Consider the following 116639-nt stretch of genomic DNA (forward strand, 5'->3'; position numbering starts at 1 on the left):
CAACAATGTATTTTTATCTGTTTTGATGTAAAAAAATTTAATTAATTCTTTTATGATGCATATGGTAATTATTATTTAGGACATTAATTTTGTAAAATTTAAAAAAAATAATAATTTACAATATAAAAAATAATATTCAAACAACTTATAAATTATTTAAACTTTGTTTTCAATGCTTAATTTTTCTTTTGAAATTTTATCAATATTTTAAAAGATATCTTAAATAACTATAATTATATACAACCATAAAAAAAAATATTTACACTCTAAAAATTTATAAATACACTCTATGTTTTTTATTTTATTTTACAGAAAATATATATCTTAATTATATTAGTTTTTTCTCTTAATTCATATTCTTAAAAAATATAACTATCAAACAAAAAATTATATCAAATTTTATTAAAAAAAAATAATATGTGATTTAAAAAAATTATAAAAATAAAATTGATATAAGTATTGAAATTAATATAAAATAATGTAAGAAAAAAATATTAAAATTAATTTTTAAGAATTATTATAAATATCAGAGTTTACTTATCTTGAGGCATAAATAAAAGGAATTATTACATAGAAAATATAAATTGACATTTTATTTACAAAAATACATCTATAAGGTGTGGACAATATTTATACCTTTTATGTACTTTTAATTATTAAAATACCTCTTACACTATCACTTACACAATTAGACGAAGGTTGCATCAGACGAATGTTGTGGTTGGCCGAAGGTTGCATCAGACGAAACTTTCAATTAGACGAAGGTTGCTGGGTGGTTGGTCGAAGTTTGTATCAGACGAAAGTTGCTGGGAGGTTGACCGAAGGTTGCATCAGATGAAGGTTTTGATCCCAGGAAGCATGGATCGTGGGTTGTTGAAACTTTAATGCAACAATTATATCTGTTGCGAGCCAACTAACGTGCAACCTAATTGCACTTAAAAAATGTAAAATGTGAATGTGCATATGTAAGAAACTATTTGTCAGTATTTTTTTTGTCACTGTCGATAGTTACTTGTACCTTAATAGTAGTATCTGGAGAAATAACTGTTAGCAAAATATTTATGCAACTGTTAAGAAACATTAAAAATCATAACAGTGTTTCCACGCATGTAACTCTATCTATATGTCTCTTCGTGATTTAATATGAACAAATTCACCATTATAAGTTTAGAAAATAACGAAAATACACCAGGATAAACATTTTAGTATAATATTGTAATTTTTTTTTGGATTATACTTGAGTTGGATTGTTTGGGGACTCCAGTTTATTTTTTTGAGATCTGCATTTCACGGATCTGAAAATTGAAGTCAGAATATTAATTTTATGCGAATTAAACTAGATTTCTGGTTGAATTTTAGTTTCATAGTAGTTTTTCTGCACTTTTTTTCATGAATTTAAAACCTTCATTGTTTTGATTGATTCTGGTTATTCTCAGGTGAAATCGCTAGAATTAATGGTGGTTCTCTTTCTGGTTAGATTTTCGTTTCGGTTGCGTTGTGTTCCTGCGTGGTTGTCCAAAAAGCATGAATCTTGATTTAAAAGTGTGTAAGAGGTATTTGTATAATTATTTTCATCTAGGTTGTATATTTATTTATTTGGCTAGTTAAAATTATTTTTGTAATACTATTACTTTTTTATTTAAAACAAAAAAAAAAATATAAAAAAACAAATAAATTATTTTAGATGCCAAACAAAGATGTGTAAAAGTAAAAGTGTAGCTTAAAATTTTGTAATAATATAATAAATAAATAAATATAAATTGTATAAAAAGTTAAAAGAAGCGGTAGGTGAGTTGGGGTGGGGTCATGTCATGGGCCTTCCTTGTAAAACCAGTAGAAAGATAGAGAGAGAGATACTCTTTATAAATGCTTATAGTGCCTCTTCTTCTTCTTTATATAAATATATATCCTCCTCAAAATTAAAGACATAATAATTTGAGTCTCCTCTTTACCAAACCCACACATATATTCTCTCAAGTACTACTTCTCATCACTCTACAAATTCTCCAAATGCCTATTGATCATGGTTTATCGGGTTTGGGTCAAACTGTTTGTGTGACTGGAGCAGGTGGATTCATAGCCTCTTGGATTGTGAACCTATTACTCCAAAGAGGCTATACTGTTAAAGGGACTCTCAGAAACCCAGGTGAGATAATCTCTATATCTGATCTATCTCTATATTATTATTATTCTTATTAATTAATTAATTGAATAATACAGATGACCCTAAGAATGGTCACTTGAGAGAACTTGAAGGAGCAAACGAGAGATTGATTCTATGCAAAGCTGATCTTCTTGATTACGAGAGCCTTAGAGAAGCCATTAAAGGCTGCCAAGGCGTTTTCCACACCGCTTCTCCCGTTACAGACGATCCGGTATCACCCAACTCAACCCTATAATTATTTACAATAATTATTTATTAAATTAAAATAAATAAATTTAATAAGTAATAATAGGATAATGGATGATTTAGCATGAATAAAGGAAAAACAAAAGATGGGAAAAGAAACTTTTGTGGGACCCAACACAAGCCAACTAACACACATGACATTTGTTGGGGGTAGTGGGAGTGGCACGTTATTTTCCGTTATAATTGTGGTGATTCTTTCTCAGTGTTTGCTTTTATTGCAAAAAACCATTCTTTACATTATTAAAATATATATAGGAAAATCTCAATCACATTTAATGATGGATAAGGTGAAATTTGGGATTTGTTTGGGATTCTCTAAATCTTACCTAATTTAGTAAATAAAAAAAGGAAAATGAAAAAAATGAGTGGTGTAATTTGAATGAATGATTACAGGAACAAATGGTGGAACCAGCTGTGAATGGAACGAAGAATGTAATAAACGCAGCTGTGGAAGCCAAAGTGAGGCGCGTGGTGTTCACATCATCGATTGGTGCTGTGTATATGGACCCAAATAGAGGACCCGATGTTGTGGTCGACGAGTCTTGCTGGAGTGACCTTGACTTTTGCAAGAATACCAGGGTAAAATTACACAAATATCCCTTATTTTTTTTTTATTTATTTTTCCATTTCTAATATTAATATATATCTTTCGTGAATGAGAAGTGAGTCACTAAATAAATGAAATGAAATGATTAGATGGATGATCATGCCTTATAAAATTAAATTATCTGGTTAAAATCTCACCACCCTAGCTTTAATAAAATTTTATTAATAAAAAATAATAAAATAATTTACCATATAAATATTTAAATTTAATTTTTGATTAAAATTTAATATTTGTGCGTGATTTTTTTTATAATATATTTAAATAAAATTTTAAATAAAAAATAAAAATTTATTAATCAAACTTTTTGTGGTCGTTGACTTGACTCTTAAGAAGTCAGATACTTACAAAATTTTTAAAAATATAATAAATATTATTACTGTTAAAAATTAGATTTTGGTGTCGCAAATTATCCTAAAAATATATTAAAAAATATATAATATCCCTAGTTGTTATTTAGTTTACTCTTGTAGAAATTGTACTTGTACTTTAATTTAACCTTATACATATGATTTTAGTGTCTTGTAATTAATTATATAAGAAATAACAATAACCAGGTTACACACCATGCTTATAATAAATATAGCCTAATTTGATAAATTACTTTCAGAATTGGTACTGTTACGGGAAGGCAGTGGCTGAGCAAGCGGCTTGGGAAATGGCTTCGGAGAAAGGAATTGACCTAGTTGTGATCAACCCTGTTTTAGTGCTTGGACCCTTGTTACAGCCAACTGTTAATGCTAGCATTGTTCACATCCTCAAGTACTTAACTGGTTCGGCTAAGACTTATGCCAACTCAATCCAGGCTTACGTCCATGTTAAGGACGTTGCGCTTGCCCACATCTTGGTTTTCGAGACCCCTTCTGCCTCCGGCCGCTACCTCTGCGCCGAGAGCGTTCTTCACCGTGGCGAGGTCGTTGAAATTCTTGCCAAGTTCTTCCCGGAATATCCTATTCCTTTGAAGTAAGTAATTCATAACTAAATATTAATTAACTCGAGTTTTACATTTTGGGTATATTTATAGATTAAGTCTGCATCTAGAGCTCACCTAACTTAGAAGTGTCAAAAATACGTTAAGACTAAGTGTGATGTTAGATAACACCCCTGATTAATCAATCAGGGTTGTTTCGAGTTGATGTGATATTTTTATTTGGTCGGTAGCTTGAAATTAGCCGACCAATTAAAAATAATTGTTAAGTAGAATTTAATATATAGAAAGAATCTTTTAAATTATAATAATAAGAAGAATAGAATCAGGCACACACAATCATTTAATAGAAGGTCAACTAATAAGTCTACTGCTTTGTGTCATTCATGGTTAAATGTTTTTTATTTATATGTTTTTTTGGGTTAGTTACTCTATTTATATGTTTTGGTTTGACCATAATTTCACTCTAGTACTTTTTATTTGAACTTCTCATATATATTGGATTACTTGAGTTTTAAATATTTTTAATGGTTAAATATTGTATGTTGTGGGACTCTCTCTCCATATATTTATATATAATTATTTGGTGTTGTGAAATGATTAGGACTGTTTAACACAATATGATGTGTAATGCTTGAATAAGATGATGAGAATGAATCTCTTCACTTTCCATAAAATAATATTATGTATATATATAAATTTACGAATAATGTTTAATTAGTGTTATCTTATTGACACTATCTTTTAAAAGGGTTTAAAAACACTAATGGTTTTTGTTTAATAAGAAAATTACAAGTATTATTCTTTTATTATGTTGTTGATTTGACACCTAATTATGATTTGAAAAAAAAAATCAATAAATAAATGGAGGGTCTCCCTTCTCATTTTTATAGTTTAATATATAAAAATTCATGATACTTTTTTACTCCTAATAATTATAAAATAATCAATCTAATAATCCCCTTCATTATATTATTATTTTATATATTTTCTCTTTTTTAAAATAAAGTATATAAATGATCATATTTGATGCCATATTAGCTCATATACATATATTTTATATTTGGTTATCATATTACGCATTTGCATTAAAAATAAATTAGAAGAAAACTTGAGTAAACTGCTGACTATAGTATGGTTTGGCCAATGGGACGAAACTTAAGAATAAATTACATGTTAAATTTTGATTGGACGAAAGATGAGGCTAATATTAGTTAATGAAAGCCAACCACATGTAAGTATATGGGTTGCACGTAATCATGATGTGTTCTATTTTTATGTAATTATTTAAATAATTAATATATAATGGTCTTGCCTCCAGGGGTTTACATTTGGTGAACCCACTTTTGACTCGTCTACCTAAAATGATGATGTTTATATATATAGTATACTACACATTTTTTCAATATATATAAAAGAAGAAAAAATAATGTATATATATAAGTTGTGGAGCTAAGATGATCTTCACCTACAACCATGTCACACTCAATACTCTCTACTACTCTTTCCTTGTTCAATTATATATCTAGGGATATAATTTTGTTCTGTTATTGTACTTTCACGTCCGTGATATACGACAGCCGTCAGATGACAGAGTTATTTGATCTGACGGCGGAGATTGATTTAAGGGTAATTAGAGTTAAAAAGTAGAAACGTACCCTAACACTCATTTAATGTACCCTGAGACCCATTAAATGTACCACGAAATACATTCCGTGAAAGTACATCACGGGACAAAATCATATCCCTATATATCTATCAACATGCATCTATGTAGTTATTTCTTTCATTATTATTATTATTATTATTATTATTATTATTATTATTTTACTTAATTTAGCTTTAAGATGTTTGGTTTTGAGTATGAACCCTCCAAAGACTATTTATGGTTTTAATAATAATAATAATTTATAAAATATAAGTTGATGTATGTAAGAGGATGCTAATTTATGGTTGTGGTTTATTATATATGTGTAGGTGTTCAGATGAAGTGAATCCAAGAGCAAAACCTTACAAGTTCACAAATCAGAAATTGAAAGAGTTGGGATTGGAGTTCACTTCAATCAAACAATGCCTATATGAAACAGTTAAGAGCTTACAAGAAAAAGGACACCTTCCTCTACCACCACCACCACCTTCACCTTCTTCTCCAAAACAATTAGATTCTATTATTAGAATCCAATAATTAATCTTCTTAATTATCATTATTATTACTAATAGGCCTTCTGCTCTGTTCTGGATTATTATTTTACTCTATCTAATCCACATATATATAAACAAAAACTATAAATATTGTTGTTTGAGATGTTTAAAGAAGCATGATAACAATTTCATAATAATAATATATGTTTGCTGTTTTTGAAACTTACTATTTCTATTGAGATGAGAATTTACCATATCACCCATCAAACTCAAAATGCAAATAATGTATTTTTTTTTTCCTTATTAGATTATAACATGTGAAGATAAATATATATATAAAATATTAATGTAGGTAGCATCACAATTTTTTCTTTGGAAACAACCTTCATAAGATTTTGAAGAAATTGGATTCTTCACAATTGGCTGGCCTTTTGGCTTGTAGTGATAAAGTCAGAAAAATATATTGAAAAAGAGATAAGATAGTAGATGAAGACAACAAAATAAAGTTGGCAATATGGCAACGGAATTATATTATTATGTTAATATTAAAAAGAATAATGAACTAAGGTTTATTATATAATATTGTGAATTGATTGGCAGGATAACACGCCCTCTTCAAATTGTTATAAAATTTCAAAATCTTCATTTCTTTCTTTACAATTATTTATGATAATAACATCACTAAGGAAGCCAAATTTAACCATCTTCAATGATTGGTATACAATTTATGTCACATTTAACTAAATAAAAAAGAATGAATTAATTTTACATTTCGGGTCATTTTTATAATTGTGCATCAATGTATATAGTACAAACTTATAAATTCAAGGGTACTATAAAATCAAAAAGTATATAAAAAAAGATTATTAAATAAATAAGAATTCTAAAGGATTCAAATCAATATGAACAACATTTTTTAAAAAAAAAATAAAAGCGTTCATTCAAAATTAGACCTTTCAGTTATTACAGATAATATTTTTAAACATAAAGGAGACATTTAATACACCATAATAGTTGGAATAAGTTAAAACTACCTATTTTTATTACACATTAACTAAATATAACTCCAAAATAATTTTAATTAATAAATATCTCTTTTATAATGAAAGTACCAAATATAACCTCACATAACTTATTAAAATTAGAGTTTCTAATGCACATATGACTTATAAAACTGAGTATAAATTAAAAAATAATAAAATGAAAGTAAAAAATTAAAATAAGAAATAAAAAGTGGGTATAGAGTATAATTTTCTCATAATAATAGTTGTGGTTAAACACCCAATTATTTACATTATGAGCGACAAAATTACATTGGGTTGCAATTTTTGAAAATAAATAACCAACAAAAAAGGATAAAATTCTTTTACATTGATTAGGGTAATTATCAATCTCTCATCTATTACAAACATCAGTCATAAACATTAATTAGTGGTAAATTACACTTAAGAACTTCAAAATCTTAACCCCCATGATAATAGTAATTGGATAAAACCAATATTTGGTGTAATTATTAAAAAAACAATAAAAAAAATTAATCAGTGGTAAAATGGTAATTACCTACAATTACTTATAGAATATAATACACAATTTTTATAACATTTTACTGAAGATGTTCTAGTGAAAGTTTATGCATCTTCTTGTATGCTGTTCTATATCTTAATAATTATATTCTAACTTGATTGAGAAATGTTAGGTAAAACATTTTATTATATCCTTCCTAACACTCAATAATCAATATCAACAACTTTGATATGGTAGGTTGTTTGGTGAGAGGAAAAAGATAATCCAATTTTCATTTTCCAAAGTTAACAAAAGAGTTTTTGGAAAAATAAAAAAAAAAATAAGCTAATGTAGAAGTAGTTATACTATTTGTTATAATATAATGAAAATAAATAAATAAATAAATAAACTATTTTAAGATTACTTGCACACTAGCATAATTATTTTTATACCAGCTGACTTCTGTGTAACTCCATTCCTATAAAGTACTTTTATTTAAAAAAGATAGCCTGTAATACACATTTCATAGAGGATAGATCACTCAACTAGAGTCCTCAATCAATGTGGCTAAAGTCCTTATCATTTCTCATACTTAAAACTGGCTATATAAATATATATCATTCGAGTTCTTCGGCTGACCTTCTTTGAGGCAACTGCATACACACTATGTCCTCTCTTGGAAGGCAATACATCGAGCCATTGCTCTGCTCGTTGGTCGCCCTTTGTTGACACGCGGGACCTGTTAGTGACAAAAGGTGTGTTACCTTCTTGTTCTTGCGAAAAACTAGATATGCAATTCCAGCTAAGTATACTCCTAAGCCTGAGAATCCAAATATTCCAAGAAAAATAACGGCTGCGAGTGGTAAGTGGTTGTGAAGAAGTAAGTTGATGAAACCGGTCATCAAATAGTATATGTTTATGGCCATAATCAAGGAGCCGATGATCCAAGTCACTACTGATATCTGCAATATGATTTGTATTGTATAAGGACATAAAAGTTATGACATTGTTACTTATTTTTAAAGGTTTTTAGTATGTGTAGTAATGAGGTTTACCCCAATAGAGTTTACATATATTCCCATCTTGGTTTTGCTGCTTGTGAATTTGAGAAGTGGGACAAGAGCAAAAGGGAGCTCAAATGATAAAATCATCTGCAAAAATAAATGAAAAATAAAGAACAATATGATATGGAATGAAATTAGTTAAACAATAATAGAATTTCTTACAGATGCAATAATGATTAGCCTTCCAGCCCCAGCAGAGCCTCCAATGAGTGCAACTATTAAACTAGGTACTATAGCTAAACAACGGGTCAAAAAGTTGCGAATCCACGGCCTTAGTCGTAAATCAAGAAAGCCCTGATGTTTTTTAAGACAAACATGTTACCAAAGAGGGAAATGAGCAAGCTTTTTGTGTATGAATAATACAGCCTTACCTGCATAACATATTGGCCTGCATATGTTCCTGTGATGGTGGAACTCTGACCTGAAGCCAGTAAAGCCACAGCAAAAATTTTTGAACTCCAACTGCCTAAGACATTCTGTACACATAAATGTAGATAATCAATATCAGGAAAGACTACATAGTAATGGGAAACATTTATGAAATCTCACACACCCTTAGTAAAAATGAAGCCTTGTTTAAGTCTAAATCTTCACAGCTCTTTTGATCTTCAGGATTCAGATTTGAAGAATTGCAAACAGTTCCACTAACGGAAATGACAGACACATTAATAAGGAAGGCCACTGCAAGAGCGAAGCCACTTTCCATCATATAAAAGCTGCATGCCTCCTGTAAATGTATACATGCCAATCATATACTTTATGCTTTGAAAATACAGTCTAATACTAATCTATTGAAGATAAAAGCTTACTCTGATGCCGCGGACAGATCTTGGTATTTTCCTAGAAAGCACCAATGCAGAATGGAGAAAGAGATTGTGGCTGTAGCAAGTATAGGGTGCAGTAGGAGTGAGGAGAGAAGAAATGATGAAATATGAAGGAAAGAAGCCATAAAGATGTTTGAGTTTTTGATACATACGGCATAACCATAGCACCAAGAAGTGAAATTGCAAGACCGGTAGCACCATTTCCTTTAAGTTGAGGCACAAAAAGACCTTTAAGGACTTCTTTTGGATCAGGCTTTGCATAGTGAAGCTCCACGAAGAAGCATGCAGCAATTGTAAGTACAAGGAAAGCAATCAAGAATTCGAGTTTCCTGACCTGTATTTAGAAATATTTTTTGGATGACCCCTTCAATGTCATATCTAAAGTAAACAAATATATTTCTGTCTTAAATGGGAAACTGTAAGATCAAAGAAATATAAGATACCCCATATTGCTGCAGTGCTAGAAGAACTAAAGTACTAAATCCAGTTAGTAAAACACCAATCCACAGAGGAATTTTGAATAGCATGTTCAGAGCAAAGGCAGTTCCAATCACTGCAAATAAACAACTCAGTCAAAAACAGAAGTAATGGGCCCATTTCTATTCTAACAAATACCATTTAAGAAAAATAAACCTATTGATTTGAAGGAGATTTTTGTTTTTACCTTCGGGAATATCGCATGCAACTATGGAAATCTCAGCAAGAACCCAAAGGATAAAGTTTGTCACTTTAGGATACTCATTTCTACAATGTTCTGCTAAATGTTTTCCTATAATACAAAACAAAATTCGATTAAAGATTCCCAAGAAAACCTGTTGTAAACAGTGATTAAATTCATGAAGCACATGCCTGTGACCACCCCAAGATTGGCTGCCATGGATTGGATAATGAGAGCAGCACAAGAAGCCACCAATATTATCCATAGTAGCTGGAAAAAGCAGTTTTATACACTAAGAAATTCAAACAAGTATGAAGAATCCATATACACAAGGATATGATGTTCCTAGAATACAAGGTGAACATCTCCTTAAAGCATTTATTTTTGAGAAAAATGTACAATCAACAAGGTATTGAGTGTACAAAAAAGTATAATGTATTTATTGTATAATAATACAAAAAACTTGCTAACAAAAAAGATAAAAAAAAATATGAATTACCATGTTTTCACTTTCAATAGAAAATGCTAAAGGCCAATTACAAAAGAAATAAAAATGTTTATGAAGCATTATTCATACCTCATACTTGTGTTCTGCTCCAGATTGTAAATCCGTCTCAACTGTTTATCAAGCATTATTCATAACATAAAAATGAATAAGTTAATTAATATCCATATTAATTTTTTGAAAACAAAATTAACTTGGAGATACCATGATCTTACAATTTCCTGGATCAATATAGGCAATAGAGACAAGAAATCCAGGACCCAAATAAGAAAAGAAGTTTTTCCAGCTCGTCCTCTACATTTAACCAAAATATAAATCAGAATTATTAAAGCATAAACTACCATTAATCAAACAAAACACCTCTCAAAACCAAAGTAGAAAACTTTGACAGTTTATTTCAAAAATAAAGCTCACTCCAAAGGTAGCATATTTGAAAATATAATCCACAAATTATTTTACTCTTGCCCTGGAGTGTTTTACTTTTAACTAGTTAAATAGTCACAGCAATTTGAGCTTAGCAATTTTGCTTAATCTTTTCTTTTAGCTTTTGAAGTTATCTTTTACTTTGGTAGATTAAATTAGGCAAAGCATCATATAATTTTACAAAAGTCAATTACTGAAATAGGCAAAGCATACACAACATGTTGATATGTACTATGCATAGCAAAATGCATGACAAAGAATAAAACAATTTCCAAGTACGTAAATTCCTGTTGAACAAAAAGGGCCCATGTGCTCATTGAGACAAAAAGATTTAAGAGTCAACAAAATTTCAAGTTTCATAATCTCACGACATACTCAGCTTTTTGTTTTTGGAGTTATCAACATCATGAGTTTCTCTACATTTTCTTAACCAATATTAAGCTTTTGTCAAAATAGAAGAGCTACCTAACTCAACTCAATATATATTATATTTTAATTTACCATCTTGCCCCTGATTTTGGAGTGTCACCATTCACAATATGAAGGTTTCAGCTTGTTCTTTAAATACTTTTCATCACTCATTCTCAAAGATGACTTTTTCAACTTGATCTAATTTCACTGAGCAGGTGAGTTTGGTAAAAGAAAAAAGAATAGCCACCTTTTACCAAGTAAATAAATTAGACAATATTTATACTCATCCATAGATTAACAAAACACTTTTCCCCATTGATCAAAAGAAGAAAAAAAAAACAATCTTTTTATCACAAAAGAATATAAAGAAGAAAGAAAGAAAGTGAGTTCATCTAAATTCTCTGTAAAGACTTATTACAAACAGATTCAGGGCTTAATTAATATTTTGTATTTATTTATAAAAAAACAAACCAATTAATGATTAAAATACATTTATACAAAGCAAAAAGAAAAAAGAAAAAGACTTACATCTGGAACAACAATCTGAGCATCAGAGTTCTCAATCAATGGGGCATTTGATGAAAAGCTTCCATTTCCAGAGCTGGCAATGAACTGTGGCTGTTCAGAATTCGAACCTGTCACCGCCATTTTCCCTTCTTCTCAAATTTTCTTACACTTTTACAAGGCTGGAACTATCAGAAGGAAGAGAAAAACAATCAAAAACTCCATTTTTTTTTAATGTGAGATAAATTACAACACAAGAAAGAAACCCTTCAAAAAAAAAATCATGATTTTCTGAGGTAATTAAACGATAAAGACATTTCAACGTATATGTAATTTTCCTCATTTTTTTGGCCAAACCCTTAAAACAAATTACATAATTTTTAAGTTGGGCAATTCTTTTCCATTCAAAGCAATGGATTAAAACCCAGATAAGAAAATTTCACAAATACCAATAAAAATACTTTCTTTCACCGTTTTCTGTTTTCTGGAAAGCCAATCAAATACACATATCTATATATATATAATATATAGATACACGACAAAAACATCGTAGACAAAATTGAAAATAAATAGCAAATCGTACCAATAAAAAACTAAGATTTAAATGAGGTTTTTTAATTCGGGGAAATGACAGGAATGAGTCTTGAAAGAACTAACTCCATGGCCATGCCACTGAAACTGAAACCAAAGCACTCTGTTTCTATTAGTTAATTTATTTTTGTTTATATATAGAAAAAGAAAATAATTAAAATAATTAAAACAAATTCTGATTTGCTTTGGAATTAAACCTCGTCCAATCTTATTTAATTCAAGTCAAATGAGAGAGAATATAGAACGAAGAGTTTTTGGCTCAGTTTTTAAGAGAAATTATCAAATGAAAAAAGGACACGAATCTTTACCGTCAATCAATAAAAGCCACGTGGGACCCATAGTTTGAAGGGTCAATCCTACGTGGCATATGGAAACACCGAACGTATGGCCCGCGTGAGTAGTACGCAGGCGAATTTTACTTCCACGTAAGCTTAATAAAAGAGGATCTTTGCACGTGTGGGCCACCATTGGGGTTTGTGCGTGTGTGTTCGTTTCGGTCTGAGGTTTTTTTAGCTTAAAAAGGGATAAACAGCACAAGCCACTGATTTGACGGTCTCGATTCTTTTCAAGAGTAGTCACAGATAGTTAGATCAACGGCTATAGATTCCTTTACAATTTCTTTTTTCCTAATATATTATTTCAATTGAATCGAAAATAAGAATAATTATATAAAATATTATTTTTTAATTTAATTTTATTTATATATTTTTACGGCATTTTATAAAAATAAATTAATAAAAAAAACATTAAAATAATAATAATAAAATAACATAAAAATAATATATAAATAATAAAAAAATCAACAACAAAATAATAATAAAATATAAAATAATATAAAAAACTGCATTTTATATAAATAAATTTTAAAAAATTATAAAATATTAAAAATTCTTACATACCGTATTTTATTATTATTGTTTTTATGTTTTTTTTTTTTAAATTAAAATATGCAATTTTTTTTTAAATAATATTTTACTTTTTTTGATAAATTTTTTATTTATTATTATTATTTTTTTTCTGAATAATAATTTATTTATTTTGGTAAAAGACTACTATATTTTTTTTGATGGGTAGAAGACTACTATTTTATACAAAAACAATATTAAAAAAAATTAACCAAAAAAAAAAGAACCAGGACACTAATCAAAATGTAACGATAGAAGAGGGCTCATGATAGAAAAAAGACAAATTTACAATTAATAATGGTATTAAATGGTGAAAAGACACTGATATATTCCAAAATTTATTTCATCTTTTTATTCACGTTATAATATCTTGTCAGTGTCACTATTAATATGTCAGTTTTCTTTCTTTTTATGGTAACAGAAATTCTTACACAACACATCTCAAAAATAAATAAATTCTTACACAAGAATATGATTTTGCACCTGAAATTTAGTAAGGCATAGTAATATTAATAACTAATAACTATGTTTGGTTGAAATAAAGAAAGAAGGGTGGATCGAAAAAGAAGAAATGAAACTCTACCAAGCACCTGAAATTTAGTAAGGCACAGAAATAAAACTTTTTAAAAATAAGTTGTGAATTGATTCTTTAAACTATAACCCTTTTTACATCTATACTAAATATTATTTGTTATATTATCTTATTATTTAGGGTTGGCCTTCCTAACAAGTATTATTTGATTAAAACAAAAACCTTCTAACAAAAAAGTAGAGCCAAAAAAATTCAACTTGTGATTTTTTTTTTTAAAAAAAAATTGTGATCTAGCTAGTTAAAATTAGTGAGCTGAAAATAGATACCATCTTTAAAAAATGTTAGAGTAAAATAAAATGCATACAGAGTTTGCCCTAGTAGTCTTTGCCCCTTAAGAAAAACATTAATTATTGGATATTTGTGTATATTATTAGAATATTTCTATATTATAAATAAAATAAATAATTAATTTTGTGATAAATAAATATTTTATATTCATTGAATTTGGACAAAATTATTTACGTAATATTCTATATATAGTTAGATTTCAATATTCATTACGATTTGATTTCCTGAATTAATTGTCAAAATAATCTGACAATTGATGTGGCGCAGATACTGATGGAGTATCTAAGGTCTCGATCCTCGATCTCCTCACTCATTCTGTTCAATACAGCAAAGTTCAATCTAAGGAGAGTTGAGAAAGCGAGAAAGCCCGATTACCTACGGTAGTCAATTTCCTTTACAGATCAAAACTTGTTGGGATTGAAGCTCAAAGAATCAATGGTTGAAAATATTTCGATCCTTAAGTTATATAATATATATTTGTTTATTTTGTATTTATATATACACATACATATATTTTATTTCATACATATAAAACTCACATATATGATATGTGATATTTTTGAAAATTATCAACAAATAAATTAATAAATTAAATGTATTTAAAAGAAAAATTTTCTTGAGAAAATTAAATTGTATACCCATTTTACTTTATTTCTTTTAATTTTATCTTTATTTTCACATTCTTTAAAATATATTTATGTCTTCATTATATCTTTTAAATTAATGTAAATTATATGCTAGACTTAACTCATAAAAGTATGTATATTTTAATAAAATATAATATAAAAGTGTTTTTAATTAAAAAAAAAAAAAGTATTTTTCAACTTATCCTATTTTCTTTTAGGGTGCTAGAGCCGAGTAAGCTCAATACACATCAATAGTCCGTCTTAGTCCAAATTCAATCCTAACATCACTCTATAAACCAGACCTTATTCTACTTTCTTCACTATACTTTTACACTCTAAAAGTAGAAACAAATCTTATTAATATTCCAATAAGTTGTACTAAAACAGTATGAAACAGTAGTTATAGTAGAAAAAATGGTGTATTGCCAGATTTGATTATGTCAAACTCTAAGAACTTCTTAGATAACTACTACACTACACTCATTGACAGACACTTGTCCGGTACCAAAAAAAAGATGGGCTTTTTCCCAATCAATTTGGGCCATGGTTCGATTATCTACGATTTAGGGCCTCTATTTATTAATAATGAATATGAGCCTATAAAGATTAATCAGATGGTGGAGAATGAAATCTATAAAGGGTGTGACGTCATGCCATGAGATAGATTAAAAATTATAATTTTGTGTATTTTTGGGTAAAGGATATTCTCTTTTGTGTTTCATGGTCTATAAACTCTTGAATTATATAAGTAAGTGGGGGAATTGCTTTAGAATCTTATAGTGACATATTTTGACATTAGTAATCCAAAAACACTGTTTTAATAAACTATTATGGATAACACCACATATATCCCTCAATCACACTCATTTCCAAAAGTCATTGTTTCTGTCTTTTTTTTTTAGTCTTGTCACTCTCTAATATTATTTTAGATCATTATGATGTTTGTGTATTTTTCACTAAGTAAAATTTAAAAAAAATTAACAATACTTATGCTTTTAGAACCAACTAGTTTGATGAACACTTGTATTTGATGCTTTTATAATAAAGAATTCTTTAAATTTTAAATAAAGCCATATTATTATATCAAATGTGATCTAAATTGTATTTTCTTTTCAACCATACATCCAAAGAAAGTTTAGAGCTCCTTCATAATTGTTTTCTTTTGTTATTTTTTTTTTCTCTCAATGACTACTTATTTAAGATATAATATTTACATAATGCAAAGAAAAAAAATTTAAAAAGTTAGAAAAAATGATATATGATATAATTAAAAATTTTGATATAAATTAAATAAAAATATATTAATATATTTTGAATGATAGAGTGGCTATATTTTAGAGTTGTTTTTTGCAAGAAAAATTTGTCTAACTATGTTTTGGCATGCATAAATAACAATATATTTTTTTGTGATAATATATGAAAATTATTACTTCTATTTTTGACATGTTTAAATAACAAAAATATTTTATATTATTTATATATATGTTAGTTCAGTTATATTTTTATTCCCATATATTTATTTTTAATTGATTGTTTATTTAGTTAAGGTATAAAAAGTGTCTAGGTTTTCTTAAGTTTGACATAAATAATAAGTTTTATCAATAAATCAATTTTTATTTGTCCAGCCGTGTTTCTTATAATATTATCGTGATCTTCATATAATATTAATCATTCTATATATTTGCATTATATTATTATCAGTGGCGGACCCAGAATTTAAAGTGAGGGGGGGCGTAAATAAATTTAAAAAGAAAATATAAAGTGTAGTTAGTGGGGTTTGAACCTTTACCCTCTAATCTATTTACCAACTACCTTAACCATTATACCAAGGTTCCTATTATGTCTATAAATATCATCTTTTAATACAAATATATATTGTAACTAATTAAAATCCATATACATTTTTTTCTCAATTTTTTTTTTCAGGGGGGCGACTGCCCCCCCCCTCGCTACAATGTGGGTCCGCCCCTGATTATTATGATATATCTTTATATATTTAATTCAAAATTTATTACTCACTATATGATATTATATATATACTGCTGTTACACCTTTACACTATATATACTCCTAACTTTGCATTATTCTTCTCTGCCAACCTCAACTGATTAATAATAATAATAATAATAATAATAATAATAATAATAATAATAATAATAATAATAATAATAATAATAATAATAAGGGACTCATACGTAATAAATATAAAATTATATAATTAATTTAAATGGAGAATTTTATGTAAGCGGCTATACTATCCAAATAATAAATATATTTATAATATTGTTTATAAGAGACTTTAAACAAGCATAAACTATATATTACACTATTTTTCTACAATAATATATTAGTAATATTCTCGATTCCAAATTCCAATTCGAGGCATTTTGTTTTGTCTTGACATTTTTATTATGATTCTTTAGAGTTGTAACCAATTTTTTTAAATCTAATGAGGCTAGTCTACTCTATTGCAGTCATGACTAAAAAAATATAATTAAATATACTTTATATAGTTATAAAAAATAAAACGAAAAAAGGTCCAAATTCAAATTTTCCGTTCCTTAATAAAAAGGAAAAAGAATAATGTTGAAAATTATTGTTGGCCTAAAATAGGTACAGCTATATCACTCTATGAATTTTCTTAAATTTCATTGAGTTTTCATAAATTAGTATTTACAAAAAGCTGAAACAATTGTAATATTTTTGGAATATGGAATAATTGTGATATTTTTGAAAGTAGGCACATATGGGCCTCACAATTCACACACAGTTATGGGCTGTCCTTACCCTTTTTTGGGTAAGTTGAAAAATACCACTTTTATTAATCAATTAATCAAATTTACCTCTAATTTTATATTTAATTGAAACATACCTCTTTCTATATGTATTGTACCCAAAATACCCTGACATAAGAGAGTCACATGGAGAGTATCTTGAAGTGACAGGGGTAAAATTGGTACAATGTTTAAAAAAAGATGTAAAAATGATAGACTTTAGAAAAGAGGTTAAAAATAAAAGAGGACAATATAAAAATGGTATAGAGTGTAATTTCCTCCTATTTTGGGGGATAATTTCAAAAAACATATAAAAAAATTACAAAAGTAACAGAATTTCAAATATTTTTACGATTGTTAAAATTTTATTTACATAAAATACGATTTTTGATGATGTCTTTTTATATTTTATTTTTATTATTTTTTATTATTTGTATATTATTTTTGTGTTATTTTATTATTTTAATGTTTTCTTATTATTTTCATTTGATTCGTAAAAATATAAACAAATAAAGAAAACTTTTCTGAAAATTAAACGTTTAGGTTCATTTATTTTCTTACAAAATGGGTTCCCCTCACAATTAATGTTTTAGTTTTTATTAAATATGTTAGAATACACTTACCTACTCAAAATTTTAATCATACAAAAAGCAATTGAAAAAAAATGATTAATTTTTGGTGAAATAAATAAATATGAATTCCCCAACAAGCATTCTTCTCTAATCTTCAAACGTTTTCATTACAAACCCCCAACAAATATTCTTGCCAAATTGTCACATATGCCAACGGATTTTATACACATTTTTAGTTATAATAATGTTATTATTTTTAAAAATACATATTTAATTTATTAATATCATTATATCAATTTATATCTTAATTTGTTAGTTTTTTTGAAACCGAGTTCATTTATTTATCTTAATTTGTTATTACACGATGGAAAATTATTACAAATATTATGTAAATATATCATTGGAAAATTCTATAATGCATCCCTTTAAAGGGATGTACTCATATATCTTTATCTTTTAGTATCTGAAATAATTTTTTAGTCAAATTTTTTATTACGGTCATGTAAATTATAGTTATTAAGATATCCTCTAAAATTTTAAGAAATTTAAAAAAGTTTAATACGCCAAAAATTATGTCCAAATGTTGCACGACTATTTTATTTTATAGGCGTGTAAAATAGATTGTTTGAACATTATTTTCTATCTTGTAAATTATTCTAAATTTCTCAAAATTTTGTAAAATATCTTAAATAAATATAATGTACATAAATACAAAACAAATTAAACTATTTTTTTTTTTTTAAAGCCGAAAAAGTAGAGGGTATATGAGTACATCCTTTTAAAGATGTCATTGTAAAATCACTCTATATCATTTACTTATATTTTTTAAGCTAAATTTAATACATTTTTTTGAATCGTCTAATACTAACTATTTGGTTCCTTACGAAAAATAAATAATAATAATAATAATAATACTAACTATTTCCTTTGTTTGTTAACTTCATAATATCTACTTAGTGGGCATTAGAATTTGAAAGTGAATTATAGCCAAGTTCCTAAATCACCATAATTTTGTTAATTTTGAAAGGGAAGTTAGTTTAATTTGTTGTTCACCTTGAATTAATTACTCTGTTTAAGCTTTTCAAATTAATAAATTTGTTTACAATTTGCTCCTCTTATTTTTCAATCCTCCCATTGCATGGCCATCACTTTATGATATTGGCAATATCTTGTTTTAAATGTTATTACAAACATCTTTGTTCTATTATTAAGAGATACAAAAAATGTGCATTATATATACATATATAATCATATAATAATGTGTATTAGAGCATATATATATACTTATAATAATGTGTGTATATACATAATGTTTTGGCGTAGGAGAGAAGTTGGTTTGTGTGGTTATCATAATAAGGGCAGGGCAAGAATCTGATACCACCAAACCATGCTTTTAAGATTAACTCATGCTCTGTGTGATCAAAAAATTGATCAGTGTTCTTCATCTCATCTCGGGGACGATAATGCTTTATCTGCAAATATTCCTGATTGTTATGCTAATTTGACTGGGCAAATTCCAAACTATATGGGAACTTATATAGATTGGAATCATACCTGTCTCCCTTCAGAATTCTACCATGTTAAAGTTCACCAAAATGGATGGGGATCACTCTTTCCAATCTAATGTTTCTTGGTTTGAGCTTTGCCATCTTCAGAATTTGGACATTGCTCATAACAATTTATTTAGAAAGCTTAAAGGCATGATCACTAAATCAATTCGAATGGCATTTGTGGTGAGAAAAGGAAGGGAAAATCAATACAGTACAATCTTAAGATTGGTCACTGGCTTAGACCTTTCAAACAACAATCTATCAGGAGAATTCCCAATACAACAACAACACTTTATTGTGTTGGTCATTACTCACTATATAAAACTAAATAAAATAAATTTGGTTTTATCAGAAAAAGAAAATCTGATATTTCATAACATTTTTGATTTGGAGCACACACAATATCACAGACAAAAACAACACAAGTCCACTGATCTATACCATGGTGTTTGAGTACTTAGTCTTTACTTCGTCAGTGTAAAAGTATTCTCTCTTACTATTAAAGACTTAATATCCTCATTTTAAATATAATTGATTATTATTCTATCACAATTTCATCTGGGGTTCTTGGTTTCATTATCTCTAATACACATTCACAGTTGTAATTGTCCTAATAAACCTTATGTCTACAAGTCCATTAAAGCTAAAATATTCCAGAGAAGTTTCAAAAACTAATTATAGTACTTAATCTTCATGAACAAAACGAAAAAAGAACAAACTTTGAGAACATAAATGGATATCCCATATAACATAGCATATATATTTTTTTGTTTTGTTTTCAATTTCATTTTCATTTTGAGGTAATTAAACTAATAAACAAAAGGAATAAACTTGTACCTAACTTTACTTGCATACTCAACATAGTTGTCCCCAAAAGTCTCAACCATCAAAGCCTCTTCAAGCTTTGCCCTCTGCTCATAGTACCACAAGCAAACAGCTACTACAGAAAGTGAAGCCAAAGGAGCTTGAAGAGCAATACAGTAACCAGCAAAGAGAAGCATTGTTGAAGCATATATGGGATGACGAACCCATCTATATGGCCCAAACTGTACCACGGCAGTTGGCACCACAACCTTTTCTGAGTACTTTGCAAGGTACAAGGTGGAGTTATACTGCATTAACAATGTCACCAATATCATAACCCAAATGCCCACATTCCTTATCACCCCACCACTAATGAGGTGAAGCTCAGGTCCTTCGAATGCTGCCAGCCAATGGGAGAGCATGACTCCAATGCAGAACAGAAGGCGACGCCACCTGGGTGGTTTCACATCCCACTTAGGGTCGTGTGACCGAAGGTAGTAATCACCATAAAGCCGTTTCCTTACACTCACATTGAAGAAGAAGAAGTAGTGATAAACGAAGAAGAAGACAAAAGGCCAACCTTCAAGGAAGCCATTGAAATGGGCAGGTGGGACAAGGGTGAGCCAAGTGAAAGTTGAAGTAACAATGGCAAGTTGCTCGAATATGTTTGCCTCACCACACACATACTTGCGGAAGCAATATAATCCGTAAACGGCCAAAGCTCCGGCCATAATCCATGGCCAAAACATCCAAGTCCAGCTGAAGTACATCCAGAAAAAGGGGTTGAGAAGACCATTCGTTGCCCATTTTGTGGCTGCGATCGTTACGGATAAGATAGTAGAGAGCTTGATAATATCGTAAGGGGTCAACTGCAAAAGGGTGTTTTTCAATGAATCGAAAGACAAGTTTTTCAGGGTACTCAATTGTGGGTTTTGGGAAAAAGAAGAATTGATTTTGACACAACTAAGAAAATGGGTATTTCCTCTTTTAGAGGATGTAGAGAGTTGGTTCGGGAAAAAAGGAAACTTTGTCTGCGTTGTGAGGGGTTTATGGGTCAGATGGGAATGGCGAATGGGGTAGATAGAGTGGCATTGTAGGTGTTTGTTAGTATGTCTAAGAGAAATTTTACCCCCAACTGTCAACCCAAAGGAAAAGGGTGACACTTTCGAGTGTATAAGCAGGTTCGACTGTAAATCCATGGCCGTCAATATAACATAGCACGGTGACTCAGTGAGTCAGGGTGTATGTGACTCGCTCGGGCAGTAAACTCTGTTAAGAGTAAGAGAGAGAAGAGCTCACTTTGATCTTTCCATTATTTTGTGGACTAGTGTGCCCTATTGCTGAAGTCATATATTCTTTTATTTTTAAAAATACCATTTTTATTGCGATTCTTACAAAAATATTAATATCTTAATTTTATATTTTCACTGTATTAAATAGCATACAATTTTGGGAGTGCAAAAATTAAAAGCAGAAGGCGGCTCTGAAGACTTTCAATATTATTTTTTTCACGAGTTCTTTTTTTTACTTTATTTTTCATATTCTTAATTAGTTGTTATAAATTGTTTACAATGAGTATGAGTAGCTTGATAGTTATTAGGGTATTAATAGATATTGTTTGATATTTATTTATGGTTTTAATATGATTTGATTCTTTCTCAATTTAAAATTTTTTATGTATTCTATTTTATTCATATTTATTTCTTTTAATTGTCTGGCTATCAATTAATTGTTTGTGATTTTGATTGATACGAAATTTGGGAAGTGAGTATCAATTATACTATAGTGAAATAGGAATAAATTTCGATATCATAAATTTGGTAATTGGAATTGAATTATATTAGACCATAATAGATAGATACAATTGAAATCATATCCCTAATTTCACTTAAACCTCTTATTTGTTTATTTTATATATTTTTGTTTAGTTTATCTAGTTTTAAAATTTATCTATTCTATTGCCAAATTGATAAAAAAATTCAATTGAATGGTACTTAGCTACGGTCATTGTGAGAACAATCTCACTTGCTTGAGTATTATTTGTAAAACGATACGTATATTGGATTTATTAAATTAAATTTTAATGGTAGTGTAAAATATGATTTGAATTTTTTAAATCTTCTTTTTCGACATTGTCTTAAAAAACTATAATGTACATGATCATGAAAAAAAATTAAAAAATTATTTAGAATACAAAAATAAATAAAAATGTATTAGTATAGAATTTTTTTTTTTTGTACTTTTTAATATTTTTAAAGTGTGATAAAAAAAAAATGCTAAAATATACCAGCGATGTCTAACACCATCTTATGTGTAGTTATTGATCTAAATCGAATTTTATATAATTTATTATTTAATGTAATAAATTTTAAAAAATTTCACTAACCAATCACAAAAAAACTACGTATTTAGAGTGCTACCAATAAAAATACTTAAAAAAACAAAGAAAAAGAAGCAAACATTTCTAAAGTGTGATTTCCTAAATTAAAAATTAAAAAAAAAAAATAGATCCTTAAAAAAAAAAAAACATAACAGTAGTTTGGGGCTTCTCACGGGCTTAGTTTGGTCTCCTCCTTATCTCACCATTCAAACGCCGGAACTGGGCAACGCCGCCGTCGATGCCATTAATTAACAACTTCTTATTTCTTCCACCAGGTAATCTCCGACCCCTTTACTTTTGCAATTTCTGCTATCATTTCGGGTCTTGTTTTCGCCAAACAACACAATTTCATTTGATTTTAGATTAGATGGGGTTGATCTTCTCCCTTCTCCAATTCTTCTTTTGAGAAAATGAAGCTAATACATTTTCATGATGATGCAGCTTTATTTCATAGAAAGAATTCTGTTTCAGATCTTAATTCAATTTCTCAAATTTTGATGTATATTTAGTTTTCCATTACTTCATATCTCAGATTTTGCCAAGTTTAGTACTGATCGTTTGCTTTTTTGGGGCTCTTTTTTCTGTTAAAATAAAAAATCACTTAAAAATAAGCCATTTTGCCAACTGCTTCAACAATGCATCCCTATTTGGTATCTAAAATAATTTTTTAGTAAATTTTTTCTCGAGTAACTATTTTATTTTGTACTTTTGTAAAATACTTTTTGAACACTATTTCGTAAATTATTTTAAAATTTTATAAAACCACATTGTTTTAGAGTGGGGCATTTTTTTTATTTGAGTGTAATTTTACACGTGTCAAGATGTAAAGTAGCTTATGTAAAAGTGTTAGCACTTCTTAATAATCTTGAAAAGGGTTTATCTTTCTTCTTTTTCTTCTCAATCAGTCTCTCTCTCTGTCTGTAATACTGCTGTAATTTTTGACGTAAGTTGTGATTCTTTAGTTTTGTGAACTTTTGTTTCCTGCAAATTTTGATTTGGAATGTAAAGGATGATGTTTAAGAGGAATTTAAAGAATCTCAAAGCTAAAGATTGTATTTTTATGCTAACTCAGTTGATGATTGCATGTTAAGAAAAAAAAACCACATTTTAATTTATGCACAAGTCTGAAACTTGTGAAAGTGATCTTATCCCTAAAACACAAAGCTTGTGGTGAAATGTATTGTGTCATTTACTGAAGACGATGTTAGAATGTTTAGATGATTGTTTGATTAAATGCTAAGTGGTTTTATTTTTTGTCTAGTCTTGCTGAAAGTGTATTCATTTTACTGATGAAAACAATTGCTAACTCAGATGGATTATAGGTCGTATGATGAGTCTGATATTAACATCAATGACTTTGTTGAGAAACCATATAAGCTATTGAGAGCAGGAAAGTACAAAATAAAGTTTGGGAATGGTACTTTTAAGTGCCCCTTTTGTGCTGGGAATAAGAAGAAGCCATTCAACAAGTTTAAAGATCTTCTACAGCATGCCTCTGGAGTTGCCAAAATTTCATCTAATAGAGGTACAATAGAAAGGGCAAACCATCTTTCCTTAGCATATTATTTGCAGGATGAACTAACAGATGAAGAAGATCTTATCGAACAAGTTGGTATTTCAATGTCAGTTCAAGAACACGAAAAAGAAGCTGAACTGTATGCGTGGCCTTGGACTGGCATTATTGTTAACATTGTTTCTCAGGGTAAGGGTGAATTAACCCTCCTTGATTCTGATTATTGGTTGGCAAAGTTTGCCATATATAGACCATTTAAAGCTCAAATTTTTTGGAATGGGAAGAACCCTACTGCAGAGGTTATTATAGAGTTCAACAATGACTGGATTGGTTTTAATTACGTGAATGAATTCGAGAGAAAGTTTGAGAAAGATGGTTTCAGTAAACGACATTGGATAAATGCTTTGGAGATGCATCGTGGCTCGAATATCTATGGCTGGTGTGCTCGTGCGGATGATTATAACTCTGAAGGGCCGATAGGGGAGTATCTTCGCAAGAATGGAGAGCTGAGAACTGTGTCTGACATTGTTAATGAAGCAACTGTAAAGAAAATGAATGGTCTAGGTGTGGCACAACAAAGTAAAGAAAATGATTTGTTAACTGAGGAACTGGTTGAACTACAATACAAGTACAATGAAGCAACCTTGTCTTTAAGTAGGGGAATTGATGAGATGAAGAAGGCTGAGCAAGATTTTTTAAAAGGTTTAATCTCATTCTGAATGTTTATAGCTATCTGATATTCACAGTTCTTGTTTCAATTTTAGTAACATATATTTGTTTAGATATGTCTTTTTTACATACTTGCATAACATCATATAGATATTTAACAAATCACCATACATATATATATGCAGTATGTGACATGCCAAAATAGGTGGTCATAATAATATATATTTTTTTCTAAGTTATGGTTTCATTGGGATTAGCTGGAGTTTAAAAGTGTAATCTTGAAATATAACTTTTTGTACTTGATCAGAAAAAAAGAGGTTGCAGGATTTTGCACGTCTTCAATGCCAAAGAGTTTTGGATGAAAAAGATAAAATGAGTAATGAGTTGGATAGAATGAAAAAGAAACTTGATTGTTGGAGCAAAGAAATAAACAAGCGCGAAGCATTAATTGAACATGAAAGGAAAAAACATGAAGAGGAGAAAAAGAAGGTGGTGTATCTTTTTTTTTACTTTTTAGTGCCCATCTAGTAGTTCATTCTCCTTCTTTGAGCTTTAGTAATGTTTGGGTAGTTTTAGTTATAATTTGTCTTTTTGGTGAGAGTACATGATTGAATGTAACATCAAAATGAATGGATGGCTTTCTTATATGTGATGATATATAGATGCTGATTTATTCATTTTCTTCTGTAGAATAACCTGAAAAACAAATCACTTGACTTGACTCCAATGAAGCCTAAAAAGATTGATGAGCATGTCTATAGGCTGGTTGAAGAGCTAAAGGTATGATTTTTATCTACTTCCTAAAATTTGATTATTGTGTTACTATCTCAGTACCCTGACTCATAACAGTTAAAATTTAACACTTTCAGAGAGATGAAGAGAATGCATTGAATAAAATACATCAGCTAGAAAAGGAGCTGGTTGCTAAGCAGAGGCTGGAGATAGAAATTAAAGAGTTGAGAGGAAAGTTAGAGGTGATGAAGCATCTAAAAGATGAAGACGATGAATCGATTCAGAAGAAGATGAAAGAAATGAACGATGAATTACATGAAAACGTGGATGATTTGGATGGTTTGAAAATTTTAAATCAAACTCTTTTGACTAGAGAGCGTCAGACCAGTAACGAGTTACAAGACGCTCGGGAAGCATTAATTGAGGTACATCATTTATCTTTTGTTGAGTGATCATAGAAAGTTTAGCTCACTAGATCAGTTAGTAGACTGTCTATGATCAGTTGTTTGGTTTTACTAGTGTTGAGTTTTAAGACTAAATTACTTTGTAGGGATTGCCTGATTTGTTGATTAGTCCAAGTAACATTGAGATAAAAAGAATGGGAGATCTTGACATTAAGCCCTTCCTTGACGTTTCCAAGCAACGATTTCCATTCGATGAAGCTCAAGTGCAGGCTGCCACCCTTTGCTCCTTGTGGCAAGAAAACTTGAACAATCCAAGTTGGCATCCATTCAAGGTGGTGACTAGTAATGGGAATACCGAGGTATTCTCTTTCACTAACTTATCTTCTATGTTTCAAGTACGCATTAAGTGTGTTGCATTGATATGTTAAGCTTATAGTGTGAGTCTTACATTGATAATGTTCGGAAAGTTAATACTGTGTGTAAGATGCGTGAGCTGTTCCACTCATTGTCAATTAATTTTTGATGCAATCACCATACATCTCACTCTATCCTATCTTCTCAACCACACTTCCGTACATTCTAAGTTTCTAACAAGTATCCGATCTAAATCCAATAATATGCATAGACCAATATTATCATACACCTTATTTTATCTTACTTCACTTCCATACATTTTAACATTCAGCAACTAGAATTAGTTACTTCCCTCCAGGGATAGGATTTAGGGGGGACCAAAAGAAAAAGTGGCTTCGTCTTTGACTCTTTCCATAACTTGTATTATTTTTAGCTCTTTTGTTTGACACTGTAAAACCTTCTTTTTCGGTTTCTGCTATGTAATTCGTTGCAGGAAATTATAGACGAGGAAGATGAGAGCCTAAGAAATCTAAGGAAGGAATGGGGAGAAACGATATATGGGACCGTAGTTACCGGGTTGAAAGAAATTAAGGAGTATAATCCAAATGGAAGATATATTGTTCCTGAACTTTGGAATTTCAAAGAAGGAAGAAAAGCCACTGTCAAAGAAGTTATTACCTTTTCTCTTTTGAATATGAAAAAACTAAAGCGCAAGAGAGCTGTCTGGTGAAATGTTTAAGGCTTGTAATTATAATTAATTATTATAGAGAAATTTAGCTTAGTATGCTTAAATGTAAAGCATGATTTTTAATATATCACCTAATTAGAAATAGGGTATCTATATTTTTAATATTTTTTTTTCCAAAATATTCTTACATTTCAAAAAAGTTTCTCTCTAACTCTCTCTCGCTCTAACTATGTACTGTTTTCTCCACCCTAAAGCTTCGAAATTCACGAGCTCAACTATCCCGAAACTCTTATAATTCTCACTCATCGTTGGAATTCTCAACGTATCCCTTATTATTTGTTTTTCTTTTCTAGTTTTCACAATGTTGTTAAATGTTGTTAAACCTCTAAGCACATCTTTAAATATCGCTAAATCACATTCAAGTGTTTAAGATGATTAGCGACGCGTTTTTTTTTTTGTCTCATTGTTAAATACGTAAAATATTGCTAATTATCGATAAATTTGGTCTATCATTGCAAATACATCGCTAAATATTGTAAAAAAGTGGAAAACTAAAAGAAAAAAAATGTAAAAAACGAGCGATGGGTTGAGAACTCTGACAATGGGTGGGGATTTTGGGGTGGTTGAGCTCGTGGATTTTAGGGCTTTAGAGTGCAGACGACGAGGCTTAGAGAGAGACTGTGAGAGAAGACGACGGGAGGGGCTTGTGACTGGGGTTTTAGGTCTGGGTTCGACGACGGGCAGGATCGACCTTAGGCATAAGCAGGCTAGGCTCGTGCCTAGGACCACACTTTTCGGGTGTTCAAAATAAAAAATGAAAGACTTCATTAGGTTTTTATTTAAGTAAAATTAAGTGTATTGTAAATAACAAATATTTACAACTTGATTGGTTGGAGTGTACGCACATTACGCGTTGGTGTGGAATGGAATCCCATAACATTTTTTGTTTTATAAGTAAAAACGAATTTTGTGTGAAGGCCTTAAAATTTAAATCGTTTTAGGCCCATATATTTTTAGGACCAGCCTTGACAAGAAGGTTTTAGGTCGGGGTTAGAGAGGTTTTTTTAAAATGTAAGGGTATTTTTGAGAATATAATATATTAAAAGTATAAATACTCTATTTCTAATTGGGTGGTATAAACAATGGACTTTAATTTGTGGGCTTTTTATTTGTGCTTGGTCTCTTTAGTTTGGGCCTTATCTGTAGGGTCCTTTTGTAAACTTCACTTTGGTTATTGCATAATTAGAAAAGGGTTTCTCTCAACTAATAATGAGAATAAAATGAATGAAAAATCAATAAATAATTTAATATGTGTATTGGAGGTTTATTGAATCACATTTAATGGATTTGGACTTAACCAATCTAATTTAATTATTTATTAGATATTAAATTTTGTCATCTAATCCAATCTAATCGAATTGAGTCATTCAGCCCGATTCGATCCAATAAATATATTGGATTGAATCGGTTTCAATCATTAGATGCATTAACTGGTTTCTATTCAATTCATTTTAGCTACTATTTAAGTTGATTTCATTAAAAAGAATATATATATATATATAAAATATAATTTAAAACTTAATAATCTAACATACACAATAAATATTAGTTTAGTCCAACTTAATTCTCATAATCTCATAGTATAATCGCCAAAAAATAAAACTTATTCAATACACATTGACAATTTTATATACGTTTAAGAAGATAAGAATTAATATTTTAGAGCTAAGTTTTTTTTCTTTAATTTCATGTGTTAAATATATATTAAATCAGTTAATATATAAATTTTAAATAAAGTATATTAAATATATAAAATTATAAATGTATTTTAAAAATATATATAATTGGATGATAATTGAATCGGTTCGATTTAGTTATCTATTGAATTAGATGTCCTATCCAATAATCGATCCGCTCCAATTAAATTTTTAAAATTTATATCTGATCCGATTTAATTATAATTAAATATTCGATTCTATTAAATCAATTAGTTATAATTAGATCCAATAACTTTCTACACACCTTTATCTATTGGAATACTTCTTTCCTAAAAGCAATAGTAGAGAAACTATTATCAAATCAAACACCAAAATACATTATAATAAATAATTATTTATATTGTTTAAATTTCAGGTAAAATAAAATTGGAACTAATATTATCTATATTAATTATTGTATGTATTTTAAAATTTTCAGGTGAAATAATATTGCAGCTGGCTGGCTCACACAATCAATCAACACTCAATTGTCAATTTAATTGGTCATGAGTTTGACTTTAAACCACTTTATATAATTGCTAATTTTATGTCCACACAACTCTCTTAACTTCCTCTCACTACCACACAAAATTGATAATCTTCCATCCATATACCATTATTCATCCCAATTTGACAATAACCCCTAACAAAATAAATAAATAATAAAAAAAAAATAAACTTACTTTCAATTTTAAATTTTATAATTATGATTATTAACACATTTAGATTTGTAATTCCAAACGCTATAATTTCAGCGTGTGTTTTAAATGAAAAAAATATTTTCTTTTGCAAAAATAGCCTCAGAAAGAGCAAAAATTTCTAAAGGGCTAAGAGCTAAAAAGATATCATTGATAGAACAAATTTAACCAAAGTGTCAGCAACAACATTTACAATTATGAGATTAAAAAAATTCACCACACCATATTAAAAAAATTACAATAAACTTTAATATCAGAAATAAATAAAAAAATTTAAAAAGCATTCACTAATAGTCATACTTTTTTTTTCGAGATAAATTATTAAATATTGTTAATTATTCACAAAATATCACTTTATGGTAGTAATTACTAATATTTATAAATATAAAATAGCAATATATTTTTTTTTTTTAAAAAAATGTAATAATTACTCATTCAAAAATACTCATAACTTCTTATATCATGAGCCCACATACACTTTTTTTTTCCAATCCAATAATGATTAAAAGAGAAAAAAGAGAGCATATGCAACTAACAAAAACCAAATTATAATAATTTTCAAACAAATTACATTATATTGCAAATAACTTTAAAAAAATGAACTAAATTAAGCCAAATTAGAGAACTTGCCTATTCATTCCATTCCAATTTGACAATAACTTATAACCAAAGATAAAAACATTAATAATTGCTAATAATTTCAAAATTTTCCAAAAATACTCATCATATACACACTCACATTTTTTCTTAATCCAAAAAAAAGAAAAAAAGGCAAATACTAATCAAATAATAACAATATTTTCTTTTACATTATATTGGAAATAAGTAATCTAAGAAAATTAAGAACTAAATTAAGACTAATTAGAAATCTGGTATTACAGTTGGTGACAGTTACTCTCATCACCTTGCCAACTCCAAACAATGTCCTTCAACGCAGGCCTAACATCTTCATCACAGAACTTATTGTACTCAAATGTGTCTCCACTCGATTTCGAGAATTCCACCACCGCGAGCTCCGGTGCCACCTCGTAAACCTCCGCCACCACCGCCAACTTCCCTTTTCTCCCTTCAATTTTTTTACTCATTTTCACTTTGTATTCCTTCTCCAAACAAAACCCAAAATTAAGCTTCTTAGCAACAGATTGAAGCTTCACTAAAATAGCCAAGGCAGAGCATTTCGAAGTAAACATCGATCTCGATTTCCTCTTGTTCTCGAACATACTCGACAAATCAAAACCCGAAGACATCGAAGATATGAACTCGAAAGCATTGTAAAACGGAGGAGAAGATAAGGAAGATGAAGAAGAAGGAGATTTAGTTATTACTAATTCTTCTTCGTCTTCTTTGTCTTCGTCATCAATAATAGAAGAATATTCTATTATTGGACGAGTAAACCCCTGGTAAAACCAGGAGTTTTTCATTATATCCGGAATAGAGATTCTCTTTTCCGGATCAACAACAAGGAGTTTGGATATCAAAGTCTTGGATTCCTCCGAAAACCATTGGGGGAATTCGTATTGAGCTTTGAAAACTTTTCTATACATTTTCATAACATTTTCATCTTGAAATGGAAGATAACCAGCTAACAATACGAACAAGATTATCCCACAAGACCAAATATCAGCCTTAGCACCATCATACCCTTTTCTCTTCAAGATCTCCGGTGCCACGTAAGCAGGTGTACCGCACTGTGTGTGGAGCAACCCATCATTTCTGAGCTGTTCCGGCAAAGCAGAGAGACCAAAATCAGAAACCTTTAAATCACCATTTTCATCCAACAAAAGATTTTCTGGTTTCAAATCTCGATGCGAAACACCACGACTGTGACAAAAATCAACTGCACTTACCAATTGTTGAAAGTATTTTCTAGCAATTTCTTCTTTTAATTTACCTTTCAACACTTTGGCGAATAATTCTCCACCTTTAACATATTCCATAACACAATAAACTTTACCTTTTGTGGCCATTACTTCTTTGAGTTCAACAATATTTGGGTGACGAACTAATCTCATCACTGAGATTTCTCTCTTGATTTGATCAATTGGGCCTTCTTTTTTCACCTGATCTTTATTAATAACCTTAATCGCTACACTTTCACCTGTAACAAGATTCTTACCGTAATACACTTTAGCAAATGTTCCTTGCCCAAGTTGCCTTCCCATCTCGTATTTCCCAAACAAAATGTTTCTGGGAAAATTGGCCTTCTTTCGCTCCTCCGATTCATCCATTTTTTTCTCTTTTCAATTACCCAGATGAGAAAAAGTGAAGATCTAACCTGGGTAGTGATTGAAATGATCGGAATTTGAATAACCAACCATGATCAAAAGTAGGACTTTGAGAAAAAAAAGAAACGTTTTTTCTGGGTTTGAAAGAGTAATTAGAACGAGTTAGATGGAGCTATAAAAATGGCGAATGAAATGGAAAATAGAGTGAGGTGTAATTGTAAATGGTTAGACAATTTGTTGTTATGAAACTATTGGGAGACATGGTTTTTTTTTTTTTTTTTTTTTTTTTTTTTTAAGGGTGTGAGGAATTGTTAGAGCACATTGGATTGATTGGTTTGGTGATATAAATAAATATCTAAAAAAACTTTAGTTATAATAAAAATTCAAGAAAATCAAGAACGTTTGGGCCAATTGGAGTGAGGAAAGTGATGAATGAATCATATTATGACATTTTGTCATTTTTCTCCAATTGGCGGTTTTGGATATAATGAAGCTTCCGGATATGGTACAGTGCAACTATATTTCCCCAAAAAACTACTAACCACTTTGTTTTAAGATAAGTACGTAATTTCTTGTTTTTGAGCATTGCTAACAGATTAGATACATATTTGTTAGCTGTTTTTATATTATTTGTTAAAAAAATTGTGTAAAATTTGATTTGAACAAATAGCTATACGACTAGAGATGCACAGAGGATAGAAAATTAGTAGGGAGTGCTTTCTTATTTATTTTTATTCCCGTTAAAAATTTTAATTCTTATCTGAACTTATATTTTATTGGTGATGGAGCAGGGAATCTCCAAACTCAGGAATGAGTATAGACAAATTAGACTTATAGCTAGAGTCCCTCAGCTCAAAAAATATTTTTCCTTTAAAAATATATATTTTTTGTACTAATTTTAAAAAATATTATAATTTTTTTTTAAATAAGAGCTTAATTTTTATTTTCTTGATTCACTAAATTTTAATGCCTATTACTATTCTTATGGTTTTTTGTAACTTAAGTAGAGATGGAAATTTATAGGATGGGTAACCGCGGGGACTCGATTCCCCATTTTGGTGGTTAATGGGACGGTGGTGGAGGACAATTTTAATACTCGAAGCGGGGATGGGGCGGGAGCGGTAATAATACTATCCGCACCATATACGACCCCGATATAAATATATATAATTTTTTTTTGTTTTTTTTTTCAAACTTTGAGACATATTAGTTTTTATTTTCTATTAGGTTATGCTTTTTTTTAAGTAATTTTATCTTTTATCTTCTATGAATTATGAATGCATAATAAATATTTGTAAGAATATTGGTTTAATTTATTTTTTTCAATTATTTTAAATTAATGTTTTTTTTTTAATTTTACTTTAATGGATACCCGATGGGTTCCCCATAACCGATGAGTATTCCCCTACCCCGAATCCGTTGGTTATTAGACGGGGATGGGGCGGGGATGAGAGTATAAATAGGTAGCGGGAATGGAGACGGGGATTGCATTCCCCGTACATTAACCGATCAATTTCCATCTCTAAACTTAAGGTAGCCTTAGAGTTTTTTTTTTTTTTTTTTTTTTTTATTTATATTAGAAGATGCTAATATAAACTATGGGCCTAGCATAAATACATTTGTTGAATTTTGTCGAAAAGAAAAATTGATTAAATTGATACAATGCGATTCATTTTGATCAAATAAGTTTTTTAACAAGATTAAATCTAAATTGAATTTTCAGCTTAAATTGAGTTAGGGAGACATCGGTTTGTTAAAAAACTATTTAATCAAAATTAAGCGGGAGTATCTGAATTATTATTTAATATAACATATATATATGGACCAGTAGTGTATTATTTAATCAAAATCAAGCTAAATTGAAATTTTAAATAATTAACACAAGTAGTTTTTTATATTATAAGAATGTGCTAGGTGGCCTAATTGAACTGATCATTAGTTTGTAACATATACATATGATTAGTTTGGTATTATATATATTTTGGGGAGTGGGAGAGTGTCACACTCACAGACTCAATTATAGGTGTGGATGATCAAAAATTAATCCTCTTCTAATCTTGAGACTAATTATTATGAAGGTTGTAAAAATAATAAACAATTATACAAAGTCATAAATAAGGTAAAAAAGAATGACAAGATTAATTAAAGAGGTGGAGCCCACACTTGTTGATTATATCATTATCAATTATATGTAGATAAAATTGGATGAAAATATTGTTTGGTGTCTAAGTTTCAATGAAGCAATTGGGTTGGGATTTTTGGAGAGTTGTCTATTTATCATCATCAGTCTGAGTCATGATGACATGGTGCCACGTTTGGTTGACTCATTCTTTGTAAGATGTAATTGGTTACAGTTGTAAGCCAATCCTTACTCATTCATAATCACTTAACCGATTATATCTCTAGCTATTTGGGTTGTTATTATTCACATTACTTGAAAATTTCCAATTAAAATTTCCAAACAATAAAACTTTGTCGTGCAAAGATATTTTTGAATGATGTCTAATCCTAAGATTTGGTATAATACTTATTTGATATACTATATTTGCAATGATATTCATTTGATATTATGTAATTAATTAATTGAAATTGTACAAATTTAGTATATTGAATTATTAAATTTGAATTTAAAACTCATGATATGATTTGATTGCATTAATTGAAATGACAAGTACTATGTTTAATTTTTGTTTTTCTTAACGTAAGTACTATGTATAATTTAAATTACAAAGTATTGAATTAGTATTATTGATAGGTGATAGATATTTTTACTACAAGCGTGAATAAAAATTAGAGAGTATTGATTTCTATTTTGAATCATGAATCTCAATTTATTAAGGTAGTATTTAGTAATATTTTTGTTTTTAAATTTTTTAAATACAAAAATAAAAGTAAAATTTTTATTTTTGAACAACAAAAATGTGTTTTATAACTCATTTTGTTTTTTAATTTTAAAATAAAAAATAAAAGTGTGTCTTGTAAATTTTTTTTTTATTTTAATTTGTTGATTTTATTTTAGTCCAGTTTGGAGTTCAGGTTTGAGCTCAGTTACGAGTCTAGATCTGGGTCCAGTTTTAGGGTTCAAGTTAGGGTTGGGGTTTGGGGTCCGGGGTCCAGGGTTTGTGGCCTGGGGTCCAGGGTCCATGCCACTCTGGGTCTGAGTTCGGACTCGAGGTCCGAGAACAGGTTCAGGGTCGGGGTTCGGGTCAAGGGTCTAGGTTGGGATCAGGGTTTGGATCCGGGGTTTGGGATTCGAGTCTAGGGTCCTGGTCGAGATCGATGTTCAGGTCCGGGTTCGGGTTTGGGTCCGTGGTCTATATATGTTCGAGTCGGGATTTGGGTCTGAGTCAAGGTCAGTCGTGTCTAAAGGTCTAGGTTGGGATCATGTTTAAGGTCTAGGTCCGGGTCAGGTGGGGTTCGAGGTTTGGGTTTGGGGTCTTGATTGAGTTTGGGGTTTGAGTCTGTGGTCTAGGTCAGGGTTTGGGTCCATGGTCCATGTCGGGGTCAGGGTATGGGTCTAAAGGTCTAGGTTGGGGTCGGGGTTAAGGTCCGAGTCTCTAGGTCTAGGTTGGGGTGAGGGTTAGGGTTTGGGTCTCATGATTTTAGGTCGGGGTCGGAGTCCAAAATATTGATTAAAAAAAATTATTTAAAAGAATTTTGAAAGTGTTTTTTTGTTTATAAAATTTGATTTTCAATTAAAAAATTAAATCTGAAAAACAGTTTTGTAGGACATGTTTTTAGAAAATATTTTTCATTTTTTAATTAAAAAAAGAAAAAAATGATTAAAATTATACATTGTTACCAAACGTACTCTAATTATCTCAATCTATTGCCCTAATTTGTAATTAAAGAACCTTAATTTAAGTCGACTCTCTTTTTCAAGTATAATCGAATTCGTTCATAATTCAATAATTAATACTTTTTTTTTTAAAAAAAAAAGATCTTATGAAAGAGATATTCAAACTCAAAGGTTGTGTATATTTTACATAGATTTCCATTATACAAATTTGATAAAAATTATACATACATAATTAACAAATATTTTTAAGGATGCAAAAAAATAATAATAAATCTCTCCATCCAAACAAAACAATACAAAGAATTACTCTTTTTCTTTCCACTCCTCAATATATAACATTATTGAAAAATACTTTTGGTTTTGCTTTGGCCTTTTTTTTTAGGGGATAAATACTTTATATAAATACATATAAACTTATAAAATAATATAAATATTCAATCTTGATTAATATTTTAAACTTCTTATTAGTCCTATTAATTATAAAAAAATTTATAGAAAACTAAAAAAATACATAGTTGTCATAGACGATAATATTGGAACCACTTTAGATAATTGTTTGTAACCACACACATGACATATACATAATATTATAATTATATATTTAATACTGATCTTCATGAAAACAATATACATATATATATATATAACAATTAAACTATCAGAAAAAATAAAAAATTGTAATAATGGCATTAATCTGTAATTATTTTGGGTACGTACCCACACAGGGCAGTGTACAAAAAATTTAATTTATAAACATTATATTATTTTAAAAATATATGTTATATATGTTGTTTTTTTTTTTTGGTATTTTTCACGTATTTTGACATATACGTATGTGCATGGTTCATAAATCATAATTAGTACGTACGTAGTTCCGTAGTTCCGTACGTACTTCAATTTTTCATGCACCTATAAATATATGTATATATAGACACGTATGTTGATGGATGTGTATACAATATAGCTGGGGCCTGTTCTGTTGGGTGATATTATATTGAGAAATTTATATAGTATACTAATTTTTGTTATTTTTTTATAAAAATACTATTCAGTATTTTTTATTTTTTTATTGTATTTTTTATAAGTTTCATACTGTAGTATACTGTATTAAGTTTTCACTGGTATTCTACTAGTGTTTTACTAGTATTCTACTGTTGTTTTGAGTTTGTTCTGCTTTGTGTTTTACTGGTGTTTTATAAAAATACAGTATTTTTGAAAAGATTTTCGTATGACAGTATTTTTGTAAAAGTTAACCCAAATTTTAGTATTTTTAAAAATTTCCCTATTATATTTTTAGAAATTTTGTTATTTGTGTTTCTCTTACATTTGGGCCTCACCTGCTTCTCGTTCAAAACAGATTCTTTTTGGGTCAATCTACACTCTAGGTGATCATATATATAGGATTTTTACAAAAATACTGAATTTTAGATAAAAATTTACAATTTTATTGTTACATAAATTTTTTTTTTTACAAAAATACTATCTTTTTATACGACAACTGTAAACACAACAAAATAGACCAATTAAAACAACAGTAGAATAATTAAAAAACAATCGTGGAACAACCGTAGAAACTTAACACAATACATACTATAACACTTACACAATATTTTTGAATTTTTTTTTGCCTCAGAGTGGAAAAGAAAAAAAGTTAATTAAGTCCTACTATAATCTTACTTTATACTCATGTGCTAACAAAAGAAAATGTAGTAGGAGATGAAAGAGAAGAGAGTGCATTGCATGTGTTTGTTTGTAACTTGTGTGTACGTATATAAGTACGTACTTGTCCATGCTTCCTACGTTGTCATCTTTTAATTTGTTCTAATGAACTTTCCTTAATTTCCATCATCAAACACCAAATTTATATATATACATAATATATCATATCATGCACTCAAATGTGAAAAACGTACGAACATAAAAATATATAAGACCCTCTTTCATATATACGCATAGTACGTACGTATATATTGTTGGCTTGCTAAATTAATATAAGAGAACGAAACATTGAATAAATTATTTGGCTACTTATATTTACACCCAAAAGAAATTATAAGTACATCTCATATATAAGTTTATCTCATTTTATTTTTTAAAATATCATTTTTTATAAAAACACCCCCATTTAATTATTTATTTAAATAAAGAAGTATACCCCACCAACTTTTTTTTTTCCTCTTTCTCTATCTTTTTCTTTTAATTGGCAAATCTTTCACTAGAATTATTATAAAAATTGACATGTATTTGAAATCTTGGGGTACATAAGAATTATAGGAGGTGCAACCTGCAAATATAACTCCCAATTGTTTTCAAAATCATTATTATATATAGCCGCGGCCACAACCTAAATTGTATTTTAAATTGATGTTAAATGTTGAAAATGGTTTTTAATGAAGTTTATTTGATTAAAATAAAAAAAAACGAAAAAAAATGTATAATTTAATTAGAGGCGTTTGGTTGGGAGGAATGAAAATATAGGAATGAGAATGGGAATGGGAATAGGAATAGGAATGGAATGGAATAAAATTTAAAATGCATAAAAAAAATTGATAAAAAAATCATTAAATTTTTTTTCTTGTTACATTGGAATGGTCATTCCTTTCTTTTTAAAATGGAATAGCCATTCCACCAAAATGGTGGAAAAAGCATTCCATTGGAATGCTATTCCAATACTTTAAAATGCAACTAAACAAAGAAATAGAATAAAAATTATTTCCTTTCCATTCCATTCCATTTCATTACCTCCAACCAAACGCCACCTAAGAACCTTACTACCTTAATAACTTGCAAAAAAGAATTAATAAAATTTTGGAAAAAGCAATACCGTATATATCAAAAGTTGTAATGACACTTACCCACAATGTAATTATAGCATGATTGTTAGAATTTTTTTTATCATTTATAACATATATATGTAATAATAATATTTAATTTTATGAATAAACATATTACATATAATTATTACAAAGTAAAAATTTAAAGAAGTTTAAATATTATTTTGGACCTTGTGTTTTATAAAAGTTACCAATTACATTATTTGTTTGGTTAAGTGATAAAATTAACCTTGTATCTTCTAAAATGGTAAAAATAGGATCCTAAGCTTAATTTTTAATTTTTTTAATTATAACCAACTTGCTGACACGAACAAATATAGAAAATGTAAACAGTTTTGTCATAACACATTTAGATCAGATTATTATTAAATTTTATTTTAACAAAAAAATCAATTCAGAGTCCTATTTGTACTATTTTAAAAAATATATAATTTATTTTATCATTTAACAATATATATAAAATTTAATTCATTTTAAATTGTATCATCTTTTTTAATTTAAATTCTATCATATATTTTTAAATTTAATTTTTTTTCTAAACGGTGTCAGTTAAAAACACCCCAAAAGAAAACTCTTAAACTAAATTTAAGTTTGAATGAAAAAGATATATATATGTAAAAAAGGGACACGTACAGGGAATCCTAATCCTATTATTATTATTAAAAGTAATAATTAAAAATTAAAGAATGATTACGTGTCTCATGATCTTTTTATTCATATATATATATTTATTGATATTGGAAACATAACAAACTTATATCAAAATTTGAGGAGAAAAAAATTTATAAGGATTCCGTCAAATCTCTTGTTTGTTGGGTGAATGTGGTTGTTCTAGGGCTTTTTCTATTATTCCGATCACTGAACTCTTGTTCGATGTAACATATATACACCAAACTACTTATTATTTGTGTAAAAATATATGTTTGTATAGTATGGAGGTAGGTGGGGATTGGGAATGCTCAAAGGAAAACAAGCCACGTGGAGGGGACAATGATGGGTTCTTTGGAAACCTTGGAACTACACAGGTAAGTAGTATTACTACTACTAATGTAAATGGTACATGTGTTTTGGCATTAGATCATAATTCTGACAACAGGGTCAGTGAAATTGGTGTTTCTACTAATCAAATTCAAAGGTGCAGAAAGAAGAGAGGTTGTAATTTGTCTAAATCACCTCGTTCATCTGTTTGGGGAACATTGGAAAATCTTACACAGATCTTTGGGAATACTAAGAAAGGGACAAAATCATCTGCTGCTTCAAATAATAACAACAATATTCGTTTCAAGGTAAGTTCTGTTATGACTGCCAATGGTTGTGAAGAGGAAAAATTACTTAATCCATTAACAATGAACAAATCTAAACTAAGTGAGAATCTTATTTCATCAGCTACTGCTACTGTTTTTGCTGAGACATTCCAAGTTAAAAGTGGTACAAAAGTTGAAATACCAAGTTCTGTTGTTGGTTCTAATAATGGGGACCAAGATTTTCCTTTGTGTAATGCTTGGGTGCGTTGTGATTATTGTCATAAATGGCGGTGCATACCATCTAAAGATGCAGATACTATAGAAGAAATTAAGTGCACATGGATATGTAAGAACAACATGGATAAAGCCTTTGCTGATTGCTCAATCCCTCAAGAGAAGTCTAATAAAGATATTAATGCAGAATTGGGATTATCAGAAGAGGAAGAAGAAGAAGAAGAAGATGTCAAGCCTCCAACTGCTGTGCCTGCGTGTGTTACTATTAGGACTAATCAATATCTTCACCGCAGTAGGAAAACACAGACAGTTGATGAGATGATGATCTGCCAATGCAAGCCACCTTTAGATGGTCGGTTAGGTTGCGGTGATGATTGCCTGAATCGAGTACTAAACATTGAATGTATGCAAGGAACATGTCCATGTCGAGACCTTTGTTCAAACCAGCAGTTTCAGAAACGAAAGTATGCAAAATTGGAGAAGTTTAGATGTGGGAAAAAAGGTTATGGGCTTAAGTTTCTTGAGGATGTATCTAAAGGAAATTTTGTTATTGAGTATGTTGGGGAAGTACTTGATATGCAATCTTATGTGTTGAGGCAGAAGGAGTATGCTCTGAAAGGACATAAACATTTCTACTTTATGACACTTGATTGCAATGAGGTCATAGATGCATGTGTAAAAGGAAATAAAGGAAGGTTTATCAACCATAGTTGTGAACCAAATTGTCAAACTGAAAAGTGGATGGTGAATGGTGAGATTTGTGTAGGACTCTTTGCATTGAGAGATATAAAGAAAGGTGAAGAGGTTACATTTGATTACAACTATGTCAGGGTGTTTGGAGCTGCTGCAAAAAAGTGTTATTGTGGTTCTAACCAATGCAGGGGTTATATTGGTGGTGATCCTCTTGATAAGGAGGATGGTAGTCTTGAAAGTGATTCAGATGAAGCCATGAACAGTTCATGTAGTGATGTCATAATAGCACCTATTTCTGAGTCCGATGTTTCCCAACAAAGAGAAGATGTTACTCAAAAACTCATTCCATCTGCTCTTAAAAGATTGTCAAGCTCTTCTCAGAAATTCAATCGAATTTCGCCTGTTGAGATGATCAGCAAGTCTGGCATAGCCAATGATAGGTTGCTTTCTTCTAAAGCTCATCCTAATATGAAAAAAGGAAAAGTTAAGACTAATCCCCCAAATGCTAGCAAAGTTCTGATGAAGCCCAGAAAAGCAATAGAAGGATCTTTTGGTAGCTGCTTCTATGAAGTTGAGGAGAAACTTAATGATTTGCTTGATGATAATGGGGGAATAAGTAAGCACAAAGATGCCCCCAAATTCTACTTAAAGCTTTTATATCATACTGCCAAATCGGGTGATAATACTGTCAATGGCGAAACTATTCAGAGAAATAGAGATCTTTCAATGATTCTTGATGCTCTTTTGAAAACAAAATCAAGGCTGGTGTTGAATGATATAATCAACAATAATGGTTTGAGAATGCTACACAATATAATGAAGCAGTACAAAGCTGACTTTAAAAAGATACCAATTCTTAGGAAGCTTCTTAAGGTGTTGGAGTATTTGGCAGTTAGGGAGATTATTAACTGTAGACATATCAGCAAAGATCCTCCTTGTCCTCAAATGGAGAGTTTTACTGAGTCAATTCTATCACTGACAAAGCATGGTGATAAACAGGTTCATCAGATAGCAAGGAATTTCCGTGACAAGTGGATTAGAAAACAAAGTAGAAAACTTACTCATATGGACAGAGACGAAAACAAGACCGAACTTTCTAGGAGTTCAAACTACAACAGATTTTCTGTCTCACAGAATGATTGGTCTGATCATGACAGGAGACCTTCAGAAGCATTTGATTGTGTCAAGCAACCGGTCATCGCTTCAACTTTGGTGAGTGCAGGCATCCAGGAGGGAAGTTCTGCATCACATACCAGTGTTTTGCCTATCAATGGGACAAGAAATCGCAAGCGTAAAAGCAGGTGGGATCAGGTAACATGGGATTATCCAGTAGTGACAAAACCAGTAGTGAATGATCAGCTTGATAAAGATGATGATTTTCCACCAGGGTTCTCATTATCACTTGGTGTTTGTCATGTTGGGCAACCACAGGAGAAATTTCTCTCTGGCTCACCTGTTTCATATGGAATTTCTATGTCCATTATAAAGCAATTTGGTCAAGTACCTGAAACTGGGGGGAGTTGGGTTGTTGCTCCCGGCATGCCTTTTCATCCTTTTCCACCATTGCCACCACTTCCTCCTGGTGAGAAAGACTCTTCACCGGGCCATAGGAGACATAACAAACGACCTTAACTTACATTATTCAGAAGCAAAATGCCATTTCTTTAAGCTGTGGAGTGGAGAAAGCTGGTAACAATTGTCATCAGCATCATCCAGAGAACCACAATCAACATTGATTTACTTGTTTCCTTTCTTTCATTTCATGTAGTCCCAATTCTTTTATTGCATCCAATATTTTGAATTGATATGAAAATTACTAACACACAAAAATAGGATAATGTTCTGAATGAATACAGCCTTTTTTTTATTATTATTATTTATTTAATTAATTTATGTATCAACTGAAGCAGCTAATGAGTAATGATCAGATGACCCATTATTTTATTTTATTTCTTTCTAAATGAAGTAGCAAATTGACCAAAGTTTTAAGTTGTTCCTCAGTTTTCTTGCTATTGCTCAGTGTCAATATATCTTTCATTTCAAGGATTTTGCTTTGTTTTGATAATATTGTTTGTAAAATTTAGTTTTATTGGTTTGAGCTTTTATTGTTATGTAATGTTTTGTGGAGTTGTTGAGATTTTTCCAATTTCAAAAAAAGATAAGAATGTGTATATCACAGAAGAGACCAAACAAATTAAAGCAAACATCATTCAGAGAAGACACAAGCTTACCCAATAGCATTAAGCAGTGAAGAGAGACCACCGAGTGAGAGAGTCATCAGTTCCGTCAGTGCCGCCGTCGTCGCCGGAACGAAAGAAGTAGAGACTGTCAGACTGATTGTCTCAGTTCTTCTAGCTAGGTAAGCTATCTTTCTCACTTTGACATTTGTTTAATTATTATCTAGCAATTCTGAAATTAAATTTTGGATCATCATCTTCCAATTGAACAAAATTGTCTTCTCATTTTGATTGATTTATATCTTGACGTACTTTAATATACATTATTGCTCTGCGTAAGAGAGTTTTGATTTCACTCTGTTATTTTAAATTATGTTGGAAACTATAATCGAAAATTGTATGTATCTTTGTTTGATGCATGTATAAACAAGATACAACAACAATATTATTAAAATTGTATGTATAAACAAATGTCTAAATTTTTCTATCTTTATTTTATTTTCTTTGATATTCTCTTGGATATTCTCCAATAGTAAACTATTATCTGAAAAATGAATTCTTTTCAAAAAAAAAAAAAAATGATTTATTATCAAATACTAAAAGTGCTAGCTCTATTCAACTCTGTTTTTGTACAGAGTTAATTGTTCTATTTTAAGGTAGTATTGTTGAGGTTAGTTTTATAAATATATATATTTTATATTAAATTTAAATATATTAATAATAAAATTATATATACTAAAAAAAATTAGATTTTAATAATAAAAATTGTAATTTACACAAAATTATATAATAACTGATGGCATAAGAATTTTATCGCATCAATTATTTCATAATAATCGATGACATAGGGCAGTGGCGAATCTAAAATTTAAAGAGGGGGCGTATTTTTTTTTTTTTTTAATAAAATAGCTCAGAAATAAAATTTAAAAAAACTAAAATGTTATTGGCAGGATTTGAACTTTGACCTTTAACATATATGTAATTTACTTTAATCATTACACCAAACATATTATAATCTATATAAATATCATCTTTTATTACAAATATATGCTGTAACTAACTTAAATACACATAATTTTTTTTCCTATTTTTTTTAGGGAACAATCGCCCCCTCTAGTTACAATAAAGGTCCGCCCTCGACAATTGACATAGGGTTCTTATGTCGTCGGTTATTCCCCCTACAGTATTGCTTGGAACAACATTCGTTACGAATTTCACCAAAATCAACACTATAAATCTTAAAAAACTACTTTAAAGACTAAAATTGTAGTAGTGTCAAAATTTTATAATATAATAAATAGTTATAACATACATAAATATAAAATAATATTAAACTCAAAAATTCTTCTAAATATTAAATATTTGCATCAGTATATAAGTTTTAATAGTAGCCTTAGTTTCAGGGCCGGTCCTGAAATGTAGTGAGCTATAGGGTAAAAATTATTTTTTGGGCCCTTATTTAGAAAAAAATAGTATTTTTCAAAATCAGCAAAAAAATTGTGTAATTTTAAAAGGGCAAAATTTTTTTTTTGGCCCCTGGACTAGGTAGGCCCTAGGCACAAGCCTAGCCCGCCTATGCCCAGGGCCGACCCTGCTTAGTATATATATATATTATTAATTAAACAAATGACTCAACTTCGTGTTCCCATTGAAGATACATGTATATGCATTATAATACTACATAATTATAATTTTTATATTGCTATTAAAACTTTAAGGAGTAGTAAACGCTAAATGTTAATTAATTAATTAAAATTAACATACAGCAGTACATGTAGTGATGTAATCAAATCAACACTCTCCAATATTATATTAATATACATTAATTAATTTATATTATAATAACGCGCATTCTTATTTATTAATATCCCTCCTCCGATTTACGATGTTATTGTAAACGATATCACTTTGGTTTTATAATAACATAGTATTTCTTCTCAAAAAAAAAAAAATAATCATGCCGCATATATAAATACTCATATGATATAATTAAATTTTAATATTTTTTTTGAAACCAATTAAATGTAAAAATTTATTAACTTAGAGACAACATATATATTTACTCCCTTAATTAATTCGAAGAAAAGCCCACATGAATAACATATGTGTTGACAAAGAATTTTATAGTCATTTCTTGGTCAAGTATGGTATATTCTATTTATTATTTATTTATTTTTCTTCAGAATATTTAATTATTTTTAAATCACGATCATATAAATATATCACTTTATTATTCTATCAAGTGTAGCAGATCATAATAATTATATATAATTAAATTCAAAACATGTGCTTATAGAGTAAGACCGAAATAATGAAGAAATTTATATAAGGAATTATTAACCAAGACTGCATGCATATGATAATTTTCCATATTGGAATAATTATTCTTGGCACAATTATTCCAAATAAATAATATTCAAGGTCGTAATTTAAATAATTACATTAATGATTTTTGTGAATAGTACTAAAAAGAAATGAAACCAGTTCATGAATGAGAACATGGTGGACTAAATTTTAATAGATTCAATGGATTGGTTGACCATATTATCAGTATTTTTACCTATAAATTGAAAAAGAGAATCAATAATTAAAATTGATAATTACTGAATTGGTCAGGCTCAAGTGGTCCAGTAATTTTGTTCTCAATTGGATTAGGTATATTTTTGAGACTTTAGGGCTTTTACTCGTATGAAAAAAATTAAAGTGCATGACCATGGTCTTTTTTATATCAGATTATTATTTAATTTTATTTTAACAAAAAAATCAGTTCAAGTTTCTATTTATACAATTTTAAAAAGTACAGGGTCTATTTTATTATTTAATAAAATAGATGGTCCAATTAATAATTTTTACAAAACACATGGTCCAAAATAATATTTACTCTTATTTATATTTTGACAATAATGAAGAAAAATTCTAAGACCACTAATAGTGTAAAATATTTTATTTTTTGGTGCAATAATTTTAATAATTTACATTAAATATCACACCAAATATTCTACTAAATAAATATATTTTACTTAAAATATTTTGTATTTTATATTATTTATATTAATAACCCGAAATAACTAATTTATGAAATAATTAGTAAAAATTATATCATGGTCACTAGTAAGAATTTAAAATCTTAAAATAATTTAGTAAAATACACTACAAGAAATGTCACATTTGTCAGCACATTTTTGTGCTGGTGCAAAAGTTAGTATTGCGCTGGTAAAATAGAATTTACTTGTGATGTGTTTGCAAAAGGGGTTGGCAAATCAACGTTAGCATTAGAACTTTTGCCAGTATAAAATGAAAAGCACTGGCAAAAATGATTTTTCCCAGCGCGTAAATGCGCTGGTAAAAATTAGATTTTAGCCACTGTAAATGTACGCTGGTAAAAATTAGATTTTGGCCACTGTAAATGTACGCCGATAAAATTTTGACCTCTTTGCTAGCGCAGTTTAAATGCGCTGGTAATTAAAAGTTACTTTTACCAGTGCAGTAACGAACTGTGTTGGTAAAAGTGACATCTCTTGTAGTGATATAATATTCATTAAATCAATTAAACACTACACATTCTTTTTTTTTAAAAAAAAAAAATAATTATTGAAGTACTATAGTTGATCCTAGCTATTATATGCGACCATTTTCAAAATGAGCAAATTAAAAATGATTATATGAAAAAAAAAAAAAACTCATCAATAATATCAACTATCAAGCATCTTAAGAATATGAATATTCTCAAAATACTTAAAATTATTCATATATAAAGTCAATATTTTGATATTCTTCGTGGCTAAAATTCACAAGTGATCAATTCGACTATTAAATTATTATCTTACTTTTAATGTTTTTTTTTTTGTTTTATAACGTAGTGTGTATGTTGTTTTTATTTTATTGTTATTTTGTATTTTTAAATATGTTCGTGTTTTAAATTAATTATTATTTTTGTGATAAATTATAATTTGAGAATTAAAATATATGTAAGATTATATTTTAAAATAAAATAAAATTATAAGGGTTAGAATGCTAAAAAATGGTATACCAAATTGGTATAGATTCAAAATCTAAGACTATTAATGGAGTAGAATTTTGTGCACATTAATTTACTATATTAATTGAAGTGAAATAATGTGAAAATTTCATACCTAAAAAAATTAACAAAACGACCTAGAAAAAACATATATTTCGTAAATTAAAAAACAAAAACATGTATTACGTTTAAACACATTTTCAAACTTATATTATTCAAACTTTTGCATTATATATTACGTTCACAACTTATTTTCATGAATGCAATAAAAACCACTTCATTAAAGAAAAAAGTCACAAGAAATAAAACATGGTAATTGAATTATATATATATATATTTCATTAATAATTAGCACTGTGATATAAAATTACTTTTATAACTATATTTTAGTTATAATATAAATTTTTTATAATTAAATGTAATTTTTAGTCACAACAAAATATTATTTGTAACTAAAATATAATATTTGAATACAAAATATTGTGACTAAAAGTACATTTAATCACAATAATTTATCATTTTTGTAACTAATACATTTAGCTACGAACCTTTTAGTGACAACTTAACAATAATAATTAATTAGTTAGAAGTATTTTTTACTTTTAATTATTAATTTTGTTATGACTAAAAATAAATTTTTTTAATTTGATAATGTAGCAAGGGGTTTATTTTAATTCTCTTCCATAATAATAAGATGAATTTCGCTCAGTTCAAAATTGGATTTATTTTGGGTTAATATTAAATCTTTGTTAATATTGCACTAAAATATCATATATAATTTTTATGATATAATAATAATATAACATATTTACAATCAATATTATTCACTGCAAAATAATAAGTATCATTATGTCATTCATTAAAAGGGTAAATAGCGGCATAAATACTCAAAATTTTAAATTTATAAGTGGTATTATTTCAATATTTATTTTTAGCAGCCTAAGTATCCAATGTTTGTAAAACTGTAATTTTTCTCTAATTTCGTCTGTACAAATTCTGTTATTTTCTTAAACATGCCACATATAAGGTCTAGATTCTTGATCATTGGATCTAAGCAGAAACATGTAGTATCAGTTACTTCCAAATATTCCTTTAATAAATTTAAAACGGAGTCTGTACTGACAAAACTGGAGAAAAATTACAGTTTTACAAACATTAGGTACTTATGTCGCTAAAAATAAACATTGCGTTTATGCCGCTTACAAACTTAAAACTTTGAGTACTTATGCCGCTATTTACCCTTATTAAAATATATTACTAGTTAAAAGTGTTAATTAGTCATTAAAAATATATTTTATTAGATGTGCAATTTTTTTTTATATATATATTACTCTAAATAATAAACTAGTTACGTACTAAAATTATAAAGTAATTAATTAATTGTTTTAGTGTGACTAAAAATAATAGGTAATTTTTTTTATTTATACAATTTGGATACAAGTTGTCACTAATTTAGTTTTAATTACAATAAATATTATGATTAAAAACACATTTCGTCACAACAAATTATAATTTTTGTGATTAGTATTTTTAACTACGAACATTTTAGTCACAATATAGAAATGATAATTTATAATTAATTACACTACAAAAAACTAGTGTTATTTTTAGTGACAATTTTTTAGTCACAATATAATTTTTTGTGACTAAATGTGACTTTTAGTCACAACAAAATTTTGCTTGTAACTAAAACATAGTATTTAGTTACAAGTTGTCACTAATTTAGTTTTAGTCACAACAAGTATTGTGACTAAAATACATTTAATCACAACAAATTTATGGTAATTTTTTGTGACTAATACCTTTAGTCACAGACCTTTTAGTCACAATATAGAAATAATAATTTATAATTAGTTACAATTTTTTCACTTTTAGTCATAAATTTATTATGACTAAAAATAAGATTTTTTATAGTGGTAGTTCACTTTTAATTTCAAATTTTATTATGAGTAAAAATAAAATTTTTTATAGTGTATACTAAAAAAAACCTATTTAAAATGCTTGAACTTTGAATATAGCATCTGTAAAAAAAAAAACCATGGGAAGTACACCTGATAAGCAATGATATATATTAATTAATATTCAACCATTGTGCTATTTAAATTATATTATATAATTAATTCTTTATCATCAAACTATAATGAAAATAATAGATTAATTAAAGTTGGGGGTAAAACCATGCAAATTGCAACTTAACAAACAAGTGGGGCTATTTCGTTATTTTAGGGCTAAGTTCAATATTTTTTTAGGCTTATTAAGATTCAATTTAATTATATACTGAATGTTAAATTTTATCATTCAATCCAATCCTATTAATTTCAGTCATCCCATCAATACAACATCTATTGAATATTAGATTGGTTCTATTTGATGTATATCTATTGGTCTAATTCGAGTTTATCCAATATTTTAGACTTAGTATATATTTTTGGATCGCATCAGATTCATTCAATATTTTAGATCCAGTATGTATTACATTGGATCCATCTAATTCAAAAAAAAAAAAAAAATTACAATTAATTTTCATATATACATATATATATTTTATGTATAACAATACAAAATTTAATTACTCATCGGAACTAAATATGTGGAAGTACTAATTAATTCTATTAAATATTGGATGTGTTAGATTTCTAAATATTTGTCAATAAATTTGATCAATTTATGCACACCCTAACTATAATTTTAATTTAAATCTCCCACAAACATGTACTTTTAAACATGTATTTTAATTCTAGTGAAGTTTTTTGTAGTGTGAGTGTTTGGATAAGATGATAATAAATAGTTGATTGAGTCAAACTCAAACCCAAACGTGCATCACTTTTATTTATACTACTCATTAATTTATAAAATATTTATTTCTCAAATTTTTAAACGTGTCCACACGTCAACTCACACTTCTGTCTTCTTTCTTTTCTTTTCTTTTCTTTTTTTTTACTAAAAATTATTTTATATATATATTATCGACACGTATAGAAGAATTTATTTAAAACATGTATATATTTATTAAAAAAATTAGGTATGTGATCTGAGCACTTCTATGTATTATTATGATGATGTGGATATATATAGTAAGTACAGTTTTAAATGTTAATGCACACTGTTCCTTTTTCGTCCAGAAGAGAAAAAAAAGAAAAGTATATTTATTATTTATTATTAATTGATGGACCCATTTCAATATAGAAAAGATTGTGAAACTAGACCTTAATTTCAAAATTCATTCGGATGCAGAAGACCTAATAATATATAAGGACAAAATAATTACTGTATATATATATATATTGACTGTTGAGCAAAGAAAAGATCAATATTATGTTAGTTGAACTTTGTTGTATATTTGAAGACCACGTTTAATTAGATATAATTAATAAAATAAAAGTTTATATAAGAAAAATTAATTAATATTATTATTGTGCATGGTGGGGTACGTATGTCGTGTGAATTAGATGATGATCTCATGCATGGCGTTATAGAATTTGGCTGTTGAATATATATATGTATTATTATTTGCCCTAGTTGTAATTTATTTAGAATAGACCTACCCCACTACCACCTCACTCATAAACCACTTGAACTAATTCTTACCAATTAACATGATCATTTGATATTCAAGTCTAGAAATAACTAAAATATAAAATATTTACTATACAAAGTAACTTATTAAATAACAGTTGATTAGTTCATCACTTAAAATAGAATTTTTATAATGATTTATTTATTTTTGGAAATCTTTTGAGTGTACTCTTTTTGTTGTTGTTACTCTGCATATATATATATCGTTTGTATTATATATAAATATATTAATTAGGGTTTAGGGATCAGGGAGCCCTAGCTAATAAATTAACTTCATTCTCTTCTCTAGAAACGTGTGAACTAGTTGTACATGCCCTAACAACCCAACTCTACAAGTGTGTACTTATTATATATATCATCAGTTAATTTAGTTATGAATAATATAGAGTATTTTATATACGTGTCATCATTTTGTTATTTTTTATATACAGATTTATATTTTTAATTGTAGATGATTTGTGAAATTTATATTATACTTATTAACCCTCCACGATAGAATTTTGATTAAGATAATACTGTATTTAATGTATGTAATTATATATACGAAGTTATACACCTTATTTTTTTTCCCATTATAAGATTAAGTTCTCTAAAAAATATGTTTGTAATATTATTCAAAATTTTTATATATATTTTCATCGTAATTAATAAATAAAAGAGTATGTTTATATTAAAATATTTTTCAAGATTTGAAATTTTATTTGGATATACTTTTTTGAGTCCTATATTTTTAAAATTCTTTATAGCTAAAAAAATTAGAAAATATAATTTCTAAAATAAATAATAAATATGGTAATACATGCATTTTATATTGACCGACAAAAGATAGTGACAATATAGGTTGAAGACATAATATAATAATAATCACTTATGTATGTATGTATAGTCAACCTAAAGTCAATCCCGTGTTTTCCTTTTCTTAAAATAATAATAAAAATAAATAATAATAGCTAGGACTTGGAGTACTGTGAATTATTAATAAAAATATATATATTAATTAAGAATTCGTGTGAAAAAAAAAATGGTCCCAATAATATTTTGTTTTTATTTATTTATATTATAATATATAGAAGAAACTTTGCAAGTTGAATTGGAGAAGTAAACATTCTCAAACATGTGCTTGGAAAGTAAGACCAAAGCACAAGTACTTAATTGTACAACAATTCAATTCTAAACCCAACAGCCCTCAAATTAAAACCGCTACAAATATATATTATTAAATTTAATATAATTCCCTTTTCTTTGACTAGTTTTTCTTTTTTCTTTTTTTCAAAAAAATGGAAAAAAGATGGATACTTTATGGTAGGGTATATATAGTGTGGAAGATTTTAAATTTTTCATTACAATTTCTATTGTAGTTAAAAATATTAAAAATTTATAAATAATTTACAATTAATGTCAAGAAAAGTTTAAAATATGTATTTATGATAAGTTGTTTGAACTATATTTGTGATATTATAAATTATTAAAAATGTATATATATAAATATATATATATATATATTTGTAACTTGTAACTTGTAACTTGTAACTTGTAAGAGGTTTCATATGTATGAGCTCCGCAAATACATTTTATAATAATTAAATTTAAAATTAATAAATTTATATAAAGTAATTATAATTTTTATTTAAGTAGGTATAAATATTTTTTATTACAATTAAACCCCACACAGCAAAATTTATAGATTCTGGATATAAAACTTAAAAGAGAAAACTATATATAGGATCAATAAATCTCCAATGTTGAACCAAATGATGAGACAAAAAAATAAATTTAGTTTTAATGCATTTTTTTAAAAAATTATATTGGTAGAGTTTACTTAATATTATTTAATGTGCTGTCTTCGTGATTAAATAATAATAATAATAACCCTCGATATTAATTGTAGAAAACATTCTCTTAATTTTAGCGAGATTAATTGTAGAAATTAATAAATCAAAAATCCTTCCACGAGTATATATAATAAAAATAAAGAAAGACTTATTATCTTATTAATTAATTGTTCTATATAATATATATTAATTTAGAAAAATGAATAATAAAGTGATTCAATATTTCATTCTCTAATCCTTGAATAACATATATATAATATCGTTTAAGACACGTATATACATATTGCTCACGTACGTCATTTTAATGAAATGATTTTTACATCTTAATTTATTTAAATATTATTCATTACATAAAATAATTAAGCAAGTTGGTGTGGTTCTTAATTTTTAAAGTTAATTAATTGGACATGGACATATTATTATTAAAATACGAAAATTATACAATGATATAATTAAAAATAATAACCTCGTTCATGTATTATACCATGCGTGCACAACTTTATATATACTAGTTTAAATTCAATGGACTGACCTTTTCTATTATTTTTTATTAATCTTTTTTAAAATTATTTTGGTCATGGTCTTTGCTTAATTAAGTCTTTGTCTTTGTACTTGGTGCTTGTTCTTCCTCTTATATATAATAATATTATTTTTTATATGAGTGTTTATACTAATTAATTTTATATTTGAATAAGATTAATTAAGTATCATCGTTTTTCATTTTAATCTCAACATATTTATGTATATAAATAAACACATGGAATTTCGTCATTTTGATGACGACATATATATATACATATTATGTATAGATAGATAATTGTACGGCTAATTAAATTGAAATCAAATCTTGCTAAAGTGAAAAAGCATCACCGACTACGACTTTATGTATCTTAACTAATCACTTTTTGGTTCTTTCTTATAATGATTAAACTACTATATATTTAATTAATTACGATTATATTACGTAATATATTTGTAAACTACAACTAATCACTTTATATTAATGCCTTATAATTTTCTTTTACTTGCCTTCTTTTTCACGGTAAATTAACCTATATAATCTATTAATTTAAAAATATAATTAATTACTATGTATATTTTTACTTGATAATTATAACAATTCTTTAGTGATTACTTATTCATTTTTATTCTAAAAATTATGATGCATGTACTAGAAGAATATTTGGTTACAAAAACGTACTTTTAATTCCAATTTTCCTTTATTTAATGTACAATATGCATACATATTTTTATGATAAATTATATTTATTTACTATTGGTTTTTCAACACGTACAATTTTTTAAATAATAATATAGTTATTTGATTACATTTTTTAATTACTTCCTAAATTTTTAGCCCTTTATATAGTGGTTTTGGCTTTTGTTGTTCATAATTGTGTGGTATTGATTTATCTATATATATTATTAATTGATGACTAGCTAGTAGATTATAACTTTATATTAATATGTACATACACAATGATTAATATCATCTTTATTAAATTAGAGTATTGTTATAAGGTACTAATAGTATTATTATTTAGAAGTCGCATCTTAATTATAATTAGTTAGTAATATTTTATAAAAATTAATACATCATATAATATAATAAGACTTGACACTTAATTATACTAATAATTAACTAATAATTAACGATATAACATGTTGAAGAGTACTACCACTAACTTTTAGCATTTCTATTATGTGTGTGGGACACACAACACAACATTTATGTTCAAGAAAACTCCCTTTTTACATTTTTTTTTTCAACGTTTTTGTATTTTTAATTAGAGTAAATTACTAGCCAAGATTTATATATGATAATAGGTATGTGTGAAAAGAACCAAATAATATAATATATGACCACACCACAACACAACTACCCACGCAAACCGAATAAATTCAACATAGTTTGATTTACATTATAAGTTACAATTTTTATTAATTATTTCCAATTCAGAATTCAAATCATATCAGATATCTTCACTACCAAAGTTGGTACTTATACATACACACTTTTCTATATACACACATATATATATATTTCAAAATACCTTTTCCTTTTACATTGTTTTTTTTGGGAGCAGCCAAAATTGACATTTAGTTAATTTTTACTACTTTTTTTTTAAAAAAAAATATGATATATCATATCCCTCTTAATTTTTTTGAAACAGATATATAAATATAGGAAAGACAAAGTCTAAATATATGGTGATAAAACACAGTATACACTATTACGCGATTCTACAATGCATTTCCTTAAAAAGGATGTATTGATGCACCCTTAACTTATTTCGGCATCTAGAAAAAAAATTTAGTCTAATTTTTTTTCATATTCATGTAGGTTATAGTTATTTAAGATATCTTACAAAATTTTAAAAAATTTGGAATAATTTACAATATAAAAAACAATATTCAAACAGTCGATTTTACACGCATATAAAATAAAATAATCACGCGTGCAACACACTGTTTGAACATAGTTTTCAGCGTGTTAAACTTTTTTAAATTTCTTAAAATTTTGCAGGATGTCTTAAATAATTATAACGTACATGACCATAAAAAAAAAATTGACTAAAAAATTATCTTAGATGCTAAAACAGATAGGGGTACATCAATATATCCAAAGGGGTGTATTGTAGAATTTTTCTACACTATTTTCTTTTAAGTAAAATAGCAACTTTAACGGTTCAGGCCCACAGACAACATTCTAAAAATAACTAAATTTGGTAAAATTCTATATATATATAATACTATATTATAAATTCACACACTATTTCTGTCATTCATATAAAAATATAGTATTTGGCTTAATGGGGAAAATTGTTTGTAGATCTTTCCTCTATTATATTTATGTAATATAAATTATTTAATTAAATCATGCCACACATTAACTACCCTTTTTTTGGGCAATGAATATACAAATAAAAACATCATGACGTAAGTGTTATTAAGAAAAAAAAAAACATTAATAAATTTAAGTAAAAGAAGAAATGAGCACGTTTGGATCAGATCCAACTTAATTAAATAAACCAATAAATTAAAAAGTATAGTTTTTTTTTCTTTTTCAAAAAATAAAATACAGTAAATTATATTGAACGTGGAAAATGTTTAGAAACGTGCCAAAAAAAAGGTTATTATTATAGTAGGGTTTTTCATTGACCCCACATAACATAATTATATATACATAATATTATATACTGATATGCATATAAATTAAAGCAAGACTATTATATGAAAACAACACACCCGGGTCAACATAGAACTTCCATGAACACTAAATTTTTTTTTTATTAAAAATCATGATTTACTACGTATGAAATATATGTAGCCACGTGTATATAATAGCCAATCCTTTTTAATTATTATTATAAAAAAGAAAACAGGTTAGTTCAATGGTGGCTTGACTTGAATTTTGTGCATGAATTTCAACCATTACCGACATAAAGACTAATAGAAGTCTTCTTCCTCTCTTAATGGTCCGCACACCAAACAATCAACTTGAAAAGAGAGAGAGAAAATTTATATATCAAATTTAACTAATTTATAGTACACAAGAAAAAGCCTCGTGCCAGCTTTCTTTAGTTTTATTTATTTTTTATTATTATTATTAATAATTTCTCTCTCTCTCTCTCTTTCTATTTCGACCAAGTTTCCTCAAAGTTCACAGCTTTGTATATATATAGTTTATATTTCATTCATTTGAGACAAATTCGTGGAAAACTTGATCTGGGTTTTGCTTAGATATTTGTTTTTGTGGATAAGAAAGAAGAAAGATTGGTTTTTTATTATATATGCTTGATTTGCTTTGTCAATTTGAGACACTTAGCAAAAGTAGCAACTTGGTTTGGGTTAACTCAATTTCTTCTAAGGCTATTATGGATTATTCTTCTTATGTTGATACTTCTTTGGATCTGAATTGTAAGCCTAATTATAGCAGAGACCTCTATGATGCTGCTCTTCCTCCTCCTCCTCCTCCTCCTCCTCCTCCGGTATGTTGTGGATAATTCCTTTTGAGTTTTTGATCTTGCCCAGAAGGTGTTTGATTGAATTTTTGACTCAATTTTTATTTTTATTTTCTTTCAGAAAAAAGAGTTGGAAAGCAAATTTATTGACTTTGGAATGAAACTTGGTGCCAAACAAGAGGTTTGTAGTTTGTACTCTTTCAAAATATGAAAGTCTTGATTTTTGATTTTATGTTAATTCTAAATGGGTTTCATGTGTTTTTATCCTCAGAATACTAGTGCTCTGGTTGAAGAATTGAATAGGGTTAGTGCTGAAAACAAGAAGCTTACAGAGATGTTAACTATGATGTGTGAGAATTACAACTCTTTAAGAAATCAATTGGCTGAGTATATGAACAAGAACCCAGTTGAAAAGGAGCTTAGCCCTTCAAAGAAGAGAAAATCTGAAAGTAGTAACAATAACAGTAACAACATCATCACAACTAATGGAAATTCTGAGAGTAGTTCAACTGATGAGGAGTCTTGCAAGAAACCAAGGGAAGAAGAACCCATTAAAGCTAAAGTTTGGAAGACTTGTGTAAGGACTGAAGCAACTGATACAAGCCTGGTAAGAACACAAACTCATTACTGCCCCATAAAATCATACACATAAAATGAGACTTTGGAATTGTATTGATGAATTATCGCAATCTGTGATATGCAGATTGTAAAAGATGGATATCAGTGGAGGAAATATGGCCAAAAGGTCACTAGAGATAACCCTTCTCCTAGAGCTTACTTCAAATGCTCCTTTGCTCCAAGCTGCCCTGTCAAAAAGAAGGTAATTAAATTTAAAACTCATATGGGATTCTTTTAATGACATTTCTTTTCTCCTAAAATGTATTTTTGTATATACTAAGTTTGGTTTAATGATTATCTTTTTCAGGTTCAAAGAAGTGTAGATGATCAATCTATTTTAGTGGCAACATATGAAGGTGAACATAACCACCCCCAACCATCTCAAATGGAGGCAACATCAGGACAGAACCGAGGCATGGTTCTCAGTTCGGTTCCTTGTTCGACGAACTCCATTAGTTCATCTGTTGGACCTAATATTACTCTTGATTTTACAAAACCAAAGTCTGGTAATGATAACACCAAGAGTGCAAAACCAGCAAGAACTGAATCGCCTGATGTTAGAAAATTCTTGGTGGATCAGATGGCTTCATCTTTGACAAAAGATCCCAATTTCACTGCAGCATTGGCTGCAGCCATCTCAGGAAGAATCTATCAACAGAAATCCAGCTGAATAAATATAATGAGAAGTCAACACTGAATGGATTCCTTCTTATGAAGACTGTCTTTGAACAGCTTAGGATGTTTTTCTACTTTTGTAAATACAAACACCGGGAAATAGGAAAAGGATTTAGACACCTACTTTTGTTTCATCTACTCAGAACCTCATGAGTGGCTAGATAGATTTATTTGTCTTCCAAAACTGGAATTGTAATTTGGATGACTCTTACACAGTCAATTCAAAAGTTAGATTCAGCTATAGAGTATGGTTTTTGCATTCTTACAAAATATATCAATGAATAGAAGGATAATTAATAATTATACTTCAATATGAGTTTCTTCACTATTCAAGTTATTTTGTTTATCTGCATATTCTGAGGTAACCATTGTTTTCTCTTCAAGTCTTTTTCTCATTGTCTTGTCATACTCTTCAAAGTCAAAAATTTAGTCAAGTGGCCTAGTAAAAATATCTAAACTTGCAAATAGATTGGCATCACATGTGATAGAACTATAAATTGAATGAATAGTCCATTACAAAATCAGAAGGAAAAGTCAATTAAGTAACCTTCCTAAATAAAGCTACTTGTTCGTTGTTCCACTATGCGACTAATTCTAATACAACTCTCACACTTGGGGGTTTATATAATTGAACTAAATATCTGCATAACCTTGCAAAGTTTAGATATTTAGTCTCAAGACACGTAAAATCCATCATTAATATGTAGAGAAGAAAAATTAGACAATTGGATACTAGAAAACAGGTACTCTGAGGTTGGTGACCAAATGGTAGAATATCAGTCTTAGTCAATAGCGGGTAAACTAAGGCTTGGGAAGTACCAATTGATTATGCAACCTGCAACTTGTCAATTTGTTCGAGCAAAAGGATAAGAAAAGTACAAGTTGTTATTGGACTAGGAAGAAAAGATACAAAGTAGTTGAGAATAACATATCCATGAACATTAATAACTACTTTCATTGTATTCAAAGATAAAAAGAGAAAAACAAAGAAAAAAGCAAAGTGATCCTAAAGTATTTTTATATGTTCAAAGCTTTTGTACAGCACAAACACGTCCTCAACACCCCAAAAGTACATCATACCGAAAGCCTCGGTCAAATTAATCATTTACAACTCTTCTTCTGTACGTCTCACCAACTCTTCCACAGCTCTTGTAAGTTCTTCAAAATCAGTTGGCTCGATATGGATATTTGAGCTGGTCTTACACTTGACCGCGCCATCTTTTTCCCCTGCCTCTATTGTTCCAGCACACTCTTGGAAACGGAAGCAACTAGTAAGATGATCATTTGTCAGTCCAGCAACTTGCATGAATGTGTACACAACAGTGGGACCTACACTTCGGAAACCCCTTCTTACAAGGTCCTTGCTTATGACCTCTGCTTTGGGTGTCTTGACTGGAACTTGGCGAGGGTAACGGAATTGGCTAATTATCGGTTTGTGAATTACAAAACTCCATATGTACTTGTCAAAGGACCCAAATTCTTCAATTACCTAACATCATAACAGATACATGAACCAATTAATAATGGAAAAATAGCAATTTCAGCAATCTCTCTGCCTGTTTTGTTCCATAGTATAAGTCAGTTATGAGATGTTAGGTAAAATGTCTGTAGCATAGGTAATCCAAAGCTTCATTTGCTTAAGAGTTTAAATACTATTTGATTAAGAAACTTTTAACATAAAAATCATATAATCTTTGTCTACCTTACAAATTTGACGTGCATTGTCAATCATGGCTCGCAGTTTTAGTTCTGATAGTAAAGTTCTGGCAGGGCTCCCAGGAGAAATAATCTTTTTCTCATTCAATTTCGAAATGGCAATCGGGTCAAAGTCCAAAAAGACTTCCCTGTGTAGAGATACGTTTCACATATTAGTCAAAGACTTTTCGAGACTCCTGTAAGCATCTGGTGTATAACTCACAGTCAGATTATAAAACTTTTAGCTAGAAATTTTATGTGGCAACTGCAGGCACAATGTGGATGAAATTTCATAGAATTCGAAAGCTTGAAGATACCTAAATAAATGTCTTTTGTTGAGAATGGCAGGCCATGTAAGTTCAGCCAAAGCACCAGACAAGCTGAGAAGTTCAAACAGTTTCCTAAATTTGGCAAAGAACAACCAGCCAGTGGTAAGTTACAAAAGAAAAATTAATATCTACAGAAGTAAAATAAAATTCGTATGAGCATGGTTATGAAATTACTTACTTGTCATCGTGGACCGGTACTCCCCATTCCTCATCATGAAAAGCAATATAGCATTGATCTATTTGAACAGACCAAAAGAAATTAAAAACTTGACATTTGAGAAAAGTTATAAATGCTAACATTTGAAAGCATTACAAGGGGGAAAAAAACCCCAAGTAACCTAAATTATAAAGGAAAGAACAAGAACTCAACAGAGCATCACCTAAGTATGAAAACAGAATCTTCTCCAGTTTTTGAAAAGATGCTTACTCCTATACTATACTTCAGTTTCAATTCCATTTCAATTATTAAAAGCCAGGTCAATGCCTCAAGAAACATATCAGACTCTTATGAGTTATTAAACAATTTTATGCAGTGTCATCCTTTACAAGGCCTCATGTCATCTAAGTTCAGCCAACATGGTACATTGTTTCCTTCATTATCATCTTAGAATTTTGAGAAGGCTGTATCAATACACACAGGTTTCAATACACTCCCATTGCCATTAATATCATAAACAGTCTTTCCATTTACTTTTTTTTTTTTGATGAAAGTCTTTCCATTTACTTATAAAAAAACCAAAGACAATTATTTATTTTCTATATGTAGAACTTCAAAAGTTAATTATTGAAATGCATAAACTAAATCATTCAATCCTTAACCCTTTTGGAGAAATCGTTGTAAGTTGTAACTTAACAACACTCAAAGGTCAGGTCCATTTGTAAAGTCAGAATAAAGCGAATTGAATTTGAAAAAGGAAAGCCCAACAAAAGAATATTCCTAATTTCGATCGAAGGCACCCCTAATTTCTCATCAACCAAACATTAAACTATAAAAAGTGAGATTAAAAGCACAATCTTTACCTGTGTTGGAAGTAATCCAAGCGCACCGTTTCTTACTATCCAAGCAATCATTAGAATCCGAAGATACCGCATTACCACCAACCTTACTGACCGGAGCCCTTTCAGTCTCAATTCTCTCAGCAGCAGCAGTCTTCATCCCCAATTGCTTCCGTCTCAGAGGCGCAACACCGCGTCTCGAAGTCCTCCCACTGTTAGATGAAGAATCAGAAGACGAAGCTTCCGACGAAAACGACGCATTCATAGACGAATTGAGCAGTGAATGGTGGCGATGGTGGAGGTCAGCCCCTTGTTGCCGCTTCAAAATAGTCGGAACCTTAACACATTGCGACGCGGAATTGGGCAAAGCTTTCTTCTTCTCCATCTCTTGCGATGGCTTTTCCGGCTTCTTCGGTGCGGGTTTTCGAGCATCGGCGGGTCTGGCGGCGGCAGTGTTGTTGTTGTTGTTCCCGGCCGGTACGAGGACCGGTCGAGACTCGGTGTCGGCGATGTTGGTCGATCGGAGTCTCGGTGGGCCCGACATTGTGAGGATTGTGGGTGGGTGGGAGCGTCTGCTGGTGATGATTGAAGATGGAGTCAGTCAAGGAGAAGGGGTGAGAAAATCCAGTGAGAAAGTGTGAGAAAATCGAAAGAAAATGTCTGATCCAGAAAAAGAAAATTAATAAAGAGAAAGGGAAATAAAGTAAAGATGTAAGGTGGCTTTTGACCACTAAGAAGATGCCACGTGGATATACAATAATAAACAACTGAGCTACTATCCTTTACTCCCAAGTCCAACTGTATAACATTAAAGACATGATTACACGTTTGCTGCTTCGAAACGACAGGTCGTTTTTCTCATTGACCTTGTCGTTTTTAGTAACACACCTAAATTGCATGCAATATTTACATTTAATTAATCTCAAACTTTAAGGGCGCGTTTGGAACGTCGTATTAGGTCGTATTGTATTATATTGTATTATATTAAATTGGATTATATATCATATTTTTATATAATACTATGTTAAATTTTAATTTATACTAAAACATTATATATTTAAGTGTCCATAAAAGTTAATACCACATATAGTTTTACATAAAAATATTGCATAAAATACAATTCAATATAATACAATACAATACAATACGACTTAATACGGCGTTCCAAACGAGCCCTAAAGGTGCTATTAAAGTGGGACGACCCATGAGTTATTTATGGTTGGGATTTCTATTTTAAGTATAATACCTATTCGCAGGACGGTTTAGAAAAAGTGGTGGATTTAATTTTATTTAACGGGCATTAGGACACTGATAAGTTTTAAAAAAACTTTTACCAGGAGATAACTAATAATATCATCAAAGGTGGTAAGTTGAATGGTTATGGGAAAGATAAATGAGTTTAGACTAAAGAGCCAAATGGATTGTTTTCGACTAAGTCTGCTTATCTGATTCAAGCTTTGGATCAAGCTCTTTTATGTAATGTTGCTCCGGTATCATGGAACAAACTACAGAACTCTACAGTTTTGGAACATCACAAGGTTCTTTGGTGAAGCATTCTCTCAAATGTCCTGCCCATTCGTGCCCTTTTTGCTAAGAGAATGCTTATTGAGGAGGTCTCTTGTTCCCTGTGTTGGGGAGAGAGAGGAGATAATGGAACACATTTTCCTTAATTGTAGTTTTAGAATATAGAAACACCTTTTCTTATATTGTAGTTTTACAATATAGAAATTAATATTTAAACCGTTTATTTTACACGCGTATAAAATAAAAAAGTCATGCATGGAACATACTTTTTGAATACTGTTTTTGACGTGTTAAATTTTTCCAAATTTACAAGATATCTTAAATAACTATAACCTATCTGATTATAAAAAAAAAAAATAGACTAAATTTTTTTTATAGATACCAAAATAGTTAGAGGTTGTATCAATACACCAATTTTAAGACCGTCTATCTTAAAATTTTGTAATATTTTTTAGTTACTGAAATAAATAATGGTACATCATTTACACATTTCAATCGAGTGTATTGTAGAATTTTATTAAAATATAAATTTCCTCAAAAAATAAAATTGAGAAAAAAGAAAGGTCCCACTTATCCAATCAGCATAGCCTCCACACACTCAAAATCATCTGATACTAACTAACGACTTTCCAAGTTTCATCAACTGAAAAATAACAGCATAGCTTCATTCACTCATTCATGGCCTCAATTACTCCTCTTCCTCTTCTTCCCAAATCTTTCTCCCCATTTCTCCACAACCCACCTTCAATTCCCCACACCCAATTCCTCAAACTCTCTTTCTTCAACCCTCCTCGCCCCAAAAGACCATCACTCCGAACCCATGCCGGAGACAACAAGGACCACTGGCTCGACTTTTTCGACGACGGAGCCGACCCCGACATGGAATACGGATCCTTATTCACGGACGGAAAGCAAGAGGAGGACCCGAGACCGCCCGATAACCCCGAGAACCCTTATGGATTTCTGAAATTTCCAATGGGGTTCAATGTGGAGATTGCTCCTTTGGGTCTGAAAGTGAGGGGTGATGTTAGGAGGTGTTGTTGTATGGTGTCTGGTGGTGTTTATGAGAATTTACTGTTTTTTCCGGTAATTCAGTTGATTAAGGATCGTTATCCTGGTGTTCTAATCGATGTGGTTTCGTCTGAGAGAGGAAAACAAAGTTATGAATTGAATAAGAATGTGAGATGGGCTAATGTGTATGACATTGATGATCATTTTCCTGAACCAGCTGAGTATACTGATATGGTTGGACTTCTCAAGGTTAGTCTTTTTTTCTTTTCTTTTATCAAATCAAATATATTTTAATGACTACCATTGTTATTAGGCACCTTAATCAAGTTAGTCTTCAAAATTAGTAGATGGGTATTTGCGGTACGGGTAGTGTGGGTTGAAATTTTTTCTTTTTCAAAAATCAAATTGCACTTGCGGTTTTTGTAATTTTTCAAACTGCAACCGCACTGCGAGATCTTAAAACCGTAAAAATTATATTGTAAAAATACAGTGTGATACGGTGCGGTATGTACAGTTTATACTATAATCAGAAAATTCAAAAATAAGCCTAATAAAGTTTTAAAAATAATTAAAAAAAAAAACTTATTAAAATTTTAATAACATATATAATCATCAAGTCATTTTATTAAATTATTTCTAAAATCGTATTGTAAAAATTAATTATTTTATAATATATTATGCAGTGCGATTTGAATTATAATTATTAAATTCAAAAGTGCAAACTACACTGAACTACACGATTTGATAAAAATACAAACCACACACAAGTCTAACCTGCTTATATCTAAAGTCGAACCTAACTTTAAGGGTACGTTTGGAAGTAACTGTGTAATTACTAGATATGATAATTACTAGGGTGGTAATTACACAGTGTAGTAATTACACTATATTTTAAAATGAAAGGTGTGTTTGGATATGAGGTGGTAATTACATATGAATTCCTAATATCTTGTTTGGCAAAATAGTTTGTAATTACATGTGAAAATAATATTTTTTAGTAAGTAATGTTTAATATGGAAAATTTTTAGTAATTACACAGTGTAATTACATTCAATTCTCATTGGGGGCCATGAAAATTGGAGAGTGTAATTGGAACCCCTCAATTACTTCCAATTACACAGTTACAGTGTAATTACATGGTCAGACAAACATGCCAAATTGTGTAATTACCTCCAATTACACACGAATTCAATTACATTATAGCTTTCCAAACACACCCTAATATATTAAAATGTGTAGAATCTAATATTAAAATACATCGATAACATTATACTAAGTTTTGTATTGTTTGGCAGCTTGAGATTGTCTTAGCATTTCTCTTTTTTCTAATTTTTACAATCAAACATTTGTGTTATGTTAGCAACTATGAAAGGTATACTTTGCTCAATATTATCAAAAGAAAACTATTTTAGAGAATTCCTAATAGCTTCTCACTACTCTATACATTTTCAAAATAAATCATCAAAATTCTTCTCTATATTAAGATAGGAGTGACAAACTAATAAAAAATATTCAAATAAATAGTTTGCTTTAGATATGGAGACGTAGTATTTGTATATGTAAAATGAAGCTTCATTTGGGGCATCAATTTTGTGGGTGATTCATCAAAATATGGAGATTTCTCTAAAATAAAGTAATTGTTGTAAGTGTTCACTGTTGGTCATTGTCATAAATTAGAGACATTTTGTCTTAAATATCTTAAGAGGATGAAGGTCATTTTGCAAAGAACATTCAAAACAAAACCAAAGTACAAAACAACCTTTAAAATGTCCATTTCCATAAGGGGGAAAACTAGTACAAAATATTCTAAGGCAAAGTATTGTTGTTGTCTATTGTAGAATAGGTACTACGATATGGTGTTATCAACAAAGCTAGCAGGGTTTGGCCATGGAGCCTTCATGTTTATGACAACAGCAAGAGACAGAGTTAGCTACACCTACCCGGATGTTAATGCCGCCGGAGCTTCATTGTTTCTCTCCAAAACATTCAAAGCAGACACTTTGAATCTCTCTGATGGAGGGTACCACATGTATGTAAAAATGAAAAGAGTAAGTGATTTGTGTAAACAAACTCAATCACTCATATTGGTGTGTTTGATTATAATGTGTAGGTATCATAAGATGGCTGATTGGTTGGGAACACCATTTAGAAATGTGCCAAGGGAACAAGTTCTCCCACTTAGAGTTTCACTTTCAAGGAAGCTGAAAGAGGTTGTGGAAGAGAAATATAAGAAAACAGGTGCACAGAGAGGGAAATATGTAGTGATTCATGGCATTAAATCAGATTCAAAGGCCTCAATGCAATCTAAGGGTGATACTGATAGTTTGCTACCTATCAATGTGTGGGCAGAAATAACAAGTGGTTTGAGGTTTGTTATGTTGAATCTCTTTATGATGATAGTTAGTTAGTTCTTCTCATCTTATGTCTAATCCTATGTTTGATTCATTAGTTTTCATCATTATTTCAACACAGGGAATTTAGACCAATTTTTGTTATTCCTCATGAGAAAGAAAGGGAAGATGTTGAGTATGTTGTTGGAGATGATGCTAGCATTATAGTAATCACAACCCCTGGACAGGTTTGTAATGATACGTGTACCTAAAATATGCACAAAAGCATAACACATAGTAATGTGCCAAGTTTTTTAACCAATTGCATTCATCTAAATTAGAATCCACTGTTTAAAAAAAACAGTGTCTGAGTGTAATATTTTGAGTGCACATATCATTACTCGTAACTGCGCGTATAAATTGTTAGTTATTTTAGTATTTTTAGTACATAGATAAACTATACATGAGCGTATAATGTTAGATTAGAATCACGAAACACCATGTTCGTTAAATACTTGTTTAAACATTTTAAATTATCTGAATCTTTTTTAAAAGTTTGTGAAGAATTGTTTACAAGACAAATATATTGAGCTTGATTGGCTATGTCCTTTTTAGTTGGCTGCTCTTATCAATGATTCAGCTGGAGTAATAGCCACAAACACAGCAGCAATCCAATTAGCAAATGCAAGAGATAAACCAAGGTACTAACAATAACAATAATACATCTGATCAATTGTCTAGTTTATTGAAATCCTAACTCAAAACCTTTTATTTTTTAATTTTTCAGTATAGCATTGTTTTGTTCAGAAGAGAAAGGGAAACTGTTTATTCCCAATGCTGAAGAGAAGAATTGTGTTGTAGTTTCATCTAAGACAGGAAAACTAGTAGATATCAATGTTGAAGATGTAAAGCAAGCACTTCCACTCTTCAATATGTCCTTAGCTCTAGTATAAGGACACAACAATTTCTTTCTCTTTTGAGTTGCAATGTTTGACCACCTTAGTTTGTACACAAGAATAGAAAGCCACCACCACCAGTACAATTCAACTATATAAATAACAGAGTAAATTGCTGTAATACTTTTCATTTTCAGATATCAATGCTTCATTACTTACATTTGTCAAGCCAATATTACCTAAAAGGGGTTTTGGTGGTTTACTCTCATAACATCTCTAAGTTCAAGTCCTCTTCTTCAATACTTACATGGTAATTGTTATAATTTTCTCCTCCAAATATTATAAATGAGCACATAACGATATTTGTTATAATTAAAACATCATTCTTATAAATTTTTTAAATTTTTTTAATAGTTTACAGTGTCAAAAATAAATTTAAAATATTTTAAAAAAACATGGTATACTAAAATATCATTGTGTTTTTTATACTATAAATTATTTAGAACTTTTTAAAAATTTGTCGAAATGAAAAAATATTAAAAAAAATATTCCGACAGACATATGATTTGCATCATAGAAATTGACTAAAATATCTCATAAATATAGCTTTTTGAGAAGAAAAGTAATTAATAAACTAAACTTTGAAAATACTAAAGTGTTAGCCTATCCATACAACATAAAAACAAAAAAAGTGATATCATATGGCTTTATTCTTATTGAACTACAGTTGTTTTGTTGCAGCTTAAGAGATTGGGTTGGCACGAGTGTTAGGATCTTCCTTTGATTCTATGATTATCATGAACACATATCCTAGTGTCCACAGAAGAATATATTGAAAGGGCACCCAAGATGAACAAGCCAATAAACTCATAATGCTTCCTACATACTGAGGATCTTGTATATACCCAAATGGGAATTCTGTCACCCATGGAATCTTCTTCCCAAATCTTACTCCATAGTAAGTCCCAGATTCACCAAGTAATTGATACACCCTGAAAAAAATATATAACACATGATTGTTGTTTAAATCCCAAAATTGACTCTTGGTGTTAAACCCCAATATATATCCCAAAAATCAAGTCTTTAATAAATAGAGAGGATCCCCACATGTTTAATTGATAGGGACAACAACCCATTAATTTTCTAGTGTTGAACAATTAATGGTGACTTTGAATTAACTTGTTAATGATTCAATGAAAGAATCAAACAAGATCAGACATGAATTGAACAAGTATCAGCATACTGATGTGTGTCACAACAAAGTTCAAGACATCATTAAAGCTAGTAGCTTTCACTAATTAACAATCTAATCTCACAACCCCAATTAAGACTTTTCTTAAAAGAACAAAGAAAAGCATTAAAGATAAACAACACCATTATTGAAAAAGAAAAACCCTTTTTAAAAATGGAAAAAGAAATACAGAGTTTGGTTATTTTTCACTGACCTGAAATTGAGAAACTGGCCAAATGCAATAAGGGGCCAAAAGTAGAGAGGTGGAGGCCATGAAAGGGTTGAGACTGAGAAGAGAGAGATGAACTGGATTAGCTTGATGAAATGAGAGACCAAAGCCATCACTTTTGATGGGTCTCGAGCTTTCCCACACAAGTCTACCCATGTTTGTGGATAACTCCATAACCAATAGTAGAATGGGAATGGTAGGATTACTCCAATACCTGCCGCTATCCCCATTTTCTCTACTGTTTTCCTTTTCACTTTCTCGGGAAAGTTCTGATTTTTTTTTTTTTCTTTTTCTCTTAACACATTTGACTGTTGGAGTCAGGAGTTAGCAATAGCAAGCATGGACATGGGCCTATCATATGGGCCACTAGTCAACAATCGCCCCGGGCCCAATTCGATTTAGGCTATTCCTTATGGATAAGTGAGAATTACACTAGGAAAATTTACATGGTATACTAACTTTTGCCATTTTTTTACAAAAATACTGCCAGGCGGTATTTTTTACTTTTTTACTGTGTTTTTTTATAAGTTTCATACTGCAGTATACTGTGTTAAGTTTCAGTGGTGTTCTACTAGTGTTTTACTAGTGTTCTACTGTTGTTTTGAGTTATACTGCTTTGTGTTTTACTGGTGTTTTATAAAAACACAGTATTTTTGTAAAGATTTCCGTGTAACAGTATTTTTGTAAAAGTTAACCCAAATTCCAGTATTTTTGTAAGTTTCCCTTACACTAATATATTAAAATAATTTTAATTGGTAAATACTTTTATTTATAATTAAAATATCAAATATAATTTATTAAAATTAGAGTTAGTATATAATATAATAATAAGAATTAAAATAGGAGTTTACAGTATAATTTTCTCTTTATTGAAAGTGAAAATAACTTTTATGAAAAAATTAAAAATATGGAAAAACAATACAAGTTAACTAGTTACCATAAATTATTTTTTTTCTTCATGTTTTTCAGACTTCTTTTTATTTTTTATATAAGAAAATAAATCATATTTTTATAAACTTTTGCCAAAAACCATAAAATTGAAAATGCCCATTTTCAAATGAAGAATCATAGTACCACTCAATTTATAAGTTAACATCTATACCACTTTTCATTTTTATTTTCTAGCAAAAAGAAAAAAACTTTTGAAACAAAGTGATATAAATCAATTCAAATACAGTGAAAGCCATAAGTGTACATTGAATTGAAAAATGACAACAAATCTAACTAATAAAAGCAAATTATGTTTGACTAGTGTAGAATGTGTTATACAATCTACAATAATTATTTCAATGAAAAAATATAATATAATTAAATTTAGTTTACATTACATGTTGACTAGTGTCTAGATCTAGTACTAAAAAAATTTGTACAAGTATTTCTAAAAAGAAAAAGTCTATACTAACAAATGATAAAAATCAATAGAAAACTAAGAAAATGTACAAATTGGGGTTTAAAATCTCCAATTTTCAGTTAAAAAGCTCAAGTTGTGGTGGGCAATAGAGCTCTCAAATCAAATCTAAACATCTCTAAATTATTAAATTAAACAAAAATAAAAATAAAGATATGTTAATTAATGAAAATTGTAGATCATTAAATATTATTATTTTATAGCTCTTAATTATCGAAATAGAAAAATCTCATCTCAACTTCTTTATAATAGAAAATTCTTCAAAATTTAACCTTGATTAAATTAGCACAATTAATAATATATTGAATACTAAATTGGTGGTTAACTAAATATGGTTGGAATCTTATTGTAAGAGTAGTAGTAGTACAAGTACTATATAGTCTATAGTGAGATATATAAGATAAGAACATATATATGTATTAAAAAAGAAACAAATATTCATATTTTTATGTATAATTTAGTATAGATTACATATATAGATAGGTACAGATAATTTATGTCAATTCTGATGATGAGTCTGACAATATTGAAAGACATGTATAAAATGTGTAGTTATCGAATGGCCACTTCATAGATGGAACTAGATTCATTTATTCATCCATTCATATTGATTTGATTATAAACAATAACACCTTACACATTTCAATTCACACAATTATTGTTATGTGTTTATGGGTCCCCCCAATAATATATAGATATATGAAGGGAATTAATAAATAAATTATAATTTATATAGGTGCCGTTTGGTAACACTTTTATTTTTTAATTTTTTAATCACAAAATGAAAGTAAAATTTTTATTTTTAAAAATTTATTTTTAAAAAATAAAAATGCGTTCTGCAACTACTTTTATTTTTTAATTTTAAAAACAGAAAACAAAAGTGTGTTTTGTAAAGTTCAGTTTTATTTAAATTTTTTGATTTTATTCCAGTCGGGTCTAGGTCAGGGGTCGGATTCGGGTTCAAGTCAGAAACCGGGTTCAACGCCAGGGTCGTGGGAAGGGGATTTGGGTCCGGGTCTGGTTGTAATCCAAAAGATTGATTAAGAAAAAAAACTGTTTAAAAAATATTGAAAGTGATTTTTTTTTTTGTTTTTAAAATTTTGATTTCTAATTATAAAATTGAAAAGTAAAAACAGTTTTATAGAACATGTTTTTGAAAAATATTTTCACTTTTCCACTTTTAAAAACAGAAAACTGATTAAAAAAGTGTTACCAAACGCCACCATAGTTTCTAATTAGCTTTTTTTTTTTTCCTAAATCCTTAGTTGTGGATCTTTTATAGATTTAGGTGTGACTTGATCAGTATCTTTGATTTTATTATTGCGATTAGGTTTTTATTACCACGATTAGTGATTTTGTCTCTCTTTAATATAGTTTTTGAGTGTTTTTTGTTTATGTTAGTATGATTAGTCTTGTCTCTATGACATAATTTTGTTTTGTTTATTTATTAGTTCGTTATTATTGTTCTTCAATGGCTCACCATCAAATCGTGTGTTGTTAGTAGTTGGGAGGGCCGATCTTAAAATTTTAGAGCTATAGGAAAAAAAATATCTTTAGGCTCTTTATTTAGACTAAATGTAGTATTTTTTTAAAATCAATAAAAAAATATGTAATTTTAAAATGGGAAATTTTTTTTTAGGCTCCTGGACTAGGTGGACCTTAGACACAAGTACTCTAGCTCGCCTATACTCAGGGCCAGACGTGATTAGAAATAACAAGTTCTCTGCGACTGAATAAGTTGTTAGTGATGTAATTACATACCTTGCACAAAAGTTGAGTGCTCAAATTAAGTGTCAAATTGTAATAATTTATATTGTTATGTCTTATAAGTGTGGGAGAAAAATATATGTGTTTTTAAAGTAAATTTTGATATTACAATATTTTTTTATATAATTTTATTTTAGTTCCTTCTATCAAAGGATTTGGGATCATGTAGTCGATTGATTGATTCGTTTTTTCAATTCTAATTCTAATCGTGTTTTTAGAATGAGAGATGTATTAATTGAATTGTAAACTATTTTAATTAATTGCTATCAATATAAAATTGCATGATTAATTTTTTAAAAAAATTAATATTATAAATTATTATTGTTATATTATTGTATTACTGTATTAGTCATGTTATGTTATAACTTTAATTATCATCTTCACTCATTATAATTATAATTTAATTATTTTTGTCAAGACCCATTATGATTTTAATTATTATTAGTTAAATGTATGGTCCCTAGCTAGCTAGGTCGATAAGAAAATTTCATACACATATATAATAATTTTAGTTGTAATTATATTAATATGTCAATTTATGCAGCGATCTATTTTTTTAATCTTTTATTTAGTAAAATGGTCTTAATTGTTACCCATTTAATTATTCCTTTTTAGAAATCTAAATAACAAATATTTATTTATTTATTTATTTATTTTTATTGTGTCCAAATAGCTGGTTTTATAACTTTATTCTATGTAAATAAAGTGAATTACTATTATTAATATATTAGACCAGATTTGTAATGAAAAACATATTGCCTTTTTTTCACTGACAATTAATTAATATTATAACATAAATAAATATTGATATTGTCCTTTTTTAGAGCACATTAGTATGTATAATATATAGTACATTGTTCATAATTAATTAAGTACTAATTAATATCTGGGTGCATAATAAAGTAGTATAATATAGTGTTTTATATGTATTACATTGCTATCATATTTAGTATTGTCTAGTATTTTTTATAAGTAACATCCTACTATTAGTTAGCGATATTTTTTAAAAATTACTTTTTTTAAGTTATATAAGACTTGATACTTAATTACACTAATAACGATATAACACCAGATGTATTAATAATACTTTTTCGCATTTCTCTTTTATATAGCATGCCATGCATAATTTAAAATTTTTATTTATAAATTACCGACAAGTCAATAACTAATAGAAGGTTTTTTTATTTTTACACTTCAATTTTTTTTTAATATATATTTTTACAGAAATCTACATAGCAAGCCACATAATAACCATCTGAATAACCTAAATTGCAATCAAAATTTATATAGCAACCTACTGGAGTAACTACCAGAGCAATCCAAACCGTAAATTTAAAACAATGTATATAAAGTAATTCTCCTAACTAGTATATAATTTATTTTTCCTAGTATATATATGTAGTTAATTATAAGTATTACAAAAAATAACTATCTTTAGTGACAATCTTTTAGTAACAACATAATTTTTTTCAAATTAATTGTGAGTTTTAGTCGCAACAAAAAAATTGCTTGTGACTAAAACATAGTATTTAGATACAAATTGTTACTAATTTAGTTATTGTGACTAAAAATATATTTAGCTACAACAAATTGTGATTTTTGTGGCTAATATTTTTAAGCACAGACCTTTTAGTTACAATGTTAAAATGATGATTTATAATTAATTATAATATTTTTTAATTTTATTAATAAATTTTATTGTGATTAAAAGTAAAAGAAAAAAATTTATAGTGACGTGCTATTTATAAATATAATAATAATTAATTTTTCTTTGTTGAAAGTAGGTATATATTATATTATGCAATTAATATATTAGAGGGACCACACATTTTTGAGGCAATGGACCACTTTACCCCATGTGATGCCAGATGCCAAGAATTAAAGACTATATAAATACCCTTTTAAGATGATTATCATTATATATATTTTTAATTATACGTATAAATATATATCAAAGACTTATCATAATAAATTATTATTATTATTATTATTATTATTATTGGTGCTATAAATTAAATAAAAGAAAGGCATATGTACGAGTACATGCATGTCTATCTCTATTATGGAATGTTGCTTATGTATAGTTTCCTATATTTATCAAATTAAGTTTAATTTAATATGATCTTATTATTATTATTATTATTATTATTATTATTATTATTATTATTATTATTATTATTATTATTATGTGTTTTGTGGATATTATATGGATATATATAAATTATTATATATAATTATTAGTAGTATAGTTTCCTATATATATGTACAAAGTTTAATTATTTCCTTTTTTGGCATAATTTTACAGTATCTTATATTAATTAAGGATATTAATATATAATGTCGTTCCCTAACATAAAAGTCCAAGCTTTATAAATATATATATATATAGATATATTTAAATTATATATTGAGAGAGATAGAATATATATCTAAGTCCTTTGAATTAATTCGATATATTTATAATCTAAGAATTAAAATTATATATATATTATTTCTTATGTAGTCTTACGAGTTAGAAATGAGATAATTAATAGCTTTTTGAAATAAAGATGGATTCGAACTAAAAATATGTTATTGAATATATAAAGCTATATAGGCTTACGATCGAAAGATCAGAATTTGAATCGATTCCTACTTCATAATTTATATATACATAATTAACATAAATATATATATTCTCTCTCCATATATATATATATATTATACGTACGTACACATTAATTAATTAATGTCACTATATATATGTTCATACATATAGTCCTCACCCTATATAAATTCATTAATAAGTTATGTATATAAATTATTCAAAGAAATAAATGGAGAATATATAGTCAAGATAAGACTTCGTTATAGTTAAAATATATAATAATGAATTAATATCTCTCCAAAAAGTGTGTTAACGTAATCTCAATATCGTAAGCTAAGTAATATTATGAATAAATTAATTTATAAAAATATTATAATAATCGTGATTTTTATGATTTGATTTGATGAAATCAATAATTATTTTTCCTTTCTTAACTACAAAATAATAATAATAATAATAATAATAATAATAAATTATTTCTTCTTTTCTAGATTATATGCTAATTAGATAGATATATTATATAGATCCATAGCTCGAGACAGCTCTTATTGGTTAAACAGAGTAAACGTTAATAATTTTGAAAAGTAAACTACTTTGATCATGAACCAAATAATTTGGAATTATTATTATTATTATTTAAGAAAAAAAAAAGGTGATAATAGAGAAACAAAAAAAAAATAATGATAAAAATCGACAAGAACTCTAATATGTTCAAAAATTTATGAGTGAAGTATATAAATATATTGGATATGATCGAATCATATTTTTCCAATATCAAAAAGTTGTTTTTCAATTTAAACCACAATAATTGTGCTATATGCTCAACAAAAGAATATACTTTGTTCAATTAATGTTCACATATAGTTCTCTCTATCTCTTTAATATAAAAGTTATACATATATATCTTTATATATTAAAAGTGCCTATCTAACGGCATTTCTTGGTTTAACAGAATATATTAAAAATAAAAGAATATTCTGTTAAATTTAACGATTAGGTTTGATCTCCCGTTAAAAAATAAACCCAATAATTAAACCCAAAAAATTAAATAATCTTTTAAATAAACAATCTTTTAAATATTAATAATCTCTTTTTAAATTAAAAAAATCATCTTAGCCACATATCTCTCTAACAAACCTAGAATATTAATAATTTTTTTATTTATTTTTTAAAAAAGAAAAATATAGATAAAATATCTAGAAAAGATAATATAAAAGAAGATTGATTGTGTTTGCTTAGAGATTTAAAGATGAAATGGGCTGTAATTAGTATTTAACTTATATGTTTGTGCTTATTTTTAGTTTTGTTTTTAATTTTACCACCAAGAGGAGAATGTTGAAAAATATTAGAATATGAAAATATTATTGGTGCTTATTAGTAATTTGCAAAGAATGTGAAAGTCTATAAATATATAGTTGTGTAGCTATTATTAAATATGAAATGAGATAATAGAACTTTTTTCAATTAGAAGATTAATGTACATTTTACTATTAATAACATACATTATTATAACACAATTATGTTTTACTTACTAAATATACTGACACATATTTTATTTTTTTCCATCTTTTAAATTATATATATAATTCCCTTTCAAAAAAAAAAAAAATTATATATATAATTATTATTGAGTTGGAAAAAAATTATTAAGAAAAAAGATTAAATGGAAATTTTTTATTTTTTTAATGTTTGGCTTGAAACAAATAATAATATTGAGAATTCTTCTTTCTAAAAAAAAGTATAGTAATATGAATGGAATAGTAATAGTGTGTCATTTTCAATGTTGATCAAACCTTACTATCTCAAAAATAAATAAATAATAATAAAAAAAAAAACCTATTAGTATAACTCTATGAGCAAAACTCATCACTATTATATATAGAGTTTTTTACTGTTAAATTCTTAACATTATTATTTTACTTACACTTAAATTTAAATTTGAGCAGTAAAAGCATTTAAATGTTAGCAAATTTAAAGTGTTATCTATTTTTTACAACTGTCAACATGAATTGTTTACGTCTATACTATTGTACTCATGGTACGTTTATACTGGTACACCAAATACTATTATTTAAAAATTATAAAAAATTATTTCAAAATTTATAATATTTTTATTTTTTAAAAATATTTTATTTGTTATTTTTATAATTGTATTTAATTTTAATATGAATTTTGAAATAATTTTTTAACTAATAATATTAAGTGTACCATTATAAATATGTCACGTGTATAAGAGTGTACACATAAATAGTTTAGGATTGCAGTTAGCCGACAACCATTATTGCTTGCTGCTTGTAGGAAATAATAACTTAAATTTGCTAATAATTTAATTGTTAGAAAAATTTTACCGTCAAAATTTTAACTTATTAATAACTGCAAATAAATAATAATTAGGAGGATTTAACCAAAAAAAAAACTCTTATACATAAATATTTACATATATTTAATAATAGTATTTATAGGTTTGTATGTGTGCATTGACCCTTGTTTTAATTTATTCAAAATTTAGAGTGCTTACAATTCTCATTTATAGGTTTGAAAACCTGCCTAGATCAATACTAGAATATAAATGTTAACATTAGTACAAACTCATGAAAATCAAAATCAGCAAGTTTTAGATGAACTTTCCAATTTCCCAAATTATAATTTGCCACTATATGTCACGTACACTTTTTCAATGAATGGTTTGGTAGACTTCTAGATATCTATTTTAGTATTTAAGAGAGTTTTTTAGTTTAATTATTTTTTATGACTGTGTATATTATGTTTAAAATTTTTTAAATTTAAAAAAAAAATTATGAATAATTTATAATACTAAAAATAAAATTTAAATTTATTGCATGTTTGCATAATCGTTTTCTTAATTTCTTATACATGTGGTAAATAATTGTTCGAATCTTATTTTCAATATTATAAACTATTTAAATATTCTAAAAATTTAATTGTTAATAGCAACAACTTACGCAATCATAAAAAAAATTAGACTAAAATAATTTTTTACATACCGAAAGAGATAGGACTACAAAAAATCTAGTTCCAACAAAATTTGTGATTACAAATGAAAAGTTATAACTAACTATAAATAATCATTCTTATATTATGACTAAAAGGATTAGTCACAAAAATTATAATTGGTTGAATTAGTCACAAAAATTATAATTGGTTGTGATCAAATATATTTTTAGTCACAATACTTGTTGTGATTAAAATTAAATTGGTAATAATTTATATTTAAATACTATGATTTCATTACAATAAACTTTTTATTGTAATTAATTTTACACTAAGAATAGCTTCTTTAGTTGGGTCTACCAACACCCTTTTCAATTGTGCTACGTAATTAAATTTCTTATATATTATATACTCATCATCATCATCGTCATTAGCATATATAATTATGATGATTAATTATCATCATCACTCTCTTGATGAGAGGCTGATCAATTATAGAGAAAAAGCAAAGTCAATATATTTTCTAAAAGAAGATAAATCATTATTTCACACACTCCGTTTATAAATTGTAATATCAAATATGCATAAGGTACAATTAATGATGTGTCAAATAATATGCATATAGTTTTATAATGAGACATGTTAAAACATATATACCAGTAGTATTTAATATTATTATAGATATTAATATCACTATTGATCTAATTAAATATAAAATATTATATAATTTAATATAATAATTTTTAAAAAATATTAATCGCAAAAACATATATCTAAAAATACTAAACACTATTAATATTAAATAACAATCTCATTCTCTATAAATCACAATATTATTATGATCAAATACATGATATAGCTACATATTTTTATTTGACACATCTTTTAATACATTTGATATATACATCGACTATATACATATAAAGATTTCATAGAGAGAGATAAACGACAAAGCTACATAGAGTATATAGGATGATATAATATATATATATATATATATAGATATATAGGCTTGTTGGATGATTACACAGATTTAGGCAATCAGTCTTTTGGAAATTGGAAAAGGAGAAATAATCTTATATATGCAAAGATATATATTGTATGAGATATTTGATTTGATCACACTTGCTTATATCTATCCACTACTACTCTATACCTTATTACCTTTGCTCTCATCAAAAAACGTGATTCATTCTCTTTCTCTCTCACCACTTTCACCAATAATTCAATTCAATCCAAACAATATAATAATATCTCTAATTAACAATATTAATTATAATTTAAATGTGTAGCTAGATTAATGTATTTAATGTCTTTATATACATATCAAAATCTAAATAATAAATACTTGTGGTTTCTAGCTATATATTTTATAGTTACATTATAAATGGGAGTAGTACGCATTGCCTTTTTCGAAGTACTCACATGATAATAATAATTTGATTTTTTTCATCTATATTTATTTCTTTCTCACATATAACATGTTTAATGATGACTTATACATCTTTTAGTTATTATTTTTAATTTTTTTTTTAAATTATTGTTTAGCTTGCTCTATTAATTTTTATGTCGATTGTTATGTTAATTTTAGTTACGATTTAAGTTCTCTATTAATTGCTATGTACATCTTATTACAAAAAATTATAATATTTAGTAATAACTTTTTAGTCACAATATAATTTTTTTATAATTAAATGTGACTTTTTGTCACAACAAAATATTACTTGTGACTAAAACATAGTCTTTAATTACAAGTTGTCACTAATTTAATTTTAGTCACAACAAATTGTAATTTTTGTGACTAATACCTTTAGCCACGGACCTTTTAGTCACACCATAATAATAATAATTTAAAATTAGTCACAATTTTTTCACTTTTAGTCACAAATTTTATTGTGACTAAAAGTAAAAAATTTTGTAATGTATCTAAATTTTCGTAAAAATACAAAAAAAAATATATATATATATTTTGAAGTGTAAAAATAATTAAATAAAAAACTTATTTTTTAAGGAGTTTATTAATGATGACATATATAATTAAATATATGTATTACATTTATACATAAATTTATTAACTTGTTAATTATGCATGCATGTATGTAGTACTAATTAATTAGTTGGTTATTATTAGTTTATAATAGCATTAAATAATATTAACAAGGTACAAGAGGACTATATCTCGATCGTTGATCTACATATATAGTCTATGTATAGAGATAAATAATAATAGAGAAGCATGCATTATTATGATTAATGATATAAATTAATTATTAATTATATAATAAATATCAACATCATATAGTTATCATATATCAAGTTGGACACTGCACATGATAAAGACTATGTACCTTTTCTTACTTTTTTCAGCTTAATTGTTTATTTTTCCTTTTAATATTTAACGTTTAGTTCTTTTTTTATTATTAATTTTAACGTACATATAAAATATATATAAATATGAATAGGCTTGTACTACCATCTGAAGCAATAATTGAAACAATATATCTGGTCAATCATCACCCAACAAATTAAATACTATTTCCTATATATCTTTAATTATATATATAATTAACATTTAAATAATTTATATATATAGCTTGTCAAAAAAAAAAAAAATAAATAAATAAAGAGAATATAGAGAAGATCTTGCGGCTATATACGCAGTACTACGTAATAACCATATGGTAGGGACATATGCCACGTAATAATATAGAATTAAGGAGATTATGATCATGACCTCTCTCTCTTCTTATATATATATATTTACATGTATATATATAGGGTGTGGAGTTTATTGGAGAGAAAACATTGCAAAATAACAAGGAAGCTTATAGTAATAGTAATAGTAAGTGTTAGAAACAAGTGTTGTTAATGGTAGTGAATTCAGCAAGTGAGGAATTAGTAATGGTAGTAGTTATAAGAGAGTATGATTCGGAGAAAGATAAGGTGGCGGTGGAGGAGCTTGAGCGCCGTTGTGAACTCGGTGGTGGTGGTGGCCGCCGTGGTAAGCCTTCACTTGTCACTGATCTAATGGGTGATCCTATTTGTCGTGTTCGTCATTTCCCAACTCACATCATGCTGGTACGTGTGTGTATATATATATTTAAGTACGTAGATTAGTTTTCATGATTTATTGTTCAAAATTAATAATGATGATAATGATAATGATCAGGTAGCAGAGTACGGAGAAGAAAATGAGATTGTGGGAGTAGTAAGGGGTTGTGTCAAAAACGCCACAACAGGGAATTCCCTTTATGTAAAGTTGGCTTATATTTTGGGCTTAAGAGTCTCTCCCACGCACAGGTACTACTACTGTTTCTTTTGTAATTTCTTAAACAAGCCCCCTCAAAATCATTATTAGGGAGAGATAAGCATGATCAACTACTGTTATTATTATTATTATTATTGTGTGTGTGGATAGATAAATAGTGTGTATAAATAGTAACTTCTATCCTGATTTGTCTTACAAATGTAGTAATTTCTATATTGTGGTTATCTTACAAAATTACTAGCTTTGTAGAGTTTTTGTTTAAAATTAGCATGTAATATATTCCTTGTTATCTCTACAAATATCTTTTATATATATATTTATATATATATATATATTCTAGTTTTCGATGCCAACAAATAATCCATTAATTATTATCATTATTGTTCAAACTCTCCACAACACTAACATAGGAGAAGATTAGATTCTAGTAAAAAGAGAAGAGGAAATGTTCCTCGTATCATGAAAAGAAGCTACCATACCTAATAATATAATTAAGACTTCAATCTCTCTCAATGAAACACATGCATCCACTACGAGATAGAGAGACTGCTTTTTACTAATTAAACATTAATTACTATTATTATTATTATTATTACAATTATAATAATTTAGATAAAATGTCGTCTTCTCATTAATTTCCCACCATTCCCTTTTTTCTCTACTTAATGAAAAATAAAATACAAAATAGAGTACCATATTTATACTATTGCACATCTCACACACAGTGTGATCCACCACTGCTTTTTTTAAAAAATAAAAAAAATAATAAATTGATTATTCTTTTTGTTATTATTTTGTTGTTCTCCTTCCTTTTGTCCCCTTTATGTTTTGTTTTTCTCATTGGTTTGTTAGACAACAGTCTCTCTCAGATGTGACCCCCAATATCACTTGCATCTTATGTTCTTCTTCACTTTCAAATATACATATATCATACATATCCTAAATGTTCCTTCTAACTTTTTCAATAAGACCCACTTTAGAAAGTACTCTCACCCCACTAGATTTTTCATTTTTCACTTTATTTTTGTCACCATGCAAACAACTAGCTACTATACCAAATTAAACAGGTCCACTACTAGTAAATATGTACTAGTAAATATGTACTAGCTAATAATAGTGTACTACTTGTTCATGTAATTAATATACCAAATACTAATTAATATGCACTCTAATAACTTTTTTATGGTAATAACACAGGAGACTTGGTATTGGCACAAAATTGGTGGAACGACTAGAAGAGTGGTGCAAAGAAAAGGGTGCAGAGTACGCATACATGGCCACCGATTGCACCAACGAGCCTTCTATCAATCTATTCACAAAAAAATGTGACTACACCAAGTTTCGTACCCCAACCATGTTGGTGCAGCCAGTTCATGCTCATTCCAAGCCCATACCTTCAGACATTGCCATTATTCGAGTTCAACCGAAGCTCGCCACCTCTATGTACGGCCAAATCTTTGCAAATTCAGAGTTCTTCCCCAAAGACATAGACGCCATTTTGACAAGCAAGCTCAACTTGGGAACTTTCATTGCCGTACCGAGGAATTCCCTCTCCAAATGGGACCCGAGGAAGACGTTGTTTCCCCCAAGTTTCGGGTTACTAAGCGTTTGGAACACCAAGGAAGTGTTTAAGTTACAATTAAAAGGTGTCTCGACTTTGAAATACGCATGCTGCGAAGGGAGTAGGGTTTTAGATGCATGGATGCCTTGGTTGAGGCTGCCTTCTTTCCCAGATGTGTTTAGGCAGTTTGGTGTGTATTTCATGTACGGACTTCACATGGAGGGGAAGCAAGGGGTTAGGCTCATGAGGTCTCTATGCACCTTTGCGTATAACATGGCTAGGGATGACGGTGGATGCGGGGCTGTGGTGGCTGAGGTGAGCCAGAGAGACCCTGTTAGAGTGGCCATTCCTCACTGGAGGAAGTTCTCTTTGGCTGAAGACCTTTGGTGCATCAAAAAACTTTCAAAGCTACATGAAACTCAAGAGAAAGAGACTGTTACTACTACTACTACTACTTTGAATGTGGGCGAGAGATTTGAGCCGTCCGATTGGACTAATGCTCGATCATCTTCGCCAGTGATCTTTGTTGACCCCCGTGACTTTTGACATAGTAATAATAATAATAACAATAATAATAATAATAATAATATTTAGAGTTCATCCTCATCATCATTATGTGTATTTCTTACGTATACACACAAAAGCCGCCAAGGATAACGAAATGTCATGACCTATCTGGTAGAGTTTTCAATCTTACACATTTCTCTATTTGTAAGATTTGGTCGATCTCAGCTTAATTTAGATCAAAGTTCAATGAAATCTAATCTCTCAAGGACCACTTATAATTAGAAATACAAATATCATAACACAACAAGAGAGAGTCTAATTTAACAAAAACATGTTCAGATATAGTAATATATTTCTAATCCATATCTTATAATGATTGGTTTCTGTAGAAAATAGTGATTCGAATTGTGTGTATATTTCATAGAATAGTACATATTTATATACAAAGCTAGGAGACTAGGAAATAGGAAACTACCAACAAAATAGGAAACTACTAAATACAAGTTACCCTAATTCTTTTACACCTAATATACAGCTAATATTCTAACACTCCCCCTCAAATTTGGAGCATAGATGTTAATCATGCCCAGCTTGTTACAAAGATAGTCTATCCGCACCCCATTCAAAGCTTTTGTAAAAATATCTCCTAGTTGTTCTCCGGTTTTCACATATCCTGTGGAGATCAGACCTTGTTGAATTTTCTCACGAACAAAATGACAATCGATCTCAATGTGCTTAGTTCGCTCGTGGAATACGGGATTCGAGGCAATATGAAGAGCGGCTTGATTATCACACCATAATTTCTTTGGAATAGAAGTCTTAAACCGAATTCGGTCAAAAGTGATAAATCCATATTACCTCACACACGAATTTGGGCCATAGCTCTATATTCGATTCGACGCGGATCTAGATACAACATTTTGTTTCTTACTCTTCCGAGAGACAGTTGCCCCCGACAAATACACGATATCTGAAGTGGATCGTCATATCTACCTTGGAGCACCCTTCGATACTGCATCGAGAAAAACACTTTCGAATGGGTATGTCCATGATCCTTGTAAACTATACCTCGTCACTGGTGCTCCTTTTAAGTAACATAAAATTTGTTCTAATGCGCTTGATGATGAATTGTTGGGGAAGACATGAGCGGCGAATGCGTATATGCTTGGAAATGCAATATACGGACGAGTCACGGTTAAATAATTCAACTTTCCAACTAACCTGCGATATTTCTCGGGATCTTCAAATGGTTTCCCATCACGTGTAAGATGCACGAATTTGGATTCATTGGAGCATTGCAAGGTTTTGATCCCAATTTCCCTGTCTCGGTTAGCGAAATCAAGTACATACTTTCTTTGAGACGAGAAAAATACCTTGTTTTACTCAGAGTAACTTCAATCCCAAAGAAATACTTGAGTTCCCCTAAATCTTTCGTGTTAAGCAGGTGTGAATGAAAGACTTAAGGGATGAGATGCCTTCGGTATCATTTCCGGTAATAACGATGTCATCAGCATACACCACTTAACAAAATGATACCAACGAGTTGATCTTTTATAAAACACGGAATGATCGACTTACTTTTCAACAAACCAAACTTCTCGACGACGACTAAATTTGCCAAACCAAGCACGAGGGCTTTGTTTCAATCCATATAAAGATTTGCGAAGATGACAAAACTCGCCACTAACTCCCCACGAGCAACAAACCCGGGAGGTTGCTCCATATATACTTCTTCCTCGAAGATCTCCATGAAGAAAAGCATTTGTAATATCAAGTGATGCGGTAAAGGCCAATGATGAGTAGGCTGCCATGGAAATGAACGGTCGAACGGATGTGAGTTTAGCAACGGGAGAAAAAGTATCACAATAGTCCACTCCATAGGTTTGAACGCATAACCCTTGGCAGCGACAGACGGGCCTTTAAGCGAGCAAGCTGTGCGTGCGGATTGAATTTAGTGAACACCCATTTACACCGATGGCTTTGTTTTCGGAAGGTAAATCAGCAAGACAAGTACCATTCGCAACGAAAGCATTCATCTCTTACATCATTGCGGCAAGCCAACCGGGATGAGACATCGGCTTCTCGAACGAGTTTTAGGAATAGTGATAGAATCGAAGAGAAGCAATAAAAGAACAAGAAGAAGAGGAGAGATGATTATAAGACACAAAAGAAGTAATAGGAAAAGTACATTGACGTTTACCTTTACGTAGTGCGATGGGAAGATCATGCGAGATGTCCGGAATACGATGACGAAGATGCGAGTGCGGGACATGAAACGGGAGGTGGAGGAGGGGGCGCCTGGTGTACCTTTATAGGAGGCGGGGAGTGGTGGAGGTGGTAGAGGTGGTGGAGGTGGTGGAGGTGTAGACATTGTGGGGGTGACGGCCAAGGCGAGGTGAAGGAACAAGAGACCGTAGGAACATGGAGCGGGGCGCATAGGATGTGACGGGAATAAACCAACAAATCATCATCCTCACGACTAGTAGAAGTAGTGGAAGATGAAAAATAAGGTGTATTTTCTACAAAAGTAACATCAATAGACACGAAGATATTTGTTGAGATCGGGACGAATAACACCTATACCCTTTACGAAGACGAGAATAACCAAGAAAGACACACTTTAGTGCCTTAGGGTCTAATTTGGTGACGGATGGACGGACATCGCGAGCAAAACAAACAACACCAAATACTCGCGGAGCAAGCGGAAATAATGACTTATTAGGAAAAAGAATTTTAAATGGAATTTCACCATTAAGAACGAGAAGAGGGCATGCGATTAATAAGAAAGCATGCGTGGAAATACATCGGCCCAAAAAAGGTTTAGGGACTTTCATTTGAAACAAGAGAGCACGTGCGGTTTTCAAGAAGATGTACTGTTTTTACGTTCTGCAACACCATTCGAGTGCGTATCAACACGAAGTTTCATGAAGCATGCCATTAGAGGTCATATAAGATTGAAATTGAGCGGACATGTACTCTTTGGCATTATCACTTCTCAAGTACGAATAGATACATTAAATTGAGTTTGAATCTCGGCCTGAAAAGCACGGAATATAGAAAACAACTCGAACGATTTTTCATTAAATATAACCAAGTTAAACGAGAATGATCATCCACCAAAGTAACAAAATACCACGAGATCCGAGGTTGAGACAAAATAGGAGAAGGACCCCGAACATCGGAAATGAACTAACTCGAAAGGAACAACTAGCACGTTTATTGACACGTGGACTCAAACTAACACGATGATGTTTGGCAAGCCGACATGACTCACATTCTAACGAAGATAAACTACTATATTGGGGACACGGTTTCTTGAGCAAAGGAAGGGATGGATGACTGTGACAATGAGCCTCGAAAGCGGAAGCAACACTCGAACAAGCAATAGCGGTTGGCGGAAGTGGGTCGAGAACATACAAGCCACCGAGATTCATGTCCTTTACCAATAATCTTCTTCGTCATAAGATCTGAAACAAACAATGATCGGGAAAGAATGAGATGCAACAATTTAGATTACGAGTGAGTTGACTAACGAGAAAGCAAATTAAAGGACAAATCGGGTAAATGTAAGTGATGATAAAGATAGCATAGGTGTAGGAGCAATAGTGCCGGATCCGAAACGACGAAGGCTGTTGACCCATCGGCTAAGGTGACAACGAAGTGGAATTTGTGGCGAAAAAGTGGAAAGAGGCAGGTACATTTTGTCATATGATACGTGGCACCGGGAATCGATGACCCATTTTGAGGATTTGGAAAGAAGGCGGGCATTAGAGTTACTGAATCGGCAATCGCGATGTGAGGAAGAAGATGAAGACTTAAGTGTTTCACGATACCTTGAGAACTTGGCAAATTCATCGGCGGAAATAAGGGCCAGGTTGTCGGATGCATCCTTAGTGCTTGCAACGATATTGGCGAGTGTTGTTGTCGATTCTTAAATTGTAACTTCCTACCTCAAACTTGGTGTGGCACGGTTTCTTACAATAATTGCACATGATGCTCCCGGAATTTGGTGTGCGGTTATCGAGTCCTTGTGAATTACCTCCTTTAAATCCAACTTGGAGTAGAGTTTCTTTCGGTGCGGGGTTATTACGACTCACCAAGGCGGCTATTCGGAGGAGTTGAAGAGGTAGTCTCTGTGCGAAGAACACGAGTAAACACATCTTGTAAAGAGGAGACATCGAGAACCGAGAGAGAACTTGTGACTTTGCGAGTCGGAATTCGGATGAGAGTCTGTGAAAACTCATAATAGCCATCTTGTTCTCGTTGGCGGCGTTGAACTTTTACATCGGGGCCCTAAACGGTAATAGCACGTTAAGTTCTTCATATGTTTTCTTGAAAGCCATAAAATAATTCATAAGAGACTTATCTTGTTTCTCGCGCGATAAAAAGCTTTGCAAACATCATACATGCGAGATATGTTGTCTTTGCCGGAATACAAAAACTCCAGTAACCCATTAGTTCTTTAACCAATTCACGATGATTAATCAAACTAATTACCTCGATATCGATAGAATTTCGAATTTGAAGGAACAAGCGAGCATCCTCACGGAGCCATATTTTCCTTGAATCGTTTGTTTCTTCGGGAGGATCGTCAGTCAAGTGATCATCTTTGTCAATACTCCTCAAATACACTCGAATCGTCTTACTCCATTCCAAATAATTCGAACCAATCAACTTATGATCCGTGATTTTAGACATTACGGGAACTACATCAGAAACAACAAGCGATTTTGAATCGATCTTATCTACGCCATAATCTCGAGCAAACACAAAGACGGAGAAAAGAACAAAAAACACGAAAGAATGAACACCGAGCACGAAGAAGACAAAGCAATCTGCAGGATTACAACCTAGAACGGATGCGAGTGGGCTTAGAAGAACCCGGTGAAGAATCGGCAACGAACGCCGTCGAAGGCGCGCGTCCTGCGCCTCCACGCGCGGCGCGTGAGCCCCGCGCGCGGAAGCTTCGGGCGGCGCGTGAGCCCCACGCGCGAGGAATCGGCGGCCCGGACTTCGGGGGTTGGTAGATCGGCGGGCTGAGGCAGTCCTCCTATGTGGGCGGTGAGAAACAATGTTCACTCCAAATAGGATTTTCGAAAAAACAACCACTAAACTCAAACCACAATTTTTTTTTTTTTTTTTTTTTTTTTTTTTTTTTTTCGGAGACCACTAATTTCGAATTTCGAATTTTGAATCACAATGCTCTGATACCATGTAGAAAATAGTGATTCGAATTGTGTGTATATTTCATAGAATAGTACATATTTATATACAAAGCTAGGAGACTAGGAAATAGGAAACTACCAACAAAATAGGAAACTACTAAATACAAGTTACCCTAATTCTTTTACACCTAATATACAGCTAATATTCTAACAGTTTCAATTGTACTTTGTTACATGGTTTATTTACTGAATCCCAAGACATTCATATTTGTAATTTGGTTAATTTTTTCCTTTTTAAAATAAAAGTTCTTAATATATAAGAGATGTTGTCTACTTTACTGACAATAATGAGATCATGAAACTTAAGTAAATATATATATATAACTTCATTATTGTTGTCTTCGTACAATTATATACATTAAAATATAAGTATGTATATGGATAAACATACTACTAGCTAGACTAAAAAAAGTAGCAAAGCTAAGTAGGTTAACTGAAAATGGCTTGTGGACAAAAAAGAAAAGGTAGGAAGAACATGCTGCCAACCATAGTGTTAATTTTCATTTGTTTTTCTTAGGTTATTTTATTTTATTACCTTTTTTTTTTTGGAGGGGAGGACATTATATTATGATGGATTATAAATCACAATTTGTAAAAGATGCAGCCGCACCTCAAAAATTGGCTCCACTGAATAAAGTGAAAAGAGAGAATCTGTAGACCTTATTACCAATAAGAAACTCAGATTATATTGTCCTCATACTTAACTTAATCGATCATTAACGTGTCATAATTATCATCAATAAGACATCTCTCTCTCTCTCTCTCTCTCTCTCTATCTCTCATTCTATATATATATATATAAATATATATTATTGGTCCCCCACACCTGCACCGACCGTACGTACAAAAGAAAATAAAAGTCTCTAAACCTTTCAAGAACTAAATGAACAAATCATAACAAAACAGAATCACAAAGTAAAATAATATAATATGAAAAAGAAAAGGCATTTACCTTAGAATCGAGCTACCTGTCAAACTTAAAGTTCCACTGCTAAATGGCCTACCTCACAAGTGTCAAGGTCCCCATCCCTTTGCTTTTGTTTCCCAAAGATACTGAGACCACAACAACAATAACATGGGTAGTAGTAGTAGTAGAAGAGAATAGTGACATGAACTTGTACAACGTATTAGTGCTTTTCCATTTTTATTTTCTATTTTCTGTGGTGATTATCTAGGCTTTAATTTGTACACCATGCACACACACACACAATTATTCTTTCGTTACTTTCACGTGTACAAATGAATAAACAAAGGGATCTCACTTAAAATTTAATATTATATATGTTTTTATTAAGCCAGTATTATTGATATGAAGCGTGGTATGTAGACAACTGATTAAGTTAAGTAATCTTTATGAAGAATCAAACACTAGTAGTACATAAACCAATTTAAATTACTGCAATATATTATTTAAAAGAAGTCCCAAAGAACTCTCTTTCTCTTTCTCACTCTTCCCAAAAATATTACACACTATTATATTTTATCTATGTCACAAAATCATGTGTAATATCACAGATGACACACTTCAAAACTTTATTGATGCAAAGACTTTCAATACTTTCTTCCAGTGTTATCTTTTCATGCAAAGTCCCTTATCTTTTAATGGAATTCTTTACCAGAGATTAAAATATAGTGGTGTGCAACATGCTTCCCAACTTGTAATATATGGAATAACCTATACTCCAATTAGAGCAGAGCACCATGCTTAATTAATTCAGCATTACCTATGGACTGAGGACACGAACAATACCTATGCCATAGTCCAAGAATGTTGCCTATAAAACTCTTGTTCTCAAAGTTTATGCTATAGTAGAAAAGTGGACTCCTTTAAAGTTTAAAATCATCATATACTCATTGAAAAGCATGTATTGTTCGAAAGAATTTACTCTGCTGTAAAACAATATGGTACATTTGTCTTTCAAGGAAACAGATTCTAAAGATGAGATTTTTTTTTTTCTGATGATGGCCATCATCATCATCATCATCATCCTATGTCGACATGCAATACTAAATTGTTTAATCTTAAAAGATCAAAGGGAATAATACCCAGCGTCCTATTTTTCCTAAGTAGGCATTCTAGTTCCTATATAAATATATATATATTATACATATATATAAAAAAACTGGTGGTTTATAGCTTACTTTCCACTGTCATATCTTTCAAATCCACTGGTGGCCAAATGCCAGTATATGCTGTTTCCTGAGACTACTGATCTCTCCCCAACCCCAAAGAAGATTTTGAAAAGAAAAAAAAAACAATAATAATACAAAAGCAGCTTCCGCATAATTTGCATAGTTGATATGCCACTATTTCATGGCTTTCAATTTTCAAAGATTGAATGCAGATTGTGTATAGTATTGATTATTTTAGTTTGTTCTATCTGGCCAAACACTGCTCACTCTAGAAAGAAAAGGAAAAAGGGTCCCTTAATACTACAAGTGATGTCAAAAATCAAACCGACATTGATAGAGGCACACAAGGATTAAAATACATTTCTAGGAAAATAGTGGAAAAATTCACAGGTCATTTTCAGGGAGGGGGGAAAAATAAAATATGAAACGTTCTCTTGTGTGGTAATGTGGGTGACAAAGTGATAAAAAGTAGAAGCCTTTTGTACTGTTGAGCATTACAGCTGATAATAAGAAAACAAATTTTGACATATGATTTATACTGCCACTCTAGACAACTTGAGAGCATGGGACAGTTAGCTACAGTTTACTGCACTAGCACTGGCCACATACGAAAGGCACATCACTATTCTTTACTAACCACTAGATCCAAAACGTATATAGACTGGGAAAAACTGGTTTTATAATTGATAATAATGGGCAAGACTGGTTTTTTATATCTTGAAAACGATATATGAGCACACAAGTACATAGGAAGTGATGTATGATTTTTCTTAATCAAACTTATGACTATCCTGACCACAAGTTTTATGTTGCATTTTAGTATAATATGAGCCAATACAAAAATAAATTAATAAGGATTACCTTGAATGAAAATGCTTTTAATAGAGAAGTAGGCAAAATATCCACGTGGAGAATCCCTAGGCACTGGAATAATATCATTTTACAACTACTACAACAACAACAACAACTGGAAAGGGGTTATTACATAATTACATGTAACTTTTGCTAGTACTATCACAATGTAGGACAGTTATCTGAACCCCTAAAAGAACGTAGAAAATATTCAAATGAACGATGATTATATTGCTAGTCAATTCTAGGGTTCATACTAGTGGCTTTAATCATAACATAAGTTAAGTTAACATGATTGGAAAACAAGCTCCAATCACATCAAAGACAAGTAAGATCTGTACCAAGTCAAACCTGCAAGGTGCAAGAAGCCAGCATATGGATGCAACTTGTATTCATTCATTCATTGCATCTCACATTGTAGAAGCTTTAGCAAAACTTGAAAATCTAGAGAAATCATTTTTTAGTAGATCTTGTGGGTTTCCTTGTTCAACCTATGAAAGATCAAAGCACAAAAAAAAAATTGAAAGTAAGCCTTTGGCTGGTGATTAAAATAATACTAGCAACAGAAAATTGCATACGAAAATCATAATTAGTTAGTAAAGATAAACATACCAAAATACCACGATCAAGAACCATTATACTGTCCATGTTCATGACAGTGGAAATGCGGTGAGCTATAGTAATTACAGTTGTGCCTCTAAATTCACTAGATATTGTGTTCTGTAATATTGAGGCTGTTTGAGTGTCAACATTGGCCGTGCACTCATCCAAACACAACACCTGGAAAGCGTGACTGTCAGTTTTTCTTCATGACATACAAGAAATTACTCAAACTCCCCCCAAGTACATATAATTATTCCCACTTCAGTGAACGCAAATTTATCTTCTTTTTTTGTTTTGATGAACAAAAATTCTAACTTTATGATATGTAAATCCAAGAGCATGATAATTCTTTTATTGAAATTTTCTCACGGTCAGAAAAAACTCTTACCTTTGAAGACTTAAGATGTGCACGCGCAAGGCAAAGAAGTTGCCGTTGCCCAACAGAAAATGACATTCCAGATCCCTTTACATGGATGTCTAACCCTCCTACTGCTTCTACTTCTTCTTTGACATGACATCTCTCTAGGGCCTTCCAAATCTCTGAGTCATTACTTACATGGAAAGGATCTAGATTATCCCTAATTTTGGAACAAACAGACACAGTGACTAATTTTTTTTGAGGAAGTCCATTTGAGCAAATACATTTGTATCAGTTAAAGAGTTCACTGATACAAATATAACTTGAAAATCTTTATGAAAATACCTTAATGATCCTTCAAAGAGAAATGGACTCTGAGGAACAACAGCAAAATGAGCACGAAGATCCCTAACTGGAACATCACCTATGTTAATTCCATCCACAATAATACATCCTGTACATATTGGGCTGAGGCGAAAAAGAGCATTCAAAATGCTAGACTTTCCAGCACCAGTTCTCCCAATGATTCCCACCTGATTAACACAATCAACAAGATACATGGTATATTTCTACTATATGTTCTTGGACCTCAATGTTTAAACATAGAACTTTCACTAGGATGGATAGGGTACCTACCTGCATACCACCACATATGGTAAAACTAACATCATGAAGCGCTGCCGGCAAAGATGGCATATATCTCAAGGTAACATTATGAAATTCTATCTGTCCTTGGTATGGCCAATTAGGACTTAAGGAATGGTTCCCATCTAACCTTTCTTCAGGGATGTTCATATACTGTCATAATTATGAACACGTAAGTCAACAGTTGGATACTTTAAATTATTTAAAGAAGTGTATCTTAATACCTCAAGAGCTCTTTCAACAGAAACCATTTCCTTTTCTGTTTCAGTGAAGCTTGTTAAAAAACTGCCCAGCAAAGATACAACTGGAGAGGCATAAGAGAGAGCCAGTCCTACCTGTGAAAATAGACAATGCACCAACTCAATATTTGGGCTTTGGGTAAGAAAATAATAGTATGATTGAGAGGGGTCAAAGAGAAATTAAATAGGAGTTTGGAGATAAGCAAAATTACCAGCCCTGGTGTGCCAAAACTAATTGGTAAATTTCCAGATGATCCAATAACAGCCATGATGGCAACAAATGAGATGACAAATGCTGCCAACAACTTTAAAATATATCACAAGTCAGTAAAATATTGAGCGGCTTCTGTATATCATAATGAACCATCCAATGCATGTATCTATGTATACAAATAAAAAATAAACAGTGTTTTCTCACTCAATCGTCGCGGCTTCACCTAGAAGTTTATTTGTCTATCCAGAAATCAGCCTACCATTAAACTCTGATAATATATATACATCCTAAAAATATATATCTAAACATTAAAAAAAATGCATTTGTTGTTATTCAGATCCCAAGTATAGGATGGGACAATAGTTGAATAGTAAATTACTATAGTTGTTTTGTGTCAAACAAATCCTGAGAGTCTGAGACACACCTGAAGCCGCAGAGAAAGCCACAAACTTGCTGTTAATTCTGTGTAGGAAGTTTTCTGATACAACATAACGTGTTTCATAAATTTTTCCAAAAAGTACTCCTGCCAAAAAATATTTGTACGTAAATTTGATCAGCTTCAAGTTCCAGGGAAAAAATATTCATCAACAAATACAATTAGAAAATTTAAAACAGGATCAAGCCTGGTCTTGAAGGACTATTATAAGAAAATAACTGTCTACTAAACGAGAAGAGTATAAATCTTGAATATGCATTTCATGTAAACAGAAACAGTTGGGTGTTTCTTTTCACTGGTATGTTTTTCTACATCTATGTTAAAATGATAGTGTCTCCAAGAGCCAACTATTTTTAATAACGCCCACTCCATCGTTTTCCTTTATTTTCACCAAGAATGGGATATAAATATAATCCTCAAATCTAATTTACAAACTATTTCCAGACTTTTATAGAGAAGGCTTAACTATCTCTAAATATATTGTTTGTCAAAAAGGACTCCACATTTTATGTGCAAAATCTGATCCTAAAGTATCATAAACCTAAAGCTCAATATCCACAAACTGGCCTGATCCCATATGACTTCCCAAAGAGCTGGGCTTGAATATGTATTAAAAAGAAAAGAAAAAAAAATCATCATGGAGTGGTGCTTATAGCCACTCAAATCCAACTATCTACCTCAGACTTGAATGCCCTTATTGTAGATGATCCATCAAGTGTCTCTGAGAAAGTTGCGTATATGGGAGATCGAGAAACACTGTCCAGCCTTCGCAGTTCCCTTGATGTTGACCTGTAGAAAAACTGAAGAATACTTTACTTAGTAGACATCTTTCACTTTATTATATATCTACCACCAAGATGGAGATAAAAATTTGAAAGGTTCTTTGTCACATTCTTTTACTCTTTTATACCAATGTACTTTCAATTCTAGCTCACACCTCACATATTTACTACATTTTCTTGAACAATTGGCATTGGAAATGAAGCCACAGAAAAGTTCAAAATGGAAAAAAAGAAAGAGATACCTGAAGTTTGCTGTAGATGAACCAAAATGGCAGTAGCAAAAGCAGAAAGAAAACCTAAAGGTAGAAACAAACCTTTTAGAACATTTTAAGTAGGACAGTTGAGTTCCAGAATAAAGGAATTAAAGAAAGCTCTATCCGCTAAATAATAAATACCTGTACATATGACAAAACCGCTGCAATTCCTAGCAGGCCAACAAAATTGGCTAGAAGAATGTTGAGAATGAATGGAAGGGAATCATCGATTGTATAAAGATCTGAAGACAGCCTACATAACAAATAAAAATATGTAAATAACAGAGAAAAAAAATAATAAAAATCTATGAAAAATACCGTAAATGCATCAACGAATAACCTGTTCAATATTCTTCCACTTGGTGTCTGATCAAAGAAATGAACAGGCGCATTGATAAGCTTTTTGAGCAACGTATTGTGCACCTTAACTGCTGATCTTAAGCCGCCAAAAGCAAATGAGAATGCTCTCACCAATGTAAGACAAGAATTTATGACACAAAAGATGCAGAGTATAGCCTGCATTAACCCCATGGCAATAGAAAACAGATCTCAAGTTTTTTCATGCTATCATAAGAAAACATGAATAATGTAAAGTCACCTATTTAATTGTTCTAATAAATTGTGTGCCAAAACTAAAGCAGTACTTTCAATGTATTGTGGCTCTATGGACTGTAAAGATATGAAGATGCTGCCAAGATTTAGTTACATGTGTCCACAAAAAAGCTCATTACCAGGTAGAAGGATGTGGAATATTCTTTATGATGTGCGCCACTTGTTGTATCGACCCAATAAGAAAGCCACAAATCATTTCCATTACGGGAAGCTTGCATCAGTATTGCTGATACACATATTATAATTGTTATTAACCAACCAGAGAATGCAGCATATTTCCTGCAATTTTGAGGTTACCAAAAAAATAATGAAAATGTGCAACCACAAATCCCAAATTCAAATAATATCCAATATATGAAATTTTGACACGCAAACATTTTACCCACTTGTAGACAATAATTTCAACTCTGCCCTCTTTTCGCACCTCATCTTCGATGATTTCTTGAGCTTCCTCTGAAGCAGACACAATATTTTGTTCTAAAATAAGCTTCTGTTTCCCTTCAGTACAAGTGCCCGTGCTACCTTCTTGTCCGCTTATGTGTGTTATCGTATCAAGTTCATTCAGGGGAGAGAAAGCTGCATAAGATGACGCTGCCAAATCAGCGGAACTTCCTACCCACTTCACATGTCCTTTATCCATCAAAATAATCATGTCAGCAGAAGATATTGCCTGCAAAGTGGAGATGTAGAAATAAAAATATCAATTTATGAGAAGAAATAGAAATGTGACTCATTTTCCAAACAAAATAAGGTTAAACTAGTGCCTCATAGAGTAAATTCCCCAATAGTTTTAATCAAAACCAAGTTTAGTCATATTTCACAATTGATTGGTGAGAAACATATATGCAGCAGACAAAATTCTTATGTTATTGCTATTGATATATATTTTCCTGTTATGTACATAGTATATACTAATGATAACCCTGTACTTCACTCTTAATTTTGCCAAGCAAATTTCAGATGACGTGAAGAATACTTGAAAATGGTCACCATTCTTTTCATAAATTCAATCTAAAGGCACTTGTTTTTGACACAAATAAACAGCTAGAAGAGTCAAGAGGATTCATAAAAATGACCTGAACATTATGAGTACAAAGCACACGGGTCTGATGTTTCATAAGAGGACCCAGAATACCATTATACAAAATCCACCTAGCAACCTGAGCGTCAACCGCACTAAGGACATCATCAAGCATAATGATATCTGAGTCATGATACATAGCCCTGTATTGAACAAAAAAATATAAGAATCAAAGAAAGAAAGCAATTAAAGCTGGTTGGAAGGTAGCTGCATTGGGTATATCGTAACATATTGTACCTTGCCAAAGCAAGCCGAGCTCTTTGTCCACCTGACAAATTCACTCCTTTTTCTCCAATATAAGCCATGTCACCTCCGTCCATCAGTGAAATATCAATGTCCAGCGCACATGCCCATAACGTGTCCGAGTATCTACTCAAAATTTAAAAAAAAATGAAAAGAATTAACTGGCAATTTAAAAAAAAAAAAAAAAAAAAAAAGCCATGCCCTTTCAAGATAAACATAGTGAATATTTCAAATATACAGTACATGAGTTTAAATAAGAATCACACTTTCAATATTGAGAAATGGTCAGCATAATGTAATCAAGAAGAAAGTAGAGAGTTTTGAGTTGTTGATAAAAAACCTTTTTCGATTATAATCCTTCCCAAACAATATGTTATCACGAATAGTACCAGATTGAATCCAAGGAACCTACAATTCAAGCAAAAAAAAATATTAGCAAGAAAGAGATTTGTCCCCAAAAGAAAGCAAATAAACCAAGTATCTTTAGAGCTATGACTAGCTTATAAACCTGCGGTACATATGCAATAGATCCTCTCGACTGTATTGAACCACAGACCAGCTGTGTTTCTCCCAAAATTGAATTCAGAAAGGATGATTTACTTGAACCAACCTGACCATATTCAAGTAAGTTGACAGAAGGGTGAATTCAATAGAATTTGAATTAAGAGAGAAACTGTTACCTAAGCTAAAAGCTTACATTATGAATTTACCAAAACTCTTTGTAAATAAGGCATCAAACATGATAGAGGATTGATAAATAAAAATGTGTTGTAAAGTAAATTCTGACCTCTCCAATAACTGCAATATACGAACCCCTAGGAAGACCTAGACTCACATTATACAAGACCAAATTCCATTCCTCCTTATCATTGATTGAGTAAGCACAAGATGCACTGTGGAAGAAAACAGCCATATTTTCAAGGGCATATTTAGACTGGTTATTCAGCTGTAACTGTGGGATAGAATCATCTGTTGTTTCCTCTTTGGACTTGCTTTCAAAGGAAGATAAAAACTGGCTCAACCGTCTGGTAGATATGATGACCTGAGAAAAGGTAACAAGATCATGATTTTAAATCAATCGTTTTAAAATGCAAACTCCCAGAAATAATAAATTCAGAGTACTTACATCTATCAAGCCATTGATAACCCATGGGAAGGAGTTAAGAGGTGAAATTAAAGTATTAAAGAGAGCAAGACAGGTGAAGACCTGCATAAGAGATCAATATAAATGACATACTCTACTTTTTTATTAAAGATAAACCAAAGAACAGAAATTGAAAAAGAAGATATGATGCAAATGAAATTAAGCGAACCAGAGAAGTAGTAATCTAGTATACTTGCTTGAAGGAAAATTTAGAATACCATTGCAGCATCAAGTTGATGACCCATTAATGCAACGAGCCCAAATGTGAAAAGAGAGAACAGGATTGGTGTTGTAGCCCAAAAAAATACACACCATGCATCCAAGTACTTCCGTGTCTAGTGATACAGATAAAATATTATTGTTAAAAACTTACTCAAGGTATTCATAAAAAATCCCGTAGATTGTATAACCCTTAAGACACTCCAAAAGTAAACATCATACGCTTAGGTGCATCACTTCCAAAGTTCTTGTTTCCATCAACCAGTTAGAGAAAAGAAGCTCCCAGCCATACATCTTTAGAGTGCGAATATATGTCAAAAGTTCACCTGTTCTCCTAATCCTGGCCAAAACAAAAAAAAAATGCTACTTATTGTTTAAAATAGTAAATATTACTAATTAAAAATGTTGTTGTTATAGTTATTATATTTCTCTAAATTTTGCTAAAAATAAATCAGCTAGCCAGGACAAGGTCTTTGTCAGCAATTCAGCCACACTTCTGATTTGCATAAGCATTTTATTCCAGACATAAGGGGACAACCAAAAAAACCTAAAGGATGGATCAAAAGTAGGTGAAGAACAAAGAAAAGAAAGATTGTACTTCAAGAATTATTTTTTTTCTTTTGCTCTATTTACTTCAAGAAACAAAAACTTTCACAATAGAATATCGGCTCTCCCCAACCTGCTGCTCATGTCATGAATGAAAAAATAATATTTAACAAAGCATGATGAGAACACACTTCAACTTACTATACCAGAAAGGAAAATGAGCATACCTTTCATCCTTTTGCTTCATCATTTTCTCACTAGCCCTTGCAATCAATTTAGATATCCACTTATTAACTGCAAACAAGAAATTTCAAGCTTTTAATACGAGTCCTCTTAAAATAAAAGGCATAACAACATCATATGTATCATGCATGAGAGTTGAACATTTGAATAACATAGTTTCAGCTACCTTCCCGTCCACATAATCTGACAGTTTATAATTTACAATGCTCTAAAATTCATTATTTCTAGTTTGATTAAACTAGCTCAATCAAAAATTGGAAGTACGCAGGCAATGCAAATATATATTTATATGTCTAAAAAAGATAACCAAAAATTTGCACCAAAGTTAACCTGGTCCTTAGCATGAATGGTTTAATGTATCACCATTATCTTCTATTTAGTAGTACTTCCATATAGGGGCTTTCATCCGTAAATGAGTACAGAAAATTTATTCAAATATACAAAGGAAAGAAAGAAAATCTGCTCATTACTGTACCTGTGTGCCACCAAAAATTAGGTAAGATGAAAATAAATACCTGGTATCAATGCGATGGTAATAGCAATCCCAGAAACAAATGCAAATTTGACTTGTGTATACAAAAGGAATAAGGCCACTCCAATTTGAAAAGGCAAGCTGAAACATTCACAAAAACTAGTAACCAAACTACGGAGAAAAATGCACAATAAAATGCTTATCAAATGTAACAAATCTATTTTTACTTGCTCCCAGGCTGTGATCAAATGAGAATGGATAAGAGGATTCTCGGAATGACGTGAGGGGGTAGGGATGGCTATATTTCTGAGAGCAAATTCCAGGCAAATATGAATTTCATGCAATTCTAAAAATAATCTCTGTAGAATCAACTTGGTACCTACTTATTTCTAAAGGAAAAAAAAAAACATCTTCAAATAAATACTAATAATTAAAAGTAAGTTTTGCAAAAAAAGAATAAGTAATTAACTATATGCAGATAAGCAAGGAGTGCTACCTCCACAAATCATGGAAACTACTACACAAGTTGATAGTTCGATCAACATCTATAGACATGAATGTCTGAATTTCACCCTCAGAGAATTTTGACCGGGCTGCTTGGTTGATGCATAGACACTGAAAGAATAATATTAATGTAATCAGATTCCCGAAAATCATGATATGCAAAAACGATAAAATTGAGAAGTAAAATAAAACTAATTTCGTTGAAGTTCCAAACAGCTATAACACAAGTTTTGATTAGTTTACAACATGCGACTACTCTCTCTTTTCATTTTTCTTATCTTTTTCCAAAATAATGAAAAATTTCATTAATATATATATATAAAAAAAAAAAAAAAACAAGCAACAAATTCACATATTATAGAGTGCATATAAAACTTCATATGAATTCAAAAGACTTCCAAAGTTTTGAGCCTATAAATACAAATTCAAAAATATCCAATCAATACATTAACCACACACACAAAGAAAACAAATAAATAAACAAAAAAGGGGAGGAGGTAGATTCAAATATAATTTCTAACTACAAATAATTGAATTGTCAAACAAACAATATACCTGCTGATAAATGATACTCATAATACCAGAACGTAGCTTCAGCCTAAGCTTGGTAAGGTGAAAGGTATATTGTGTATCCAATAAGGATCTGCAAAAAATTAAGTCCAACATATTTTAAATTACTCTCATCAAGACAATTTCAAATATTCACTGCCAATATATTATGGATGTCATCTTACAAATAGAAATAAAACAAAAGGCAAGTTGTAAAGTGAACAATTGAGAATGATAGTTAGAAATAAAGCTAAGAGACAAAAATAGATTTCAGAAAGGAAAACAAATTGTATAACATGCAAGGCATTGCTACAACTTGAAATGATTAGCAGTGCTTTTAATGAGAAGCTTTACTTCTATTTCTGGACTAATTGAATTAGTTCTCCACATTTTCAAGGTTAAAAACAAAGAATTTCCTTTAGAGCCATAGAAAAACTGTTACTTAAAGATTGATGTGAGACCCAACGACAGTGCAAGAACATAGCCGTCCAACTGTCCTGAACCTGAGATTGAAAATAAAATTAGAGGCAAAAAAGTTGTTGGTATTTTTAACATATAAGTTGATAATGATCTGTAGGTATACAATAATATCATATAAATATAACAAGGGCACAAGTATGAAAGCTTTGTTAATGCCATAAAATTGCTGATTGTAATGTCAAGATGTGTGAGAGTTGCAGCAAAAATGCCTAACAACTAGACCAGTCAATTACCAACAAAAATGCATATGTGAGCACAGCGCATCAGAAAAGAAGTTGCTGAAACCAATAGAGCTTTAAACACTTTTCTAGAAGATTTAATAATAACAACTTGATAGTATTAATAAGGGTTACAAACCTTGTTGAAGAAATTTAATTAGCTTATTAAGAAGCATTGGTCCAGCAAACCCAACACAATCGTTAAGCACCTGCAAAACCAGCATTATTAAGCATCCGGAGAAAGTTGATGGGTTGTGTAATATTCTATTCCCCTTTCTTCTTTTTCATGACAAAGTTTGCTTTATTTTGTGTTAGTTTTGTAAAACTAATTATACTAGACGACCATCAACCTACACAGAGGAAGCATGCAACTCAACCTAAGTATTTTGAGATTTCATACATGTGAATGGTTCTATAACTTTTTTGGCATAAGACGTTAGGAAGCTAAATTTGGTAGAGTGAGAAAATAGAGAATTGCAGGGAATCTATAAAACATTTACAACAAGAAGTGAGAGATAGGCGAACCAATATAAATCTAATCATTCTGTACATGCTAAAGTAAAATAAGTAGTAACTAAAAGCAGCAGTCAAGAACCAACTATTCCAGAGAACTATTAAGTTTTCATTTGTTGATAACGTGTCTAAATTATAGAAGGCAGAGGTGCCCAAATACATTGAGATACCTTTAACAAGCCCAAACGAAGATATGGCCATCCATATGCAGAACAGATTGCCCTCAACAGGGATGGACTAGAGCGCCCATTACTAAACTGTGATTGCCAAGAGGTTAACAATGTAGCATGACAGGAAATGGGATCCATATCAGCAGGAAGTGGAAGCAAATCAACAAAGTCAAGCTGCTTTACTGCACCATGACTCATTACAGATGCAATCAATTTGAATGTCAATAGATCCCAATAACTCTCAGTATTTCCCTTCAAAAACCAAAGTTCCATAAGAACAGAAAGATTAGAGGGTCTTCGTTTGTGTTTACTTCCTACACAATTTATAGTACAATCTACATAACTAACGTTAGTAATAAATCAATCCCACCTCAACTCCCACCCAATAAAAAGTGGAGAGGGGACAGGGGAAGAAGGAAAAAGAGATGGCTCCTGCAACTTACAGAGTCCATATGGCAATCTTCCTCAAGGTTCATATCAGCTGAAAGTAGTGGATCTTCCATTGAACTGCAAATAAGACATGGAAATATCATAAAGCGTGAATCATACAATTACTTCTATACATTACAAAGAATGATTCACCAAGTAAAACCTGCTCATGGTAGACCCCTTTTTTACTCTGATAATGTTAATGGACAATCCAAACACAATATCCAACAGAACAACACAGCTTTCCTTGAGACATATCAATAACTATGAAGAAAAACTTACAGTGAGTTAGTATTTTAAACTTTCCAAAGAAAAATATCTGAAAAAATGTTTTGATTAAAACAAAGATGAAGAATGTAAAAGGAAGAGTGACACCAAACGCCAGAAACAGCCTTTAATCGAAGATTACTGTTCAATGACAGTATCCTATATTGTGCTGAAACTGTATACTCAAACCTCATTAACCATCTAATGGCCAGGAAAAACTAAAGTAGAAGAAAGAAAAAAGAAAGAATACCTCGATTATATTATATGTTGTTAGTAAATAGGGAATCCCAAGCACCAGTTTAACAATCCACCAGAAACACAAGATTTGGTTACTAAAGATGCAGCAGTAGTTGGCACACTTTGATAACAGTATGATAGTTGCCTACATATGCAAAATCAAGAGTCAAGACTTACTCGTATGTATCACCACGCAACACATATTATAACGTCAAAGAAATAAGCTGTAGTGTTAAAAGCTTACCCACACTGCAAAATGAGAACATCTGAAAAACCATTCATGATATGCTATAAACTCTCCCTGAATTGCTTTCTTTGAAAGTAAAACTATGTCCAGAAAGGTCAAAGATGCTTCAATGGCAGGAAGTAAGTACAATAAAAGCTTCTCTGAAAGGTTCATCTGAGAAATTTAAAAGTCCATTATTATACTGAGCAATGCCTATACAAGTACATGTAAATATATATTATGTCTTCAAATATCATACTACAAACACACCCTCCAACGTCTTCTGCCATTCCTTTGCGTTATTCCAAGCACAGCGAGCAAAACGACGGTAACAAAGTTTGCCCCAAATCCTAAAACAGTATGGATTGCATAGGAAAACCAAATCATACTGAAAATGAATGTAGTTTTCTATGAACTTACACAATTTACTACGTATCTATACAATGTCAAACCCAAAAGGATATATATGTTCGAAACATTTGGAGAAGAATCCGGCCTTATTCCACACCTGAAATCCAAAATTACAAAACAAAGCATCAATCTAACATCAGGAAAAAAATAAACAGAAACAGAAACTCCTTAATCTCTGCAATCATAGAAAATTATCTTGTGTGATCTCGTAACTCTCGTTCATACATAAATGTCTTACTTCTACATGTGTAGTGTAAGGAATAGAGCAGTTGAACAGAGACAAGTACAAGAAACAGTATAAAAAGCGTTCGTTTTGACATTGTCAAATGTTTCTTTAGAGTTTTCTCTGCTTTCAAAGGAGAAAATATAGCGTTCATCTCCATGGACAGAGAAATAAAGAGAAAATTTTGCAGAGAAATAAAGCGGGAAAAGTGAAAATGAAAAACAGGAAAATAGAAGAGAAGATACGTACGGAAGGAGAATTAGGGCAAAACAGGTTGCTGAAAGCGTTGATCTCCATGGCAGAGGTTGCTTCGTTTGGTTGGTGTTTGTGAGTGAGAGTGAAAGAGAGAGAGACAGAAGAGTAACGGTCTGGGCAGAGAGAGTGTGAGTGGGAAATATTTATATATAACCGTGTAAAAGCTTGTCGCAAAAAGTGTTAAGAGAATTCCAGCATGGATATATTTCTTATATTTTATTGGAATAATCAGCTGTAACATGTTGTTTCCTCTAAACCAATTATATTTTGACAGTTGTCCTTATAGCAAATGTATTGGGCTATTTAGGAAATAAAAAATTAATATATATCATGCAAACTTAATTGCACAAAATATATTATTATTTAAGATAAAAATTAAAAAAAATATAGGATAAATCATCATAAATAAAAAATTTTAAAACTCATATATAAATAAAACCAGTTTTATTATAAAAAAACTAGTTTCTTGATAAAAAAAAATCACTTTCTTGATGAGAAATTAGTTTTTTTATGAAGAATTTTTAGAAACTTTAGTATTTCCTCTCTTGAGCAAAATTCTATTAATCAAGTGAAATTCTCAATGTTGGTAGCAATCCAATTTTTCTGTTACCAACTCACCAAATCGCCCAACTCACCACGGTTGCTTCCTCCATTTCACCACCTCTGCCCCTATTCTGCAAAACCAATAGCTAATTACATAATTCTTCATCCATGCTGCTATCGATATCCACCATAGACCTACTCTAAATGAACAGCCAACCAAAGCGTGGTAAATTGTCTTGTCATGTGAAAGACACAAAGGGTAGTGTGTACCAATGGGAACATGACATTTTTTTAATTGAACGCATGTTGGAAAAGAACCTGATGCAGCTCTCCACAAGAAGTTTCGAACCTTATGTGGTATTTTAAGGTTCCAAAGATCTCTCCAAAAATCAGTAGAGTTATCTAAGGACCAAGTTCCTTTAACCAGCTGCAAATGCTTACAAGCACTTCAAACTGTATACTATTTTTGTTTTATTCTTTGTTAAAATAATATGATATTGTAAAATTATGCGATAATTTTTATAATTTTTCTTATTCATGTTGTATTTTTATATATATATTTAATAACAATGCTTATGAAAAATAAAAATATAGTTTAGTTTTTCAGTTTGCGGGATAGAAAACGAAGCTTCATTTCATGTACTTTGAGGTTGTACAAGTTTTGTTTCCATAGTTAAGCTAATGGATTTTGCTCTTACATCTAAAGAGTTGCCTCAAGTTGACCTTCTCTCTTTCCTCTGAGAACATGAATTTATTCTTCGTATAGATGAGATAGAGCGACTCTTAGTTCTTCTTTGGTACATTTGGTATCGTCTGGGTTCGTGACCAAAAGCTTCTTGATATCGAAGGTGCATTGAATTGGGCCTTTTTGTTTGCTCCAACCTATCAAGAAGCTTAAGTGAGAATTGGATGTGTGACTTCTGGTCATGTTTCGGCTGTTAGTTCGACTGGTCGGCCCCCGGAGGCACCGTGATCTCCTCCAACTGAAGGGTGGTTCAAACTTAATATTGATGTTGGGTAGCGACCTTCTGACTGTTGTATAGGTTTTGGAGCAATTATTCGGAACTTTATAAGACGTTGTATGGTGTCTGCAACGACCCTAGTGGTGGGTCTTTTAGCTATATCTGTCGTCGAAGCTATGGCTATGCTGGTTGGATTGCAATTGTACTCTCGTTTTAGATATCATAATATTGAGGTGGAGACGGATTGTCAAATTGTTACAAAACTCGTAAATAAAATAGAGGCTTGTCTAGCGGATTATGGTTGGTTTTACAAGATATTTATTTAGTTTGTGATAAGCTTAATATTTCTATGTTTTTGTTTTGTAATTGTTATGCGAACTCTATAGCTCATAACCTTAGCAAACTTTCTCTTGATGATGCAAGAGTTTGGTGGTCGGGTTTATTTGAGTTTATGTAAGTCTTTAGATTATTTTAGCGTTGGCTTAATGATTATTTTCTTTTATTTAAAGAAAAAAAACAAATATATAGTCTTTCAAAAAAAGAAAAAACAAATATATAGAAATGTAAAGGGTTTTTATTTTTCTTTAATTAAGATTATGTTTGGTAAGAATGAAGGAGACTAGGATAGATAGAGAGTTTTGAAAGGATAGAAAAGATAGTTACTCTCGTTCGTGTTGTTTGATATAAAAAGTAACGTTGGAAGAATGGATAGTAAAACAAATATTAAAATTATTATTTTATTATTTTTAATACAATTATATATTTTATTTTGAAGGGTAAAAAAGTTATTTTATACATTTTTTTTTTCTTCAATTCCTTCATTTTTGAAAGGGGTAGAAATTATGTATTTGAAGGAAAAGAACCTATCAATTACTCCCTTTCCTTCTCTCTCTTCCAAAATTTCATCAATTCCTCTATCCCTCTCCCTCTCACTTACCCTCCCCTCTACCAAACATAGTTTAAATTACAAAACTTAAAGGTAATTAAGATAAAGATATAAGCACAAAAATTGTCAACATTGTTTTATAAATTCATTCAATGTTCATATTACTTTAAAATAGTTTTATTATGGCTTTCTTTCCATTCAAAGAAAAAAAAAAAACTTTTCTAAATATCAGCTTTTTCACTTTTATAGAAAAGAAAAAGATGGAATGGGAAGAAATATAAGATAATTCCAAAGTCCCAATCTCCAAGAATATTGATAAGAAACTTTTGCTTTTAGCAGTGTTGTTTGTAGTTGTTGCATGCGCTACACATCAAAAATCCACTCACCTTTGGGCACAAGAAAGAAAAGCAAAAATAGCATGGCCATATATAAGCATGTATTCTTTTCATTACAATCTTTGTTTTCTGAATGTTAACAAATGCAGATATTAAGATTGTTAGATTTAAAGATTTTTGTCCAATTTCATTCAATAGTTCAGGAAGAATTTTTAACGGTCTTCAAAGTTCAAAAGACATGATTTAACACATATCAAAATTCAAAAAAAAAAAAAAGTGACATGTTTTTTTTTTGTCTTGAATATAAACACGTGAATGCTCATTCATTCTTCACCTCTCTTCAATTTTAAATAAATTTGGATTATTTTGGTAGCTGATTTGATTTAATAAAAATTAATTTTATTGGTTAAAAAAAAAAAATTTAGGATCACGTGCCAACTCTAAAGACTCCATACCTCATTCTCTTGATTGGAAATACAATTATATAAAGATAAATATTTTATTGAGGCAAAAGTAAAAATAATCAATTTTTTTATATAAAATATAATTTGTAATAAATTTAGTGGATCATGTGTGCCCCCACATAACCAAGAACCCCCTAGGTACCATCAGAACAGGCCCTTAAAAATAATGGGCCTAACAATATATTTGAAGATGGAGATATAAGAGAAAGAGAGCTAACACTATGATTGGTTAGAGAGAAGGAAATTAGGAAAGGAGGGAGAGTTTAAAAAAGATGGAGAGTATATCCTTCGTGTTGTTTAGTATTAAAAGTAAAATTAGAAGGATGAAAAGATAATTATTTATTTGTTATGAGGGTGATTTAGAAATTTTTTTTGTTGAAAATAAGCGTGTTCGTACCATTAATTAAACAAACTAGACCTCTCGATCATTACATAAAAAGTCTACTGGAACCGAAGCAACCGGAATAGTACCATACAACTTGTGAATAAAACTCAATTAACCATATTATGGGCAGTAAAATTACAAGTTCTACTAGCATACTTATTTTGTTATTTTCTACTTTCCTTCCACTTTTGGAACGATTAAATTTTATGCATTTGGAGGAAAAATGTATTTTTCTATCTTTCATCTCTCTTCTTCTTTTTCCCAACCAAACACGTGATTTATTCTCTATTTCCAACTCTTTCCTTCCATCCCTCTCCTTCACTCAAAAATCTTTCCTACAAAACATAGTGTAATGGAGAGATGGAGTTGCTTTTCAAATATTTTCTTTCTCAATTACTTTCTCAACACCTTACACTACACGTATGGGCTTGGACAAGCCTAATTCACAAAATTCTACAAATAATACTTTTTTTAGAGCCTATATATGTTTTGGGCCCAGAGTTTGGGTGTGCCTTAGACACAAGTCTTAGTCAGATCAAGTTTGTAGGAAAGCAAATTAACCTTTTAAATGGTCAAGTATAATTTTGTTTAAAAGAGATCTTGATGAGATTCAAACTCTTAATCTTAAGACAAAAAAGAAATACCAACAAAACATCATTACAACTACACCAAACAAGATATGGTTAAAGAAAGTGGATGTGTGGTGATGATTTTAGTTGTTATTATGTTGCTCGTAGCTCTTATTTTTTGTCAGTTCCTCAGTTTAATAAAAGTGATGCTTCTGTTGAAATTTTATCGATCAAGCTCATTGATTAATAAAGTTTCCACTCTATTCAAAAAAAAAAAATGTTCTCCACAACCAAACTTTCAAAACAAAAATGGCCGCTTTCAATTCTTCACACTCTCTACCCACTTTGTAAAACCTCTTCCCTAGCCACCATGGTGATTGGTTGTATGAACACAAAGTACTACTTGCAATGACATTAGAACAAATCAAAGATCAACTATTAGAAAATTTAAGGATGATCATCTTTATTTCATATTGACATATAACATAGGGAAAAACACAAACATAACCATTGTACTAGGCAACTAACATGCATACTAGTACAATTAACATATAGGTCCATCCCCTAAGATTACTAGATGTATTTGGATTTTGGAATCCAAACAAGATTCTGTTCAGGGAAGTAATGGCAAACTGGTAAAGTACCAGGTTCAATTCCTAGGACACTAAATGACACATGGTTACGACTCCACTGAGAAGTATCCATATGACAAACAGCAATAGCTTCAACCTTGTCTCCATTTTCACCACCCAATAAGATCTTATACACCCTGTTTTCACTAACTTGGTAATGACAATAGTACACTAAATAAGGATAAGGCATGGTGTGACAAGCCACCATCATCTTATGAGGACCCAATATCTGTTTAGGCTCATCCAAAATGGTGTAGTTTTGAAGGGACACTCTCAAATTGGTCAAGTGAGTAGTTGTGACAACACTAATCTCATCCTCTAATCCGAACGCGCCACGTGCAAAATCGAGCATGGATTCTAGAGAAGTAGCACACGTTTTGGTTTCTCCTATGATGGATCTAGACTCACACTGCTTTAGGGTGTCTTCCATGGCACTACCTTGGGGAGATTGTGGGGTGAAAGAGAAACGGTTGAGAAGGTAAGGAAGGTGATTTAGTGAAAAGGGTATGGATGATGCTTCTTGTAAAGGCAACAAGCGTGGTGGTGTAGTTGAAGGATCTTTCTTGGGAAAGTAAATGGGCATTGTTTTGCCTACTTTAAGGTCATTTGTGGTGAAGAAAATCATTAAATTTGGATCCATTTTTTCCATGTGAGACATCATGTGGTCATGAGCTTGAACATGTTGTGTTTTTGCTTTTTCTTCAATCTTATTGCCAATATTGCTTTCGCTTGGAAGTTGTATGTATTTTCTACTCATCATGGACATTGATTCATGATGATCATGATGACTCCCATAACCAAGCTGCAAAAACATTACATCAATATATACATATATAATTAATGAAATGAAAAAATGGATTTTAATTTGTAGAACATTACCTCGAAAAATAGTAAGTGAATTATTAAGAAATTCCTAGAAGCAATAACTACTCCAAAAGTACCCATGTTTTTCTTCTCTCTAGTTGAAACTTCTCCTAAAACTTTAGTCTATCTTAATTTCTCAAATAAACAAACAAATATAGCAAGTAGAAGTGAAATGATGAGTACAAAAATCTTTTATTTTTCAAATAAATATTATATATCAACATTGTAGGACCATGTCATGTCACTATAATTAATTTTATAGTAAGGGGTGTGCATAAATCGATCCAATTCAATGAAAACTGACCGATCCAATTACAACCGACCGACATACATTGGATATCTGATTGTGATCGGATCGGATTGGATGTTATTTTCAAATATCCAATTGGATCGGATCGGATGGTGGATGGGGTGTCCAAAAATCCAATACATCCAACATCCAATCAAATTAATTAGTATTTTTATTTATTTTAGATGAGTAATTAGGTTTTATATTGTTATATATAAATTCTATATGTATTTATGAAAATTAATATTAAAATTTTACTTTTTTTTTCTTGGATTGGATGAATCCAGTCTAATCTAATACATACTGGACCTAAAATATTTGATGGATCCGATCCGTTCTAAAAAAAGTTAGGTCTAAAATATTAGATAAACTAAAATTAAACCAATAAATATATAAGAAATACATCCAATGGATAGAACCGATCCAATCCAACATCCAATAGATGTTGGATCGATTGGATAACTAAAATTAATTGGATCGGATCGGATGATAAAATCTATCATCCAATATATAGTTGGATCAGATCTGGATAGGCCTATTGAATGTGGTCCAATAAACACTATAGTTTCTTATATATTGCAAGTGTCCACATAATTTTATATATTAAACTTGGGATATTTTCACAAACATATTTTTCGATTTTTTATTATGAAATGTTGTGGCTACGTTGTACATATACACATTTTTTGAAATAATTGAATGAAAACAATATAGTATATAGTGATTTTCACGTGTCAATTATTGTTTTAATTAATTTGAAGTGAGACCAAAATGGGATACGAATCTTATCAACTCTTCCACCATGAAATAATATAATAGTAAATTTCATCATCTTTCTGTCTTTTAGTAATTATATAAGATCATTTGTTAAAGATGCCAAATAATTTTTATTTTATTATAAATAGGATATATTTAGATGGATCTTTGGTTTCAAAAGGAAAAATTGTTTTTGAATCTTTTAAACATAAAAGTTGAATATATTATTATTTTATTTTTTTATTTTTTTTTTAAATGCGGTTATTAATTTTCTATTTATTTTTTTAAGAAAATAAATACATCAATTGCAAAGATAAAAAAACATTTTAAATTTTAATTGCATGCACAACAAATTTATAAGTAAACTAACAATAATTTTTAATAAAGATCCTAATTCATTAGGAAAAGATAAATGCTTTGACTTTGACAGGTATAAAAGAGCAATCCAACACTTCCATAAAAAATTAAAAATAAAAATTGTTTCTTTTCTGCTTGAGAAGTACATATTTGTCTCATTTGTATAATACTCTTAGATTGATTTTTTTAAATTATTGATTATTGTGATTTTAATCTTTTAGGATATTGAAAGATTAATTATGCATTTGGAGTCATTCAGAGAGGTTTTAACACATTTTAGTGAAAAATAGTAAAAATTAGAGAGCTCGATTTGACAAAACTGAATGTAATTACATATTTTGACAACTTTAAAAGCAGAAATGGACTTGAAGCTCATTATGAAAGTTGTAGATCTCATTCTCAGCTTTTCGAAACATTTTTTATCGTCTAATTCCGAGTTATATTAAAGGAGTTATAACCAAAATACCAATCTGAGCACCTCGCACAAATTGCTCGGGATTTTCAACAGTAGGCTCTCGCCGCAGCGAGCCTAAAGCTTCGTCGCGACAAGGGAGTTTTGGCTACAATAGGAGTTTTCTTTGCTGCAGCAAGCGTAAACTTTCGCCGCAGTGAGAGCGTGATTTTTGATTTCTGATATTTTAAATTTTATTTTTAATTTAGATCAAAGGAACTTTTATGGGGATATAAATAAGACTTTTTAAGTTCATTTTTAGCACTTTTAGACCGTATTTTTTTAGAGAGAAACCTAGAAAGAGAGTAGAAAAGAGGATGATTGCTTCATTAATTGTTCATCATTCTAGTTCTTCTCTTCTCCTTAATCACTCTTAATTAATTATGATTTTGATTTGAGTAATTTGCGGCATAAATATTTGAAGTTTCAGCTTTATTTTCTTGTATTTTTTTTATTTTACAGATCACTGTTTTTCGAAATTTGATCAATTTATACATTTCAAGAGTCGAAATCTGAAACTAAAAAAACAAGTGTAATTCTATTCTAAAAAAATGACTATGAAGAAAAAAATTATCTCTAAAAATGACACGAATAATAGACTAAAAATAGCCTAATAGTCATAGCGCCATCCGTACACGTGTTGAATTCTTATCTTTTTCTTTCTTCTCGCGAGAACCCCCCTTCCCTAACCCTTATTCTTCTTCTTCTTTAGTATATTACTAACTTATTTTATTCACATGGTATGATTTTAATTCTGTTGTACTCTTACAAAACCATACTCTTATATAAATACAAAATTTTCTAATATTTATTAATTATTTCTAATAATTAACATGTTATTTATTATATATATGTATTTTATATATTTAAAAATATATTATTTTTAAATCATTTACTTTTAGATATAAACCTTAACAATGACATGCATATTTTATTTTATTTTATTATTATAATATTCATTACAGAGCTAAACGAAATAGGCAAATATCATGACACTATTCCCATTAAGATTCTTATTACATTGCATTTGCATCAAAGCAACAACCACCTAAAGCTTGTTTTAGATCCGAAAACAAACATTTATTATTACAAGGATAATCATAAGTAGACACGTACACATGTATATAGAGAATATAATCAACGTACTAAATACAATCATAGACTTAAGATTGGGGAATGCCTTTCTCGTTGTAATTTGTAACGTGCACGGTAGGTTCGAAATCTTCTGCAAATGATTTATGAGTATTTGCATGGTAAGATGTGATATGTTGCCGCCTATTTGGTTTGAATATCGATAGGATAGGCAGTGGCATGAGGCTCAGGTTCAAAATCTTTAGTAAATATTGAATATTTTCCTGATGATGATTTAACTTCATTGTCAGGATAAACTGAGGCATGAGGCTCAGGTTCAAAATCTTTATTAAACAGTGAATATTTTCCTGATGATGATTTAACTTCATTGTTAGGATAAGCAGTAGCATGAGGCTCAGGTTTAAAATCTTTTGTAAACAATGTTTTTACTGATGATTTAACATCATTGTCAGGATAAGCAGTAGCATGAGGCTCAGGCTCAAAATCTTTGGTAAACAATATTTTTACTGATGATTTAACATCATTGTCAGGATAAGCAGTAGCATGAGGTTCAGGTTCAAAATCTTTAGTAAACAATGTTTTTACTGATGATTTAACATTATCGTCGTCGGGATATGAGGTAACATGAGGTTCTGGTTCAAAGTCTTGAGTGAAAGTATTAGGACTTTTATCATGGTTAGAACACTTGGGTTTTGGGTGGTTGGGAATTTTTGGTGTGGAGTGATCATAATTATGACCAGGAATAATAAGGCTTTGAATTGCCTTTGGCATTGGCTGTTCTTTCATCACAATGCTCCAGTATTCTCCTGCTGGATCTTTTCTTGATTCAGTACTCTCACAGGAAAACAGCTGCACAACCACCAATATATAAGTAATATTATTTATTAATTAACATGCATACTCTAATTGTAAAATAAAATAGACTTATATATATATTTAATGAAATTGAAGATTAGATAATATTAAATAAAATAGATTTGAGATGAGAATGCATATACTAGAATTAGTGAGAGGCTAGCAAGAACGGCACAAGTAGATTTCATGATGATCTTCACTTCACCACACTTAGGATACTTTCACAAATATATGGTTCGACCTTTTATTTTGAAAATGGCCAAAGGTTTGCTTCTATTTATAGCAAAATGTTGTGGCTATGCTGCACACATTACACATTTCTTCAAATAATTGAATTAATAATAGGTATAATAATTTTTACTTAATTTCAAGTGGGACCAAAATGGGATAAGAATTCATAACACTCTTTGTCTTTTAGTAATTATTTAAGATTATTTGTACGAGTGAGGCGAGTAAGGCATGCGTTCCGAAAATTTAAGTTTTGAAATTGTGAGAAAAAAATATTATTAGTGTTGACATAAAATATTAAATGATATAAGAATATATCAAAATAGTGTTTAGTATAGTAATAGAGAGTATTGTTTCATATTTTTTTTTTTTTTATTTTTTATTTTTATCTTTGTTTAGAATTTGTAACGTCCTCGCTTCAAGCCTCCATTGGGCCCTTACACCCACAGACTAATGGCTCTTATACACGAGTACGCCACTCTGGCTGCTTCCTGGATTGATGGTTGACCCTACAGACCAACACGAGTGTTTTCAGCGTGTTTTGTCCTCACTCACACGCATCCTGGGAAAACTTCCCAGGAGGTCACCCATCCTTAAATTGCCCCAGGTCAAGCACGCTTAACTGTGGAGTTCTTTCGAGATAGGCTACCGAAAAACAAGATGCACCTTGTTGATATAGGTAGTACCAATCAATCCATTTAAGCCCTCTTCAACTGTGTAGTCACATACCTACACAGTCTCAGAATCATCCCACTTGACCTTCCCCAGGCGGTGTGGGATTGCACAGCTTACCCAGTGTTTCCCCTTACGGATCACGGGACTACTGACTGTCACAATCACCCCCCCTTACGGGGTCCGACGTCCTCGTCGACCACACTTCCGGCTGGGTCAAGGCTCTGATACCATTTGTAACGCCCTTACTTACGTAAAATAAGATGCCATAAATAAACTGGCGTTAAGATACTAATGTTGCCTTTATTTTTTTTTAAAAAAAAAAAAAACACTTTTCAAAACATGGGTACCCAGTTGAAAATAAAGTATTACCACTTAGGGAAAAGTAATAGAAAATTTAAACGACAACATCCTCGATAAGTTTAATAAATTAAAAAAAAGAACTTTCAGCGGAAGATGACCAAGACCACACGCAGTTACATGATCACACGAGATACACCCCATGCTGCCCATACTCAACTTGTCACCGAAAGCTTACAGGCTTACTTATCTGCACATAGGGGGTAAATAAGGGGTGAGCTGCAAAGCCCAGTAAGGAAAAACACAATACTATGTACCAGCATTCACACATCATAGCACAAACATATACATCAAACATACAACAACCTAATCATAAGTATAAATAGAGGCAGCCACACAAATACTGAAATACCACACACTCACACTCACAATCACACTCCAGCTTCCATACAAATCTGGAGTGTCTTACGTTCTTAACCAGAACGCAGTACCAATAACCAGTGCACTCTTACGTACACTGCCTCACTTACCACATCACCATACATGTGTGGTTTCCAACCACTTCCAAGTACCTGGAACATGATTAAACATCCATATACAATTCATCGATAAAACACTATTTCACCGAAACTATCACATTCCACAGTTTCAATACAATTTATTCAAGCAGTCATACTAGATACTCAAACCATATAAAAAGCAAGTATAAAGTATAATTATTTTTCCTTACCTCAACTCCGCTGTAATTAACTCTTACGATACTTTCTAGGCCCTATAACAATTAGTGAAACCCTTAGTCCACTGATAAACTCAATATATTTATTACTCTTACTGTACAGCAAGTTTAACCTAGAATTTGACATATAAAACGTTTGAATTAGAAGTCCTACTGTTCACAAAGTTTTTAGTTAATTGAAAGACCTTTCTAACGGTATAAAGATCATCAAAATCGGAGCTATAATCTAGGAGTTATGCATGTTTTCTCAAAACAGTTTCTTTGAAATTCTGGATCACGCTGATTTCTGAATACAGCCTAAAAATAAATGTTTTAAAAATAGTTACACCCTGATCTAGACAATACTTTCTTCATAAAAAATGTAGCTATTTTCCTAAGCTATTTTCCTAAAAATGTTTCAGCGGAAGATGACCAAGACCACACGCAGTTACATGATCACACGAGATACACCCCATGCTGCCCATACTCAACTTGTCACCGAAAGCTTACAGGCTTACTTATCTGCACATAGGGGGTAAATAAGGGGTGAGCTGCAAAGCCCAGTAAGGAAAAACACAATACTATGTACCAGCATTCACACATCATAGCACAAACATATACATCAAACATACAACAACCTAATCATAAGTATAAATAGAGGCAGCCACACAAATACTGAAATACCACACACTCACACTCACAATCACACTCCAGCTTCCATACAAATCTGGAGTGTCTTACGTTCTTAACCAGAACGCAGTACCAATAACCAGTGCACTCTTACGTACACTGCCTCACTTACCACATCACCATACATGTGTGGTTTCCAACCACTTCCAAGTACCTGGAACATGATTAAACATCCATATACAATTCATCGATAAAACACTATTTCACCGAAACTATCACATTCCACAGTTTCAATACAATTTATTCAAGCAGTCATACTAGATACTCAAACCATATAAAAAGCAAGTATAAAGTATAATTATTTTTCCTTACCTCAACTCCGCTGTAATTAACTCTTACGATACCTTCTAGGCCCTATAACAATTAGTGAAACCCTTAGTCCACCGATAAACTCAATATATTTATTACTCTTACTGTACAGCAAGTTTAACCTAGAATTTGACATATAAAACGTTTGAATTAGAAGTCCTACTGTTCACAAAGTTTTTAGTTAATTGAAAGACCTTTCTAACGGTATAAAGATCATCAAAATCGGAGCTATAATCTAGGAGTTATGCATGTTTTCTCAAAACAGTTTCTTTGAAATTCTGGATCACGCTGATTTCTGAATACAGCCTAAAAATAAATGTTTTAAAAATAGTTACACCCTGATCTAGACAATACTTTCTTCATAAAAAATGTAGCTATTTTCCTAAGCTTTAAAACGAGATAAAGATCTTTTAAAATGGATCAAAATTGAGAGAGATATTGAATTTTTACTGAAGACACTTTTTCTGAAACAAAACTTAAAACGAAATACCATAACCGAGTAAAGATCCTAACTTTTGACTGGTAAGAACTCCGAACTAGGGAAAGGTTTCTTCAAAGAAAATATAAATTATTGAATTATCTTTCTAACAGTACAAGAATCGCTGTAAAATAATAGATATCGAGAGAGATATCACACTTTTACTAAGGTAATATCGGAAAGAAATTTTTAAAAAAAACTGTAAATCGACAGTCTGTAAAACATGAATTTTTGACATCGAAATACTCAGAATTAGGAAAGAGTTTCTTCATAAAAAATATAGATCATTAAATTATCTTTAAAACGGTACCTAGATCACTGAAAACGGACCTATGGGGAGAGAGATATGATAGTTTTATGAAAGCCTATTTCTCTGAAAACGAAAATAAAAACAAGTACGAATTTTACCTGAAGATTTCGAAGACACGGAACGATGATCGGTTGATTGCTAACCCCGAAGCTCTTAAGATTAAAACAATTGATTTGGTTCAATAGAGAGAATAAAAAAAAGGAAATTGAGAGATGGTGAGAATAAAGGAATACGATACTATCTGGCTGCTAGGGTTCTAGAGTATATACGTATATAACATATCGTATAATAGGTTTAAATTTAAAAATAAATATCTAACTAATCAGATAAAATTATGCTGATTTAAATTTAAATTTTAAATTTTAAACTAACTAACTAATCTAATGCTTCACTATTTATTTATCTCACTATTTAATATATACTAGGTGATTGTTACGTGCCAAGCCACGTAGTGTTAGTTTTATTTAATATTTTAGTTTTTTATTTTAATTAATAATTAAAATAGTATAATTATTTGAATGATTTGTTTTATAAAAATAAAATATGTGTCAGTATATTTAGTAAGTAAAACATAGTTGTGTTATAATAATGTAAGTTATTAATAGTAAAATGTACATTAATCTTCTAACTGAAAAAAGTTCTATTATTTCATTTCATATC

General features: G+C 30.0%; 14 protein-coding genes and 1 long non-coding RNA gene across 22 annotated transcripts; 6 read left to right on the forward strand and 9 right to left on the reverse strand.

Moving 5' to 3' along the window:
- Window positions 1-1795: 1795 nt before the first annotated feature.
- LOC115707920 (cinnamoyl-CoA reductase 1) lies at window positions 1796-6306 on the forward strand. Its single transcript, XM_030636024.2, has 5 exons — window positions 1796-2146; window positions 2221-2375; window positions 2804-2989; window positions 3625-3977; window positions 5920-6306. The coding sequence occupies exons 1-5, from the start codon at window positions 2011-2013 to the stop codon at window positions 6125-6127; spliced, it is 1038 nt and encodes a 345-aa protein (XP_030491884.2). The 5' UTR covers window positions 1796-2010; the 3' UTR covers window positions 6128-6306.
- A 1741-nt stretch (window positions 6307-8047) lies between these two features.
- Window positions 8048-12823, reverse strand: LOC115707919 (metal transporter Nramp1). 2 transcript variants are annotated; one of them, XM_030636022.2, is made up of 14 exons: window positions 12560-12823; window positions 12001-12164; window positions 10854-10932; window positions 10711-10751; window positions 10325-10403; window positions 10140-10244; window positions 9919-10028; window positions 9628-9809; window positions 9461-9530; window positions 9205-9378; window positions 9023-9127; window positions 8814-8945; window positions 8643-8738; window positions 8048-8549 (listed from the first exon to the last, which is right to left on the reverse strand). In XM_030636022.2, exons 2-14 carry the CDS (start codon window positions 12118-12120, stop codon window positions 8205-8207), a joined length of 1638 nt encoding a protein of 545 aa, XP_030491882.2. In that variant the 5' UTR covers window positions 12121-12164; window positions 12560-12823; the 3' UTR covers window positions 8048-8204. The 2 variants fall into 2 exon arrangements, with proteins under 2 accessions (XP_030491882.2, XP_030491883.2); XM_030636023.2 differs by lacking the exon at window positions 12560-12823 and adding an exon at window positions 12426-12543.
- Window positions 12824-20536: 7713 nt separating this feature from the next.
- Window positions 20537-22017, reverse strand: LOC115707921 (uncharacterized). The gene has a single exon (XM_030636025.2). The coding sequence runs from the start codon at window positions 21875-21877 to the stop codon at window positions 20684-20686; it is 1194 nt and encodes a 397-aa protein (XP_030491885.2). The 5' UTR covers window positions 21878-22017; the 3' UTR covers window positions 20537-20683.
- Window positions 22018-23164: 1147 nt separating this feature from the next.
- Window positions 23165-27597, forward strand: LOC115707922 (factor of DNA methylation 1). The gene is made up of 7 exons (XM_030636026.2): window positions 23165-23333; window positions 24370-25273; window positions 25548-25729; window positions 25931-26020; window positions 26110-26397; window positions 26523-26735; window positions 27224-27597. The coding sequence occupies exons 2-7, from the start codon at window positions 24370-24372 to the stop codon at window positions 27458-27460; spliced, it is 1914 nt and encodes a 637-aa protein (XP_030491886.2). The 5' UTR covers window positions 23165-23333; the 3' UTR covers window positions 27461-27597.
- A 2939-nt stretch (window positions 27598-30536) lies between these two features.
- On the reverse strand, window positions 30537-32695 carry LOC115707923 (CBL-interacting serine/threonine-protein kinase 25). The gene has a single exon (XM_030636027.2). The coding sequence runs from the start codon at window positions 32099-32101 to the stop codon at window positions 30749-30751; it is 1353 nt and encodes a 450-aa protein (XP_030491887.2). The 5' UTR covers window positions 32102-32695; the 3' UTR covers window positions 30537-30748.
- A 6656-nt stretch (window positions 32696-39351) lies between these two features.
- LOC115705006 (histone-lysine N-methyltransferase ASHH2-like) lies at window positions 39352-42884 on the forward strand. Its single transcript, XM_061118379.1, has one exon. It carries the CDS (start codon window positions 39664-39666, stop codon window positions 42532-42534), a length of 2871 nt encoding a protein of 956 aa, XP_060974362.1. The 5' UTR covers window positions 39352-39663; the 3' UTR covers window positions 42535-42884.
- Window positions 42885-55905: 13021 nt separating this feature from the next.
- LOC115707926 (probable WRKY transcription factor 40) lies at window positions 55906-58091 on the forward strand. 3 transcript variants are annotated; one of them, XM_030636029.2, is made up of 5 exons: window positions 55906-56497; window positions 56592-56651; window positions 56742-57077; window positions 57174-57290; window positions 57396-58091. In XM_030636029.2, the coding sequence occupies exons 1-5, from the start codon at window positions 56300-56302 to the stop codon at window positions 57756-57758; spliced, it is 1074 nt and encodes a 357-aa protein (XP_030491889.2). In that variant the 5' UTR covers window positions 55906-56299; the 3' UTR covers window positions 57759-58091. The 3 variants fall into 3 exon arrangements, with proteins under 3 accessions (XP_030491889.2, XP_060974382.1, XP_060974385.1); XM_061118399.1 differs by having other exon boundaries at window positions 55906-56490; window positions 56591-56651; XM_061118402.1 differs by having other exon boundaries at window positions 55906-56487; window positions 56591-56651.
- A 539-nt stretch (window positions 58092-58630) lies between these two features.
- On the reverse strand, window positions 58631-61629 carry LOC115707925 (uncharacterized). The gene is made up of 5 exons (XM_030636028.2): window positions 60808-61629; window positions 59966-60023; window positions 59776-59859; window positions 59466-59607; window positions 58631-59252 (listed from the first exon to the last, which is right to left on the reverse strand). The coding sequence occupies exons 1-5, from the start codon at window positions 61325-61327 to the stop codon at window positions 58869-58871; spliced, it is 1188 nt and encodes a 395-aa protein (XP_030491888.2). The 5' UTR covers window positions 61328-61629; the 3' UTR covers window positions 58631-58868.
- A 1275-nt stretch (window positions 61630-62904) lies between these two features.
- LOC115707927 (photosynthetic NDH subunit of subcomplex B 1, chloroplastic) lies at window positions 62905-66764 on the forward strand. 3 transcript variants are annotated; one of them, XM_030636032.2, is made up of 6 exons: window positions 62905-63567; window positions 65157-65347; window positions 65429-65686; window positions 65791-65896; window positions 66264-66349; window positions 66436-66764. In XM_030636032.2, the coding sequence occupies exons 1-6, from the start codon at window positions 62986-62988 to the stop codon at window positions 66599-66601; spliced, it is 1389 nt and encodes a 462-aa protein (XP_030491892.2). In that variant the 5' UTR covers window positions 62905-62985; the 3' UTR covers window positions 66602-66764. The 3 variants fall into 3 exon arrangements, with proteins under 3 accessions (XP_030491892.2, XP_030491891.2, XP_060974372.1); XM_030636031.2 differs by having other exon boundaries at window positions 62910-63567; window positions 65157-65686; XM_061118389.1 differs by lacking the exon at window positions 66436-66764 and having other exon boundaries at window positions 62911-63567; window positions 65768-65896; window positions 66264-66355.
- A 372-nt stretch (window positions 66765-67136) lies between these two features.
- LOC115707928 (phosphatidyl-N-methylethanolamine N-methyltransferase) lies at window positions 67137-68312 on the reverse strand. The gene is made up of 2 exons (XM_030636033.2): window positions 67990-68312; window positions 67137-67536 (listed from the first exon to the last, which is right to left on the reverse strand). The coding sequence occupies exons 1-2, from the start codon at window positions 68232-68234 to the stop codon at window positions 67287-67289; spliced, it is 495 nt and encodes a 164-aa protein (XP_030491893.1). The 5' UTR covers window positions 68235-68312; the 3' UTR covers window positions 67137-67286.
- Window positions 68313-79491: 11179 nt separating this feature from the next.
- Window positions 79492-82159, forward strand: LOC115704851 (probable N-acetyltransferase HLS1). Its single transcript, XM_030632063.2, has 3 exons — window positions 79492-79796; window positions 79888-80018; window positions 81184-82159. The coding sequence occupies exons 1-3, from the start codon at window positions 79587-79589 to the stop codon at window positions 82091-82093; spliced, it is 1251 nt and encodes a 416-aa protein (XP_030487923.2). The 5' UTR covers window positions 79492-79586; the 3' UTR covers window positions 82094-82159.
- Window positions 82160-90274: 8115 nt separating this feature from the next.
- Window positions 90275-103110, reverse strand: LOC115707932 (ABC transporter C family member 13). 3 transcript variants are annotated; one of them, XR_009688656.1, is made up of 37 exons: window positions 102832-103110; window positions 102413-102456; window positions 102219-102306; window positions 101967-102122; window positions 101736-101867; window positions 101382-101482; window positions 101233-101296; window positions 100790-101041; window positions 100246-100315; window positions 99851-99911; window positions 99415-99502; window positions 98852-98970; window positions 98399-98496; window positions 97868-97934; window positions 97317-97434; window positions 97094-97210; window positions 96858-96938; window positions 96519-96773; window positions 96240-96341; window positions 96072-96139; window positions 95726-95857; window positions 95484-95631; window positions 94794-95077; window positions 94527-94686; window positions 94136-94311; window positions 93937-94048; window positions 93784-93837; window positions 93437-93559; window positions 92748-92846; window positions 92322-92414; window positions 92095-92205; window positions 91862-92023; window positions 91571-91758; window positions 91256-91445; window positions 90877-91044; window positions 90606-90755; window positions 90275-90361 (listed from the first exon to the last, which is right to left on the reverse strand). XR_009688656.1 is itself a non-coding variant. In XM_030636036.2 (36 exons), exons 1-36 carry the CDS (start codon window positions 102877-102879, stop codon window positions 90675-90677), a joined length of 4410 nt encoding a protein of 1469 aa, XP_030491896.2. In that variant the 5' UTR covers window positions 102880-103110; the 3' UTR covers window positions 90275-90674. The 3 variants fall into 3 exon arrangements, 2 of the variants coding, with proteins under 2 accessions (XP_030491896.2, XP_060974395.1); XM_030636036.2 differs by having other exon boundaries at window positions 90275-90755; XM_061118412.1 differs by lacking the exons at window positions 101736-101867; window positions 101967-102122; window positions 102219-102306; window positions 102413-102456; window positions 102832-103110 and having other exon boundaries at window positions 90275-90755; window positions 100790-100971; window positions 101382-101695.
- A 4309-nt stretch (window positions 103111-107419) lies between these two features.
- Window positions 107420-108740, reverse strand: LOC115707933 (BURP domain-containing protein BNM2A). Its single transcript, XM_030636039.2, has 2 exons — window positions 108493-108740; window positions 107420-108415 (listed from the first exon to the last, which is right to left on the reverse strand). The coding sequence occupies exons 1-2, from the start codon at window positions 108556-108558 to the stop codon at window positions 107555-107557; spliced, it is 927 nt and encodes a 308-aa protein (XP_030491899.2). The 5' UTR covers window positions 108559-108740; the 3' UTR covers window positions 107420-107554.
- Window positions 108741-111307: 2567 nt separating this feature from the next.
- On the reverse strand, window positions 111308-112566 carry LOC115707934 (organ-specific protein S2). Its single transcript, XM_030636040.2, has 2 exons — window positions 112421-112566; window positions 111308-112271 (listed from the first exon to the last, which is right to left on the reverse strand). The coding sequence occupies exons 1-2, from the start codon at window positions 112463-112465 to the stop codon at window positions 111606-111608; spliced, it is 711 nt and encodes a 236-aa protein (XP_030491900.2). The 5' UTR covers window positions 112466-112566; the 3' UTR covers window positions 111308-111605.
- A 1166-nt stretch (window positions 112567-113732) lies between these two features.
- On the reverse strand, window positions 113733-116391 carry LOC133033568 (uncharacterized). The gene is made up of 2 exons (XR_009685699.1): window positions 114775-116391; window positions 113733-114207 (listed from the first exon to the last, which is right to left on the reverse strand). It is a non-coding gene; the product is annotated as an uncharacterized LOC133033568 (long non-coding RNA).
- Between the last annotated feature and the right edge of the window lie 248 nt (window positions 116392-116639).

The sequence above is a fragment of the Cannabis sativa genome, chromosome 1, assembly GCF_029168945.1.
Source record: "Cannabis sativa cultivar Pink pepper isolate KNU-18-1 chromosome 1, ASM2916894v1, whole genome shotgun sequence".
Classification (NCBI taxonomy): Eukaryota; Viridiplantae; Streptophyta; class Magnoliopsida; order Rosales; family Cannabaceae; genus Cannabis; species Cannabis sativa.

Bases quoted from the DNA above. Each gene is read 5' to 3' on its own strand.
- LOC115707919 (XM_030636022.2), bottom strand. From the start codon at position 12,120: ATGGCGGTGACAGGTTCGAATTCTGAACAGCCACAGTTCATTGCCAGC. The intron at 10,752-10,853 runs GTAAGATCATGG...CTTGATAAACAG, and splicing joins CTATATTGATCCAGGAAATT to TTGAGACGGATTTACAATCT. The intron at 9,128-9,204 runs GTGTGTGAGATT...TTATGTGTACAG, and splicing joins AGGCTTCATTTTTACTAAGG to AATGTCTTAGGCAGTTGGAG.
- LOC115707933 (XM_030636039.2), bottom strand. From the start codon at position 108,558: ATGGGTACTTTTGGAGTAGTTATTGCTTCTAGGAATTTCTTAATAATT. The intron at 108,416-108,492 runs GTAATGTTCTAC...ATGTTTTTGCAG, and splicing joins TTCACTTACTATTTTTCGAG to CTTGGTTATGGGAGTCATCA.
- LOC115707923 (XM_030636027.2), bottom strand. From the start codon at position 32,101: ATGGATGAATCGGAGGAGCGAAAGAAGGCCAATTTTCCCAGAAACATT.
- LOC115707928 (XM_030636033.2), bottom strand. From the start codon at position 68,234: ATGGGGATAGCGGCAGGTATTGGAGTAATCCTACCATTCCCATTCTAC. The intron at 67,537-67,989 runs GTCAGTGAAAAA...TATTTTTTTCAG, and splicing joins GGCCAGTTTCTCAATTTCAG to GGTGTATCAATTACTTGGTG.
- LOC115707932 (XM_030636036.2), bottom strand. From the start codon at position 102,879: ATGGAGATCAACGCTTTCAGCAACCTGTTTTGCCCTAATTCTCCTTCC. The intron at 96,140-96,239 runs GTTTATAAGCTA...CTTGAATTGTAG, and splicing joins CTATTGCATATGTACCGCAG to GTTCCTTGGATTCAATCTGG. The intron at 94,687-94,793 runs GTGGGTAAAATG...TCAAAATTGCAG, and splicing joins GTTGAAATTATTGTCTACAA to GAAATATGCTGCATTCTCTG.
- LOC115707922 (XM_030636026.2), top strand. From the start codon at position 24,370: ATGGATTATAGGTCGTATGATGAGTCTGATATTAACATCAATGACTTT. The intron at 25,274-25,547 runs GTTTAATCTCAT...GTACTTGATCAG, and splicing joins TGAGCAAGATTTTTTAAAAG to AAAAAAAGAGGTTGCAGGAT. The intron at 25,730-25,930 runs GTGGTGTATCTT...TTTCTTCTGTAG, and splicing joins ATGAAGAGGAGAAAAAGAAG to AATAACCTGAAAAACAAATC.
- LOC115705006 (XM_061118379.1), top strand. From the start codon at position 39,664: ATGGAGGTAGGTGGGGATTGGGAATGCTCAAAGGAAAACAAGCCACGT.
- LOC115707926 (XM_030636029.2), top strand. From the start codon at position 56,300: ATGCTTGATTTGCTTTGTCAATTTGAGACACTTAGCAAAAGTAGCAAC. The intron at 57,078-57,173 runs GTAAGAACACAA...TGTGATATGCAG, and splicing joins AAGCAACTGATACAAGCCTG to ATTGTAAAAGATGGATATCA. The intron at 57,291-57,395 runs GTAATTAAATTT...TATCTTTTTCAG, and splicing joins GCTGCCCTGTCAAAAAGAAG to GTTCAAAGAAGTGTAGATGA.
- LOC115707920 (XM_030636024.2), top strand. From the start codon at position 2,011: ATGCCTATTGATCATGGTTTATCGGGTTTGGGTCAAACTGTTTGTGTG. The intron at 2,376-2,803 runs GTATCACCCAAC...GAATGATTACAG, and splicing joins CTCCCGTTACAGACGATCCG to GAACAAATGGTGGAACCAGC. The intron at 3,978-5,919 runs GTAAGTAATTCA...ATATATGTGTAG, and splicing joins GAATATCCTATTCCTTTGAA to GTGTTCAGATGAAGTGAATC.
- LOC115704851 (XM_030632063.2), top strand. From the start codon at position 79,587: ATGGTAGTGAATTCAGCAAGTGAGGAATTAGTAATGGTAGTAGTTATA. The intron at 79,797-79,887 runs GTACGTGTGTGT...GATAATGATCAG, and splicing joins TCCCAACTCACATCATGCTG to GTAGCAGAGTACGGAGAAGA. The intron at 80,019-81,183 runs GTACTACTACTG...GTAATAACACAG, and splicing joins AGAGTCTCTCCCACGCACAG to GAGACTTGGTATTGGCACAA.
- LOC115707925 (XM_030636028.2), bottom strand. From the start codon at position 61,327: ATGTCGGGCCCACCGAGACTCCGATCGACCAACATCGCCGACACCGAG. The intron at 60,024-60,807 runs GTAAAGATTGTG...CTGTTCAAATAG, and splicing joins TTGGATTACTTCCAACACAG to ATCAATGCTATATTGCTTTT. The intron at 59,608-59,775 runs GTATCTTCAAGC...ATCTCTACACAG, and splicing joins AACAAAAGACATTTATTTAG to GGAAGTCTTTTTGGACTTTG.
- LOC115707921 (XM_030636025.2), bottom strand. From the start codon at position 21,877: ATGGATTTACAGTCGAACCTGCTTATACACTCGAAAGTGTCACCCTTT.
- LOC115707934 (XM_030636040.2), bottom strand. From the start codon at position 112,465: ATGAAATCTACTTGTGCCGTTCTTGCTAGCCTCTCACTAATTCTA. The intron at 112,272-112,420 runs GTATATGCATTC...GTGGTTGTGCAG, and splicing joins CTAGCCTCTCACTAATTCTA to CTGTTTTCCTGTGAGAGTAC.
- LOC115707927 (XM_030636031.2), top strand. From the start codon at position 62,986: ATGGCCTCAATTACTCCTCTTCCTCTTCTTCCCAAATCTTTCTCCCCA. The intron at 65,687-65,790 runs GTTTGTTATGTT...ATTTCAACACAG, and splicing joins GAAATAACAAGTGGTTTGAG to GGAATTTAGACCAATTTTTG. The intron at 65,897-66,263 runs GTTTGTAATGAT...TGTCCTTTTTAG, and splicing joins TAATCACAACCCCTGGACAG to TTGGCTGCTCTTATCAATGA.